The sequence below is a fragment of the Eschrichtius robustus genome, chromosome 15 (genome assembly GCF_028021215.1).
Source record: "Eschrichtius robustus isolate mEscRob2 chromosome 15, mEscRob2.pri, whole genome shotgun sequence".
Taxonomy (NCBI): domain Eukaryota; kingdom Metazoa; phylum Chordata; class Mammalia; order Artiodactyla; family Eschrichtiidae; genus Eschrichtius; species Eschrichtius robustus.
This window is the reverse complement of record NC_090838.1, coordinates 27171867-27316045: the sequence shown is the minus strand read 5'-3', so window position 1 is coordinate 27316045 and position 144179 is coordinate 27171867. Positions and strand designations below refer to the sequence as shown.

The 144179-nt window shown below is 38.5% G+C and overlaps 2 protein-coding genes across 6 annotated transcripts in view; one reads left to right on the top strand and one right to left on the bottom strand.

Moving 5' to 3' along the window:
• FAM98A (family with sequence similarity 98 member A) overlaps window positions 1-9745 on the top strand; it is a 15355-nt gene extending 5610 nt beyond the window's left edge. The window contains exons 3-8 of the mRNA XM_068564130.1: window positions 1-42; window positions 3596-3780; window positions 4811-4891; window positions 5449-5565; window positions 7657-7824; window positions 7920-9745. The exon at window positions 1-42 is cut by the window's left edge and continues 93 nt beyond it. Coding sequence (XP_068420231.1) covers window positions 1-42; window positions 3596-3780; window positions 4811-4891; window positions 5449-5565; window positions 7657-7824; window positions 7920-8600 — 1274 coding nt within the window. The 3' untranslated portion in view covers window positions 8601-9745. The remainder of the gene's footprint in view (window positions 43-3595; window positions 3781-4810; window positions 4892-5448; window positions 5566-7656; window positions 7825-7919) is intronic.
• A 25803-nt stretch (window positions 9746-35548) lies between these two features.
• RASGRP3 (RAS guanyl releasing protein 3) lies at window positions 35549-142346 on the bottom strand. Of its 5 annotated transcripts, XM_068564897.1 has the most exons (18): window positions 142133-142346; window positions 78618-78750; window positions 75629-75820; window positions 74514-74616; window positions 72619-72681; window positions 71940-72071; window positions 70361-70508; window positions 68730-68903; window positions 68229-68345; window positions 65974-66249; window positions 58907-58984; window positions 55382-55498; window positions 49531-49646; window positions 46510-46657; window positions 41723-41759; window positions 39349-39474; window positions 38636-39000; window positions 35549-37290 (listed from the first exon to the last, which is right to left on the bottom strand). In XM_068564897.1, exons 3-18 carry the CDS (start codon window positions 75696-75698, stop codon window positions 37282-37284), a joined length of 2079 nt encoding a protein of 692 aa, XP_068420998.1. In that variant the 5' UTR covers window positions 75699-75820; window positions 78618-78750; window positions 142133-142346; the 3' UTR covers window positions 35549-37281. The 5 variants fall into 5 exon arrangements, with proteins under 5 accessions (XP_068420998.1, XP_068420994.1, XP_068420996.1 ...); XM_068564893.1 differs by lacking the exon at window positions 35549-37290 and having other exon boundaries at window positions 38235-39000; XM_068564895.1 differs by lacking the exon at window positions 35549-37290 and having other exon boundaries at window positions 38235-39000; window positions 55382-55495.
• Window positions 142347-144179: the final 1833 nt, after the last annotated feature.

Sequence of the window (144179 nt, the reverse complement as noted above, 5' to 3'; positions counted from 1 at the left end):
CCAAGCGCCTTCTCATTCAGAAGAACTGCCTCCTTTTGCTCAGTAAGTTCATGGCTACTAGAATGTAGTCATTCTTTTTTATTTATGTTTTCCATGGATAATAAATGGGTGTAAAGAAAACTTTGTTAAGTTTCTAACTAAGAAGCTAATGATGGGTTCATGCGCTGGTAGCAGTGTCATTTTGTAATTGCTACTCTTTTATGGTTTGAATTTGGTGTGGTGTTCAGCCTGGTGTGCTTCACCTAACATGACCAGAGGTAGTGCTGGAGGGTTATGCAAGTGTGTGATCACCACACCTCAGTGTTCTAGACTAGAAACACATTTTAAAGTTAACTAGGAAGATATTGTGGGAATAGTGAAGATTTTTTTTAATTAATTTATTTGAGGACAGTAACCATTCTAGGTGCAGTAAATGGTAAATGTAATTATTTAAAGTATTTTGTTGATATTTCTTTGTGGCTGGGTAATTGTTTGGGGATTTTGGTTTTGTTTGTAAAGATGTCAAATTACAATGTAAACATTTCTGGAATACTATTTGGATTCTTCCTGTACTTACTGATCATTCTGGGAAGTAAATTTTTAGGAAAAATTCTCTCCTTCCATGTTTTTTAAATATACTAACTACTGTTTCTCTCTTCACCCTGAGAAACAATAAGTAGACTCACAAATTTTATTGCCTTGTATAAACTCTCCAATAAACACCACCAGTAGTCTTAAACTCAGAATTTTTGTAGCATTCTGAGACACGCTTAGAGGAAACTTTGGTTAACTGAATATTATAGTTCTTATTATGACAAACGCCATTCAGAGGATCTTTTAAATGTTCGTCTTTACAACTGAACTTTGGCTTCTGAAAAGTGATGCAACTCCAATTTTGAAGGTTCAGTCAAAGAAAAAAAAAGTGTGTTCACAGCCATTATACTTAGGAACTAAGGTATTCCAAAATCGCTTTCTTAATTTCCCCTTTGTCAGATGGTTGTTACTAGGTGGGTATGGGGGCAGGGGATAGACACATAACGTTAGATATTGCTTTAGATATTGATATTGCTGCATATAGTTCTTATGCATGCATTCATTATCCTTCAAATTGTATAATTTCAATAACTGGCTCAGCCACAGTATACTCACTGAATCTTCCTTTGTAGCACTGCTTTTCCTTTCCAATACCTGATATTTGGCACTTAGAATATGTTATCTTACATAGGAAGACAACAGCTGTGTGGAAAGCTCAGTAATGACCCTGAATAGCTAATTCTTCCAAAGAGCTCAGAGTTTGGTCTTTTTGGTACTGATACTTATAAAAACCACTTGGAATATAAATATTTATAAAAATGCCTTTAACTCTTTCCTGTTTCTTAAGCGAGTGTCCTGAACATTATTATTTTGGACTCAGGGTCATAATTATATTTTAATGTGGTATCACCCCTCAAAAGCTTTTCAAGAATATATAACTATTTGCTCCTCAACTAAATGACTATATCAAATAAAGGTTACTCTGCTCTTCGAATTCTTCATACATACATACACACTGCTCCCTTCCTTCTCTTTATCTTTGCTTCTGCTCTTTGCCTTTTCGAAAATATTCCCTAGTTTGTATTCTCTCTCATGCTAGTATGCATTTATGTACATATACTCATTCTCTTTTCGCGCTGTATAAATATTTCTCATCTTTCCAAGTATCAGTTGTCACATCTCGATGCTATAATTTTACTTGCTTCTTCCAGCACCCTTACCTTACTGATTTGAATCTTTTAATACATTGCATTCTGAGGGGGAAAATAAACCAACCACATTAGAATTGTTAGTAAAATAGAATAGTCTATTCTCTAATAGTCTGTAGTGGCTGAAAAACTCTCATGTATCAGATTAAGAACTGTTGTGGCTGTTCATTGGCCTTTGTGGTTGTTAGGATATTTCCCTTAGGTATAATTAGTCAGATATCTTTGATGCATATATTCTTTATTCCTAACTAGAGTGTAGAGATCTTTTTTGTTTGTTATGTACAATACCTACAGTGCCTTTCCTGGTACTTTGAACACATCAGTTACAGTTAATGTTTTTCAACAGTAATTGTGTTGGTAAACTAATTTTGTGAATGCCTGAGCTATGTTGTCCCAAATTTAGAGACCAGTTTATTAAATCATATAATATATGATTTTCTAAAGCAAGGGTTGGCAAACTTTTTCTTAAATGGCCAGATAGTAAGTATTTTCAGCTTCCTGGGCCATAAGGTCTCTGTCACAGCTACTTAACCTTGCTGTTGTAGCATGTAAGCGGCCGTAGATGATATGTAAATGAATCAGAGTGTGGCAGTGTTCCCAATAAAACCTTATTTGCAAAATCAGTTGATTATTTTCATGACACTGGGGTTTTACTGTTTCGATCTTTTAACTCATACAGTTTGGTATATGGAACATGTTAAGATTATATCAAACCCATTTAGAAGACCTTTCCAGAAACTTAGCTGTGTTTATTCTAGAATAGGATTTGGCAGCTTTTCAGAAATGATCTGCCAAAATTATGACCGCTGTACTTCTCACATTACAGCCTTGGGTGTAGGAAATGAGATATTCAAGCTGATCATTCTTTTATACTTATAATAGGGCTTAAGAGCCCAGAAAATGTCTTTTTCCAAAGCTATCTTCCTAACATTGTCAGAAGGGTCTCACTTTGTCACATAACCTGAAATCCTGAGATCCAAATGATTATTAAACATCTTTTATAACAAGTTAAATGTCCTTGGGAAGGTTGAAGTAATAAGATTGAATATTTATACCTTCAGCTGAATTACCTGAAGCAGATTGCAGCCCTCATTATACCTGCCTGAAATCAACACACAAAGGGATGATATTGATACGAAAGGACTCTGTCCAGAAATGATTAGAAAGTTTTGGGTTTTTTTTTTTTTCCCCAGGGGAGGGGGTGAGAATGAGGAACATAGGAGGAAAGGGAATATTGAGAAGAATATAGGTGGAAGAGGGTTTTCTGTGAACAGCTGGAGGGTGACCTTAGGCTACTGGAGACCATGTAAAAGGAATGTTTGGAACTTTAGTTGTTTCCCCCTTCTCTTGTAAGTGAAGCTTTGACTCCTTAAAAATGTTCTTTCACTCTGGTCTTAAACAGACTACCTGAGTTTTGGAAGGTAAGAGGACAGGATAGTTGCATCACTGGTGTGTATCAGTTGTGAGAAGTAAAAAAAAATAATAATATAACTTTTTAACTGTTGCTGAAAATTGGCCGCCTGCCACCTTTTGCAAATTTGTTAACAGATGCCAGCCCCTGTTCTGGAGGTTCCTTAATAGTGAAATGCAAGAATCCACATTTTAAGATGTGATCTACCTTGATCCTTTGATTTCAAAGAAGAATTGCTTGCTTTTAAATCAGGCTTTAAACATATATTGGTTAAATACTGAATTACAGAACCAGTTTATATGTTACATCATTTGCAGGTAAAAATTGTTTTCCTTTCTTGTTTTTATCCATTCTTGCAGCTTTAAAAGTTACATATCATTAGGTCTATAGAGTTGTGACTCCAGACTTATGACTATTAATTGTAGCTGTATCTCATTTTGAAATCTTATTTTGTTTACTTCAGCATACCTCATCTCAGAACTAGAAGCTGCCAGAATGCTCTGTGTGAATACTCCTCCAAAAAAAGCTCAAGAAGGAGGCGGTAGTGAGGTCTTTCAAGAGTTGAAAGGCATATGTATTGCTCTAGGAATGTCCAAACCTCCAGCCAATATAACTATGTTCCAATTCTTCAGCGGGATTGAAAAAAAAGTAAGACCTTTAGTACCAGATTGTAGTGTATTAAAGGCATAGTCCTACAGTTGTTTGAAATGAAGCAAGTTAATTTCTCTTAATGGGAACCTAATGTGCATATTATTAAGTGATTGTTACTAAATAAGTTTTGGGTTTTAAGTCCTAGATACCTTCAAGAGAAATTGGTATTTTACTGTTTTTTTTTTTTTAACATGTTAGCATGTTTCTTTTTCAAAAAGGAAACTTTGCACTTTGATTTATAAACTGAAATAAGCTAGAAATAATGTAAAAAGAATTAGGACTTGCATCCGTTTAAAAAACTTATTTTATCATTGAACTTTGATGCAATTAATTTTAAGGTCCTTATCATTAAATGTTACCACCATTCTCCCCATTGACTGGACAGAAAAGGATGTAAATGTTTGGGATTTTAATCCAGTCACTTCGAGTCTTACATGTTTCAACTGGCAAACTAGATGTGTTGACTGCTAATATAATCTAGTATGTGAAAATAAGTCAGAATTATTTTATACCACATGTTATCAACAGTTATGAGTTTTTATATAATAGATTAGGAACAAGCAATTTTAATTAAAAATTAATGAACAGAAGAGAATGATATTTGTTATAGTGGAGTTATTCTCTATATGCATATCTGCTGGACTCTAAGAATTGGTACATTTGCATTGTGGGGTAAATGGACGCCATGATGCACAAATTTGGCTGAACTCTACAGGGGAGCAGCAGTGTATCCATAGTCCATATTTTTCTGTGTGTTCATTCATTCATTCAGCAAATACACATTGAATGCCCACTGTTGTCAGGCACTGTTCTAGGTGCAGTGAAGGACTCATGCTTCCATAGACACGTGAGGAGTGGGTCAAGTGAGTGTCTTTATCGTGTGGGTCTTGTACATTTCAAAACATCCTCCACCTTTGCCTCTGTCAGGAATCTTCTTTTGATGGCAAGATATGATGGGAATTGGGAAGATGAGGAGGATGTGTGTTTTACTTTTAGATTTGTTTATTCATTTATGTTTTTGTGTCAGTTAAAGGAAACATTAGCCAAAGTTCCACCTAATCATGTGGGAAAGCCTTTATTGAAGAAGCCAATGGGACCGGCCCACTGGGTGAGTAGTAATCATCCTGAGTAAACTTTGTAAGGAGCCATCTACCTATCTCAGGATACTTATGTTTGTGTTTTTGAAGTTATATTTTCTAATGTGTAGTTTCCTAGGTGGACATCCTTAGAATCATTTTTGTTAATCTTAAGATTTATCCAAAATAATTCTATTTATGTAAGATTAGAAGCACTTCTTTCATGTTTGTAAATATTTCACACAGCTGATTAAATTGAAGTTCAGTATGATGCATGTTTCTAATTGCCAAATGGGTTGCCTTCAAGCCAAACACTTCACTGGGCTGAGCTTCACACAGTGAATTATAGGAAAACTAAATGAGAATTTTGTACTTTACATATTCTTTATTATGTTTTGAGACAGCATTGTTATGCCTATCATTTCATTAGTTTATTAGTACTTCTTATTCTATTTATTAAATAACCTAATTAATTTTGTGCTGAGTGCTGGGGATTCAGTTGTGAATAAAACAGATACAGTTTCTGCCCTTTTGGAATAGGGGGTCAAGCAGATTTAAATTCTAACTGGTCTTCTTAATTTTGTTTCAGGAAAAGATAGAAGCAATTAACCAAGCCATAGCCAATGAATATGAAGTTCGGAGAAAGCTGCTAATAAAACGTTTGGATGTCACTGTCCAGTCTTTTGGCTGGTCTGACAGAGCTAAGGTACACATTATATCACTTAAAAGAGCAGAGTATTTATAGACATGATCCTTAAACATTCCTAGCGCAGTTTAGATACAGTGGAGACTATAAAAGAGATACATAGGAGACACACATAGGAGTTTTTCTTTAGTGAGTTACTGAGTAGCAATTCTTTCAGCCATTCAGCAATAATAAAAACATTTATTTTTCAATTTTTTAATATTTTCCAACAAAGCTATATGTTATAAACCCTACTGGGAGTTCCCATTTGTGAGAGAAAAGGAGAGAGTATCTGAAAATTACTAAAAATAATAAATTTTACAATTATTTGTTTACTATACTTTAAGCTAGCAATTTAACTTGCTGATTAAGTAAATTAATTAAATTAGAAATACTGGTTTTGGAGGACCAAATATTATGATCCATTTATAGAGAATTGGAAAATCTGGTAAGACTTTGTTTTATTTCAGCTTAAATAAGATAATCCAGGTAAAGGTCTTGGTCATTCAACAGGTATTTATTAAATATCTACTCTTTTATCAGTAAGTGGTAATTAATTGGCACAATTGATTAATTTGACCTTCTTAGAACCCTGAAATGGAACTAATTCTTGAACTTATGTGGAGGTTGGTCCAAATATGTTAGTATTCGATGTTCCGTTAATAGTGCATTCATTTTTAAAAGTAGATTTTTCTCTGAATTTTAATTGACTGAGAAAATGTTTTTCTTTAGTTTAGTTCTCCAGTTATCTTCCTAATACATTAGTTTCACCTAAAATCTTTAAACCATAGCATAGTCCTGTTTAGCTGCTAAATTGACGGGGTAGATATTTGAGTTACAGTATCTTAGTGTTGGAAAGGGGTTTTAGAGATCAGTCTTAACTCCCCTTATTTTGCAACTAAAGTGGAGAGCCAGGTAAATGGAAGGTTTTGCCTAAGATCTCACAGTGAGTCAGTAGTAACATGAGGAATAAACTATTCTCTTCTGGGACTGTTGAGGAAATACCAGTCCTTTCTTAAGTTGTCTTTGATAAAAACAGTCATTTTACTCTCGGCATAATACATACACTTCAAAAACAAAAACCTGCAACTCTCAGCTTGAAAAGCATGTAATGATTGATGGGTGTGTATTGACCCAAGGCATTAACACTACAGTTCTGGGGTTTAGTTTGTTTGTTTTTTAATAAATTTATTTATTTATTTATTTGTTTTTGGCTGTGTTGGGTCTTTGTTGCTGCGCGCGGGCTTTTCTCTAGTTGTGGCGAGCGGGGGCTACTCTTCGTTGCAGCGCGCGGGCTTCTCATTGGGGTGGCTTCTCGTTGCAGAGCGTGGGCTGTAGGCACGCGGGCTCAGGAGTTGTGGCTCGCGGGCTCTAGAGCGCAGGCTCAGTAGTTGTGGCGCACGGGCTTAGTTGCTCTGTGGCATGTGGGATCTTCCCAGACCAGGGCTCGAGCCCGTGTGCCCTGCATTAGCAGGCAGATTCTTAACCACTGCGCCACCAGGAAAGCCCTAACTTGCTCTTTATATCCTTTGTTCATTCATCTTTTGTGGTCTTATGTTACACATGCATTAAATGTACTTCTACTAAATGGTTAAAGTAGACTCTTTTTCTTAATTATTATTTATGATGGAGGAAAGTATTACATGGGGGATCACTTTTGCAAGAAATATGTATCATGTTAACATAATTAGTTCAAATTAGTCACGGGTAACATTTTTTTATCTCGTAGTAAGCAGATGAGAAAATTAAAAAAGCAAAATTGTTGAAATGGGTTTCCATTCTTATATTTAAATAGATAAAATGAAGGTGTTTGATCTGAGACCAATGGCATGGGGAACCTTTTTGTCCCACAGTCCTAAAGGGAAGCCCTTTTACCCCCATATCCCCCTCCCCCCATCATTCCCTCGGGACACGGGGGTAAAGGGGCTTTATCTCAGCTGTACTCTTAAGTTAGTTCTTCACTAGATAGGAGCAATGGTGAGTATGTAACTTTTTCTCTCATCTGGAGCCTAGTAAATATTATCATCAGAAATTTTGGAAATCTTATTTAATATCAATGTTTCTATGTCATCTTGAAAATTGACATTTGTCTTTGAACACTTTCTTTCACAGAGTCAGACAGAAAAATTAGCGAAGGTTTACCAGCCAAAACGCTCAGTCTTATCTCCTAAAAGTACTATTTCTGTTGCCCACCTTTTGGCCGCAAGACAAGACTTGTCAAAGATTTTAAGGACAAGCAGTGGCTCTATAAGAGAAAAGACTGCCTGTGCCATCAATAAGGTGATGAGAGTACCTTTAGTTTTCTTTCAGATACATTTATTTCTGTTTATAAAATAAAGTAATTCAAAATTTTAAATGTCTTTCTTATCCCATAGGTGTTGATGGGCAGGGTTCCTGACAGAGGAGGTAGGCCCAATGAAATTGAACCTCCACCCCCGGAGATGCCACCATGGCAGAAAAGGCAAGATGGCCCCCAGCAGCCAGCAGGAGGCCGCGGAGCAGGGAGAGGTGGTTATGAACATTCCTCATATGGAGGACGAGGAGGTCACGAACAAGGAGGAGGGAGAGGCGGACGTGGTGGCTACGACCGCGGTGGCTACGACCACGGTGGCCGAGGGGGAGGAAGAGGAAATAAGCATCAGGGAGGCTGGACAGATGGAGGGAGTGGAGGGGGAGGTGGCTACCAAGATGGTAGTTATCGAGATTCCGGTTTCCAGCCGGGTGGCTATCATGGTGGCCACAGTGGTGGCTACCAGGGTGGTGGTTATGGTGGCTTCCAAACATCTACATATACAGGAAGTGGATACCAGGGTGGTGGATATCAGCAGGACAATAGATACCAAGATGGAGGGCATCATGGTGATCGAGGCAGTGGTCGCGGAGGGAGAGGTGGTCGCGGAGGCCGAGGTGGTGGACGCGCAGGCCAGGGAGGAGGTTGGGGAGGAAGAGGGAGCCAGAATTATCACCAGGGGGGACAATTTGAACAGCACTTCCAGCATGGAGGTTATCAGTATAATCATTCTGGATTTGGACAGGGCAGACATTATACTAGTTGAGGCTACAGAACCTTACATTTTGCTAGAGCTCAAGTAATAGAGACTTAGTTTCAGAATCCTGAATCCAGCATTGATTTTGAGTTAATGTGAGACCACAGGTGACAGGCAGATTCCTGCTTGGCATAAGCATTTGTAGGTCTTCATACAATACTGTTCATTTTGGGTTTTTTTTTTTTTTTTTTTAATGGACTTACATAATGCTGTTTATTTGAGAAACACATACAGTATCTCTCCTTTGTATGAAGAATTTCTTAAAAGGTAATTAAAATTGCCTTTAATTGACCAGTAGACTAATTCCACAGTCAGAACATGCATATTTTTCTGAACAAAATTACTTGAATAAGTAGTTTTCATGTTTTCAATATGCAGTTTTGAAAAATGAGGATTCTCCTAGATTTTTTTAGATTTACAACTAGGAAACCTTCCTCATATTAACAATCCATTTATATGTATTTTCCTTAAAGTATTCTAATGCCTATTTTCCAAGCACAGTTCTGCCCTGATTGGCTTCTTATTCTGAGAGGTTATGCAACATTTGCTTCATGATAGAACTTCGAGGTCAGTTCCTATTAAATGAGCTCTTCTGCAGATAGCACATTCAGTAGCCTTACCCTTTGGATGGAATACTGTACCATATGCTCAACTCTGAAAATCTTGAACACGGCCAAAATCCGTAAAGATTATAAAAGCAAACTAAGTTGTGAACCTATAGTACACGTAGGCATTTAGTTAAGTATAGCAATTCAAACTGACCTGCATCCATTCAAAACAAGTTCCTCCTTCAACCTTATTTTTACTTGAAATCTGCTAGAAGAAACAGCAAACTGAAATTTGTTTTATGCACGAGTTAATACCACTGGCTCAGCAAATACAAGTTAGTTTGCTTTGGGCAGGAGACTTTTTTTGTAATGGAAAAAATGCACTACCAAGTAAGAGGACAGATTTTTGCTTAGAGCAGGAGGCCCTTTATTATTGCTGCAGAAAACAAAAGCCTGGCTGCGTTGATGTTTGACAGTCACCTTTACTGAAATCTACATGACGCTTCTTGCTGGGTTTTTGTACACGTAAATATTGTCAAGCTGTGAAAGAAAATGGCTGGAGGTGTGCTTTGTGTGAAAGGTGAGCAATAAAGTATTTGTATGTTCTCTCTCTGGTTTGAGTTTTATTTTAGCCACTTTTTTAAACTGAATTATTCAGGACGCTTGCTTCAAGCTTCTGAACTAAGGCCTTTGTTCCCCAAAGATTCTGAAGTGTTTCCTTGAAACATAATTTGTAGTGAAAGATAACCCTTACTCTAGAACCTTAAGTAAGTTGAAAAATAGCTATTTCCAAATTTACCTTTTATTATAACTTTATAGCTGGAAAACCTTCACTACTTACCCCTGGCCCCTAGGTGTAGCTGTTGCTGCACAGTGTGTTAGGCAAAGATCCATTAATGGCCCTGATCTTTTAGGGGCTTTTTTGTTTATTTGTTTCTCCATTCTTCCTAAGAATGAGCAACATTTTGAATGAAGTGAATTGAAAATATAAATATATGTATGTAAAAAGAAATAGTATGTCCTTTTCCTACTAAATTGGACTTTTTAAAGAATCAACTCATGGCTTACCATTAAAAATAGTTCTGTTTGCTGTTGAGATAAGCACATTCTTTTGATTGCTGAAACCATTTTAAAAAGCCTTGATCATTTTGTTAATTTTACCTGTTTATTAGATTTTTTGACTGGCATTTACCATTCTAAAATGTTCAAACTTGAAGACAATTTAACATACTTTTACTTATCATTAAAGATTTTAAGTTCTGTCTTGAAAGTTGTTAAGTGTTCGTCTCTTTGCTTTATGCTGTTAAATATGTTTAGTATGTATAGGAGTTTTCTGTTAGAAATAAAATTGTCAAGGTTTCATATCTTAAAATGATATCTTAGAATGTTTTAACACATACCTTAGCATTTGCTTTAATCTGTTTTCTAGCCTCAGACTCCACAGTATACTTAATGAATATGTTTCATTCTTTTGACACATATAATTTTGATTTATTTTTATGGTTAGTGAATTACTTTTCATATGTGATTTTCATGTGATTACTTTTCATACGTTAGCATGTATAAGAAAACAAATACACATTTCTTCACAATGCACTTTGTTTTCTGCTTCAAATGAGAACTTTTTTTTTTTCACATTATAAACCCGTAAAAGAATTGTCTTTTAGTTTCTTTTCTTTGACATATATTAAGTTCCCTAGAAAGAGGATATTTCAAGTCACCAGTTAGTTTTGTTATACTAAAATAAAGTTCTTAGGTTTGTATAGAGTGCTGATTTTATACACATTCATAACTTTACTTGTGGAAAATAATGACTTACTGGCATAGGGAATGTGGGAATTTCTTGGAGAAACAAAATTTTTAGGAGGGAATTTTTGACATATGGACTCTTAAAATATTATTTCTTAAACAGATAGACTGAGACAGACAGTACCTTTTGTTAGTGCTTTGTTTCCTCCTCTCTCAGGAACTAGAACAGGATGTCAGTCTCTATGAAAATTATCAGAGGTATGCCACTATCATTTTCATTTCTTGTTCTGGATCCAAGCTGAGCTAGTGTCTGTTGGGGCTCCGGGCAGGCCACCCCCAAAATACCCCACAACGGCATACTGACTATTTTTGAATTAAAGTTACTTAAGAAATGGCCAATGCAAGAGGGACACTCTGACCCTCCTTTCTTTCTCACTGAAAGCAAGAAATAAGTCTCTCATGTGAAAGGTACACTCCCTGCACCTGGAAATAGAAGGACACCCTTATTGCTGGAGATAGGGAATTCGGGTTGAGAAGCCTGTATAAACCTTGTAACTTCTTTAATTTATTACCCCAAGCCCACACTCTATTTAGAGTTTTCACTAATTAAATGCCCAAATCCTAAGTTTCTTTGTCCTGTTAATTCCTCACAATTTTTTTTTTTCTTTTGTCTAAAAAGTATAAAAGCTGCCTACTTTGGCTAGGTTCCATTTCTATGAGACCTCAGCATGCACAAATTAAAATCTTAATTTCTTTTTCTCCTGTTAATCTGTCTTATGTCAATTTTATTATTAGTCCAGCCACAAGAACTTCAAGTAGGGGTAGAGGTAGAAATTTCTTCCTTCTCAACAGGTCCAACTGGAATAGAGTTAAATTCGTGCTGAGGGAAAGCATTTAAAATCATTTCTATATACAGTTGACCTTTGAACAATGCGGGGGTTAGGATTTCTGACCCTCTGTGCAGTTGGGAATTCACCTACAGTTGTCCGTTGGTATCCGTGGAGGGTTGGTTCCAGGACCCACGTGGTTACCAAAATCCAAGGATGCTCAAGTCCCATAGTTGGCCCTCAGTATCCACAGTTCTGCATCGTGCATTCAACCAACTGCAGATTGTGTAGTACTGTATTTATTGAAAAAAAATCCACATTTAAGTGGACCTTTGCCGTTCAAACCTCTGTTGTGCAAGGATCAATTTTTCCACTGCCCAAATCGCTTACATTCTTACACTTAGATGTTTTTAGGCTGTGGCCATCCTACCTTTTTGGATACTTTATTTGCCTATGTTATATCCTTTTGAAAATAAATTTTAAATGTGTGCGTATTATTTAATCATCTCCCCCTTAGGTAATTTGGATAATATTTGATTCAATTGTTTTTTTAACAGAAAGGACTATTATGTTTACCTAAATTAAAAAATAAATTCGTCACTGGGTATCTAATGTTATGTAAAACTTTTTTCCCCTGCTTGTTTCTCTCAATCGTCACTAACATGATTATAGTCACTAGAAATGCTATGTGTTGTTCAGTGCTACATTTCCACATTTGCATACGTTAATGTATTCCTAGGGTTCAAATCACTGATTGAAGCAGGTATGCATGTCAGTGTTTGAACTCATTCATTCACCTTGGGTGCTTTGAGTCACCTGCAAAATTATGTTGCTAAAGACGTTGCATAAACATAACTGTTGGCGTGAGAACTTCCATACTAAATCATTCACTGCCCAGTAAATGTAAATGAAGAAGCCTAGGGTAGAGATAGAAAAAAAAAAATTTAACATGTTCCCTAGGAATTTGAGGGAAAGTTTTGGGGGAAAATCTATGAAAATAACCAGTACTTGTTAAATTATGTTGTTATACTTTCCTCAAGAAGAAGAAAAGTCTGCAGTTCAGTAAACACTTGAGTGCCTGCTCTACTCCAGGCACTATGTTGGGCATTTGAAGCACAAATATAAGTGAGAAAGTCCCTGCCTTGGAAAATGACCAGTGTCAGAGTCAGAAACAGGTCATTGTAGCATAGCATAATAAAAACTGAACGTTATACCAGGGTACTAGCCTAGCTCAGTGTTCAGAATTGCTCGTATGAGGTGGAAATTGGCAGGAAAAGTTGGAAAGGTTGCAGGAGCCAGGTAATAGAGAGCACTACATACTTTCCTAAGTAACTTGGACTTAATTTATGTTCCTTAGTATGCTGAGGCTTGTAGTGTGGTCAGTTTGGGGTTCTATATAAATCACTGGCTAAAAAGCGAGTAGATTTAAGGGGCGGGGGGGGGGGGCAAAGATTGGAAACAGAAGCTTAAAGCTTAAACTAATACAGTATAATAATAGGGATGGAGAAAGGACAAATTCAGGAAATATTTAGGAGGTAAAATTACAGTGCTTCATTGGTTAGAGTGAGAATAAGAAATTTAGTATGACTCTAGTTTTGTGTGGGTGTGTGACTGGATGACAATACCATTAATTGTAATCAGAATATAATAAGTGGGAAAGGTATATGCAGAGTGGAAGAGGTGGTGATGATTTCAATCTGAAACTCAAGAAGATGCCTGGAGATGGGAGATTTGGGAATGATCAGCATCCAGTGACTTTGGCATTGGAACATTCAATAGAATAATGATTCTGTATTAGATCACTCAAGAGGGGAAAAAGAGCATTGGACCAAGGAAGGAATCTTGGAGAATAATCATTTAAGGGGTGATGGAGAAGGGTCACAGAAGTAAAAGGAAACCAGAGCAGTTGGCGTGTTCTTCATCAAGAGCAATGTGGTACTACTGTTACCCCCATTCCACACATAAGGAGAGTGAAGCCCTGGATGGTTGAGTAGATGGCCCACATCCATGTAGCTGGTAAGCAGGGGAGCTGGAATCAAACACAGGCTATCTGGCTCCAGAGCTCAGTAACCAACAATTCCAGATGCTACAGAGATTCAACGAACCTGGGCTTTAAAATATCCACTACATCTCCTGACCTTTTCAAGAGCACATTCAGAATAAATACTGAAGCCAGTTTTCTGGAGTTTGAGGAAAGAATGAGAGGCGAGAAAGTAAGTTGAGACTAGCTCTGGAAGTTTCACTGAGATGGGAAGGACATGGTAAAATAACAATATAAAACTTGGCTGGGTGAAATGTATTCTGAAAGGTTACAAAAAGCCAAGGAAGTTTTCAAGAAAATACAGTGATTGAATATCCTTAAAAATCCAGAAGTGTCAACTGCAGAATTCTTTAGGAATTCAAAGTAAAACTATCTAGGTTTCACTGTAACTTAATGCTATTCTTTATGAGGCATTTACAAGATGGTTAGGATTTATCGGGTGTTCTTAGGGAAAAGTCTGAAAGTGCCATCAGATCGTCAGAGCAGATAGGTTTACTCATAGTTATATGTAGCTTCCAGCACTTACTTAGGCCTTAGCCAACACCATCTCTAATGTCTCCTAAGGCTTACCTGCTTCAGAATCCTTTCTCTGTCAATAGAGACCAGTTGTGTGGTATAGAAGACCAATCACAAGTCAACTACACTAACGTGAAAGTACAGAGAAACTTGTTTCATTCTAACTAATTCTCAATTATCAGAAATTAATGAAGGGACTTGCCTGGTGTTCCAGTGGTAAAGAATCCGCCTTACAATGCAGAGGATGCGGGTTCGATCCCTGGTCAGGAAACTAAGATCCCACATGCCACGGGGCAACTAAACCTGAACAGCACAACTACTACTGAGGTGGCACACCTCAACTAGAGAGCCTGCACCACAACTACAGAGCCCATGCACCCTGGAGCCTGTGCGCCACAACTAGAGAAGAGAAAACCTGCACGCCACAACTAGAGAAGCCCACGCGCCACAACAAAGAGCCCACACGCCACAATGAAAGATCCCCGCATGCCTCAACAAAGATCCCATGTGCCACAACTAAGACCCAATGCAGCCATAAAAATAAATAAATAGATAAATCTTTTTAAAAAAATTAATGAAAAAAATTGAATGAAACAAGTAGAAGGTAAACCCTAACCTAAAGGGATGAGCGAGGGCTATTTTATAATCTTATTAACAATGATGATGACCTATAACGGTTTAAAATCTTGTAGGGCTGCTATCAATTAATTGAAGTGCTCACTATGGAAAAACAAAAGTAATGGAAAGCCTCCCCTAGAGGCACTTGCTCTGTAACAAACTAGGGCAAGGAAATGTGTACCTGTATTAAAATTCAAAAGCAGTGGGTGATTGCAAGAAATACTTGCCTAACAATTCATTTAGAGCACATGGAGGCAGGTGATCTGTATTCAGAACTCTGGTGCACTAGCTCTGTGCCCTTGAGCAAGTTATTTAACCAGCTAAACCATAAACAATCTTCCAATCGGGAAAATCTGGATAGCAATTCCCACCTTCATAGAATAGCTGTGCAGATTAAGTGTGATGATCTGTGTAAAGTGCCTACCACATTGTATGATACGTAATATGCACTCAGTATTTAGCAATTATCAATACAGAGATAATTAATACTCAGGAACAACTTAAACAGAACCTAAAGGAGAATATCTCTTTTCCCTTCCTGGTTCAAGTTTGGAACAAATGTTGTAAAGAAGTGCATAGCATTCAGTTCTCTTTTCTACAACTTCAAAACAGCCTAAAATATCCCAGCTGCCCGCACATACAGAATCTATGATGGACAGTCCTCTATGCATTCTTTTGCTTTTTAGGTTTTTTTTTTTTTTTTTTTTTAGTCTAACATGAGAATCTTTTCCAATGTATTTAGTGTCTGTAGAACAGAGCAGCCTTGTAACAGCACCACCAAGGGAGTGAGTTGAAGATGAGGAGACTCATTGCTCATCGGCTCATGTTACAGAATTCTTCTTATATCTCTTTTGAATGTTCCCTCCAGGTGAGCATCTTTTTTAGTTGTTTTCATCAAAATCAAGCTAAAATAAGAAGGTAGGTTGATGTCTGTGGTTTGGCATAATGTTTTTCCAAAATGGTATAAGCAAGAATACACAGTCATTGCAAGGGATATGCTGCTTGAGTGGACTGCTTTTAGCAAAGGAATACATTTTCTATCATCTTCCACAAGTACTCTTTCTCAAAACTAGCTGAGGAAATAAGCTTTCCCACTTTGCAAAAATAAAAACAAAAACTCCCAAAATACATCCCACATCTTCCTCTTATGAATTGCCCCAGAGTATAAAACCTTCTGGATACCAATCACAGAGATCATTTAAAATACTGGGTCAAGGAGGCCTCCTTTAAAATCTATTCAAAGCATTCTAGTCATTTAAATCCCTTTTTACTTATTTTCCCTTAAGGATCAAACTGGCCTGTCTAGGGACACTCTGAGTTCAGAACACCCAAAAGAGTATTGGTTAATTATATGAATTCTTTTAAATATATAAATAGTCTATTTTACAAGAACCAATCTATTAACACACATTGGATTAAAACTCATGGATAAAATGATCAATGACTTCTTTCAGATTCAGGGGTCTTTATGTCTTAAATAAGATAGTTAGAACCGATTTTACCAAATCCTGTCATGAGGTATGCATTCTGATCACAGTCAAAACTCATTTCATTTTACCAAAAACAAACATTTAAATTTATGATAAAACATTTTGTATATAAACTTAAAAATGTGCAGGTGAGCAGAAAGGCTTAAAGACCACTAACTGATAAATGTCTTCATGTGTGCTTTGAGGAATACTTCATTACTAAGGCATCATCCTGGACCAGAGAGATCTCTCCCTGTGTGTTATACACCAGACCAGCCCCTTTTTGAAAATATAATCTCTACTATCTTTGGAGTATATAGAACACCACCTTTGAAGTCATTTTAGCTATGGGAAAAATAAGAGTGATGGGTGATGTACTGGAAAGAGGACTATATTAGGAGCTGAAAAAATTTGTTCTTATCTCCGTTCTGCTAATAACCAAATCTATGATTTTTCTGTTTCTTTAAGTGATTATTAAATGTGTTGCTATGCATTCTTCTGTAGTCGTTCTTAGGAATTTGCTGCAAGGGGGCATTTGTCACCCTTGTTCACCCTTGCCACAATTTGTTCCTCTGTGACACAGACCCTGAGGAGGGTCCATACCATTCTTTTATTATTATTATTATTTAATTTTTGAATAGGTAATACATGGATCAAAATTCAAAATGTAGAAAAGAGTTATTCAAAGAAATCTCCTCACTTTTGCCCCTCAGCCACACAGTTCTACTGTCACAGACATCTAATTTGTTAGGGGGACGTGTGTGTGTGTTCATGTGTCCTCTTTCAGAGATATTTAAACATATAAAGAGATTAAATATATTATATTCATTCTTTTCCCCATTTGTACACAGATGATGGCGTGCAATACATACTGTTTTTCACCTTGATTTTTATTTAATATTTATTTTGGAGAACTTTCCATATCAATTCATAGAGTTTCTTTTTTTTTTTAACATCTGAATGGTATTACATTATGTGGATGTAATCATTTATTTAGCCAAGGCTTTATTAATGGATACTGGATTATTTCCAGTTGTTTCCTATCCCAAACAATACTGTTTTGAAAAGCCTAGTTCACTTTGTATTTCTCTTATGTCCAAGCATATCTTGAGAGGTCACAAGCAAGTGCCTGGATTCTGGAGATATACTGCGGGGGTTTGAAGCCTGGCTCCACCAGACTTCAAACCCCAGCAGCTGTGTGTCCTTGAGCCTGTTACTTAACTTCTCTGTGCCTCAGGTTTCTTATCAGTAAGAACTCAGGTTATTGAGAAGATGCGGTGAATCACCCTATGTAGGCTACTTGGAAAAGCGCCTGACATACAGTAAATGCTGTAAGTATTAGTTGCTGCTACTACTCTCATTGGTATTCTTATCACTATTATCTTTAGGATAAATTCCCAGACATGGAATTACTAAGTCAAAAAGAAAATACAATTCTAATTTTGATGAATATTGCCAAAATGGTCTTCAATCAAGATTCCACAAATTGGGCTTCCCTGGTGGTGCAGTGGTTGAGAATCTGCCTGCCAATGCAGGGGACACGGGTTCGAGCCCTGGTCTGGGAAGATCCCACATGCCACGGAGCAACTAGGCCCGTGAGCCACAATTACTGAGCCTGCGCGTCTGGAGCCTGTGCTCCACAACAAGAGAGGCCGCAATAATGAGAGGCCCGCGCACCACGATAAGGAGTGGCCCCCACTTGCCGCAACTAGAGAAAGCCCTCGCACAGAAACGAAGACCCAACACAGCCATAAATAAATAAATAAATAAATAAAAATGGAAAAAAAAAAAAAAAAAGATTCCACAAATTAACATTGCCAGCAGTGATGTGTGAATAGAATGTCTATTTCCCCACATTCATGTGAAGGAAGTATTTGAAATTTTTGAATCTGATGAGTGAAAACTGTTATCACAGAGTAGTTCTAAGTTACGTTTCATTTTAGTGAGGAGGGTAACGTGGTTTCATGAGTCTTTTGGATTTCTTTTGGTGTGAATTATCTGTTCAATTCCTTTGCCCGTTTTATTTGAAACAAGGATGTTGAATTTGTCTTATGCATTTGTAGCTCTTTATATATTAACTAGCTCTGTTAGTGATATGACTTTATCCGTTCTAAAATATTTTTTGTTTATCTTTGGACCTAGATTTTGGTGGGACGAGCCACTCAGACTTTTTATTTATTTATTTATTTACACAGCAGTTTTATCAATCTTCTCTTTCAAGGCTTCTGGGTACTGTGTCCTATTTAGAAAGGCATTCCCAATCCAAGATAATAATTTAAAATAGTTATTCCATAGTTTATAATATGGTATAATTTTTTCCATTTAAATCTTTCCTTCATTTGGAAATTATGTGGTGTAAGTTTTGAGCTATAAATCCAAGTTTATGTTAAGGTTGCTACCCAGTTGTCTCAAATTATTTTATTGAGTAATATTTTTTTCTGAAATGATATGAGATGGCCACTTTATTGCATACTTAATTACCATATTACTTCTTCTATTGATATTTCTGGACTTGTTATTCTATTTCTATCGATTCATACCCTTGTAATAAACTGTTTTACTTTATGTTTTAATATCTGGCAGGGCTAATTAGTATTCATTCATTGCTCTTTTTCAGATATTTCCTAGCTATTCATGTTTGTTTTTCTTCCTATGAACTTTAAATCAACTTGCTAACGCAAAAAAAGTTCTCTTTGTGTTTTTTGGGGTTCGCAGTAAGAAATTCAAAGGTTCACTTGGAAGAAAACTGAGATCTTCACGATGTTTTCTTCCTCTCCAAGAACTTGGTACCTTTCCATTCATTTCAATCTTCTTTTGTGTTTCTTGGGAGCATTTTAAAGTTTAGCTTGCTTGTTTCTTATTAAGTTTATTCCTTGGTATCTTAACTATTTTTGTCACTTGTATACGAGGTCTTTTATTTTACCTTCTGATTACTGTCTGTATTTATGACAGTTATTTCTGTCAATTAATTTAATGCCCAACTATCTTATTGGTTTTTCTTTTTGTTTTTAGTAAGTTTTCAGTTGATTCTCTTGAGTTTCTCAGTATGGTCACTTCAAAGTAATTATTTTGCCTACTTTAAAATATTTATACTCCTGTTTTCTTTTTTATCTTCTGTATTACCTAACACCTCTCAAAGGCAATGAATGTTAGATAATAATGATGATAGGCCTTCTTATCTTAGATGAGTCTTTAGTAACAATTCTTACAGTGTTTTCTAAGTATCTTGCTGGTTTGTGGTTGAGATAGATAAATTTTAATCACATTTAGAAGTTTTCATCTATTTTTTTAATCTATTTTTATTTTCAAAAGTTTTAAAATCAAAATGTGTGTCGAATTTTGTCAAATGTTTATTTAACATTTACTAAGATGGTCATATAATTTTCCTCTTTAGATTTTATTAACATAATCACATATTCATAGATAAGTGAATACTGAACCATTCTTAAATTCCTGGTATGAACCTTCATAATTTGCACTGTGCTTAAAATATTTCAGGTTTGCCTTGATATTCATAAATGAGATTATTCCAGTTTTCTTATTTGGGGCAATTCTTATTGGGTTTTGGTGTCAATATTATGTTTATTTTAAAGTTTTTAGAACTCTTTGTTGTGTTCTAGAACAATGTAAGTTACACTGAATTAATCTATACTTTAAAAGTTTGATAAAATTTTCTAGTAGAACTATTTGAGTCTGATGATAACCTTGAACAGCAGCTTTTCAACGACTCCACTTTTTTATTCTTAAGTCAGTTTTTGCAGATTGTATTTTCCTAGATATTAGCCATTTTAACTAGGTTTTCATTTTTTCCTTTTTTGGGTCTAGATTTGAGCAAAGTAGTGGTTTATTTTTATCCTTTCTTGTCTATTAATGTACTCATATATTTAACACTTTAACTTTTCCTCTAAGTACTTAGTGCTTATGTGGAACCTGCAGGAAGTATGTATAGTGTTTTCATGATCATTTCTTATAAATTCTTCAGTTTCAATTTTCCCTTTGATTCAAGAGTTGTTTGAAAGATTTGGAAGAGGTGGGTTTTGTTTTATTTTAATTTCTGGATTTTAGAGATTTTATTATTCTGGTTTTGCCATTAAGTTCTAATTTTATAGTATTATGATAAAAGTTTTATCTCTATTATTTCCAAATTTTGGAAATTTACTGATGTTTTCCTTGTGACCTAACATATGGTCAATTTTTGTGATAGTTTCATTGAAGAAGATAGAACTGGAGACGTAGTCTGTTTTCAGAAGACAGAGTTAATATGTATATATATCAAATTTTTTTCAATATACTTATTTTCAATAAAAGTGAGAAAGCATGATTTTTTCTTTTTTTTTTTTAACATCTTTATTGGAGTATAATTGCTTTACAATGGTGTGTTACTTTCTGCTTTATAACAAAGTGAATCAGTTATACATATACATATGTCCCCATATCTCTTGCCTCTTGCATCTCCCTCTCTCCACCCTCCCTATTCCACCCTTCTAGGTGGTCACAAAGCACCAAGCTGATCTCCCTGTGCTATGCGGTAGCTTCCCACTAGCTATCTATTTTATGTTAGGTAGTGTATACATGTCCATGCCACTCTCTCACTTTGTCCCAGCTTACCCTTCCCCCTCCCCGTATCCTCAAGTCCATTCTCTAGTAGGTCTGTGTCTTTATTCCCATCTTGCCCCTAGGTTCTTCATGATCATTTTTTTTTCTTTAGATTCCATATATATGTGTTAGCATACGGTATTTGTTTTTCTCTTTCTGACTTACTTCACTCTGTATGACAGACTCTAGGTACATCCACCTCACTACAAATAACTCAATTTCGTTTCTTTTTATGGCTGAGTAATATTCCATTGTATATATGTGCCACATCTTCTTTATCCATTCATCTGTCGATGGACACTTAGGTTGCTTCCATGTCCTGGCTTTTGTAAATAGAGCTGCTATGAACATTGTGGTACATGACTCTTTTTGAATTATGGTTTTCTCAGGGTATATGCCCAGTAGTGGGATTGCTGGGTCTTATGGTAGTTCTATTTTTAGTGTTTTAAGGAACCTCCGTACTGTTCCCCATAGTGGCTGTATCAATTTACATTCCCACCAACAGTGCAAGAGGGTTCCCTTTTCTCCACACCCTCTCCAGCATTTACTGTTTGTAGATATTTTGATGATGGCCATTCTGACTGGTGTGAGATGATATCTCATTGTAGTTTTCATTTGCATTTCTCTGATGATTAATGGTGTTGAGCATTCTTTCATGTGTTTTCTGGCAATCTGTATATCTTCTTTGGAGAAATGTCTGTTTTGGTCTTCTGCCCATTTTTGGATTGGGTTGTTTGTTTTTTTGATATTGAGCTGCATGAGCTGCTTGTAAATTTTGGAGATTAATCCTTTGTCCGTTGATTCATTTGCAAATATTTTCTCCCATTCTGAGGGTTGTCTTTTGGTCTTGTTTATGGTTTCCTTTGCTGTGCAAAAGCTTTTAAGTTTCATTAGGTCCCATTTGTTTATTTGTGTTCTTATTTCCATGTCTCTAGGAGCTGGGTCAAAAAGGATCTTGCTGTGATTTATGTCATAGAGTGCTCTGCCTATGTTTTCCTGTAAGAGTTTGATAGTGTCTGGCCTTACATTTAGGTCTTTAATCCATTTTGAGTTTATTTTTGTGTATGGTGTTGGGGAGTGTTCTAATTTCATTCTTTTACATGTAGCTGTCCAGTTTTCCCAGCACCACTTATTGAAGAGGCTGGCTTTTCTCCACTGTATATTCTTGCCTCCTTTATCAAAGAGAAGGTGACCATATGTGCGTGGGTTTATCTCTGGGCTTTCTATCCTGTTCCATTGATCTATATTTCTGCTTTTGTGCCAGTACCATACTGTCTTGATTACTGTAGCTTTGTAGTATAGTCTGAAGTCAGGGAGCCTGATTCCCCCAGCTCCGTTTTTCTTTCTCAAGATTGCTTTGGCTCTTCGGGGTCTTTTGTGTTTCCATACAAATTGTGAAATTTTTTGTTCTAGTTCTGTGAAAAATGCCAGTGGTAGTTTGATAGGGATTGCATTGAATCTGTAGATTGCTTTGGGTAGTAGAGTCATTTTCACAAAGTTGATTCTTCCAATCCAAGAACATGGTATATCTCTCCATCTATTTGTATCATCTTTAATTTCTTTCATCAGTGTCTTATAATTTTCTGCATACAGGTCTTTTGTGTCCTTAGGTAGGTTTATTCCTAGATATTTTATTCTTTTTGTTGCAATGGTAAATGGGAGTGTTTCCTTAATTTCTCTTTCAGATTTTTCATCATTAGTGTATAGGAATGCAAGAGATTTCTGTGCATTAATTTTGTATCCTGCTACTTTACCAGATTCATTGATTAGCTCTAGTAGTTTTCTGGTAGCATCTTTAGGATTGTCTATGTGTGTCATACATAGACAATCCTAAAGATGCTACCAGAAAACTCATGTCATATGCAAACAGTGACAACTTTACTTCTTCTTTTCCGGTTTAGATTCCTTTTATTTCTTTTTCTTCTCTGATTGCTGTGGCTAAAACTTCCAAAACTATGTTGAGTAATAGTGGTGAGAGTGGGCCACCTTGTCTTGTTCCTGATCTTAGTGGAAATGGTTTCAGTTTTTCACCATTGAGGACGATGTTGGCTGTGGGTTTGTCATATATGGCCTTTATTATATTGAGGAAAGTTCCCTCTATGCCTACTTTCTGGAGGGTTTTTATCATAAATGGGTGTTGAATTTTTTCAAAAGCTTTCCCTGTATCTATTGAGATGATCATATGGTTTTTCTCCTTCAATTTGTTAATATGGTGTATCACATTGATTGATTTGCATATATTGAAGAATCCTTGCATTCCTGGGATAAACCCCACTTGATCATGGTGTATGATCCTTTTACTGTGCTGTTGGATTCTGATTGCTAGTATTTTGTTGAGGATGTTTGTATCTATGTTCATCAGTGATATTGGCCTGTAGTTTTCTTTCTTTGTGTTATCTCTGTCTGGTTTTGGTATCAGGGTGATGGTGGCCTCATAGAATGAGTTTGGGAGTGTTCCTCCCTCTGCTATATTCTGGAAGAGTTTGAGAAGGATAGGTGTTGCTCTTCTCTAAAAGTTTGATAGAATTCACCTGTGAAGTCATCTGGTCCTGGGCTTTTGTTTGTTGGACGATTTTAAATCACAGTTTCAATTTCAGTGCTTGTGATTGGTCTGTTCATATTTTCCATTTCTTCCTGGTTCAGTCTTGGAAGGTTGTGCATTTCTACGACTTTGTCCATTTCTTCCAGGTTGTCCATTTTATTGGCATAGAGTTGCTTGTGGTAATCTCTCATGATCGTTTGTATTTCTGCAGTGTCAGTTGTTACTTCTCCTTTTTCATTTCTAATTCTATTGATTTCAGTCTTCTCCTTTTTTTTCTTGATGATTCTGGCTAATGGTTTATCAATTTTGTTTATCTTCTCAAAGTACCAGCTTTTAGTTTTATTGATCTTTGCTACAGTTTCCTTCATTTCTTTTTCATGTATTTCTTATCTGATCTTTATGATTTCTTTACTTCTGCTAACTTTGGGGTTTTTTTGTTCTTCTTTCTCTAATTACTTTAGGTGTAAGGTTAGGTTGTTTATTTGACATGTTTCTTGTTTCTTAAGTTAGGATTGTACTGCTGTAAACTTTCCTCTTAGAACTGCTTTGGCTGCATCCCATAGGTTTTGGGTCATCGTGTTTTCATTGTCATTTGTTTCTAGGTATTTTTTGATTTCCTCTTTGATTTCTTCAGTGACCTCTTGGTTGTTAAGTAGTGTATTGCTTAGCTTCCATGTGTTTGTATTTTTTACAGATTTTTTCCTGTAATTGATATGTAGTCTCATAGCATTGTGGTCAAAAGAGATACTTGATACGATTTCAATTTTCTTAAATTTACCAAGGCTTCATTTGTGACCCAAGATATGATCTATCCTGGAGAATGTTCCATGAGCACTTGAGAAGAATGTGTATTCTGTTGTATTTGGATGGAATGTCCTATAAATATCAATTAAGTCCATCTTGTTTAATGTATCATTTAAAGATTGTGTTTCCTTATTTATTTTCATTTTGGAGGATCTGTCCATTGGTGAAAGTGGGGTGTTAAAGTCCCCTACTATGATTGTGTTACTGTCGATGTCTCCTTTTACGGCTGTTAGCATTTGCCTTATGTATTTAGGTGCTCCTATGTTGGGTGCATAAATATTTACAATTGTTGTATCTTCTTCTTGGATTGATCCCTTGATCATTATGGAGTGTCCTTCTTTACCTCTTCTAATAGTCTTTGTTTTAAAGTCTATTTTGTCTGATATGGGAATTGCTACTCCAGCTTTCTTTTGATTTCCATTTGCATGGAATATCTTTTTCCATCGCCTCACTTTCAGTCTGTATGTGTCCCTAGGTCTGAAGTGGGTCTCTTGTAGACAGCATATATATGGGTCTTGTTTTTGTATCCATTCAGCCAGCCTGTGTCTTTTGGTGGGAGCATTTAATCCATTTACATTCAAGGTAATTATTGATATGTATGTTCCTATTACCATTTTCTTAATTGTTTTGGATTTGTTATTGTAAGTCTTTTCCTTCTCTTGTGTTTCCTGCCTAGAGAAGTTCCTTTAGCATTTGTTGTAGAGCTGGTTTGGTGCTGCTGATTTCTCTTAGCTTTTCCTTGTCTGTAAAGGTTTTAATTTCTCCGTCAAATCTGAATGAGATCCTTGCTGGGTAGAGTAATCTTGGTTGTAGGTTTTTCTCCTTCATCACTTTAAGTATGTCCTGCCACTTCCTTCTGGCTTGCAGAGTTTCTGCTGAAAGATCAGCTGTTAACCTTATGGGGATTCCCTTGTGTGTTATTTGTTGTTTTTCCCTTGCTGCTTTTAATATTTTTTCTTTGTATTTAATTTTTGATAGTTTGATTAATATGTGTCTTGGCATGTTTCTCCTTGGATTTATCCTGTATGGGACTCTCTGTGCTTCCTGGACTTGATTAACTATTTCCTTTCCCATATTAGGGAAGTTTTCAACTATAATCTCTTCAAATATTTTCTCAGTCCCTTTCTTTTTCTCTTCTTCTTCTGGGAGCCCTATATTTCGAATGTTGGTGCACTTAATGTTGTCCCAGAGGTCTCTGAGACTGTCCTCAATTCTTTTCATTCTTTTTTCTTTATTCTTCTCTGCAGTAGTTATTTCCACTATTTTATCTTCCAGGTCACTTATCTGTTCTTCTGCCTCAGTTACTCTGCTATTGATCCCTTCTAGAGAATTTTTAATTTCATTTATTGTGTTGTTCATCACTGTTTTTTTGCTCTTTAGTTCTTCTAGGTCCTTGTTAAACGTTTCTTGTATTTTCTCCATTCTATTTCCAAGATTTTGGATCATCTTTACTATCATTATTATTCTGAATTCTTTTTCAGGTAGACTGCCTGTTTCCTCTTCATTGTTAGGTCTGGTGGGTTTTTGCCTTGCTCCTTCATCTGCTGTGTGTTTCTCTGTCGTCTCAGTTTGCTTAACTTACTGTTTTTGGGGTCTCCTTTTCCCAGGCTGCAGGTTCATAGTTCCCATTGTTTTTGGTGGCTGCCCCCAGTGGCTAAGGTTGGTTCAGTGGGTTGTGTAGGCTTCCTGGTGGAGGGGACTAGTGCCAGTGTTCTGGTGGATGAGGCTGGATCTTGTCTTTCTGGTGGGCAGGTCCATGTCTGGTGGTGTGTTTTGGGGTGTCTGTGGCCTTATTATGATTTTAGGCACCCTCTCTGCTAATGGATAGGGTTGTGTTCCTGTCTTGCTAGTTGTTTGTCATAGGGTGTCCAGCACTGTAGCTTGCTGGTCGTTGAGTGGAGCTGGGTCTTGGCATTGAGATGGACATCTTTGGGAGATTTTTGCTGTTTGATATTACGTGGAGCTGGGAGGTCTCTTGTGGACCAGTGTCCTGAACTTGGCTCTCCCACCTCAGAGGCACAGCCCTGACGTCTGGCTGGAGCACCAAGAGCCTGTCATCCACACGGCTCAGAATAAAAGGGAGAAAAAGAAAGAAAGAAAGAAAGAAGAAGATAAAATAACATAAAGTAAAATAAAATAAAATAAAGTTGTTAAAATAAAAAATAATTATTAAGAAAAAAAGTTTTTAAAGTAAAAAAGAAAAAAAAACTGGCAGACAGAACCCTAGGACAAATGGTAAAAGCAAAGCTATACAGACAAAATCACACACATAAGCATACACATACACACTCACAAAAAGCGAAAAAGGGAAAAAAATATATATATCGTTGCTCCCAAAGTCCACCCCCTCAATTTGGGATGATTTGTTGTCTATTCAGGTATTCCACAGATGCAGGGTACATCAAGTTGATTGTGGAGATTTAATCCGCTGCTCCTGAGGCTGCTGGGCGAGATTTCCCTTTCTCTTCTTTTTTCGCACAGCTCCCAGGGTTCAGCTTTGGATTTGGACCCGCCTCTGTGTGTAGGTTGCCTGAGGGTGTCTGTTCTTCGCTCAGACAGGACGGGGTTAAAGGAGCAGCTGATTTGGCGGCTCTGGCTCACTCAGGCAGTGGGGGGGCGGGGGGGGGGGCGGGTAGGGAGGGGTACGGTTGCGGGGCGAGCCTGTGGCAGCAGAGGCCGGCGTGACGTTGCAACAGCCTGAGGTGCGCCATGTGTTCTCCCGGGGAAGTTGTCCCTGGATCACGGGACCCTGGCAGTGGCGGGCTGCACAGGCTCCCGGGAGGGGAGGTGTGGAGAGTGACCTGTGCTTGCACATAGGCTTCTTGGTGGCTGCAGCAGCCTTAGCGTCCCATGCCGGTCTCTGGGGTCCGCGCTGATAGCCGCGGCTCGCACTCGTCTCTGGAGCTCCTTTAAGCAGCACTCTTAATCCCCTCTCCTCGCGCACCAGGAAACAAAGAGGCAGGAAAAAGTCTCTTGCCTATTAGGCAGCTGCAGACTTTTTCCCGGACTCCCTCCTGGCTAGCCGTGACGCACTAACCCCTTCAGTCTGTGTTCACGCAGCGAACCCCAGTCCTCTCCCTGCGATCCGACCGAAGCCCGAGCCTCAGCTCCCAGCCCCCGCCCGGCCCGGCCCGGCGGGTGAGCAGACAAGTCTCTCAGGCTGGTGAGTGCTGGTCGGCACTGATCCTCCGTGCAGGAATCTCTCCGCTTTGCCCTCCGCACCCCTGTGGCTGCGCTCTCCTCCATGGCTCCGAAGCACACTTCCTCCGCCACCCACAGTCTCCGCCCGCGAAGGGCCTTCCGAGTGTGTGGAAACCTTTCCTCCTTCACAGCTTCTTCCCACTGATGCAGGTCCTATCCCTATTCTTTTGTCTCTGTTTTTTCTTTTTTCTCTTGCCCTACCCGGGTACGTGGGGAGTTTGTTGCCTTTTGGGAAGTCTGAGGTCTTCTGCCAGCGTTCAGTAGATATTCTGTAGGTGTTGTTCCACATGTAGATGTATTTCTGATGTGTTTGTGGGGAGGAAGGTGATCTCCGCATCTTACTCTTCCGCCATCTTGAAGCTCCTCCCTGTATATATATCAATTTTTAACATCATGGTTTAGAGTACAGACTCTGAGGCCAGACTAACAGGATCAAAATCCCAGATTCATTACTGGAATCTTAGGCAAATTACTTAACTTCTCTATGCTTCAGTTTCCTCATTGTAAAATGGCTATAATGATAACATCTAACTCTAAGGATTGTTGTAAGGATTAAATGGATTAATATATGCAAAGCATTTAGAACAGTGTCTAGAATGAAATAACCACCATATACGTATTAGCTGTTTCAATTATTTAGATTTACCTTGTTGATTTTTTAGTTCTTCTGGAGCAGCACTATCCAAGTGAGATATAACACAAGTCACATATGCAATTTAAAATTTTATGGTAGCTATTAAAGAAAGTGAAAAAAATGGTAAATAAAATATATTATTAAAAATAATTTTAACTCATTATATCAAAATGTTATCATTGCAACATGTAATCAATGTACAAAATTTCTTAATGACATATTTTACCTTCTTTGTTGTACACTTTGAAATCTGACACGTTTTATACATATAACACACCACAATTTGGACTTAACACATTTCAAGTGCTCAATAACCACATGTGGTCAGTGGCTACTGTACTAGATGGCATAGGTCTAGCAACTTATTTTTTGTACTTGGTGCTTGGTATATCATGTGCTGAGTAAGGTGAAAATAAATGTCTTATGCCATTAATATATTTCTGTGTATTTCTCCTTGAATTGCCTTTAGTTCCTGTTCTATAAATGTTGATGCTCTGTAATTTGGAGCAAAAATACTCAATTATTAAATTTTCATTGTGAATTGTATCCTTTAGCATTAAAAATCAGCCTGCCTTTGTCTCTTTTTGTGCCTTTTGCCTTGAATTTAATTTGTGTGATATTATATTTATGACTAGTTCTTTCTCTTTGCATTTGCCCATTATATCTTTGCCTATTTTTTTTTCAACCATCTGAATCACTCATAAGAAGTCTCATGTATGCATCATAGAATTGGATTTTTCTTTGTTATCAGTCTGAGAATCTTTTTTAAAAATAATTGAGTTTAGCCCATTTATATTTATATGACAGATATGTTTGAACTTAGTTCTGTCTTATTTCAGGTTCTGTTTTCTACTTTTATAACTTTTAAAAGTCATAGAGAATCTCTTTGTTTTGGTTTTTGTATTTATTCTGATATTTAGAAAGATTTAGAGTTTTGTTCCAGTGTTTACCTTTATAACTATGTAGAATTGCATTCACCTTACATTTCTTTAGAAAGAATTACCAAGAAAAGTCATCCAAAACCTGGAAATAAGGCAAAAGATGGCTGCACTGTCCTTTGGATGTCATTCTAGAGCAGTGTCTAAAGAGCAGCTTAAGAGTTAGCTGACTTCCTAGAGCAGCAATTCTCAAATGCAGTACTCAACTAACAGCATCAGCACTCAGCACCGCCTGGGAACTCATTGGAAATGAAAGTTCTCAGGCCCCCCTCCCGACAGAAACTCTGTGGATGGGGTCCTGCAATCTGTGCTTGAGCAAGACCTCCACATGATTCTGATGCATGGGCAGTGGTTCTCAGACAAGAGCAATTTTGTCCCAAAGAGGACATTTGGAAATATCTGGAAGCATTTTTGATTGTCACAACTTCAGGGGGGAGACAGAGTACTACTGGCATCTAGTGGCATACCCTACAACGCACAGGACAGCCCCCACCCCTCTCCAACAAAAAATTATACACACCCAAATGTCAGTATTGCAGAGGTTGAAAAACTCTTCTAGGAGAATGTAACTTTGTTTGATACACTATTTATTATGGATTAGGGCCCAGATGCTAACTTGAAGAAAATTTGTTAAGATGCAAATGATTTTTATCTGATAGAGGTGCAAATTATTTCTGTGCAGTAGAGAAGATAATCCAAACGTTATGGTTTAATCACCAAGTAGGATATTTTGTGTAACAAAACACCCTAAAACTTAGTAGCTTAAAACAATAAGCATTCACTGACATACATACACTACCAAATGTAAAATGGATGGCTAGTGGGAAGCAGTTGCATAGCACAGGGAGATCATAGCTTTGTGACCACCTAGAGGGGTGGGATAGGGAGGGTGGGAGGGAGGCTTAAGAGGGTGGGGATATGGGGATATATGTATACATATAGCTGATTCACTTTGTTGTACAGCAGAAACTAACACACCATTGTAAAGCAATTATACTCCAATAAAGATATTAAAAAAATAGTGTTTATTATTATCATGGTTTCTGGGATCAGGAATTCATTAAGTGGCTTTAGTTCTTAGCTTTGTAACAGTGTTGTTTGTTTGTTTTTTCTGGTGAGAGGTCTCACATTTAACTATCCTTTTTTTCCCCTCTAGTATGTTCTGGGTTTTTGTTTTGTCTTAACCATTTTAATTTTGAGTTCTTATCCAAAATTTGTAGGAAGTTCCTGTAGGGAAGAAGCCAGGATAATATCCAGGCCAGGTGAAATTTGTCTTATGATCCTAGGTTTTACATGTAACTTCGCTTACCAAAGGCTAATTGGCAGGGATTGGCAACTGTGGGATTTTTTTTTTTTTTTCCATCACAAGGACTCTCTAGCAGTTTGCTGTCTTAGAGACAGATCACTTCTTGCAAATATTCCATCTGTGTGTTCCTTCCCTTCTGCTTCTCAGAACCAGACCAGATCCAGGAGGCTACCACCACCTGCTGGTATCCACTCCTTTGGTTTTAAACAATGGATTGAGGATTTGCACTTCAGACTGTGCCCCTCTGTGCTGAGAGGGGTATTTGTCGCTGCCTGCTGTTTGTTTGTTTGTTTATATTGCAGCTGCTGAATCCCTCTCCACTACAGCAACTTCTCTCCATGTTCTCCTGCAAGCCTCTCTGATCAATCTCTGATGCTTTTATCTTTCCTCTGTTGGGCCTAGTATTTCAGATCTCTTCTAGTTTCTCTGCAAATGGAGCTTGGCTTTTCTGTTTGTTTGTTTTTATTCTCATTGTTGCTGTTTTGATGAATTCCAGTAAGAGAAGCAGTAATTATTTTTTTCCCACAACTTTTTAAAACTACAAACCTTCAGAAAAGCCTTAAAAAATAATACAATGGATATCCATATCTGTTTGTCATACTAGCATTTCCTGATTGACAAACGTATGCTTTAGTCTTCCTCTCCTAAGAAGGCAAAGGTAGGTAAACTTAGACTGCCCAGCAATTAATGTTCTAATATTTTATCCTATTTGAAATGACCCAGATAGTCAATGAATTCTCTTCGTTTAACTTAGTTTAGTTTCAAGTTATGAAAATCTGGAGAGACTATTTTAGTTAGACATTCCCAAAACATAATTATTCCTATAGAGTTTATCTAAAACTCTTACCTCATTTACCTCTATTTACTTAAAAGCTTTGTCATATTGTTATCTTTCTTGCTGACAAACTTTGTAACAGGAATAATAAGGTCTTATTTGATTTCTAGTAAACCTAGGTACAATAAATGTATTACACCTAAATTGATGACTCTAAAGACATGTCTGTATTAATCAAACAAGCAAGCTTAAGCTAACTTTAATACCAGATATTAATTCAATACTGAATATTTCCTAGATCACATGAACCCAAAATTCATTCTGGCCAGTCTTTTATATTTGAGTATTTATATAAGTGCTTAATTTCCTTTAAGCTAATTAAATAGAGCTCTTTTACAAATTAATTTTGACAGTGCCATGCATCTATAACACACATACAAACACAGGAATCTCATAGTTCCCATTCCAAAATTTCAGCCATGAATCAGGTACAACAATGTAAAACCCATCACTTACAAAAGAGACTGGATTCAAACTGGGTTTCTGGCAGATGGGAGAAATCAAGATCACCTGTCTAGATGGCTAAACCCTTTTTACTAGTATTTATGGAAAAGACACTTCTATTTGTAGCTTTTGGTGATTTTAGGAGTCAAGTGGAAACTTTCTCTTCTCCCTGGGAATGTCCCACTCTTGGACAAGAACAGACAGGGTATTTTTGGGGTTTTTTTTCCTGATTCTTTCCTCCATTTGACATCAGTAAAAGTTTTAAATATCACAGAATTGATTTGGCTGTAAATGGAGAAACAGTACCAAACAAAATGAAAAATCCAAAGGACAAACAGAAAATCCTAAATAAACCCTCAAGTTTGGTCTTGGGGTTTTACATATACCAACGACACAGGAGACCATAAATTGTGCAACTAACACAGCAAGAGTAGCAGTACATGGTGCACACGGCCCCAAGATAACCCTGCCTAAACTCCTGACAGGTACTACGGCCACACATTTTTACAAAAAAATATCATCTTCCTCTCACCCACGGGTTCATAGCTACAATCAGATCACTTATCCAAAATGTGCCACACAGGATTTTCTTTAGGGATAGTTGAAACATTCCCCATTTTTAAAGACAGAAATTCAAGACAAGCAAAACACAAACTATACACACAAATGCTAGCATCCAAAGAAACAAATGAACCAGTTCACAAATTGGGTAAAAGTCCAACAACTCTTCCCTCTCATCAACAGGGTACCCCACTCAAATACAAAATAAATTGGCTTATTCCAGAGAAAAAGTCCCAGGGAGGAAAGAAAGTCCCAACTGTACATACCGGAGTGACTTCCCTGCTGTCTGGAGCCCATTGGCTCCCAAGTGCTGATTCCTTGCTCCAACTGCCAAGCGTTGGGGCAACCAGTGCCACTTTGGTGAAATCTGAAAGGAAGATCTTCAGGGCAAGTGACCCCTGCAGCTGCTAGGGCCTTAACTGAAAATTCCCCAACCAGAGCTGGCTAGCCACGAGCAGCAAGGCTCCTGGCTGACTGCACCAAAATTTGTTACCAAGTCCAAGCTCATACTGATCACTGCAGGACAGGCCAATAAATCAAGAGAGTTGCTGGGGCAAGGAATTGCGACTTTATTCAGAAAGCCAGCACACCGAGAAGATGGTAGACTTGTGTCCCAAAGAACCATCTTGCCTGAGTTAGAATTCAAGCTTCTTTTATACTAAAAGGGGAGGGAGTAAAGTCAAACATTTCCCGGTTCCCGTCAGCCTCCGGAGGGGATGTGTTAATTTCTTCCTGCCTGCAGTCATTCACAGGTGGGCCTGGTCAGGATGTTTCCTGTGAGCTAAACAAAGGTATTTTAGCTTAACGTTCATTACCTGGGAGGCAGGTTTCCCAGAGATGGGCCATGATGTATAATTTAAGCTTATAGGGAACATCCCTTTAGTGATTAACTTGTAATAGAATACAGAGGTTCTTCCCTATTACATACCCTCTACCTAAATTTAACAATCGTTAACATCTTGCCACGTTTGCTTTATCACTCTGCATAAAAACTTTCTTTCTTTTTTTTTTTTTTTTTTTTTACTGAAGTAAATTGCAGACATTGATACTTCATCCCTAACTACTTCACCAGGTATCTCTTAAAAATAAAGACATTCTCCTACATAAACATAAAATCATTATAATACTTGAGTGAATTAACATTCATTCCATATGTCATTTAATATGTAGTTCACATTTAAATTTCCACAGTTGCCCTCCAAAAATGTCTGCTTTATTTATTTTTTGGTTCAGAATCCAATCAAGGTTTACAACGCTGCATTCTGTTGTGTTTTGTTTGATCCATAACTGCTCCTTTCATCCTTTTTCCTTTTTTTTTTTTAAGACATTTTATTTTTGAAGCATTCAGGTCAACTGTCTTATAGAATGCCCCATGTGATGCTTCCTTATGCTATTATGTATAAACTGCAAGTCACTTAGATTCTGAATAGATGTGAATTCCAAAGTGCTTGCCATTAACATTTTAAAAAGAGAATAAATATTGTTGTTTGAGGTCTGAGTACTCTCTAAACTTCAGCAAGCAAGTTTTGGATGAAGCATGGAGGAAGATATTTCCTGAATGAGCCTTAAATTCCAAGTAGTTTCCTATCATTACCACCTTCAATAGCTATAAAATACATTCTAGTTGTCAAATAAATGGAATCCTTTTTATTTGAAAAGTTAATTTTTATTTTCCTTTTGTCTCCCTGTAGTAAAATAAATTCTTCCAAGAGTCAGCCTCTTAAGCACATTTATACTTTGACCTATTTTTCTCTAAGCTTATTTATATTTTACCCATTTGGTTTCTTAATCTTGTCTACCTATTTTCAAACAGAGTGAGAATAGCTAATGTTAGAAAACAGAGCAGAACTGACCCTATACACACACAGTGCCAGGCGTAAGAAAAACCCCTGTGAATATTTCTTTTTTTAATTGTTCTTTGACACAAAATTTAGTTAAATGTTGGATTTAGAGCCTCCAAAGAACACAGCCATGTAAACATGTAGTCTGAAGACAATTTTAGGGAAGAACCATGTTTAACTGTAAAATAATATTAATTTATAAGGTCTTTACAAAGTACTTCTACATGTACTATTAGACTTGATCCTTACAACAACTCTATGAGGTAGTTGAAGAAGGTGGTAAAATCTCTCCATCTCAAATGTGAAAATTGAGGCTCAAATAGATGTACTTGACTTGCCCAGGATCTCATGACTACAACTGGCAGAGATGGGATTTAAATCTGGCTGTGGATTGCATGCCAAAGGTGTGCTGTGGAAATCTCATTTGACTGAATTTACCTCCTCATTCAAAAATCAAGGTGTTTATCTTAGGAATGCTTAAGCTTCTTGCCATCAGTAACAGTTTGGCACTTCCTTCTGTAGGAGTCCTGTCTTCACTGTTAAGCAGCAAACCTCTCTGTCTTTTGGAGAGGCTGTTTTACCATGGAAATCTGGGGACATTATTGCTTCAGGAAATAGCCACTCAACATAAAGTGTTCAAATACTGGTTAGGATCACTCTCTGGTTTAGGCAGATCTCAAAAAGCATCAATACAATTTACACATCCTTCAATGAAGACTCATTTGCAGTATCTAACATTTCCTCTCTTAATATCTAATAATATTAACTTTTTTTTTTTTGGCTGTGCTGTTCAGCTTGCAGGATCTCAGTTCCCCGACCATGGATTGAACCCGGGCCATGGTAGTGAAAGCCCAGAATCCTAACCACTAGAGCACCAGGCAACTCCCAATATTCACTGTTAAGAATTTGGTTTTGTTTTTGCTTTGACAGTGATCATCAAACCTACAAAAGGAAGGTCTGGAGGAACCAACCATCATAGTTCTTTTTGCTCCACCATGGGTTTGCCTAATTTACTTATTTTATTGATTATAGGAAATTGACATATTGGAAACATCAGAGTCACCATTGGTTATGAGTAAATGATATTATCAAAATTATAAAGCAGCTTTATTATGGACTCAAATTCCTCTTCAGCAAAGTAATAATAGTAGTGTGTGTGTGTATGTGTGTGTGTGTGTGCCTGTGTATACATATAAACACATATATACACACATATATAAAAATAGTTCACATACATATATACACATAATATGTTAGTTTTATTATTTTTTTTGGTTTGTTTTTACTCGAGGTTCATTTAGTATCTTTGTAACAGGAAGGCTGATCCTAGAAAACTCTTCTTATATGTGAAAAATAAAAAATAACCCAAACTAAGTGGCAAGTGAAATAACTGCTTTGAGAAGAAAAAGAATAGTCTTAACATTCATTAACAAAAACAACAAAAAACACACACACAAGAAGGGTTTCTTGTACTTAAATTGCCATTTTCTCTTTTTAATTTTGTTAACATGTATTTCATTGCATTTGTGAATAGGAATAGAGAGTATATATACATGGAACCAACACTGGGGGATGGCTATTTGCTTTCTGAGGTGCTCGCAAATGGTGAGTTCTTATATTTTCGAGTTTAATCACAACTCCCTCACCTAATAACTTCATTTAACTTGCAATATCTCTGCAAATTGATCTCTGAATCTGTTTGGCATGATTAAGTCAGTTCTAGTGAATTTGAAACTCTATTTTAAGGAGTCATCTTGCCTTAAATGCCCATGGGCTCTCAGCTCCCAAGGGCAGAGACGAAGAGTTGTTCCTCTTTGTGCATCTAACACAGGACCTGCCCAGAGCAGGTACTCAACAAGTGTCTGCTGAACAGAACTGTCTTCATTTACCTAATGGAAAATGAGAAGAAAGGCATTTTTTTATTGAAGAGACTGCCCTAAAAGAAACAAATTCAGTCTTACGTGGATTATACACACTTAAATTCCCAAATGCAGACCAGTGCACCCCTGTGGGTCCAGTTTCTGACTGGGCACTTGGTAGCAGGTCATTCTCCTCACCCATAGGCTCAAACCCATCTCTATTTTTGAACATCTTCAACCAAGTTCTTTCTCCTCTCATCATGTAAGAAACAGACCCACGTCTAGTAATGTTGGGTCAAAGGAAGATATTCAAAATATTGATACTTTAAAAGTTTAAATGAAATGTTAATCAAAGGTGGTTTGTGATGATTTGCCTTCTATGACTCTTCTTAATCACGATGGCAATTTCTTAGGAAGAGCATGAGAGCTCTCTTTCACAACCAAAAAGTTTTCTTTTATAACAAACGAAATTCTTAAAACTATTTTGAGGTTTTAATAATTGCTGGTTGAATTTTAAAAATTGCATTTCAGTAAGGGGTTTGAGGGATGGTTGGTTTTTCTTCTGAATTTTATTCCCAAAAACTTGAATTGATTTTTTAAATTGTTATTCCTACTTCTTAATAGCAGTCTTATGAAAGATGGCTAAACCTAGTGAGATGGGACATGTATTTAGTTAATTTTCCCCCATGGCAATGATAAATATTAGGATAGTTTTCATGGCTGTGTCATAGCTACCTAGTGATGCAGAAATGGCAAGACTTATATGATTACAGAAGTGTGACTTGTTACACATTATAATAGCAACTGTACGGTAAGAACAATGTAAACAGCTTCTCCTTGCAGCAGATCATCGTTAGAAGAACCACTGCCTTCCAAGTCTGGAAGAGCTTCCTTGTCCCTCAAAAAAGTAAGTCCTGGTCCCGTCCAAAAAGCACACAAAAAGACCCCTAAATCGACTCCTCGTTAAACACCCCCCTCAAAAGTTTATAAAAATACTGAAATAACATTCTCACAGAAAAAGCAAAGTCTGAGTTTAGAGAATGAATATCAAGTACATGCACAAAAGCTTTCATTTCACCCGTATATAAATGGCTCTAGAGAAAGATAGGAGAGAAAACTACCAACTACATAACACAGTCTTTGTGGCACCTCACTAGAAGCAGGGAAGGAGGAAATAAATAGTTCATAGGGTAAATCCTCTGTCCCATAGTTCAATCAGGGAGATCCCACAGTGTCACAAGGCAGTAAATGTCCAGATATCTTTTCAGATAACTTCCTGAGTTTTGGAGTGTTCTTCAGAGTGTCTCATCTTGCTCCTTCCAAATGCCAACACAATTGCCTTCAGTGTCCTCAGCCTGAAGTCAGCCTTCCTGTAATACGAATCAGAACCTGTTGTATGGCTGGATCTCATTTAAAAAAATAAGACTACTCCTAAAAAGCAGTTTATCAGATAATTTCAAGGGAACATCTCAAATGATCAGTGCCTTGTATACTCGAGATTTGGAGGGAATTAAAAGATCATGTAGTCCACCCAGCACATGATGTAAATGTTCTGAAATTAGATTGTAGTGGTGGTTGTGCAACTCAGTGAATATACTAAAAACCATTGAATTATACACTTTAAGTGGGTAAATTTTATAGTACATAAATTATATCTCAATAAAGCTGTTTTAAAAGTTGGTGTTAAAAGAAAGGAAACAATGGCTCAGCAGGAACTTACAATAAACTTCATACTACTGAAGATCATGTGCGGCATCCTTACTAATTGTCTTCGATGAGGAAGGAGCTAGAGGAATTTTGGTTAAAGGTCATTGGCGATTTTCTCATCATAGGAAACTATGGAGATTGTGTGCTTAGATCTCCTGAGGACAGGTGGAATGTGGAGGACCAGTCATAAGAGAAAAGAGCACTGGCTTGATCCAGTAGGATCTCTACCTAACCTAATACTCTGTTTATGAAAATGATTCAGTAGGGAGGCAATGGCTGCCCTCCATGACATTACTTTTAGGTTAGGAATGTGACACCAATTTCCCCAAATCCTTTTTCTTAATACACTATGGACTGTTGACTAATAAATTTATCTAAGTCCATCTTGAATCAATTTATATTTTCAGCTTGTTCTAACAAATTCCATATGTTTCCCAATTTGCTTTGGATGATTTGAACATACTTTTTGTGTGGAGGCAAAGCCTGACGTATAGAACCCTGAGGTCCCCATGTCTCTGATATTCACCACCCTCTCCTCCATGATGCTGTCAAAAGCCTTTTTTTTTTTTTTTTTTAAGTAGGGGCAAGAGTTTACAGCTCTCCTTCTCTATCTACATGTCTTTTGCCTCCACTGCCTCCTCTGAGTTTGGACCCTGATTCTAGCTTGGAAAACTAAGCTGATGGGTATAGCATATTGTTATATTGGATACAAGCAACAGTCAAGGGTCCCTGGACATCACGTCAGTGTACAGACACGGAAATCTTCACTGAGTTTTAGAGCCCATTCGGTTCAGTTTTATACATCATAAAACTGATGTCCAAGGAGAAGAGACCATTTGTCCAGAGTCACATAACTAGCCAAAGACAAGACTAAAAGTGATATGTCTTGATTCCCAACCATTCTGCCTTCAAAACTACCAGGCTGCCTTGTGGACTCACTGTAACGCTCATCTCAGCCGCTTTCAGCCTCCCTCTTCTGATTTTATTTGTGGTTTGACCAGCACTGACCTCACCGTCCTGTCTGGTCTCAACCATGTCAGCTTCATCCTGATCTGGTTCGAACACAGTGCCTCGGTCAACAACATCCACACCAGCCTGCACCCTGGGCTTCTCATTTTCCCACTTGGCAAAGCCTTTGTCCTTTGCGGCTTTGTCGTGGAACTTGGACTTCATTTTGGGGAAGGTGTGGGACCCTGAGTCCCCCCAGGCAGCCTCTGACCACACAGGCTCGGTCTGGGTGGCCTGGCTGGTGGTGGCCCGCTGCAGCCGCACGGAGATCTTGCGCGAGGAGCCTGTGACCAGCGTGATGGCTCTGCTGTCCAGGTCTCGGTGTCCAGCTGCGACGCCAGGGAACTCGAACACTTCATCCTGCACTGGAAGGGGAAAGATGACCGTGATTATTGTGATTCATCATACATCCGACTGCTTCACAGCAAACCGTCAAAGTGGGTGCAAACAACAGGAGTCCGACGGGCAAGGACCTAGAGGAACAGACCAGAGGCGGAATGAAATTGGCCTCAGGTGAACTGCATGTTATTGAGACCCGAAAGCCGAAAGGAGCGTGTAGGGTTCAAGGGTCTTTAGCCACTGCTGCTTACCCTGAAGACCTTTATGTATATAATGGCTCTGGCTAGCTTTAGATCCAGAACCCAACCGAAGTGCAGGCATGGAAGGCATGAGCAGAGAGAAATCGCAGTAGGAAAGAAAGTCGAGGACATTACCTGGAGGCAACGAGGGACTTCCAGGCAGTGACCCATGACCGCTGCCCAAGGAGGGCGCCCGGGCAAATCTCCGGCAGGCCAGAACCAGGAGGTCTTTGCACTGTTTGTGACAGTTGGCTCCACAGTCTGAAACAACCCAGAGTATCACAGGTGATTAGTGTGAACCGCATGTCAGGTGCTGACCGGGCTTCCAGGTTGGCGTTTGGGCTCTCACGCCTCCCCTCCCCCACCCTTGTTTCTGTGTTTAATCTCAGGTCCACAGGGTATGTCTAGGGCTAGTAAAAGGGCCAGTGGGACTCTCTTCCCTTCCTGGGGTTCCTAAAGTTCTCTCTTGTATTTGTTCAGCTGCTTCTTCTACACAGTTCACTGAAGTGCTGGGGAGCAACAAGCAGGGGCAGCCTGAATGGGGAGTTGCCTTTGCCCAAAACTAAATGCAAATTACATGGGACTGGGGTTCTTCTCCAGACCAAGATGGATTCCCCACAAAGAGGCTCCCTGAGCCAGAATGAGGGTGAGAAGCCTCAGCATCTAGTCTCTCCCAGGACCTACAGTTGCCTCTAAATATTTACAGCAAGGTGTCCCTCCATTCAGTATTTGTCTACATTTTCTATTCTTCTTCATTTCCCAAAACCTTTTCCAGAGCAAGCGATTATATCTTTTGCTTCCTTTCTTGGCATAGAAACAGAAGACAAGGTGAGCATATGCTCAATAAACATGTCTCAGATTTGACTATGGCTTGGAAGTGGCATGCAGCAGATTCTGTGGCCTTCCCATTAGATGCTTTAGTTAAGAAAGTAGATGTTAATTGCTACTTGGGGTACAAAATTTTGGCCACTTTGGAAGATAGCAACACAATTACTTCATACGATGAGGGTCCTACATTTCTCTTAGAATCACTGAACAGATATGATCATTTTATAGGGTATATTTCTCTCACCATCAAAGAGGAATTTTCTCATTATTTCCAATACCCATTTTCCCCTAAATGGTCTTGTTTCAAATAGTTTTGTAATAACATCAGGGAAAGATCAAATTGCAATGACATGTCTGGTCTATTTTAATTAGACTTTTCACTCTATGTGTCTTTAAGAGAAAATACCATCTGAACAGAGATCCTAGGGTTTAATTGATTTTCATCTTCACAAAATTGTGTGTGTGTGTGTTTGTATGTGTCTGTGTGTGTCTAGGGGATAAGGGGCAGAAGCCAGTATCTCTGCTGCTTGAAAGTAAAAATTCAAGTTAGACTAAGTCAACTGATTCAGAGAACAAAAGGGAAGGTTTTGTTTGTTTGTTTGTTTTTTGAGCACTAAAAGGTGGCTCCCATAGAGGTTCAAGGAAGTTCCCTGTTCATGTAAAATGACAGCTAGAGAAAAAAGGCATCACAAGGGAACATTATTGATCTGAAGGCATTCTGTGATTAAGATATTTCATTTTGTGGCTTTATTATATTTTTCAAGAGCATTATCAGATTCTTAAAAGAACCAGTATAAACAGTCTGCATAAAATATCCAGCAGTTTTCTGAACACCAATGTGTAATAATCATATATCTACAAGTAGCCAAACATTCCTATTGCATTTATCAAATATATATTTATTCAATTGCTATAAATTTCAATTAAATGGGGGAAGTATATGAACAAATTCATTGAAAGGGGCAAATGTATCTCTTTTCTCATCATCATCTGTGATTTAGTAGAGGAAGGAATAGCTATGTGAGAGTAGAAAGAAATGCATATGTTTAACAGAAATGAGCATGGGTTTTTTTTTTCCCTTGAAGGACAAAGTTCTTATATACAGTATTTCCATTAGGCTTGCCCTCCTCAGAATTCCCACCTTAAATGTGTGCTGATGATGGGCAAGACATCTTAGAGATGGGGGTTAGATGTGTGTGGGATAATAAGTGTGGTCTCCTTGCTCTTTGTAACAAGCGATAAAATTCCAGCCTGGGATCTCCAAAACTTCAGGGAGTCCTTTACTGGACCATTAACTCTTCAGTTGCCGGTAGCCCCAAAGCCCCAATTTCTCCATGATGCCAAGAGCTTTAAAGTTTCCCTCAGACAAATATGATTCGTGGCCCAAAAGTCACATTTAAAAATTTTAACAATGGGAGATTGGGATCGACATATATACACTACTATGTATAAAATAGATAACTAATGAGAACCTACTGTATAGCACAGGGAACTCTACTCAGTGCTCTGTGGTGACCTAAATGGGAAGGGAATCTAAAAAAGAGGGGATATATGTATACGTATAACTGATTCACATTGCTGCACAGCAGAAACTAACACAACATTGTAAAGCAACTATACTCCAATACAAATTAATTAAACAAATAAAATAAAATAAAAAATTTAACAAAGTAACATTTACCTTTGCATTTGTATCCTTGCTTGATTATGCCCCAGAGCTGTAACAAAAGACAAAGGAATGTCAGGGAATCTGGAGAGAAATCTGGAAAGAAAACAAGGCCACAGAGAAGGAAGTCCTGGGAAGTGTGATGCCTGGTAGAGCACAAACAGGATGTAGCTGCTCCTGACACCCTTCCTGTCAGATAGAAGAACCCTCTCCCAGCCCACCCCAGCTGGGGCAATAACAGGAGTTTTGCTTCCCTTTTCTTTCTGGGAGCCAAACAGCAGCTGGGATGGGAAACTGACGTTGGTGCATTTATTGGACTTTGGCATAATGCGCTCTCAGCAAAACTCACAGGGAGACTCTGTCACTCTGCCTTTGATAGCCCCTGGCTCCCTCTGCTTTTTTAAAAATCACACTAGCTGCTCTTGGCGCCCCCTACGGGAAATTAAGCGACCCAAGCAATGCATCCCACTAAAGCATTTGGATTTTGCTTGATTCTTTTCTGAGACGCGTTTCTACCTTGAAAGAATACAGAAGAGGAAAAGATTTTGCATTTGTTCATGTATTTATTCTCTGCATTTGCTGCATGTTTGGCCTGTGCTGGGGTTGTGGGAGATGCAGAAAAGGCTCAGATTCTGCCAACCAAGTAAGGAGTAGGATGTAGGAAGTGACGAGAGTCTCAGGAGGGATGTGAGGGCCTACAGTTCAACAAGGGAGTGTTTGCCCAGGCGGTTCAGGGGCATCATCCTGGTGGTGGTGTCTTCACAAACCTCTGCCACACTGTAATCTCCGTGAAGAAGGGGACTTCCCACATTCTTTCCCAGGCCTCCGGCAGCACTCGCATATGGCAACCAGGGGCATCAGAAACATACAGTGCTGATGAATTAAACGGGCTTAGCTCAAGTTGGAGAAGCGCCATTTCTACACTTTGAGTGGTTAGGCTAAGTGGCTGATATCTACCTAATAAAATAATTTTGAAAGAAACAGGGCTGGTGGGCTACTGGCATTGACAGGAGTGTTGTTCACAATGTGTTATAGGGGAACAATGCCCTGTGGCCAGGGCACTGTGGCCCTAGGAGAGTAGCTGCTGATGTGAAGGGATTCAAGGCTTTGGGAAAGTTGCTCCTTACTCTCTTTCTGACAAGGAAATTCCACCAGTGGAGAGTGATTCCTTTGAGCCTTAAAAGTTATTTGGTCCTTCAGAAAACACTATTAAGATGCAAATGTCTCTTGGGACAGGGCAACACTTTGCCTTGGAGACAGGAAGGATTATTAAGACAACTAACTGGAAGCGAGGCCTCAGGTGCCTAGGATGACTGGAAAAGGGATGGGGAGGTGTCAGTACAGAAAAGGGAAGTGGGTGGGTAGGCCAATCACATCTGTCAGAGCTATAAGGATCTTAACGATAAACCAGTTTGCTTCCCTTTTATAAAAGATGAGTGTGATGATGCAGGAAGTTAAATAATTTGCAAGGTCCCACATCTGGGAAACTTTGTAGCGATGAGAAATCGTTTCCTCACAGAGTCCTTGGTAATAGTAATAACAAAAATAACAATGATAGCTAACATTTAATGAACTCTTGCTATGTGAAAGGCACAGTTTTAAGCTATGTGTAGCAATTCATTTTTTAAATTAATTAATTAATTAATTTATTTATTTATTTGTTTTTGGCTGCGTTGGGTCCTCGTTGCTGTGCGCGGCTTTCTCTAGTTGTGGCGAGCGGGGACTACTCTTCGTTGCGGTGCGCGGGCTTCTCATTGCGGCAGCTTCTCTTGTTGCAGAGCACAGGCTCTAGGTGCGTGGGCTTCAGTAGTTGTGGCACGTTGGCTCAGTAGTTGTGGCTCGCGTGCTCCAGAGCGCAGGCTCAGTAGTTGTGGCGCACGGGCTTAGTTGCTCCGCGGCATGTGGGATCTTCCCAGACCAGGGCTCAAACCCGTGTCCCCTGCATTGGCAGGCGGATTCTTAACCACTGCACCACCAGGGAAGTCCCAAGTAGCAGTTCATTTAATGTTCACAATATCCTTATGAGATAGGTAATAATAATTTTCTCATTTTTACAGATGAGGAGACTAAGCTACAGAGAGGTGAAGTCATTTGGCAAGATCTCATAACTAGTAAGTAGGAAAAGAAGAATGTGAAGCGTGTGTCACTTCAGGGAAAGAGAGGAAGCCATTGCTCCTGGGAGTTTTGTGAGTGATCAGAACAAAAGCCGCTGATCTAGGACAAGAAAGGATAAGGTTTAAGAAGCATCCGAATCTCTGGCTATGGCACGTTATTAGCATAGCTGCAGAAACTGCTTTAAAAGATAAAGTCAAGCATGAGTCCCATGAGGCGGGCAAGTCAGGGCGTTGCTTGCTAATGCTTACTTAAGAAGCAGGAGACAACATGAGGCACGAAGAGGCTCTGGGTCAGCGTGCCAGCCAAGGACAGGAGAGGGTACTTCCCACAGTCTTTGACTTAGAGACCTCAGGCTGCTGTAAGACTTGGAGTGACTGTGGTGGAAGGAGCACTGGCCTGGGAGTAAGGAGAACTGAATATGAGTCATGGCTCTGCTGCTAGTGACCCATGTGACCTTAGGGAAGTCACTTAACTTCTCCAGAGCTCAAAATAAGGGAATTAGCAAAATTCTTTGAGCTCTGGAATTCTAATTCTAAAATCAATGTATCTCAAGCAGTGTCTATTTGTCTTCCTTACCCTTAAAATGGAATTTATTTCAAAAGCAGGTGGTCCAAGCACTAAAAAATAGTTCCTTCTATTCCCCCACAGTTCCTTTCAATGACCCAGCTAGAGCATGGTATTTATAAATCCCTCTGAAAACCAAAGAGCTTTTTAAAAAAGGTGTGTGAGTAAAGATCAACTCAAATTATAGCAAGGAAATTAAGTATATTTTGAAAAATAAAAAGGGCTATTAAAACTCTGAATAATTTTGATAAAACTCCAAAAGCATAAAGGAACACTAAAAAAAGAGAAAGATTTACTCTGAGCTCTGTGGTATGCAACATGTCTGATATCATTTAATCACCACAGCAACATGGCAGGTAAGTCTTAACCCCCTCTTACAGATAGGAAAACAGAGACTCAAAGATGAACAATAGTTTGGTCAAGGACATAGATTAATAAGGGTCAGAATTGAGATTCAAAGTCAGAGTTCCGGACTCCAAGTCCAGAGCTTTCGACCTGATCACAGCTGCATCAGAAACCTAGCACCAGCAAATCCGCTCTGATGAGTTGGGGAGGGAAGTGTGTGGAAGCTCCCAAGAAAGCCTACCTTGCTGCTTCTATAGAACCAGAGCCTCCATGGAAGGGAGAGACATCCAGAAGGACTGGAGAGCAGAGACAAGACCTTGAGATTTGATAAGGACCTACCAACTCTCACACCACACCATGGGTCAGATGTCTCAGCCTGACTTTTGGCTGTGCCAGGCCAGGGCCAAACAGATTCCCTGGGCCCCACTCTGCAGGAGAGAGTTACACATGGCTCCGTACCACTTGAGCATTTTTCAGGTCTAGATACAGGCAAAAATTCCCATCAGAAGAGAGATACATGAAAAAGGAAAAGTATTTGTTTGATGATAAAATGGTCAGGTGATGCCATCCCAGTGGTGTAGCTGGTAGGAGAACCTCTCCTTCCCTGGGGTGGGCTAAGAGAGCTGGTTAGGCTGCCTTGCCCCTTGATCACAGCAGCTTCTATGATCACGGGGGGCCACCTTTGAGGTAACCACTGCCTCTAATTCACCCATTCTCAGAGGGGTGTGTGCTTGAATTCAGACTCCCGCCCTTTGGCTCCCCAAAGCCAGTTATTCAAGACTGAAAGCGAAAAATGTAATTTCATGGGAACGTATATGATATCAGCTACGAATTCCATACGGGTCCACAGGGGGACATGACTGCTGAAAGAAGCTACCAAAACTGAGCTGGCATTTGGACAAATGCCACTCACCTGGCTGCTGGGCTACCCTTGTGTAGAGTACTACATTTCCCATCTTACAGTACTTGCATATCACCTAGAAGAGGTTCAGAGCTCGAGGGTCTTTGTTTAACACCAGGGCCAAACCTGACCTTAGTTGCTAAAGAATCATCAGATGTGGGGAAGTGAGGTGTACAGCCTTCGTTTGTTGCAGTGGTGTAGGTGAAGCCAGAACACTTGCGTTTGGGTCCCGGCTCTAGTCATTACTGGCTGTGGAATCCTGGGAAACTTGCGTTATCCTCTCTGGACCTCTCTACCTTCATATGCAAATGGGGAGAGTAAAATGCCCACCTCATGGGCTAGTTATGAAGATTAATTACACAAATGCCTCAGGAAATATTTTATTACTGTCAACTGCCGAGTAAATGTTATTTATTATTATAACCATCTTCTCTTCGAAAAGATTTTTTTCCCTTTCTGAGTTAGGAATTATGGAGCCATATCATGATAGATTTCTAGTGACTGACACCATATGGAACAAGAACTGAGAGGAACTGGCTACAATAAATACACCACTTAATTGCACTCAGTGATGAATGCCAGGGCTCACTGGGCAGAACTTTTCCCTGGCAGGTATTAACAGACAAACTGCTCTCCTGAGTTAATATGCCTCACCAACCTTCCCTGTCTTCTCCAGCCCTGCATTCCTAGAAAGAACATAGCTAAATCTGCAGATCTTGCTTTTGTTTTTAATTGAATGTTTAATTTCAGGGAGCCATCATGTTTTACTTTGGATCTAAGGCAGACAATGGACTCTGTTCATGTATCATTTTCCCACATTGTCAGAATACTGCACAAATCACTACAAACAAGAGAAAGCAATGGAAAACAGACTTACAAATCCTGCACAGTGTTCACAGAAGGTTGGCTTGAGATAAGTCATCTCCTGAAAATTATGGACAAATCCCGGTCCCATTTTACAGTGTAGTTGGGACTTAGCTCTCAGGAAGTAAGCCATCATTTCATCTTTACTAATTAGACCATCCCTGTGAAGAGAATCAAAGAAGAGAGGGATCTTTGAATACCATGTTGCTAAGTAGTTGCCACACTTAAATCACTCACCTCCCAATCCTTTCTGGCCAAAAGCAGGGGGGGGAATGTTCAGTTTCCTGTCACATCTGAAAAGAGAGGACCTCAAAGGACAGCTTTCAGTGTCAAAGGCTTTCTTAACAAGCAGAAGATATGTGTGTGTGTGTACGTGTATGTGTGTGTGTGTGTGTGTGTGTGTGTGTGTGTGGCTTGTGCACTGCAGCACAGAAAGTCTTCTTCATTACCAAATAGTAGCTTCCAGAAAGACATCTCCTTTCTAGCCTTTGGCTCACAATAGAGTTTGCAAGAATCAAGTTGCTGGAGAAAGGCAGAAAACTGTGATAACTGGACCTACCATTCTCAAATTCATTCTGCCTGATGTCATCCGGGCCACTACCATTGGTAATCTTTTCATTCATGTCTTACTGGCTCACAGACCATTCACTAGAGTGATTCTCCCAGATCTTCTCCACATAGAACCTCTGGTTGCATCTACCACCACACACCCTGACTTCTTGTTTACCAAAAAAGATCAAATCCATTGGCATAAGGGAGCTGCATATTGCCTTCTCTCCACACCCTTCCGTGCCAGTTCAGAATCCCTTTATATCTCGGTGGTCCTCTCTTGGGGTCATCCTCCCATCCCCCACTCTCCAGCCTCTCCAGGACCATGCTCCTCCTGCCGCATCTTGTCACCCACTCTTTCCTCTGTTTACAAATACACTCAGGACTTCCCCTCCTTAAAAATGTCTTTCCTCAATCCTGCCTCCACTTCCAACATTTGTCTTTTCTCTCTTTCTTCTCTTACTCCTGAAGTTCTCAAGAAGAGTACTCGTTAGACACTTTTTCCATTTCTTTCAATTACTCTTTCCTCCATATAATCAGGTTTCTAACCCACCATTCTACTGAAACTGTCACAGTGACATCCTCAGCGGCCTTTTCTCATTCCTTGAACTTGACCTCCTGGCAGCATGTGACATGGGACAGGTTTCCTCCTTTTTGACACTCCCTCCTCCACGGTCCCCTGTGATTCCATGTAGCCGTGGTTTCCCTCCTGCCTCCTATGCTCCTCCTTTGCCAGCTCTTCTGCAGGATCCACGTCTTCCTTTCAGCTTCTGCACGTGGGGAGAGGAGTCCCTGAAGCTGCATTCCTCAGGTCCCCGTGCTCATGTTCCTCTAAACTTTCCTATCAGAATGTGCTCACACTCCTGGAACTCCAGCTTACACCGCTGGGCTGAAGACCTAACAATCTACATCTCTTGCCCTAACTGTTCTCCTGAATCTTGGCGCCATACATTTGACAACTTGTTAGAATCTTCTCCTGGATGGTCCACTCTCCTCTCAAAATCAACATATCTAAGCCTGTCTGACAAAAGAAATCATGTAGACTATGAATACTTTAAACCTTCATTTTTAGGGGAAAAAGGTTTTTTTAGGAAAAAAAATATATCTGCTGGGACAGTCTCTGTTCCAAACAAGAACCGGCAGAGAAACAAAATGAAGACTGGGAAGTGATTTTAAGTTCATGTTCTACGAACATGTCACTGACAGAAACAAATTGAGGGAAGAAGTGGGTAGTTAGTGGGTAACTTAAATTTTATTTTATAAAGGAAGTGTATGTTTCTAATAACTTAAGTTTATTTAAAAAGTATTCTCTGTTATACAATGAAGATGGATTAAGGTTTTAAGACGTTTATGATAAAGTACCAAGGCTTTAATTTTCGTTTGATTCTCACACCAACAAAAATATTAGAGAATTTTAATGTGATATAACTTGGACATTTAACCAATATAAAATCCAGCATTTCATTACAGATGATTTTTTAACTAGGAACTAATCTCACATAATTAAAAATGAAGTGATAAAATTATTAATGCCAGGGTTTCTTGGCAAATTTTTTTTTAAATCATTATTTTTTTTTAATGATCCAGGTTTTAGCCTCTGAAGTTATTTAATCTCTCATGAATCATTTGAAGCTAAAGAGAAATATATTTTTCCTTTGTTTCTCAAGACAACCTTCGAACTAGCAAAGGAAAAAACAAAGCATAAACACTTCTTGGCTATCTGCAGCCATCACCTGCTCTCCTGAAGATCGTAAGTAATCTAAAAAAAGATCTTACTTACTTGATGACTTTTAAGATTGCCCCCGGGTGCACTGATGCTGAGGACTCCACCATGCTAGATCTAACTATATTTAGTCTCTATTCTTTTTTTTTTTTTTTTAATTAATTAATTAATTTTTGGCTGTGTTGGGTCTTCGTTTCTGTGCGAGGGCTTTCTCTAGTTGTGGCGAGCGGGGGCCACTCTTCATCGCGGTGCGCGGGCCTCTCACTGTCGCGGCCTCTCTTGTTGCGGAGCACAGGCTCCAGACGCGCAGGCTCAGTAGTTGTGGCTCACGGGCCTAGTTGCTCCGCGGCATGTGGGATCTTCCCAGACCAGGGCACGAACCCGTGTCCTCTGCATTGGCAGGCAGATTCTCAACCACTGCGCCACCAGGGAAGCCCTCTATTCTTTTTTGATGGAGGTTTTGGGGTTGATGAACTAGCTAAGTTGCAGCAGTAATATCGGAAACGGAGAGCTGGGCTAATTTGCAAGTGAGCACTTGTACTTAATTATCACTGATGATGTGGTCTGCCCTGTGATTCCATCCAGCCAGTCATGTTTGTGGACACCAAGAAAAAAATCAGTGAAAAGACACCTTAGACACCTTTCATCAATACACTAGGATCAACTCTGTCAAGACGTAAATTAAAGGTTTCGCTGCTCTCCTTTCATAGTAGTTTTCTGCTTCGGGACAGTTGCATTACAATATAACAAAATTAAACTTACTGATCTTTGTCCAGCACACAAAAGGAATCCAAGAAGGGAAAATTGGCAGCTATACTTTCAAAGTCCTCTTGGGAGATGTACCCGTCCTGGTCATGGTCATAGTTTCTAAACACAGACTGCAAAGGAAAGGCAAATATTTATTGAATGACTATTTATGAATCAGCCTCTGAATTGTTATTGGGAAAGCAATGATAACTCGCATATTATTCTTTCTATCAAGGAGCTTGGAATCTAGTGGGAGATAACAAAATTGAGGTGCCTTTATGGTATAATGAGATAAGTGCAACGCTGAGGATAAAGACAGAGTGCTGGGGGAGAGGGGGAAGGGAGATTTTAAAATGTTTCCTGGGGAAAGCAAGGTCTAAACTGAGACCTCAGGGTTGAGTAGGAGTAAGGCATGGTGAATTCACAAATGCCAATACCATGACAATAGAAAATGAAACTTAAAATGTTAAATTATCTCAAAAATCAAAGTACACATTTAATGCAATTGCAGTCAAAATCCCAGTGGGAATTTGTTTGAAATGAACAAATTGAGTCTAAAGTTCCTATAGAACTGAACATGTTGAGAATAGCCTAAAATTGTTTAAGATGAGGAGCAATGATCTCAGGCAAGGGAAACAAAAGCAAAAACAAACAACTGGGACTATATCAAACTAAAAAGCTTTTGCACAGGGAAGGAAACTATCAACAAAATGAAAAGGCCACCTACTGAATAGGAGAAGATACTTGCAAATGATATCTCTGATAAGGGGATAATATTCAAAATATACAAAGAACTCATACAACTCAATATCAAAAAAACAAACAACCCAATTAAAAAATAGGTAGAGGACCTGAATAAACATTTTTCCAAAGAAGACTTACAGATGGCCAACAGACACATGAAAAGATGTTCAACATCACTTATCACTCATCTCAGGGAAATGCAAATCAAAACCACACAGAGATACCACCTCACACCTGTCAGAATGGCTATGATCAAAAAGACAACAAATAACAAGTGTTGGTGAGGGTGTGGAGAAAAGGGAACCCTCATGTACTGTTGTTGGGATTACAAATTGGTGCTGCTACTATGGAAAACAGTATAGAAGTTCCTAAAAAAATTAAAAACAGAGCTATCATACAATCCAGCAATTCCACTTCTGGGTATTTTTTCCAAAGAAAACAAAAACACTGATTTGAAAGATATATACATCCCTGTGTTCATTCCAGCATTATTTACAGTAGCCAAGATATGGAAGCAACCTAAGTGTTCATCAATAGATGAATAGAGAAAGAAGATGTGGTATATAAATAAAATGGAATATGACTCAGCCATAAAAAAGAATGAAATCTTGCCATTTTTTGACAACATAGATAGACCTTAGGGTATTACACTAAGTGAAATAAGTCAGGTGGAGAAAGACAAATATCATAGCATTTCACTTGTATGTGGGATCTAAAAAACAAATGAACAAACAAAAAAAAACCAGAAACAGACTCATAGATACAGAGAACAAACAGGTGGTTGCCAGAGGTGAGAGGAGTGGGAGGATGAATGAATAGGTGAGGGAAATTAAGAGGTGCAGACTTCCAGTTATAAAATAAATGAGTCATGGTATGGAAAGTACAGCATGGGGAATATAGTCAGTAATATTTTAATATCATTGTATGGTGACAGATGGTAACTAGACTTATTGTGGTGATCATTTTGTAATGTGTAGAAATATTGAATCACTATGTTGTGCACCTAGAACACCTAGAAGGTCAATTATATTTCAACTAAAACAATGACGGGTAATGAGGGGCAATGTGCCCTATCAGAAATCAAAGCTACATTAGTCAAAACAACATGGTATTGTAACTTACTGCAGAGAGTACAGTCCAGAAACAGATCCATATGTATGTAAGAATTCAGAATATCAAAAAGTATCTATTCAAATCCACAGGGAAATTATGGGTTATCTAATAATTGCTGTTGAGTTAAATGGCTGATAATTTTATAAAATAAATTGCCCCCAAACTAAATTCCAGATGCCTTAAATATTTTAATGTAAAAATAAAGTTATAAAAAACCAAAGATTAATAGATAAAAATATTTTTCATGTTTTATTATCTTTGAGTAGGAAAGACCTTTCTTAGGATGACATCCAAGTCAGAGGTCATAAACAAAAGTATTTCATTACAATAAAATGCAAAATATCTGAATCAAAAAAGCTCAATTAACAAATTTAAATATAAATGACAGAGAAAATCATTTGCAACACATACGAGAGGAAAGACACAAAAGGAAAACAGATGATCACCAAAGTAAAAATACAAATGGACAATACATTCGTGGAAAGACATTCAATTCTGCTAGTAATTATGGAAATACTAATGAAACTTTTTTTTTAACCTCTCAAATTGGAAAGCATTAAAACAATTGATAATTTCCTAGGGTTATGAGAAAATAGGCACTCTCTTATCAAGTTGGTAAAGCAAATAGCCACAATCTTTCTGGAGGACAATCAGTGCTTACTCTGACACAGCAATTCCACTTCTAGGAATTGTTCTAAGGAAATAACTGAACAAGCTTGCTCAAAGATATACATGTATATATACGTGTGTGTGTATGGGGGGGGGGAGAATAAAATCATACCAGATGATCTACAAATTATCAGTGATTAACCCTAGACAGAAGAAACATCAAATACTGAAAGTAAAACTTACTATTTTCTGTTTTATGAAATGTTTTAATATTCAGCTTTTTAATTTTTAAATTTTTTATTTTTTTTGCTGCACCATGTGGCTTGCAGGATCTTAATTCCTCAACCAGGGATTGAACCTGGGGCCATGTCAGTGAAAGTGCTGAGTCCTAACCAGTGGACTGCCCTGGCTTTCTTTATAATCAGAGAAAAATAAAAATTTTTTCCATTGCCCTCTGCTAAGTTTTTCCATTGCCCTCTGCTAAATTGGATTTTCAAAAAGTTTGTAAGTTCTCCCTGCAAACACATGTATGCAAACATTTGACTTAGAGTCCAGTTATAATGATGCAATCTCTCTTTCCCCTGTGATTTCTTTTTTTTTAAACATCTTTATTGGAGTATAATTACTTTACAACGGTGTGTTAGCTTCTGCTTTATAACAAAGTGAATCAGCTATACATACACATATATCCCCAAATCTCCTACCTCTTGCGTCTCCCTCCCACCCTCCCTATCCCACCCCTCTTGGTGGGCACAAAGCACCGAGCTGATCTCCCTGTGCTATGCGGCTGCTTCCCACTAGCTATCTATTTTACACTTGGTAGTGTATATATGTCCATGCCACTCTCTCACTTTGTCCCACCTTACCCTTCCCCCTCCCCGTGTCCTCAAGTCCATTCTCTATGTCTGTGTCTTTATTCCTGTCCTGCCCCTAGGTTCTTCAGAACCGTATTTTTTTTGTTTTTGTTTTTGTTTTAGATTCCATATATATGTGTTAGCATATGGTATTTGTTTTTATCTTTCTGACTTACTTCACTCCATATGACAGACGCTAGGTCCATCCACCTCACTACAAATACTCAATTTCGTTTCCTTTTATGGCTGAGTAATATTCCATTGTATATATGTGCCACATCTTCTTTATCCATTCATCTGTCGATGGACACTCAGGTTGCTTCCATGTCCTGGCTTTTGTAAATAGAGCTGCAATGAACATTGTGGTACATGACTCTTTTTGAATTATAGTTTTCTCAGGGTATTTGCCCAGTAGTGGGATTGCTGGGTCGTATGGTAGTTCTATTTTTAGTTTTTTAAGGAACCTTCATACTGTTCTCCATAGTGGCTGTATCAATTTACATTCCCACCAACAGTGCAAGAGGGTTCCCTTTTCTCCACACCCTCTCCAGCATTTATTGTTTGTAGATATTTTGATGATGGCCATTCTGACTGGTGTGAGGTGATACCTCACTGTAGTTTTGATTTGCATTTCTCTAATGATTAGTGATGTTGAGCATTCTTTCATGTGTTTCTTGGCAATTCCCCTGTGGTTTCTATTATATATCACCTGTATTGCCTTAGGGCACAACTGCTTCAGGAGTATTTTGGGAAGTAGGCAAAGTATAAATGAACAAATTACTTAATTAAAAATATGATTGTTTAGCACCCATTGCAAATTTATCCATAGATAACTGAATTTTTTTGCAAGTCTCACTATCAATGCTTATCCATAATCAAAATTGCTTAAAAATGAACTATTATGGAGTGCTTACAATTTATAGTTTAATACCCATATTTATACTGAGAGTACAAGATTTTTTACGGAATAAAATTCATTATGGAAATTCAAATGAAACCCAGCCGTTTATTCAATTAAATCAATAGTACTCAATCTAACCAAACTGGGCCAACCTTCCCGCATGAAACTGGAATTGGAGAAAAGAGATAAGGTACAAAGGGGTGGGGGAGAAAGAGGCTCCTCGTGTGGAGCAAGGAAAGTCTGTCTGCAGAGAACGGAGTGAGCATTCAGAGAAAAGCAGAGGAGACAGTAGGAGAGAAAATACTTCTTTCATTTCCTGATTCTAGACCTTCCTGAGCTGCAACTCCATGCACCCAGATCCTTTGCCCACCTTCCCTGGCTCCAAGTTGGGTCTGTCACTACCACATCATCACATGGTCTCCACTGGACCTTATGGCTTTCTCATCCCCTTCCCTCACCCTTTCTAATCTCCCCTTCCTGACTCCCATGCCCCATGCAACTTTTCTTTCAGCACCTCATAGTTCCATGGATGATCCAAGATATAGAACATTCTTTTTCTGTAAAAATCCTTTCCCAGCAAAGAGCACATAATATCCCAAAGACTTGTTCCTATTGCATCTGAGGATGTACCAATCCATGAAGGGAGATGTTTAATCAATAATCACAGTTTCTAGTGCCTGAGATATTTCCATCCTTCCCACATTGGTGCATCTACTCTTTTTTTTGTTTTTAATATGGAAAACTCTGACACAATCTTGCCCTTCATTAAGTGATGTTTCTGACCTAAATGCTGTTGCGCTGCGGTGTCACAGACCCCCAAATACATACAGCTGGAGAAACACTCAACTTACAGTATTTTTTCCTACCCTCAGGTAACCAATTTATCCAGCATTTTATTATGACCCATGTGGGTTTTTTTTTTTTTTTTCTAAACGTATTTATTTATTTACTTATTCTTGGCTCCGTTGTTTCTTCATTGCTGCCTGGGGGCTTTCTCTAGTTGCGGTGAGTGGGGGCTACTCTTTGTTGCGGTGCACGGGCTTCTCATTGGGTGGCTTCTCTTGTTGTGGAGCATGGACTCTAGGTGCGTGGGCCTCAGTAGTTATGGCATGTGGGCTTCAGTAGTTGTGGCATGCAGGCTCAGTAGTTGTGGCTTGTGGGCTCTAGAGCGCAGGCTCAGTAGTTGTGGCGCACGGGCTTAGTTACTCAGCGGCATGTGGGATCTTCCTGGACCAGGGCTCAAACCCGTGTCCCCTGCATTGGCAGGGGGGTTCTTAACCACTGCACCACCAGGGAAGCCCCCCATATGGGTTTTAATGAGTAGATTCTAATCCTCAAACAGTCCCTTGGGTTGCAGGGGCAATGACAGAGTGTCAAATGCCTGGGGAAGTGAGGGGTTCTAAGTAGCTGAGAGTATTTGGGCAAGTGAGAACTGACAGACAGGAAGGGGAAAGGGGGCCTTCCTGGGAGGTTCTTCCCCAGAAGCCAGTGTCCGGTAGAGCTAAGTGTCTGCTGAATTGCTCTTACTTGCCAGAGGGCTGTTTTCATGAACTCCATCTGATTCCTGGGCAACCAGAGAATATTCTGGAAAGAGAAAGGGGCCTCCTTTTAACTGCTCACTTTTAACTGTCCCTCAACCACTTACCTCAACTAATTTCCTTATGTGCTTGTTGATGACTGTAGGATCTGGCTTTGGCATCACGCCTGAGGCCCACTCCAGGGGCACCACGGGCTTGGTGGGCGTCGTAGGGGAGGTAGGCTGCTGACAGAAAACACACACATTTTTCAACTTTATCTGGGGCCTCGAGCAATTTGGACCAGGGACACTGAGAAAGCCATATAAGTTTTGCATATTAATATCAGTAAAAACTTCTGTTTATGTAGTACTTAAATATTTTGAAAACATCAATGAAAATACTGTTAATGGAATATTTTGTCAGTAGAATCTAATCTGGAACTAAATACATATTTTGTTTAACAGCAGCCTAGATTGTATTATTTTAGGTGGAAAAATATATTGCTCTCTCAGCTCATCCAAAAATCCTATCCAAGTTCCCCAGATACTACTAAAACACCCTTAAACATCTCTATAACAATCCATACAGTTTTTTGCCTTTATAGTACAAAGCATATAAAACACCAGTTATCTAATTCTTTAATAGTCAGTGCTAGTGATAAATTAGGTGTGTGCAGTAAGTGGGCAGCAGTGCACAGCCAAGTTTATGTCATCTTACCAGCATCTCTCTTAATATGCTTAATCAGTTCTTGACGGTTTGGCTAATCATTAACTCTCTCGAGCCCCGCTTTGGTGAACTTGTTTTCTCCACAGTTCTCCCACGTTCTTGCCAGACATTTTCACTTAATAATGTGGAGAAGATGGTGGCAATAATGTATAACTTGTTTACACAACACAAGTGTGAAACACAATCCTATCGGGAGCCAAGAGTGCTGTGCACTTCGTATCCTCTCCCTAGGGATCTCATACGATGAAATATTTTTGCTGGTGCATTCATACAAACCTGTATTAGCAGGTTGTTTTTAAATTTGATACCGAGTTGGGGATAACCATTTTTGCAAGAGGAGTTGAGGCGTAACTATATGGATTTAAGCCTCTACCAATGTTGTGAGGTGGGTGCTGCTGTGAGCTACAAATAGGACAAAAAATTATCTGCCATCTGAATATGGTCACTCCCACACACAGTTTCTCTCTCTCTCTCACACACACACACGCACACATGCACACGTGCTCACACATCTCGGCTCTTTCAGTAAAGCCTTTTATCTTGTTGATATAATAAAGGAATAAACCCTTGGTTCCCAAACTATACAGCAAGGCACACCCCTCCTCTGGAGCACTGCGACGAACTCAGCGGGTTACCAAAAGATATTTCAAACTTCCGAGGGAAATACAGCAAAACTCAATATTTGTCAATAGCACACGAACTACCAGCGTGAAGTAGTTCACAATTCACCCATCAGCTCATGCCACATTTCTATCAATGATATCATGTCTTTGTGAAGCAAAAAAATCAATGTGGGACAAGCAATAAGGGTGACAGTATCCAATCTGATTCCAAGATTTAAGAAATTGTACCGGGCCCAACAGGCACACATATCCATTAGTAATTGTGGTTATTTAAGAATGAAATAAAAATATTATTTTTTTCAATGTGTGTGTATTATTTTTTCAAGCAGGTACTAAGCCATTAGAACATCAATGTTTATACATATTTAGTTGCTTAGACCTAACTATTCTATAAGTGGAACTGTTAGGTATTTCTTTTGACCTAGAGGTAGCATGAAAAAACTGAGACATGAATTAAAACACGAAAAATTATGAGGCACTAAGGGTGCCATGAACAGAATAAGGTTGAGAAGCTCTGGGACTAAGTAGGTGAGGTTGGCCAGTGCTAACTGTAAACACATTAAAGCTACAGGCTCTCAGTAATATAATCCTGACGGGAAATTGTTCTTAGTTACCAGTATGCGTCGAACACTAAATACAGAATAAGGTGACATTCCACTTAGAGAAGAGACAGAAAGGGATTGGTAAATGTGTTTTCATAGATTCATGGGATTTTAGCACTTGGAAGGGGCTTTGAAAGCTTCTGCTTTTACAAGAGATAAAAAGACTTTTTTATGCTGGATGGAAATGTCTCCTAAAATTGGTAAAACTTGATCCTGAAAATAAAGTAAATCTAAAAGGCGCAAATCAGGCATATGTGCTAAAATGGTCATTCTTACCCTGTTTCTGAACAAGGGGTGGTGGGAAAATAATGGGCAGCATCACGCTGTAGAAAAAGCACAGACGGTGAAGGCAGACAGTCCTGAGACCAATCCAAACTCTCCTACTGACTGGCTCTGTGGTCTGTGTAAGACACCTATGCTCACCAGGCTCTGTTTCCTTAACAGAGTTAATGAGATAACATAGATATTATGACCTGCCAGGCATCCAACAACCAACAGGTGGCAGTTAAGGTGCCTAGTTATAGGTAAAGGAAGGTGCCAGGAGGCGGCAATGCTGTGTGTGTACGTACAGGACAGCTTCATCACACCAAAGCTATGGAATGAGGGAGGAGCTTACGAGTTCCTTTTTTTTCAGTAACATTACTTTTCTTTCTAGCTCTCTCTTCATCACGCTAACTTTGAAGAGTCTGGTCCTAACCCCTCCCTTTGCCTGTGCTGTATCTTCCCACATGGCTGCCTTCTGCAGTGTCCGCAGGAGATGGGCTTCTTGGGGCTGGCAGGGAGGGGAACATGGTGATGGAAACACCACAGACATTATTTTAAGAACAGATGTTACCAGGTCAACTGACTCAGACTTAAGTTCATACTCTCCCACCTGGCCTTCACTGTGAACAGCATTCACAGTCATTCTGCCTCTTTCAGTTCGATGGTTCAGAATGGTAGTAGGTATTAATAGATGGACAGACTTAGGCCCTAGGGTTGCTGGCAACGTGCCACAGAACTCAACTGGTACGGAGGTAACGAATGAGACCTTCATAAGAAAACGGATCTCAGGATATAAGAAGCAGACAGAAATTTCTTTATCAACATGCAAACCTCATCCTCATTGTAAAGTTCATATTCACCCAGATATTTTTTTTTTACTAGTGCAAAGCATATCTGAGCTACCGTCCACTTGCTAAGAGTAATGAGCAGTGTACATTCAGTAATGCAGTTTCTTCAACTCATTATATAATGTTTCTTTACTAAGAGTCAGCTTTCAGCTAAGTGAGACGCTATCCAATGTGATACTGGAATTCTGAGCTGGATGAATCATTAGTAGAGAAATTTGTGAATTATGATTAGGGTATTTAAAATTTATTAAATCTAATTTTATGTACAATCAGTTTTTTAAAAAAAAAGCCTAGAATGGTCATTCAAATTATTGTTCCTTCTTTTTTGGGGGCAGGGCAGGTTCTCAGAGGGAACATGGAAGATCAACAATAAAACAGAGTAACTGGAAATGATGTTCTTCTTTGTTAGCTTCTAATGTGAAGAAATAATTATCTGTCAGGGCTAAGCTTTTCCATTGGTAAAATGGGAAGAATATAGATTTTTTAATTCTTCAATCTTTAGATCACAAAGCACTACTGTAATGGCCAATTATTGTAAATAAAAAATAATGGTGTTTGTCACTGAACCTGAGAGAGAAAACAATACTCACTGATTTAGAATTTCTAGGCTCCAGCACCAGTGATAGTTTGTAAATATCATCTTCTGTGTGATAGAGGTCCAGAGAAAGCTACAACAAATTAGAAGGGATAAATAAGAATGTGAATCATTCATTTACTTATTTACATTACTGAAATTTTTCCAAACTGAATGCTTAAGCTCAATGTCTAGTAACTTGAGTGAATGTAGAACATTAAAAAGATAGCATGCAGAGGTGGAAAATGAAATTTTTTTTCAAAGAAGTTTTAATATTTTATTTTTTGGCCACGCAGGATGTGGGATCTTAGTTCCCCAACCAGGGATCAAACCCACGCCCCCTGCATTGGAAGCGCAGAGTCTTAACTACCAGACCGCCAGGGAAGTCCCGGAAAATGAAATTTTAAAAAGAAAAAAGTTAAACCTAGTGTGGTCATCAGCATCAACAAGAACCATTGACTCAGTTTTTCTCGATAATTATTGAGTAGCTCCTAAGCACCAAGAACTGAGCTGGAGATAAGGGATCCTTGATGTTACAGGCTAGGACCAGGGACAGGTGTATAAAATAAGACTTGGAAATGGAATAAATAGTGTCTTGGAGGTTTGACTAAAGAACTGCAGAAATAAAGGAGCAATTAATAGGTTTCTATTATTTCAGGGCACTGTGCTAAGTTCTGGTGATATAAAATGGTATAAAATCCTTCCTGCCTTCAAGGGCCAGACACTTTATTTGACTAAATAGGACCTGAACACAAAAAGATATATTCACATCAACAAAAGGCAACACATGCTAAATGTGAAGGAAGTTGCCCCGCTCTAAGTGCTATAGGAATTTTTCAGGCAGGCAGCGTGTAAAGCATGAGGGAGAGGTTTTGGAGACCGGTGGGTTTGAGTTCAAATTCTGAGCCTGCCACTGGTTAGCTCTGTGGCCTTGAGCCAGTTATTTCCTCTCTGATACTCAGTTTCCACTTCTGTAAAATGGAAATGATCACAAAAGTCCCTATCTAATTGGATTTTTATCAGGATCAAATGAAATAATGCATGTAAAGTACTTCACACAGGACCTAGTACACAGTGAAATCTCAGGAAATGTAGTCTGGTGTTGTTGATGTTATTGTTATTATTATAGCTGTTACAACTACTTTTATTATTATGTGTGGGGGCCTCTGAGGACAGAAATGATCAGGATGGATTCACAGAGGAACTTGTGAACTGGGACCTAACTGGGAGGACTTGGAGAAATAAAGACAGAGAGAAAGATCAGGGTAGGCAAGGATAAGGATGTAAACGAAGGTTGAACTGCGTGGACAAAATCTGCAAAACCTTAAAATGCATGGTTCCATTTACCTAAAACAGAAGTCATAAGACTTAAAATAAGCCTGGATAATTCCCACATGTGCCCTTCAATGTTAAGAACCTGATGAATCATACCATTTTATCAGCAGGGAAGAGAACCAGGTGCCCTGTCCTTTCTCTGACCATTTAAACATGAAAATTTTCCATTAACATATTTTGTCTGAAGATAAAGGCTTAATGTGAAAGGCTTTATTCCATTTCCAAGTCTTATTTTATACACCTGCCCCTGGTCCTAGCCTGTAACATCAAGGATCCCTTGTCTCCAGCTCAGTACCTGGTGCTTAGGAGCAAGAAAAAACTCAGAGGCACAGGATGTCTTTCAAGGATTTATCTTTCTGTTCTATCTCATTTTTTTAAAAAAGAAACTGGCATTATAAACTGTCATTTTTGCATCATTCATTCAACAAATATTTATTGGTCACCTAATATGTGGTGGGGACCATTGTAGTCACTATTCTAGCTACTAAATACAGCAGTTAAATTAAGGATTTCATATATCTGGTCATGTATTACATTATCTAGACTTTGTCATCTAAAGGTTTTTTTAAGCATAATAAAATTGACTTTACTATAAAATTGCCCCAGTATCATTTCAGATCATGAAAATCCTGCTCACAAAGAATGCACACTGTATCCACCTTCCTCTGAACAGCAGTCACTTCTACCTCCAGGGGCCCTGCCTCTTTGCAGGAGAGGAACTGTCCCCATGTCACAAACAAATGTTTTGAGGAACCAGCCCACCATATAAAAGAGTGAAGGGAGATGCATGAAAGGGGTATTGTGAGAGAGACATTGGTATAACAATGTATTTGGTAAAAGAGTTTTGCAGATATGTTTAACTTGGGGATCTCTCCTCTTAGCTCAACAACAAGAAAAATTTGTGCTGATAAGTGGAATTTGACACTGGATCTCTGGGTTAGGGAAGCAATAGGGGAAGGTGTGATCACTGATGAATGGGAGATAGCCACTACTCATCTAAGGCAAATTGTTGTCAGTTTGATGACAATTGCCACATCTCGTTTGTCAAGAGAAGTCAGAATTCTAGAGTTTTATATGAAATATCCTCATTTTTAAGCACTGGCAACTAATAACAAAATTTTTTTTTATGATTCCATGTGGGCCAAATAAAACACATCTGCCATGGGCAGTTGCCCACTGTTTTGTAAATTCCACAACAGAAGACTCTACTGGTCTCTAAGCTTCATGAAAGGAGACAGTGCATTTGTAATTCCACCTCTATAATCCCAGTCCTAGTTTGCTACCTTGCATTGTGAATGCTACGTAGACAGAAAACTGACTGACTTCTTCCTTTTGACTTCCTTGTTGTCAGGAGTTAATCCGGGCTTTGCTGAGTAGGTTCCTGTCCTCCTGGCTCTTCCTCTGATGACAGCACTGGCATCTGCTGGAAAGGAGATGCCAGCAGTGCAAGAACATCCAACCAGAAACCCAAATAAGCCACACACTAAATAGGGGAGATGCTCTTTCAAAAGACACAGAACATCCCTGAGTATTTTCATATGTCAGATGGACAGATATCTGACTCTATGATGGAAATATTTTTGTCTTCTCCCAGTGTTTGCTCTCCATTTATTAGTGGTCGTATGAACTTAGGCAAGTCATTAACCTTCTTGAGTCTGTCTCTTGATCTGTAAAATGGGAATCATCAATAATAGCTCCCTCCCAGGATTGTTGTGAAGATTAAATGAGCTAATGGTGTCCAATGGGATTTGTTTAGGGGGCCACACAGATGGGAACTGCAGGGTTTGGCTCCCAATCGGTGCAGCAGCCAAATGCTACTGTGCTCATCCATGAGTGCAGAGCTGCCTTCTGGGTTACTCTAGCCATCTCTCTGTTTTCCCAGCCGCGATCCTACTTGCTTTCTCGGATCTCCTCTGGGCCTTACAGCCCTGCACAAAGTGATCTGTTCTACTTCCTATGCACATTTTAAATAATACAGGCAGCTTGTCAATGGGGTTTCAAAAATATTTATTTGTGTCTAACATATTTTAAGCTTGTTTGTTTCTAAAAAATGTTCTGAGTCACTGTTTCAGGTTGTTACTTTTACATCCAAGCCTATCAGCAAAGATGGCTGTGGATTTAGTCTGCACCTTAGGACCGACATTGTCTTGACTGGAGAATTGTAAAATAACACACACTTGGTCATCAAACTATCTCCATTCACCACTTTTGCAATTCTTCCCCTTCCTCCTCCTCCTCCCTCTCCTCCTCCTCTTCTTCTTTCTTCTTCTTCTTCTTCGATTGTAAAAATACAGGGGCTTTCCAGTAATTTGCATATACTCAGAATGGTAAATGTAACTGATAGATCTAAAAATACTATGAAAAAATTCAGACTATTTCGTATACCATGAAACAAGAAGCATCAGTTTAAAAGCTCCTGGTTACATGAATTGGGATCACAATGGATAATGTCTTCTCCAGATCTTCCCTAAAAAGGGGAACAATCCAGATCTCAACAGTTTGGTGGTGTGGTCCTCTTTCCTTCATGTGCCCAGTACTGTTCAGGGGGCTAAGATTACAATGATAAAAATGGCAAACATAGTCCCTGCTCGCATAGATTTTATTTTGTAATTAACTCTTTCTTTACACACCCATGAAGAGGGAGAGAGATTATTTAATTTTCACAGATGCAAAATAAAGTAAATGTCAGCAATATTCCCACATTACAGAGTAAATGTCCATCAGAGAGAGAGAGAGGGAGAGAGAGAGACGCAAACTGGGATTCAGAAGTTGGCTATTTGCAAGCCTTTTGTCCGTTATGAATTGCAGCTTCTTCATTTCTAAAATTGGAAGGGGCAGGGGTGATGTTACACCCTCAGACCTGCCCAGGCTACATCACATGGTGTGTGTGAGAATCTACTGAGGAGATGTATGTGAAAAGTGCTGTGAAAACTGTAATCAACTATTACAGAAAGTTCAAGCATTGCTATACAGCCTACCGCACAGAGCAGGCATTTAGTAATTGTTCATTAACCTAAGAGTTCTCATTTTCCTTCTTCCAGGGCTCTCAATCATATATCAGCTTCCTCACCTGGGACCATGTTTAGAAGCAGTCACTTCAGGCAGAAACTTGACCTAGAGTCTTGGAGCAAAAAGAATCACCCATTCAATGCTGTGCTTAAGAATGACCTCACATGCATTTGGGCAGCTGCAGTCAATGTATGGTTCTAATCCCAACATGTATGTGGTTCATGAAATGCTCACTGGGCTCCAGTGAACACCTCCTGGGAGTCTCCTCCATCCTCAGTCTGAGGAGATTAATCTGCCTATGGCCAGGAAGAATGAATGCACTGAACTTTCTCCGTGGTTGTGGGGAGAGAGGAAGGCTTTTGGCTTTAAATAGAAACTGGCTTGACAATCGTGCTCATCTGCGGAACTGTGCTATCCTGATGAACCACTGGGCTGGAACCACAGAATCAGGTTGACACTTGGTTCCTTAGTCCCGAGGCTCCACCATTCCTTACATCTAGCACCACAGAAGTTTAGAGCTGGATGAGATCTTACAAATGAGCACAAAACCCTTTAGGAAAAATCCAAAGTCAAGACTAGTTAGCAAGGAGACAAAGCTAAGTAACTGCAGAGGCAGGGCCAAAAGCTATGTCTCCCGTCTGAGATTCTTGCCACTATATTACACTATACTATACGACACTGCTGTGACTAAATATGGTGCTTGGTGGCTTCTAAATTTTCCTTCAATTCCTGAGAGAGAGAGAGAGACAGAGAGAGATACACAGAGAGACTGAGAGATTGAGTCATTCTTTTTTCTTTCCTTTCCAACAAAAAGGAATTATTTCTTAGCTTTTACTTCTGGAGTTCAGATTTTCCACCTGCAGCCCCACAATTTCATTCAAAATCCTTTAGTATTTCTCAAATATCTGTCCTAATGTTGCCTGCTGCATTTACAATTCAAATTTCTTTTCCCTACTCCATCATTATCTTTTATCCGGATGAGGAATTGCCCAGCATAGGCAGCTGCTCGTGAAGTTCTCCCCCAGCTCGTGGAGGGAGCCTGAGCACAGACACTTGGAGCCTAGGCTACCCCCCGAGACTGGTCTGCAGACATCACCTGTGGCTGTGGGGTTACAGTCTGATTGGGGCTTACAACTCTGGTCACTTATTCATGGAAACAGATTTACATGGCAAATGGTTAATAAAGGCAGCTGCCTGGATTATTGTGAGGTTCCCCCACCCTAATAGAGAATGTCTGTGTGTTTACTATTTGTTACACAAACTCAACCCCAAGAGATTTGTGTTTCTGTGTGTTGGCCACTTCTGCTTTATACTAAGAACGCAGCTGCCATTATTGCCTACACCTAGGGGTTCTCTTCTTTGGTAAACAATTCTGTGTTCTAGGAACAGTTTGTGAGAAGGTCTAGGAACTGCACTCTTATCCCAATGCAGCAGTCCTAGAGGATTTAGCCCTTCGGAGCCCCAGAGGGGTTCTTGTTTTCATTCCCCATGGCCACTGGAGGAAAGAAGTCAATTTGGTGTTGCAGCCAAGTTTCAGATGCTACAGTGTCATAAACCCAAACAAGGAAGTTGCTCTTCCACTTGTTTAAGCAAGGGTGAGAGAATTTGCTTATGCCTCTTTCCCCCTGACAAAGAAGCAGCCAATGGGAAATGTTCTCTACTACACACCTGTGTGTCTAAAAGTGCTAGGACCTAGAGACCAGCTAATGGTGTGTGCCGCCAAAGCCAAAAAATATGAGCAGTAGGTGAATTTCTTCCAACCCACTCCTAAATACAGCACCCAGTTCATCTGCTGAGCTCCTAAATATGCCAGGTATTGGGTGGGCCAAAAAGTTCTTTCAGGTTTTTCTGTTAAGATGTTATGCAATGCTATGAGAGGTGCTGGGGACGTGCGATGTATAAGGCAGGTAAACAGAAAAAAATCTAATGTCAAGTGATACCTCCTATAGATAAGAAAGTACAAAGTACAAGGGCAACACATGTGACAGATGCCTTACTGCTTTGGAAGGAAACAGAGAATGCTCCAGAAAGATAGAGGCTTTTGAATTTAAGCTAGTCATGGTGCGGCTGGGGGGTGGGTAAGGAAGGAATTTTCCAAGAAAATGCAAAGCCAGAAAGTAGAAGGCAGCAATTTGTGGTGGAAGGTATAAGTCCCACATTCCTCAAAGGCAGGTGTGATGCGGGATCGGGTGATGACAAACGAGGAGAGACTGATAGTCAGAAAACAAGTCGTGAAGGGCTCCAATGGCAGACTGGGACCTGCATCTGGTGGTTTGGGGAGGTTGGTGGGGGTTACGGGGAGGGAGATCTCAGAGGAGGTCCCCGCATTACTCCAGGCTTCAACTACAGCAGTGCAGTGAGGATCAAGAGAAGCCGATGAGTTGAGGGCATATAGAAGGAGGTGATGAATTAGATGAGTGTGATGCATGATCATGAGGCGCTGAGGACGGGGCTGGAGGGCCTCTCTAAGAACTGCAGAAACCAGAGCCGTGGCGGCAGAGACTGGGACCCTCAAAGCAAAGGGAACTTTCTTTGCTCGGAGATTGGTGTCTCAAGTTGCTCGGGTTACAGGTGTGAGTTTCCCTTCCTTCATCCTTTGAGATTTCTTCCCATCTACTGACCCTGAATTCAACCCCTCCCCCACCCCCATTGTGAATTGCTGGCATGGATCTTCCTGCATACCCTGGGAAGTGAGGTGCAGGAGAGTTATTAGCACAAACTCCAGTCCGTTGGACTCACCGTGAGCAAGTTGATCAAATCCAGGTTGGGTTCCAAGTGGTGAGAGGCATTCTGTAGGGAGACCAGTTCACTTAAGGTAACGGAGAGCTGGTGCATTTTCACAATGTTCACTTTGTTCTCCTCCATCCAGTCTGGGAAAATGACATGGACTGCTATCAAGTCTTTCAAGTGGACGCCAAGGATTGGGATTTTGAAGCCATCACAGTCGGCAAAGGCCTTGCGGTAATTACAGTAATTGCCGTTGGAGGAGACCAGCTCCATCATTTCATTCCAGTTCTGGGAACAGATGGAAAAGTAGTATTTTCAAACAGCCTTCCCTTCTGCCCACCCTCAGGCCCAACAGTGTGTGGCTAGGAAATTCCTTGCCTACTGAAAGAAGTATCAATTGCACCAAAGTTGATGCAGGGAAATATTAACCAGGGAGAAGAAAGTTAGAAAAACGTACTAGGCTTGGCTGTGAGTTGGACAGCCTGTTCCATTCTGCGGCAAAAGAGAAATAGCCCACACCTCTGCCTACCTACTAGGGGTGTTGAGATGTTAAATAGCATCATGTATATATAAGTATTTTGTAATTCATGGAAATATTACAATCCACAAATACAAGCATGTATTGTATTGAAGTATGTAGTATATTAAAATTTCCTAGTTGTTCCAAGAAAGTTGCATTCAAGATATAACTTGAAGGGGCCAGTATGGGGTAGGAACAGTCATACTGATGTGTGAGATAGCTGTGGTTTTGGACTCTGCCACTAACTAGGAGGGTGACCTTAAGCAAGTCGCTTCACTTTTAGGGACCTCAGTTTTCTTTTCTGTAAGAAAGAGGAGTTCAAATAAATAATTTTTGAAGACATACTGGTGGTTCCAAGCGTCTATGAGCCTCCACTGAATTCTTATTCTTTACAACATTTAAAATATGTTTTGCTCTTTACTGGAAATTCAGTACTAATCTAAAGGAAAATGAAACACATAATGAGCCCCATTATACTTGGAAAGGGTGCAATGTTTGAGGTCACTCAGCAGTGCTTCTGTGGCTTATATTCTCCTGTTTATATGCACAAGCTATTGTTGGTTGCCTAACGGCAGCCATACCTTCCTAATAGACCCATGTGTCTACTTTTGATCAGTCTACTCTTTCCCATGTGACTCGGATGAAGCTGTTTCCGTGCCCAGATCCAAGGATGGGTTCTGATCTACCATCTTCATAATTCCATTCCTCTGGTTTGCGATTGGTTCAGGAACACAGAGTTAAGCCAATCAGTACACTGTATTCCTCTGGATACTGTTATTGGCCCAGGGGTGGGCATGTGATTTGAGATGGTCCAATCTGTCTAAAAAAGAAGGTCTTTTATTCCATGGGTGCAGAGCTGAAGAGAGGTTTTCCCTATCTCCAACTTTCATAAACAAGAAAGCATAATTTTCCCGTTGCTGCAGACAGCCCAGTCAGGAGGGAAACCAATCCGATGAAAAACAAAAACTAAAACAAAAACCTCATACTCAGAGGACTACAGAGCAACTGAGCCAGAGCTCTGATCACACCATGCCTGGACTTGGCCCTGCCTCTGGACTTTCAGGTATGTGAGACGATCCATTTCCTTATTGTTTAAGCAATTCCAAGGTTTTTTTTTTAACTTACAGCTGAAAGTGTCCTTACTGATATAGCAAAGTACACGCTTACAAGGAAATCTTTTCATAAGGATGAAATGTTCTTTTTTGCTCAATAAGGAAAAATATTATTGTGGTCTGGAAATAAATATGGCAGAAAAAGTTCAGTTTGGGAAACAATCATTGCTTAAATTTTTTTTTTTATCCCTGAAAAACTGAGCTATAAATCTGAGGGCTTTCTATACAAAAGATTTCTTTCTGTCCCCCTTTCCTTTGTGTCTTGCACCGTGTTGAACACAGTGCTATGAAGAGTGCAGGTGTTCAATGACTTCATCTGAGGACGGGATGGTAGGAATGATTTCTGTCATATTTGCCTTGTAACCCCCAGGTATTTCACAATGCCTATCACATAGTAAGCACCAAACACATATTTTTTGAATATTTACAACTACAGTATGTTAATGGTGTTCAAAGCATTCCTATTAGGACACTTGCTGCCACCTCTAATCTGTTTTTCCAGGTGGTATGGCTGTAACCTCCTATTGTCTAAGAAGAAAACTTTCCCCTTCTGAGTGACATTTGTTAGGATCATCCTACCCCCAAACAATCTACAAACGAATTTTTTACTTGGGTTATGATCTGATCCACTGTACCTTTGTAACTTCTGAAGAAAGATGAGAATGGGTCTCTTTGAGCCGGGAAATGGAACTATGACTAAGGCCTCCTACCACTGCCATCAGGGTGTTAAAATTTTTGAGCTGAAGGAGCTTCTGCAATAAAAAAGGTTAACTTCAATACTTTGTAACAATTTTTGAATTATTCTGACCTTTTTGAGGTACAGATGAAGTCGTACAATTTAACAACAAGGATGTAGGGCAAATAGTATCAATTCAAAATGAAGAACAAATGAAATCCACTAGAAAAATATATCAATCATTACACAGAAAAATAGCTACATTAAATGCGTCCAAATATGGCCAATTAAAAGCAATCTTCTTGCATGAGAGAAGTATATTTGCTCATTAGACATTTATGGGTAGTTTAATTGGCTTTTATATTGTGAACCCCCAATTTTTTCAATGACTTTTCTCAATAGAGTGAATGAATATCTAGAATCCTTTGAGAATCCCAGTCTAATTAACAGACATACATACCTTGGCAACATTGATAAACTTTGTGATGACTTCTGCCCTTTGCTGAGGGGTTGGTTTGCTAAGAACCATCAACTGGACCCACTTAGAGATTCCATTAAATAAGGCAATAGATCTCTCCAAGGTTGGGTTATTCTCCAGGCAGCCATGGATGACATAACTTTGGTAATCAGTGAACTAGCAAAGGAAGATTCAGAGACTCTGAATTATAATGGAGTCTTTGAAAAAATTATAAATTAGAATGTTGCATGGAAGAGGTGAGATAATGTTTCACAACAGCATAACGATTTCTTTCATTTCACATTTTTAACGGCATCTTACAAGTTTGAATATATCTGTATCTTTAACACATTATTTTGCTGCATTTCACTCTTCCACACCCAGGCGCACACTTATTACACACCACAGTGTTGATGGGAGGAGGAAGGGACAAGCCTCAAAGTCATATTCCAGTAAGTCCAAAATTTGCTGGGTCATAAGATCCACCTGGGGCATTTGCTAAAATACTGGTTTTGGGGAACATGTCAGACCTAAAGGATCACTGTTCCAGAGGAATAACCTAAGAATCTCCATTTTTCACCCACTACTGGTGATTCCAATGGTCAGGCAAGTTCGAGATACAACGGCATACATTAAAGAAGAGGAAATGAATATAAATATCATAATTTCAAGTCAGAATAAGTTTGCAATGTGTTTTCAAGAAGAAAAGAGAAAAAATAGAAATTGAGTAAGGCTGCTCTTTGGCAAAACTGACACATTTTCAGGAAGTCAGCATGGGTGTCATCAGATACATATGAGCCTCCTACCATATAAACAGAGCAGGGGATTCCCTCTCATGGCCTGCCTGTGGGGAATCAAAAGGTCCTCTCCAAGTAGGGTTACTTAGTGAAAAGAATCAGTCTTTCAGAAATCCATACTTCTAACCTCATGTTCTTCTTTGCAAGCAATAGCGTAATACATTCTTAGCCATCTTGGAAAAGAAGGAGTGACTTCCCCAGAGCTTGGTTAGACAAAGACAAAGGCTGTTTGTAAACCATTGTGGAAATATCATAGCAAATGGATAGTGAGTAGGTGGCTAGGAAGAGATCACAGTCAGGAGGAAGAAAAGGGATGCAGAGGAGGAACTCTATCAAGACAGAGTAGGAAAGAAAAATTTAATCCAGGATATCCATCCCTGAGAAAGAAACAACCTGATGTTGAGATTCTCCTCAAAGCTTACAATTCCTATTTTCAACCTATATCCATAATCAGGCATTTATACATATCCCAACCTAAATAAATATTTCTTCTCCCAAAGTGAAGGGCCCAGCTAAACATGTTCACTTGGGAGAAGTCAACGGAGCTAAATAAACTTTGAATGGTTAAATCTCCACTCAATATTTAGAAAATCATGCTTTAATCCTATGAAAGGAGACATTGAAAATAGCAACAGAAATATAGCTCCTGAGCAATAAAGTAAAGACAGGATAATATTTATCTTTGGTTAAAAGGGATTGTTCCTGTGAGTTAAGGGCACTTTTCCAGTGGAGCACAGTGACAGAGGCTGCCAACCCTTCAGAGTATGAAAATGCAGCTCTTGGTAAAGTTGGCATGGTGGTTGTTATCCTTGGAAGAATAAATGTCCAGTTTCTTACTGAGATCCTTCTAAAAGATTTATGCTCCAGAAAAGTGAGGTGCTCAGCCAATTCAATGGGCTCCAGATGGTCAAAGAGCAGACAGGCTTTTCCCTTCTTGGATACTTTTTTCCTCTGTGTGACTCTTCTCATCCAGTCATAGGAAGGACTATAAAAGAAGAGTGAGTCTGGTCAATGTGCTGAAAGCTCATTTCACTCAATGGAAGTTATTAACCTACTGACTGTATAACTCTTGGCCTGCTTCCAGGGGCTTGTGCAAAATACACGCCCAGTCCTTCATATTTGAAGAGAAAACCACTGACCCATTGCCAATAGAGTACAAACTTCGAGTTGTTTTTCCATACAGGGTGGGTTTGCACTGATTCATCCAGAATCCCTTACTTGGTCTTTCCTGTGACCAGTAAGGTTTGGATCATGAGGGAGAGGTTAGGGCTAGGTATATAAATTTTGGAGTTATCAATATATAGGTGGTGATGGAAACCATCAAAAGCTGGTTCTCTCACTTCAGCAACATATGGATTATTTGAAAAGCTTGTTATAAAGACAGAGACCTAGACCTCACTACCAGAGATTCTGACTTACTAGGAATGAATAATCTGAATAATCTGTATTTTTTAGTATAAACATTTATCAAACTCTTAGATGTCCCAGGCACCACTATAATCACAAGTATTAACTCATTAAATCTTCACAACAACTCTACCAGGTAATACTACTATTACTCCCATTTTATAGATGAGAAAATATAGGCACAGAGAGATTAAAATTTTACCCAAGATCACACAGCTAGTAAGTAGAGGAGTCAGGATGAATAATCCTTATTTTTAACAACATCCCTAATAACTCCTGGATCACTCACCATTGATCACTCTTGAAGAAGTATTCTAAGAAAAGAGACTAGAGTATGAATGCCTAGGACACAAGAGCGCATATTTGCAATATGGATAACCATACTCACAGGCCTAAAATAGTTTTGTCTACAAAGTTAGCTAGTCAATATAAAATGCTAGCCTAATTAGCACCAAGTTCCTAATCACTGAGCTAACCCGTTCATGGCACAACTATGGTCAACATTTGTACAGCCTCAGGCTGACCTCAGAGCATCTCAAACTTGAATGAGCATATGAATCAGCTGGGGATCTTATTAAAATGCAGTTTCCAGTTCAGCAGGTTTAGGGTGGGGCATGAGATTCTGCAGTTCTGTTGAGCTCCCAGGTGATGCCAATGCTGTTGATCCACAGACCACACTATGAGTGGCAAGGGTATAGGAGACTAGATTCAGTAACCAAGCACCGAGCATCTATTATGTGCCAAATGCTTTCACATATTATCTCAGGTATTCATTGGATGCTCATAATACCTCATGAGAAAGGACAACCCCCATTTTACAAATACAGAAATTGAAGCTTGGAGAGAGAAACTATGTCCGATGGGACTGTGCTCATTGCATCAAAGCTTTCCTCAGAGAAGCACACCTTGATTCTGAAATGGTATGGATGGAGGTCAAGTGGGGTCATCACTACTCCCTCCCTCAAACAGTGGACTCATCATGTTTAAAAGAAGCTTGTGCCACTCTTACATGCTGGATATGTCGATGAGGCTGACGTGTTTCTCATATCCTAGTTGACTGACTACTTCCTGGAATTCCTCAGTCATACGGATCAAACCAAGGTCCAAATTAAACTCTGCGGGAAACTTCAGAATCCAGTACCTGAAAGGCATCAAGTATTTTTGACAACTGGAAGATTTCAAGCTAGACCTCTATGGAAACCATGGTATCATTTTACAGATTACATTTAACAATGCATCAAGACCACACGCCAAATTAGCAATCTCCCATCCCTCATCCATCACATTGAGTCTCCCTCTTCCCTCCTTTAATCGAGGACTCAAATCCACCACTCCCACCCTGAGCCTTTCTTTCTCTCTCTTCAGAACCACTGCTGAGAAGAAACCCTTATCCCAATTCATGGCAAGTAGGTGGGAATGTGTATGGTGAGGGAGTAGAAAAAAATGAATGTACTCTTTCTAAGAGCTGTTTTCATTCCCTAATCACATTGACCACTGCTTGATCTACAGTCCAAAAGAAAGATGAATTCTACTCCCAGGAACAGAGAAGGGCAAGTTTTAATAAAATCAATAAAAGGCGGACTTGAGTCGATTCTATTGTCAGACTAGGTCTGTTGTATGGTGAAAAGGAAACTGTCAACAATTGCAGAACTAGAAACTACAAGACAATTAAATTCGTAAATATTTACCTCATGAAGTAACAGATCTTTAATCGAAATTCATCACAGCTTTCTCCACTGGCATTTCGATACGTACACTAGTTAAAGAAAAATCCTTGCACGTTGTTTCCTTTGCACAGACCTGAAGCTGTTTGATCAATTTAGATGAATTCCTAATAAGAGGGCCATACTAGGAATATTAGGGTTATGTGAACGTTCAAATGGAGAGAAAAGTGTGTTCTGATGACATCAGCACTAAATAATTGACATAATGTATTATTGCTCTGGGATGTATTTTTTTGGTCTGGAAGAGAAGCCATTTGTAAAATTAGTTTTACCTTCCTGAGCACTTACCAAGTGATGACTGTCAACTGTAATTACAAATATACTACCAACTATAGATGATTTCAAATCAATAGTACATAAAAGCACCATTTTAGCCAAAAAGATTTTAAATATAGGATTAATGCTTTATATAAGTACTCTAATTTCTTTAGTATTTGAAAATGTCATTTTTGGGTATATTAATACACATGTTGTGTTGTGATTTAGTTTCAAGTCTATTTAGTCATACTCTTTTTAACTAACATATATTGAGCTCCTGCTATATGCCAGGCACCATGGATATGCAGTGAGCAAGGAATCCAAAGGGAGGAAAATCTAAAGAAATGTTAATTCATAGGCAGTTTCAACTTTCATACAATCTGTACTTTCAGCTATTAAACTTTACTGTGCCTAAATATCCCTTTCTATTTGTGCTTCATATAGCAGCAGACATACTAATGGTGAGAGTGTTGTTTGTGGGCACATTTTTGGACGGTGTTTGGATCCTGAGGAGGGATGGACCAGACTGAGTCAGTTCCCTCCATCCTTCTCTATGTACTGCCCTTCAATAGTGGGACCTGTGGAATCCTTGGACCACTGGGTACTAGTATCTTGCTCACTTCCAGGGACCTCTGTTCAGGGTGAATGTCCCCTTATCTTCTCTAACATCCCCTTCTGCCCCAAGGTTGGGGGCACGTTGGAAGAAAGAAGTAGAAAGTGGAGGAAGCTTGAAGTAAGCAGATGGAAGCCACGCTGGCCCTAATAGTACTCAATGGACCCTCTCCCTCTGAGGCTCCCCTTGTTCTGCAAGGCTTCTCACTCATCTGCAGGACCCCTGGGCTTGCAGCAGGCACAGACTGTAGGAACCAACATTAGTGGTTATATAATAAACATTAGGTCTCGGGGAATAAAACCTCCATATAAATGTGTGACTGTTTTGTAGCCATTTTCAGTCATTTGGCTTTTAACTACCTTTTAGGACTGTACTGTGTACAAAAGTGGTGGACTGCTAAAAGCCCTTATTATAGAATGGGGTTTCTAACTATGGATGGTTTTTTTTGCTTTTATATCAGAAGAAAATTTAAGATTAATATCAATTAACAAATTGTAATAAACCTGCTAGAATATTCCTTGTGTCTTGCCAGCAAGGGAAGATGTGAAAATTTAGGTGGTGTTTATGCCTGAGCCAGATCATATTATTTTGGCTGGCATTTCCATATGTCTAAACTGTATCCTCTATGTCCGCCATTCTGTGTTCCTAAAAGGAGTAAATTAGCTCTTGAATCAGTGTTAAATATTCTTTCATTACACTAACAGCAGAAATATTTAAGACAAGTTAGAAACATTCAGTCTACAACTCCTGTTTCATTTTATATCTAGTGATTATTTCCAAGCAGAGCCAAAACATCCAGATGGATAGTTAACTATTTGGTCATTCATCCAGATGTTTTGTCTAGACACCTATATATATTCACAAAAGAGCTGGATAACTGACTGAAGACTGTTTATTCATCTTAATTTACTGGCTGTGGTTAGACACTCTATCTAAATACAGAACTTGATTTATGATTGTAAAAATTACACAGTAGTTGAAAAGATATATGCAGAGAAGTTTTTCTGCCAACTCAGTGGAAGATAAATACCATCGGTGCATAAGTAGAACTATTCTTGGCAAATAACTATTATTCAGCTCTCCATTGTCATCTGTTAAAAAATAAAATAAAATGAGAGGTGAGGAGACAACAGTACATACTACTTTTCTCTATTTCTAATATCAGTAAAGAAACATCAGTGTCAAAATTTTCTTGTAGACCCAATTATCATTTTCCTCCTACTTCTGCTGGTATTTCCTTGCAAATTAAGTGGGTAGGTCTCACCCTTCCTCTGATGTAAGGTTGCCAAATTTCACAAATTTAAATACACGACACAGTTAAATTTGAATTAAGTAAACCACAAATAATTTTTTAGTATACGTATGTCCCATGCACTATTTAGGACATACTTATACTAAAAATGTGGCTCATCTGCAATTCAAATTTAACTGAGCATCCTGTATTTTATCTGGCAACCCTTCTCTGTCTGGTTTAACTCTTCCTATAACAATCAGTTCAACAAACAACTCCTTTGTGACTCTGTTTGTGCAAGGAATAATCCAAAATGCTGAGGTAGATGAACAACATAAAAGGCATAAAGCTGTAAAGTCTACAACCTAGTAGGAGATACAAGACATATACACAAAGACAGAATTCAGGAGCTTGGGCAACTCACTCTTGTCTAAGCCAAAAGACCAAAAATTATCACAGCAGCATATACCACGTACCATAAGAAAGTCATAAAGGGCTGTGGGAGAGTGGAGGAAGCAATCAGCATTCCTGACAGGGGAGATTAGGAATGATATTATGAACATCTAGGGTGACATCTGAAATGAGCCCTGAAGTAGACTTTCAATGAAGTAATATGATAAAGGCATGGAGGTAGAAAGATGCAGGGAATGTTCCAGAAACATTAAGTGAACAGTATGGCTGGGGAATCAGCTGTGGTCAGTAAAGGGAAGGAAATGCAGAGGGCAGTGATACTGGGGAGACAGATTGGGGTCAATCAAAAAGGCCTTGAATACCAAGGTATGGAGATTGAATTCTGTTCCATAGCAACACCTACATCTGAACAGGGGGAAGTAAGAGTAACAAGATGTACAGAAGGGAGAAAAGGCTCATACCAAACATCTCAATGCAAGTGCTCAGCAGTTCATCTAACGTTGCCGCTTTCCCAAGTCCACTTGACCCCATGGTTATTTAGCCGTTGTCAAAAAACTAGGGGCATTTTCAACATCATGTAGACCATCTCCATAATCATGCAAGCAGGTGATGCTTGTGCCTAGTGGTGGTCTCTGATCTAGAGTCTCAAGACTCTAAAGAAACAAGAAGAAAAAAATATCAGACTAGAGTTCTGCTATCTGTTAAAGCATGACTTTCCTACCTGAAAAGATAATGACTTCCACTGACTATATTTCTGCAAGAAAAGCATCAAAGTGACAGAGATTGTGTGAACCACCATGATGGCGAAATGCCTGCTAATCTGTTCCTTAGCATGTATGATGCTCTGAAACCACGGAAACGTTCCCTATTAAATAATATCCCATTTAGCAGTTGAAAAATTTTTTTGATACAACATGTTACACTTCATATTCTTAAGTGATAAAGACATTCAAGAGTACATTGTTATAGACGTTACTTGGTTTAATATTATTACAAGTATATAGAGGGAGATAACTCTAAAGAGCAAATATATTGATGAGTGTTATCCTCAGGGATCATGTAAACGTTCAACAACTGGTAAAAAAAATCTTATTTGCATAACTTCTCTAATAGTAACAGTATTATTAATAGTAGTAAAATATTAACAATAATCTATTGAACATCCACATTATGTACCAGGCACTACACCAAATGCTTTGCATATATTATACAACTTGATCTTCGTAACGATACTGTAAGGTAGATTATTATTTCCAGTTTACAGACAAGGTCATGGGATTCACACAGATTTAGCAACTGGTCCAAAACCATACAATTATTATGGCCTTGAATCAGGACTCCATTATAAAATAAAGTTTTTGGTTTCCCTTTTTCCCTTTTATTGCTCTCCCAAGTGGGGATATCATAAGGCTGTCATAATTTTGCCCCCTAATCTAGTGTGAAAAATAGCACTCCACACCATCTCAGAAAAAGGATATAAACTAGATTATCTGTCACAGAGGTAGTAGAAAAATGTGGGCATGACAGCTGTCCCATTTTATAGCACTGTCATGGGGAAAGTGATTAGAAACCTCTAAGAGATGCTTATACCGAAAGTATCCCTGTTGGAAACATACCATCATTTTATTTTACAGAGCAAGTCCTTGATGCCAGCTCCATATAAGGCTTAGAGAAATTGAGAGGTCATCATGATGTAAGACAGTTACCCACTTTGGATAGTTTAGGAGGTAAATGTGGCCATTGGGAATTCACTCTTGAACTGTTTAAAGCCAATGTTGATTTTACTCTCAAAGTTTATTTGTTCAACTGGTAGTCATGGAGCACCTGACAATTGCTAGGCACTAGGCAAGGCATTGAGGCTGCCAAGATGAACACATCATTGTCTCATCCCTGCCTTCAATGGGCCCATAGTCAACTTCAGAAGGCAAACACGTGAATGAATAGAAAAAAAAACTAAGGTCCATATGTGTGGCTGTATTAGTTTAGTGGTACCACTGAAGAGTGACATCTGAATGAGTCTGTTCACCAGCTGTATAAATCAGGTGGAAACATACTCTTGTGCTAAAGGTACTACTCCTAGAGCATCAAAAGAAGGATTATTTCATGTGTCATAAAAATAATGGAAACACTGGGTCAGTGCTGTCCCACTTCTGGAAGGGGAATATTAAAGCTGTCTAGAACCAACTCTTACGTCTCTTAACCAAGTCACCTTATCGGGAAGGCCTTTCCCGACCACCGTAATTTAAAACAACACTCTCCCTCCAAGCCCACCTCCCAATTGGCATGCCCTACCTCTCTTACTGGATTTATTTTTCCTCATAACACGTATCCCCATCTGACATACTCTATATTTTACTTGTTTATTTACTTTTTAATCTTTCTAGCACTATAAACGTAAGCTCCATGAATGCAGGAATTTTTGTGTTAGTTCTCTGGTATACTGCCCAACTGCTAAGATTTTTGCCTCTCATATAGAAGATACCCAAAAAAGAATTTGCTAAACTCATGAATGAGTGGATGGATGGATAAAGAAAGAATAAAATAAAAATGGTAAAAAGTTTGTCTTTGAATATGTATATATTTGTATGAGTGGATACTATAAAATTTTAAAGGATTGTTTTTTTAGTTTGTTTTACTTATTTAAACTAGCTTTTAGTAAACATCACTGGGACAGAAGTTTTCTAGACTTTCTGCTAACCTTCTAGATGTGATAGGATCTGCCTATACTCTATTCATAATAAGAACTTGGTACCTCTTCCAGGACATTTTGGGGCAGCATTTCTCTGATTTCCTTAACGTAAATTCTGTCAATCCCAAGAAAAGTCAACAATGGACAGTTGACAGGTTTGATTACCTTCCTGTATAAACAGGCATTTTTTTTTATCTTGTTAATTCTTGTTACTGAATAGTAAATGTATTACTTAGAACCAAACAACCTAGATTAACTAAACTAATTCTCAGGTCAAAACCAAAATTATTCAGCTAATTTGTTTGGGGAAGATATTGACTTTCCACAAGAGGTTAGAAATAACCTGGCACCAAAGACGTCACCATGTTTGGAGTTATATTTGTTATCTGCAAAGAAGCCAGTACCTGAGAGCCAGGTGGGCCTCTCCAGTTACAATCTGTTTCTGCAATCAGTAGATGTTTCTGTGTCTCTGCTTAGCATTTTGTCAGCTGCATATGTACCTGAGATCTCATTTCATATGTGTGGATATTATTGTATCTACAACTGCTTTTTCAGAAGTAAAGCTTCTTTATTGCAAAGGCAATATACATTCATCATTTAAAATATGACAGTAGTGAAAAAGGAAAGAAAAACAATCTACCCATAATTTCATCATCAAAAGGACTCTTGTTAATACCATGACATGTTTCTTTTAGTTTTTCTGGCATAAATATTTTGGTGAGTTTCTTACATAATCTAAAATAGTTTAAAGAAATACTTACTTACTGGTCTCACACAGGTAGATATCCAGGTCTGAAAGAATTTTAAGGGCAGTTATCATCATTGGAAAATGCACTGGGGACTCAGTCTGCTGAACTGGTTTACCCAACTCGAATAATAAGTACTTTGGAGAACCTGATAAAAGAACAGAAAGAAATCCCCAGAGTTAAATAATAGAAACACTGAATAATCCACATTGTGTTAAAGCATTTCCAAAACCCTTCAATTATAAGTGGTTTTTGTCTAAACGTCACCCACAAAATTAGTTAAAAAGAGAATACATTTGAAGTAGTGATTTGGTGCCATGATATTTTTAAGATCAAATTGTTTTGAAAACATTCAGCCTATTAAAAACGATGTGTGACCAAACCAAAATTTATACACATAGTGTAAAATACTATTTTAGTCCAAATATACTTCCATGGGTGGATTACTCACTAAGAATTTCCAAACACTGACATTGGAATGTTAGTAAATCTCTAAAACAATTTGTTGTGGTGATCATCAAACTCTGACTCTAAATCACTCCTGACTGTCTCAACAAGAATGTCAATGTTATTTTAGTCCAGGTTGTTTAGTCTCTTGATGGTTTAGGAGTTGCTTTTGTGTTGATAGGTACGCTCTGGCTGCACTGAAAATTATTGCTCCTCAGCATAAACATTTTCTCACAAATCTGAAAAGGACGCAATAAGCCAAAATTTCCCCAGGGCTTGAATTATTTCTAAGAGAGCAGGTCTCACTTCAAAAGGGCAATAGAGTTCTGTTGGGTGTGATTTCCAAAGGCCATGATGTCTTCATGCAGCAAAAAGACCATTAACGTGACTGGTGAAGACTCAAAAAAATTGTGAGGTTGCCTAGGACAATAAGAACTATGCTTTCAATGTTAGAAATAGTGAAAAGGAGCCAATTCCATGCAACTATACACGAACAGATCTTAATTAGCATCCCAGGCTCTTGACTCAGAACATTTAGAAGTTTTTAAAAATTGGATTTCAACATTAGATAGACAAATGGGGAGAGTTTTACTACTTTGAGTAAAACGCCGTTAACGCTACTTACTTTACTAGATTGTTTAAGAAGTTAGTGAGGTAACATAAATGTACCCCCTGTCAATCCAGCAAAACACTGGGTGCTCGGGAAGGTGTCTCCCTTTGTCCACACTTCCTCTTCCCTTCTAGTATTTAAAGGCTTTTAAGTTGAGGACTTAAGGTGAAGTAGAAGATCAACATTTAGAAGTGACAGAAAGAGAGATGTTAGTTTAGAGAAGGGAGAAGGAAATAGGAGAAAAAATACCGTGACACTAGGGCATCTAGTAGTGGGGTAGGTGGCCTCATCAGCAATGGAATCCCATTCCCGAAAGTGCTCAAGCCAAAGTAAGGTAATGACTGTCAGAGATGTTGTAGACTAAATTCCCAGACAGTGTCTAGGAAACACACCAAAATAACAGCGAAGTTTGTTCCTGGCTCTAGGATTGCAAAATTTATAAGGTGAAACATTATATCTATTCAAGAAATAGTTTTGAAATTATATTGGCCATATTAGAACTTCCAAAGATAGTCTTGTCTATAGCACTATCTCTATTGTAAGAAAAATCAAACAAAAACTCTTGAAGACTCTTCCCTCCTAATGGCAGATATTGTCTTTAGAGATAAATAACCATGTGTATGTTCTTACACTCATATGACCTTCATATAGAGACATGGGGTTTCTCCAGATGCCTAAATCCTTTGTTAAAATGAGTGGTAATTATTACAAACCTTTACCCTTTAAGGATTAACAACTAGGGTGTCATAGCATTTGTTATTCTGGCAACACTCAAGCTTAATCTTCCTTTCTTACCACAGACATGAGATTTTAAAAGTGCTGTCATTATATTCTCTGAGACTCCACAGGAGAATCAAGATTATTGAGTTCAGTAAGAGAAAAGACAAAACTATGAAAGACAGTTAATTTATTTGGCAAATACTTACTGAGGATCTATTAGACACCAGATACCAAGCAAGCTACTAGAGTGACTGGTAGAGGAAGTTGCAGACAAGCAAAGAGAAGGATAAATTGGTGAGCAGGACAAACACAATTCTTGCTCTTATAATCCAGCAAAGAATAAAACAAGTAATTACCATGAAGTATCCTATGAAGGTGCAGGGCACTAATACATTCTAGGAGCCAGAGGAGTTTTAGCTAGGCCAAGTGTGGGTGGGAAGATGGTAATTAAGAAAAGTTAAAAGACATTTAGAATGACTGAAGTATTGAATGAGACAAGAGATGAGACCAAAAGGTCAGTAGGAATAGCTCATGAACAGTATTGTAAGCTATATTAAGGAGTATGGACTTTATCTGAAGGGCAATGAGAAACCATTGTTTTAAAGGTGAGTAGGAGAATGGCATGATCATATTTTGATTTTTTAAAGATCTTTCCATCTGCAGTATGGAAGAGAGATTAGTAAAGACCTACACTGATATGGGGAAATCACTTGGTGGTCAATTATAACCATCCGTGCAAGAGAAACCAATGTGTGGAAATGGAGCTGGAGAGAAGTGGTTGGTCACAGAATATATTTTGAAGATAGGTCCAATGAGATTTGTTGATCTATTGGCTATGGGGAATCAGAAGAAAGGAGGAATCAGGGATAATTTCCAGATTTCCAGCTAGACATTTGGTTGGGTTATGGAGCCATTTCCCTGAGATTGAGAAACTGAGGGATGGGGGTAGGAGTAGTTAAGTTCATGGAGGGGGCAGCAAAGGATGAATTCACTTTTGGATATGTTTAGTTAGAGATGTCTGAGACCTCTTAAGGGGAATGTTGAGTTAGCTTCTGGATATCTGTTACATGATCATGTTTAAGTGTTAAGAATCAGTGGAAAGGGAAATTTAAGGGGCAGGAGAAAGAGAATTTATATAACAAGGTCTCTGGGAGGACAGGAGTGATAGACCATGCACAGGTGGAGGGATTTACCTTGGATAAAGCAGAGGGTCACCTCTTTCAATGTAACAGCATGAAAGAGGAAAAAAATGGGTATAGATACAGGTATATTCATCCTTTTGATAGCAGGAAGTCAAGGAAGTTCCTGTCTGGTGACTTCTATTTACTCTAAAAAGAAGGAGACAAGGTCATCCACTGGAAGGTCTGATGGAAACAGATCTGAGATTTATCCAGAGGAGAAAATAAACAAAAGATGTTGTGAAGAGCAGAAGAAAGAAACCAGAAGTATTGGGGTTATTTCCATCCAGAGTAGAAGGCTGATGTTTCTCTTCTTCTGGAGTTTGTTTTGAGAGGAAGTTTAGTGTTTCTTGTTCCTAGGGTGACATCACTCACTTGTGTCATGTTTCTGAAATTATTTAAGGTAACTTTTCTGGAACAAGTCACATGGCAAGTTTCTTCTGTATGGACCAGGCAATTCTGAGTTTCTGTTGTTAGAGTCTAGTCATATAAGTTTCTGTAAGTATGAACCTCAGAGCTGAAGCATGGTTGGCATTTTCTAGGTGATTTCCAAATGAGGGCATGAGTCCCTGCTCCAGTCTCACTTAGCTTTGCTTGATATGGGGAAGAAGAAGATACTATTGGAAGGGAAATTATAATAAAGAAACAATTTACCTCCCATCCTTTGACTTGCTCCAGAATATTTCATTCTGGCAACTTCAACCTCAGCCACTATTCCCATGTTCTCTACCCTCCCAGCCAATATTTCTGTATCTCTGCCTCACCATGCACAGTCTCCAATGCCCTAATTATCTGTTACTTTTTAAAAGGTCATAAATCACAAGATACATTACTGTTGTTCACTCTTCATGCATTCTTTGGGTACTTCTACATTGGTCTTGTTTTAATCTTCTTTCTCATTTCTTTCAACTTCACCTCTCAGTTCTTTGAATTTATCTTTCTACTTTATTTCCTCCAATCAGTTCCTTTTCCTAGCGTGTTCTGTCATAATCTCATTGCCAACACTATCAAGGTTGATTCTATCACAAAGCAACTGGGACAGTATGAACTTAGAAAATGAGCCCAGTGCTTACAGCAAAGTTAAAACATTCTAAATGGGCCATAATGGTGACCCATAGAAGAAAGAATCCCACATTTATGGATAGTGGAGCAATACCCCTGAAGTTTACTTAAGGCTGACAGGAGGGAATAGCCATGGGTAACACTGAATTTCTCAAATCTTAAAGTAAGTTTTTCATTCTTGCCTTAGATGGGTGTAATTAATGTAACAATGAGGTTTTTCTGGGTTTTAAATTGTTAGTTCTTGTTGTTTATTTATTTTTTCCTACAAAAAGCTTTTACTAAATTAATGGAGCATTAATAATCAACATTGTCTTGGATTTTAGAAAACAATAATTTCTACAAATATTACTTGTCAGTGGCATATAATGTGATAGACATAATTTTGGGCAAATTACCTATATTATGTTTAAATCTTATAACACCCTGAAAGCTAAGTGCTAGTCTCACCATTTCATACAGGAGGAAATTGAGACCTAGAGAGGTTAAATTATTTGTCCATATCGTATTACCAGTTAAGTTGCAAAGCTAGGCCCATCTGACTCCAAAAATTTATATTTTTTTCCACTACTCGGACAAATGTTAGCTGTTGTTAGGGCTGCCTATTAGATCAATTTCTAGGCATTGTCTAGAACAAATGTTTACTATTCCCTTTGCTTAGCTTCTAAGCATTCTATCACTGGCCCTATTGTCTGCAAATGAATAACCATCACTATTACAGCAAGCTTGACAATTCAGGGACTAACTGGTACCAGACACTGAACAGAAGTCAATAACCAGCTCAGAGCTCATCTCATAAGGCCTCATTGCATTTTTTGGTAACAAGGTTAAACTGCATTTTATTTATTTTTTTCTTGGTTAACAGTATTTAGTATTGGCAACCAAACTAACACATTTACAGCCGCCTGACATGAGTTGAATGAGAAATTAAAGTCTTGAAGAAGCTCTAATAATAAATACAATGGAATTCTAAAGTCCAGCCAATGAGGTGTTTCCTAGCATTTGGCTGTAGCTGGACATGGAAGAGAACCGACATATACACATATTAGGCATTTGCAATCAGCTGGCTTCCAGATGGACACATTCAACCACACGGAAGGGTTATGGCTACTACGGCAACGCCAGTGTTCAAATTGTAAATACTATCCCCCAAATAAGGCCCATAACTAGGAAATGCTTAGCTCAGAAGTTAACATTTTAAACTTTGGGAAAATAGGTTTGTTTGTTTTTTTAAGATCAATATTTTCTTCTCCTGAAGATGCCAATATTATATTCATAACAATCCTGTTTGTGGCACTAATACTTTGGAGGACCTGGTTCCAAACGCCTTGAAATAAAGTCACATTCCCTTATCATTTGATTATTCGTTTACTTCAGAGTGAGTTTGACGATGATGACGATGATGATGATGATGATGACGATGATGATGATGACGATGATGATGATGATGATGATGATGATGATGATGATGAAGGAGAAGGAGAAGGAGGAAGTCATCTTACTGAGTGCTGCTATCTAGTCACCGTGCTGAGCACTGTACCCAATGAACTTTGGAAGGCTAGGCCCCACCCCAGAAATCCAGCGATAAATAAAATGCAGCTAAACTTTGCTATTTAATTGTTACCAAAAAAAAAATTCAAGGAGGCCTTGTGAGATGAGCTCTGAGCTAGTTATTGACTTCCATTTAGTACTTAGTATCAGCACTAACATCCTCATGCCTATGTGCCCACCATGAGCAGGAGGGCATTCTCAGTACCTGGCATGGGTTAAGTAAAACTCGGGATCCTCCCGCTGGGACCAGATGACAATTTCAGGGGACAGAATCTACACAAAGGAGGCTCCAAGGGAATGAAGACACTACACAGAAAACCTCTAAGAAGCAAGAGAATGTGAACAGAAGACACAGCCTGGAGGACAAAATCTCTCTCTCACCTACCACCACTTGGAGCTGGGAGTGGAAGCTGCCTGTCTCTGAAGATACCGAGAAAGGATTTTAAAACCTGAGTTCTAAGTTGCTACACAGGAATGCAGCAAGAAGCACTAACATAATGAAAGATTGTTTTCAAAAAGTATCATCTCCATGCTCTCAGAGAAAGGCATTTGTTTGATTGAGCTAAAAGGCCAATGATTATTGAATACCTATTAAATGTTCAGCACTGTGTTATGAGCTGAAGACGTAAAGAGCTATTCACAAGGACCCAAATCCCTGTGTGGGAAACACATTATAAACTGGTTATTATAAAACAATGAGCCTGTTAAGTCCAGTGTCACAGACACATGCCCCAGATGTTGTAGGAGCATAGGAATTGGACCAAATTCAACCAAACAGATCTAGGAAGACTTCCTCAAAGAGGAGACACCTGAGAGGGTTAAGTTTTATGGGTCACAAAACTAAAACAGAAAATACCAGCTAAATTCACTGGTGTCAGACAGCAAAGTGGCTAGAAATATCTGAGCATGATTTTAGAATTGGGCATAGGATAGATATTACGAACCTGCTATCAAAACTTATCATCATGTAAAAAAAGAATAAGAACACACATAAGACAATATTAGAATAAGAGCTGGTGAGAGTAACATGATTGGGATTGGGTAGGTATGCGTTGAGTTCTGAACTGTTTTTGGCTTAAAAAAAAAGCATAAGTAAATGAATGCACCACAAAAAGATAGGGACTGTACAATGCTTTATTATCACCATCATTATTATTTATTTTATCCAATTTTACTACTGACACTGATAGGCTTTAAAAACTAGATTTCTTATGCCATTTTGATGCTAATTTCTGTATACATAGATACAGACCTACTTGAAGATGTAATATTAATTTCTCCTTATCCAGTGAAACCGTACAGTGTTATCATCTAAGTGAAAACATTTTGCTCTTGTTCAGAAACTAGTATGTTTATAGCATTCTTTTATGGTACAGTAAATTCTTAGTTTGAAATTACTTCTGAAGGATTTGGAGCTACACTTTTTATTGGAACCAATTAAAAGTAAAATATAGTAACCCTCCCAAAATGCTTTTTAAATTATTTCTGTATTCTCAATTAAATTTACACAGCTTGAAGCCCATAATTAGAAGGCGCCACTTAACGACTCTGTCATTCTCTTTTATTTCAGATATTTCTCCTACAGCAAATGTTTCTTCCTTTCTCTAAAAGAAAAACAAATCTCAAGAGATGGTGATATCTCTCTTCCTCCCATCTAGGACATTAACTAATTTCATGTTACTTTCTCTAAGGTTCACTCTCATCATCCCTAACACGAGAGAAATAACATTACTCTGCCTTCCACATAAGAACGGAAAAAAAAAACTTCATTTGAAAAGGTTTTAAGGGCATTTAACACAACAAAAAAAAGGAAGCCCTAAAATTACGAAATGTCCCAAACTATATTTGAAAAGTCATTATTCAGAATTTAGAATATATTTCCCCATTAGAACAATATTATAAATGGATTACTAGTAGATTTACACACGGAGGACAAGGAGGTCGGTGGGGACCTGTCAAAAATACTAAAAAGAACTTTTGGAATTCCCAAGAAGTTCAGAGGTTGACAGCACTGGTTCCCTATATGCCAAATTACCCTTCAGAAATTGTGTAACTCCTAGAAACATGAAACTAATGGGTATTTTTAGATCTAGAGAGGCAAAGGAGGAGAAAAAAAGATAGAGGGAGAGGAAAGTAGCTTTTCACAAAGTCACTGTTAAAGAGTTAGAGGGGGCAAAGAAATGGGAATAAGGATTTTGTTGGCACAGCTGTCAAACAAGGGAGGAACTGATGAACTGGAACTAAATTGTTAGCAGTTTAAGTAAACAGGAGGTGTCTTTCCTGGCCTCAAGCAAAAACAAAGAACACAGCTCTCCACTGGCCATCTCTCCTGTCTTCCCATTCTTCACAGACAAATAGAATTGGCTTATTTCATCCCCTCTCCGGACCACCAAAATCAATTCTCCCTCCACTCCGCACCTGCACACCTCTCCAAAAAGACTCTGGTAGAGGTCACTGCATTTTGTCAGAAGTTAGGTTAAGCCTCAGCAGCCATGTGTTACCTCTTGACCACACCCTCCCTAAAATTCTCCCCTTGGATGGTTTTCCTGGCATCTTCTCTTCCCTGATTTTCCTCCTGTGTCTCAGGTCACACGTTTCCAGTCTGATATGCAGACCTTCCTCCTACTGCTGAGGGCTCGCAGGTCTCTACGCCTTTTCCTTTTGCCTCAGACTCTCCATGTAAACTCATCCACAACCACAGATCCAACCACCACCTCTGTGCTGGACTCCAGCTGTGTGGTGTGCTGTAGAGGACAGAGTGGGCTCTGGAGAGAGGCATGTTTGAGCTCTGCTCTTTACTAATGCGTGACTTTGGATGAGTTTTACTTAACTTTTGGGTAAGTTTTCATATCTTACCATCATGCATTGCTAGTGGAAATGTAAAATGAGGCAGCCACTTTGGGAAACAGTTTGGCAGTTCCTCAAATCTTAAACGTAGAGTTACTATATGGTCAAGCAAATTCACTCCTAGGTATATACCCAAGAGAATTGAAAACTTATGTCCACAAAAAACTTGTACGCAAATATGCATAGCATTGATATTCATAATAGCCCAAAAGTAGAAACAACCCAAATGTCCATGAACTGATCAATGGAAAAACAAAATGAAGCGTATCTATACAATGGAATATTATTTAGCCATAGAAAGAAATGAAGTACTGACACATGTTTTAATAAGGATAAACCTTCTAAAAGTTATGCTAAGAAAGTCAGACACAAAAGGCCATACACTGTAAATTCCATTTATATGAAATGTCCAGAATAGGTAAATCCAATAGGTAGAGACAGAAAGTAAACTAGCAGTTGCCAGGGGCTGGAAAGGAGGAATAGGGAGTGACTGCAAAGAGTTCAGGGTTTCTTTTTGGGGGTGATGAAAATGTTCTGGAATTGGGCTGTGGTAGTTGTACAACCTTGTGAATATACTCAAAATCACTCTACTATACATTTTAAAAATGTAGATTCTAATGGTATGTGAATTATACCAATTAATTTTTAATTAATTAAAAAATATTCCCTCTTCACTTTCCTAAACTACTACATCTCCTATATTTCCTTCCTTGATTTATGGCTCAACCTTTCTCCCAATATTCCATGCTAGAAACTTGGGGCTCACCCTAGATTTTCTGGCGCCTTCTTTGATCATCCCTCCATGTCCAAGTCTGATTATCTGTCCCTGGACAGTTTCTCACATACTTCCACTTCTTTTCCTCTCCACTGCCACTCCTGGGTTTAAGCTGTCATTACCTTTCCCCTGGTCCACTGCAATGCTTAGTTGTCAGGCTTCTAGATTGATTCTTACCTCCTGTTTATCTCTCCTCTCTATTGGTGCCAAATCAATCTTTCCAAATTATCAGATTGATCACATAACTCCCCTATCCAAAATTCTTCCACCATCCCCTATCGACTCAATCTAAAGTCTTTGCTTGGCATACAAAGCCTTTCATGAATGACCCTCACTCTGTCCACCCATACCCTCGCTCTTCTTTCTTCACCCTCGCTTTACCTTTTGCTGTAAAATGAACTTCTTTTTTATAGTGCCCATGTGATAGGGACTGAATGTTTGAGTCCCCCCCAAATTCATATGTTGAAACCCTAATCCCCAATGTGATGTTATTTGGAGATGGGGTCTTTGGGAGGTAATTAACTCATGAAGGTGGTTTGTTATTTAAGCCACCCAGTCTATGATACTGTTGTTATAACAGCCTGAACTAAGACATCATGCTTTACACATATTATTTCTTTTTTTTAGAATGTCTCTCCTCCCCCCAGTATGTCTGCATGGCAATCATATACTCACTTCTCAAATGCCTACTTGAATTCTCCTCCTCCCTCCCAATTCTTCCAGGCAGACCTTTGCACTCAATGTGTTGACTTCCTTTAGGTTTTGTATGATTTATGTTACTGAATGGGTCTGTCTCCCCAGTAGTTTCTTAAGAACTAGACCCTGTCTCTTGTCTTTCTATCCCCCAACACCAAAGTATGTCTGTTATCTTTATATGGTTATCTTTCTCTGCCATCTTATTCTTCCAACATGGCCTTCAAACTTCAAATTTGTTTCTTCTCCAATTTTCATCTCTAACCTTATTCTTGTCTCAAACTTTTTCTTTTGATTATTGAATGAATTTACTTCTTTTATATTAACATGCCCATAATGGAATTTCAAGACATGCCTCCAGATTTGTGGTAGCACAGATTTATGTTAGAGAGAATAAAAATACACCAAATACTTCTTCCAGTCATTTTCTGATCTATTTAATAAATACTTATTTCTGTGTCAGACAGTGTGATTAACACCATGGCAGAGGTACAAGTATATATCAGGTACAGATTGTGATCTCAGAGACCTTAGGGTCTAAAGAGGGGACACACATGAACAGAAATTATGACACAGGGCATTATGAAAGAATCATGAGAGAAGTAAAAACAAGTTCTGACTCACAGAATTGAGCTGTGCCTTGAAGCATGAGTGAGGTTGCACTGAGCAGAGAAAAGAACACTGAAAAGAAAATGCTGCAAAGAAAATGACACTGAAAAAAGCAGATAGGTGTGGAAAAGCAGGAATGCCAACAGAATGGTGAGGTCTTAAAACTGGACTTAAAGTACCTATGTGTTTATTTACTCACTCAACAAACATGGAGAGAGAGGGAGAGAGACTACCATGTTCTAAAGATCAGAACTAAAAGCCTCTGGTGGGATGAATTGGGAGATTGGGACTGACATATATACACTACTCTGTATAAAATGGATAACTAATGAGAACCTACTGTATAGCACAGGTAACTCTACTCAATGTTTTGTGGTGACAAAAACGGGAACAAAATCTTAAAAAGAGTGGATATATGTATATGTATGACTGATTCACTGTGCTGTACAGCAAGAAATTAACCAACATTGTAAAGCAACCATACTCCCATAAAAATTAATAAAAAAGGCCTCTGTGATGGTCTATGTGACATAATCCAATGTAGCCTTTTCCTGTGGGGTCTGTGTAGGCTTCACACATTTTACTAATTTAATGATTTCTGAGTATAGCTTAATGGTTAAGAGCCTTGATTCTAGAGCCAGACAATTGGGATCTAATTCGACTCTTGTGCTTTCTAGCTTTGTGCCCTTGGGCAAGTTACTTAACCTTACTCTGTCTCTGTATCTTTCTCTATACAGTAGGATAATAGCAGTATCTCTGTTGGAGGGTTGTTATGAGAATTAAATGGGTTAATACAATTAAAGTGCTCATTCACTGGCACATAGTATATTCTCATAAGTGTTAGCTACTTTTATTATTTTCCTGGCAAGTAACCAAAAAGTGCCTTCAATTTATGGGATAAAATGATTCCTATATATGTCATCTCTCTCAAATTCATAACTCACGTATATCTCACCTATATATACACATTTTGCAAGAGAGAGAGCGATAAGGAGAGAGAAAGGAAGGAAATAAAGAAGGGAGGGAAGGAAGGAAGAAAGAAAAAAGAGAAAGAGAGAGAGAGAAAAAAAGGGGGAAAGGCAGCATAGGCCGGAAAATTGAGTAATGAAATGAGAACTAGTTTAAATTCCATTTCTACCAACTGTGCCTTAGTCCCCAAAATTTTTTAAATGAAGATTCTGTAATCAGCTACCTACTCTAATATTCATTATTTTGGAAGGATAGACCTAGTTGTCTCTAGACATACAGCCCAACCTATTATATTTTTATTGTCAGTTACAATCTATTTTTTAAAGAAATATTTATCAAGCACGTAAGATATGTACTTAAGGGGATACAAAGACACATACATGCCCCCAAAGAGACCAGGAGAGTTCAGTAAATACATATAGAAATGCCAGCAGTATCTCGTGTGTACCAATGAGTCATGAATGGGATCCCAGTCTTGACACTGCATTCATTCTTCTGCATAATGGAAATAAATGTCAGGTTAATAATATCCTCAAAAACAATTCTTGAGAGTGGGTATTACACAAAAACATTTCCACCAGAAGTTATGCTGATGGATCTACTTGTCACAAGAAAGATGTTGAAGGTTGAAATAGTAAGTGAAACCGAGCTGGGTGCTAAAATTAGAACAAGAAGCTCATCGGCTTCTGTGGTAATTTGTGGGGATTTCACAAGTCTGCATGTTCACACAGTTTTATACCCTTGCCAATCTTTATCTCACCACAATATCTTATCTTCAGTGACTTCTTTTCAACAATTGCTTCTAATTTCTAGTCCAGGAGACTGGACATGTATTTATTTATTTACCTTAGACCCTCTTTAACTATTAATCACATAAAACTTTAAGGTATTCACCAAGAACTTGGTAAAAAGATACTTCCTCACTACTAAATGCAACACAAATTAGTTATGGCATTTTAAAAACAGAAAAATACAAAAGAAAATGTTTAAATCCATCATTAACTTACCATTCCATAATAATGTAGTAGAACTTGGTTTGGGAGATAAAGGCAAAAGCCTACCATAAAAACATCAATGACTAGCAAAAAGTACTGGAATATCTGAAGCAGTATCTCACTGAAAAATCAAAGAATGCTCAAGACCAAAATATATTACCTTCATGCATCTAAAGTAATGTGAAGGGAGTCCAGGTTTTGTAAAAGTGTTTCTGTTTTTCAGGAATTATAGGTTCTTTCCTAAAATCTAATTTTGATTTTGGATAAGGAGTTTTTAATTCAATAATGTGTTGTCTATAAAGTGCCGAACATGTGTTTTATAATGTATCCAAACCTCCATATCTTCATTATAATATGGAACAACCTGAGTCTTTCCAATGAGTTTTTTTGTTTTTTTTTTTATTGAGAACCATATTCACACCAAGGTGACTGAACATATGTCATGCTTGACATCAGCTATATCCCACATAGATATGCTTGTGGGTCTTAACACAAAATCATGATTTCTGTAATAACCCAAGAACTCTAGCTCTGATGTTACAGCAATTAAATATGAAAGTATAGTGGCTGTATACACATTATAAACATTGTTCTCAAATGCCGTTCTCTTTTGCATTTTTCCCTTTATCTGAGAAAGTCTACTTAAAGACGTGCAAATAATAAACCACAAGCGTCAGTTTTTTTCTCCAAAGTGAAGATGGTGTATGTTAACAAGTTCTTTCTCACTCAGCATCTGCAGGTTATAAGATAGTGACCTCCTAAGCAGAGATCTAACTCATAGATGTACTTTTTTGTTAGGCCCACACAGGATTGGCTCTCACAAAAGTTGCAAAAATGTACAAACCCAGACTTCCACTTCAAACAACCCAGTTTTCTAGATTCTTGTGGAAACATCAGATCTACCGGCTTTAGGGCTGCATTCCCACGAGGCAACATGTGTTTGGAACTGAGTAGCAACCGCCGCCCAGTTCCCCAAAGTCTCCACTACCCTCTGTTGTCTCCCCAATCTGAGGCCAAGTGTCACGGCCATTTATCATCCCACTATGTGTCTTTTCTTTTTTGGTACATTTAAGAGGAAAGTGAAATATCACTTGTCCCAAAGAGAATTCTTTTTATCCCTAATCCACATCACTTATTCCGGTATCTTCTTGGGCCCTGCAAACATTCGCCTTTGCAAGCCCCTACCTCAGGCCCACCAGGCTGCCCCCTGACATCACAGATGCCAAGGAGGACTCTTCACAATGTTCCTATTTTTGGATTAGACAAGGAAGAGTCACAAGCCCACTACTATGCCTTCTGGCCTATTTCCATTCAAAAAGTAGGTTCAAACTGCAAGACAAACCCTTGGCCAAGCAAGAAAGTAAGTTTGGGGATTTCTATAGCATTTGTCAAGTCTGGTCAGGCTAATAAATTCTTATTTATTTCCAATTATAATATGCTTAAAATGTCTAGATGACCTCCAACTTTTGCAGTTTCCTCAGATTTCTATGTTTTTCTTTTACAGAAAAGTTCTTGGGGAATTCCCTGGTGGTCCAGTGGTTAGCACTCCATGCTTCCACTGCAGGGGGCCCTGGTTCCATCCCTGGTCGGGGAACTAAGATCCTGCAAGTTGCACAGCACAGCCAAAAAAAAAAAAGAAAAGTTCTCATAATCAACAAAACAGATGTTCACTAATGATTCCCAAAGAGCATGGGACTTGGTGCCAATGCCCTCTCAACACTTTACTTTGTAGATTATGGAAAGATTATGGGAAAATAGAATGTATACTGGGATAGCTATACAAAAAATGTACCTACTCATGCTTAGAGGCAAATACATTTTCAGATTCCTCACCCCACAGTAAGTATCAAGTTTCACACTCTCCCACTTCCTCTCTCTGCTGCTTTGGATTTGTTGACTACAATTAGTGACAGCTTATTCCTCCCTGTCAGATTCAAGTAACTCAGAGGCACTATGGACTTCTCCGGATAATATCCTGTGGATAATTCCCAAGATCATTTCCAGCACTTAGACAATGAGTCACTTGTATGACTAGTGACTATACAAGTTGAGCTGGTGTTCTTCCTTTGTTGTTGTTTATGATTCTAAAGAAAGAAACCAGCAATCAGGGGAGGGTTATTTACTAGTCAGTGCAGCTGCAAGGATTAGCCTCTAAACACCTGATTTCATCATTTTGCTCATTCAAGTCTTCTGATGGAGCTTTTTTTGTCTATTCAGAGAAACTCTGTAGTTCTAATAGCAAAACAGCTTGTGGTACAGGAGAGACAGAGGCATGTTTTTCCACTTTTCAAGGGGACCTTTTGTTTATCTGGTTAACAACCTCACTTTATAAAGGAGAAGCCCAGGACCAAAAAGATAACATAATTTGCCCAAGTTTAAACAGTGAGTTAATGGGAGAAAGGAAAATACGCCATCACAGTAGAGCTTCCATAGAAGCCAGGCTCATACTGGGTGGGGTCCCTGGGACATAAAAAGTGCATGTTTCAGAGGCTGATTTTGAACTAATGCATCTGCTTGAGAAAGTGTGAGTTTTCTGATACGAAGCAGCTCTTTTGCCATTTAGATATGGAGAAATGAATCAGCATTGATGATGTGGAATTTCTGCTCACCGGTCTGATTTCAAGGGAATTTGACTCTCTGATTTTGCAAAAACTATTCCAACCTAATCATCTCCCTTTGTCAAAATAATTTTTGTATTCAGGGGTCTAAAATGATAACGGAGGTTTTAAATCCCTGGTTGGTGGATGCTGGGCATCAGAAGCGGTTCTGGGTACCTCTGAGATGAGTAGAGACGTGTAGTGAAGGTGAAATTGAGAAGGTAGAGCCTTGGAACTCAAAATTCATCTTGGCACAGCTGGCTCTCTGGCTCTGATGCTTGGATCCTAAACCCTGTCCAGTCATTTACTCTTATCACGTGGAACCCCACATATTTTCTTGGTTACCTTTGGTCACTCAAACTTTGGCTTCTCTTTTTAAGTCTTCTAGAAAAGAGCTGCACATGCTCCACTCCCCCAGTCTAAACTCGCTGCTTCAACACTGCTACAGGCTTTGAGACTCTGCCCCTGCTCTCCCAGGTTTGGGACCAAATAGTCTACGAATTGCAGCTCTCATTGTCCTTGTCCTCAAATTCCACTCACGTCAGACAGCAGCAGCTTTTTCAAGAGGGATAATGATGGAGCAAATACTTCCCACATTCCCAGCAATTTGTTTTTGGCTCAGGTGGCTCCAATCTTAACTCTGGGGGAAAAGATTTCTCTACTTTACAAAAAGGGATTATTGTATTCAGGAGGATACCTGCCTCTTATTAAATATTTGAAAGAAATTCAAGGAGGCTTCTGGGCTCAGATGGACAAACTGCCCAGTGAAATGAAGGAGAACCTAGAGAAAATGTCCAAGCCCAGCATAAGAGCACATCATCCTTCTGCACGGCCTTCATACTTTGCTCTGTAGTGTGGACTCATGAAGCCCAGGGCAGACAGAGAGCCAGGCCTGGTGCTGCCAGCTGATCTCGTCCCTGTGCTTCCAGGCTCCCATACACCCCGCAGGGCAGTTCTCCCACACACAGAAAGTTTGCTCACTGGGGAGCCCCTCCCCCAGCTCCACTCCTTCATGAATCAGTGACCATAAACATAGCTACTTTGAGGGGAAGAGCAGTTTCTAGGACAGAGACTTGTATTAGTTTGCTCCTACTGCTATGACAAGATATCACAGACTGGGTGGCTTAACAGAAATTTCTCATAGTTCTAGAAGCTAGGAAGTTCAAGATCAAGGCCAATTCAGTACCTGGTGAGACTCTCTTCCTGGCTTTCAGCCTTCTTGCTGTGTCCTCACATGGTGGAGAGCAAGAGCTCTGGTATCTCTTCCTATAAGGGCACAGCCCTATTGGATTAGGCCCTCATGCCTAAGGCCTCATTTAACCTTAATTACCTCCTTAACAGGCCCTATCTCCAAATACAGTTACATTGAGAGTTAAAGCTTTAACATATGAATTTGGGAGCACACAATTCAGTCCACACCAAGGCTTTTAACCAAGAATCAGAGATTTGTAAAACCCCTGACATCATATGCAGAATTTTGTTTTTGTGCCCATGAGCTTCTTTCTGGGGAGAGGGCCTCAAAGGGGCCTGTGATCAATAAAAGTTAAAGAACCACTGCTCAAACACACAGAGAATGACTGCCCTAGAGGATTTCAGAAGACACAGGAAAATCAGTATTCCCTGAGGTTGCACCATCTGATGTCATTTTTTTATATCTTAAAACAGATGAAGTTGCCTAATGCAGAAGGAGAGGAAACACAACATTATTCCCTGATTCTCACCACCAGCTTTTTAGAGTCACAAAAATTTGAGATACAGAAATTTTCACACCCTCCCAAGAGTCCATGAGCCACCTTAGACTTAATATCCAATTAAAAAACATAAGGTTTCCTTTTTGCCGAGGCATCTATGCCCCTGTCAAGGTCTAGAAATACTACCCCTACTCCTCCCTGTGAAGTTGCTTCCTTCATACCACTTCGTTCACCTCCATTACCCTTCAGTACCTTGGTCAGACGCCATCAGCCAGGGAAGTGGGGGGTAGGCACTGTTCTGTGCGGTCCACCAGCTTCATAAGACACTTCCCACAGGGCAGGGCAGCCGAGAGGAGTGCTCTGAGGCTGCATCGACAATGATATAATTCTGGCCACTTCACAAAAACACTGTCAAATGGTGTCCTTTCAAATAGGGCGTATAACGATTTAGACCGATGACATTTTGTTGGCTCACAAACCACAGGAGTTCAGACATTAGTGCAGTGCAGTTCTCAGACTAAAGAAATTGATAGTACGTGTAATCTCTGCACCATCTTAAATGGGGCTTTGAACGTGTTTAATGTCTTCCTTCAAAGGAGATTAAAGGGCAATAATCTAACTTTGCCCTATAAAATAATTCTGGAAAAGAGAATTAATAGTATTATTTCTATGTTATAACTAAATAAATGGGAATTCAAAGAAATTAAGTAAATATTCAATTGGTTAATCTATCCATCAATCAACAGGCATTTATTAAATATCTTGCTTTTTTCTCTTTTTTCCCCCCTCTGGGTGATGTTTAAATGCTATCTTTTAATCTAATTAAAAATATAATTCTAACAGCAAAGGACCTGATTCTTACCTTCTCAGGAAAAAAAAAAAAAAAAAGAGTCTGTTTTATGTTCAGTATCCCAATCCCGAGTCCTTTACTGTCTCAACAAATATCAACTGAGCACATACCTCTACCTTCCAGACATTATGCCAGGGCCAGGGTATCCAGTGGTGAATAAAACAGATCAGGTCCCTGTCCAATGGAGTGTACAATTTACCGAGGGAAACCAACATCAAACAAATAGACAAGTTGGTATATCATTACAAATTGTTATAAAAGCTATGAATGAAAATCCAAACCAGATGGTAAGCTAGAGAATAAGAGGGATTATTCTAGGTGAGTGGTAAGGAAAGGTCTCTTTGAAGAGATAATACTTAAGACAAAAGCCGAAACTCAGAGATTAATTTAGAGAAAGATGTGAGGGAAAGAAAGGCTTGAAAAACTGGCTGGATCATAATTACATTTGCCAAGTTGGAGAAGGTTGACTGGATGGAGAGAGTGGGTATACTGGAAGAAATCCAATGCTTAAGATGCCTTAATGTTAACACGCCTGTGAAACTCCTGTGTGCAGTTCTCAAGAAGCTATTATTTATACAAATACGGAGCTCCAAGAAAAGTTCTGAGATGGAATTTAAAATTGGGAGTTAACCCCATGTGAATAGCATTTAAAGCCATAAGAATGGTTCAGATTCCTTAGGAAGAAAGTATAAAGAGAAAGGACAAAAGAGCCCAGGCTTAAGCCTCGGGCATTCCAACATCTAAAGGTCAGAGAGAAGAGGCAAAGCAGCAAAGCATCTTAAGGAGTAGTTGTTAGAGGGGTTGAAGGAAAACTTAAATCATTTTGTGCCATGAGGCCAAGAGAAGATCATGCTCATGGAAGTTAAAACAATCAACTATGTTGAATGCTACTGAGAGGTCAAATAGGAGAAGGATGGAAAACTATCTGCTTTAAAATTTTTGCTACAAGGAGATCACTGGTAACCTTGACAAGAGCAGCTTTAGTGGGCTGTTGGCAGAAGCCACGTTGGTGTAAGTTGAAGAGTGAATGGGGGGTAAAGAAACAAAGACAGCATGTGTAGAATGTGAGTTTATTGAGTTTGTCTAGGATTAGAATGAAGAGAAATTGGCAGATGATGTGGGGATCAGGGTTTTTTTTATAAGATGAGAGTTGCTGGAACATACCAGGATGCTGATGGGGATGATCTAGTAGAGAGGAAGACGTTAAAGATTCAGAAGGAGGAAGAGATAACTGAAGATGAGGGCATGGGTGCCAGTTGTAACAAAAATGAAGAAAGAAGGAGAAGATGGTTGCAAACACAGGTAGAGTATATATAATTGGTAAGGGTAAGAGGAAGGAGAATAACATCAATCAGAGGCATATAATCATCAGGTTGGCAGCAGGAGTTTATCTAATCTACCTGCTTCCAATACCCTCAGATCTCCTTCCTGAGTTTTTGAAAAGGAGAAAAGGAAGAGAGAAATGAACTTCCCAAGTCCCAGAGGGAGATGTCCCAGGATGAACCGTCCCATGACTTAGGATCTAATGATCCTTTTTCCTGCTCCGGTAAACAATGTGGCCCTAATTCGTTGGAATACTGCTCTGTTAGTTAAATATCTGTATTCTTGCCTGACAACATTTGATGCTCCTGCACACCAAAGAGTGCTGTCAGCTTGTGTTGTGAACCACTCAGCTTGGCTTTTCGTGAACCTTATTCTGAATGACTAGTCATTTTACATCTTATTTTTGCCCTGGTGATGATGCAGTAGCATTTCATTAAGAGTATTAGGTTGTCACTACTTACTGTTCGACAGCAGTTACGGAGGAAGAAATGTCATGTGTAAATAATCTAAAGTTTTTTGAAGGCATGTTAGAGTAAGATTTGTAACTGACTCATATGGATCAGGGTTTCTCAAATTTGGTATGATTGATACTTCAGCTAGATAATTCTTTGCTGCAGGGGTCCAACCTGTGCACTGTAGGATGTTTAGCAGCATCTTTGGCCTCTACCCACAAGGTGCCAGGAGCATTCCACTCCCACCCCCAATAGGGACAGCCCAAAACATCGGCAGACATTGCCCAATGTCCCGTGGAGGGTAAAACTGCTCCTAGTTAAGACCATTGATATAGACAGATGGTATAACATCAAAATGGAAACTGAAAAAGTCAATCAAACACTTAAAATTTTTTTCTAGTATCAGAATGTCTGCTTTTTGTGTAGACAAATGCCTGACTGACTGAATTTTTCAGTTTTCAAATGAATCTTAGATATCTTCAGCAACAACAAACATTTGAACAAACACATCTAGACATCATCTCAGCTTGAGTTTCAATTCTTGAACCAACTGGCAAGATTTAACATGTCAGAATTTGATTCAATTTACAACATTTCAAAGCTTTCTAAGTCTAAATTTGTTCCTCACTCTACTAACTGGCATATTTTGATGCTTGTTTTATTCCTATGTTAATTATTTTGAGTTTCATTTTATTTTATTTTTGCTGTTTATCATAAGCTGTTTTAATCCCTTTTGGAGGCTATCAGAGGATAAATATTTATGAACAGAGGCATTTTTTTCAATATGTGAATAAAGAATCCTATTTTGTGAGAACAGTTCACTTCCTTTCCCATTGTCCAAATACTGGCTCCCCTTGAATAATCTCAGGATGATTCTATATAGAATGCATTGCCTGTATTACAGTTTTTACTTATAAATCATCCACTCTGTTCCCTTGTTACTCTGCAGAGTTGTTCCAGGCAGGGAGTGATGCTCAGTGTGAAACTATTAGAGGTGATTTATTCTCCTACCAGCTCTATCACTTACTGGCAAATAGCTTATGCTTCTGGGTCTCTTTTTTTTCACATTCAAATCCAATTAACATTTACTGAGAGGCAGGTGGTTTGGCCAAGTCAATACTTGACAGTGCCTCAAAGGCTGTTTTGTGGGAGGGTGTGTCTGCTCCATATGGCAACAACTTTTGAGGATCAAGAGGTTCTCAAACAGCTTTTCGTTTTCATAAATGACCCAGTAACAATGAGCCATGAATTTTGTTAATCTTTCTTGAATCACAGTCTTTCCTTTTGGCAAAACAAATGTATAAATTTAATCTCTCTTGTGTAAACTATAAATTCTGCATAAACAAATATTGAACTCCAGTTAATGATATGTATGATGAAATGTTGAGGAATGGAGTGTACTGCTGTCTACAACTAATACTGAAAAGAAATATGGACCAATGGATGGATGGAGGAATGAATAAATGGATAGACATGTGAAAAAGCAAACATAGTAAATTATCAATGGTAAAATTGAATTGGCAGTAGATGGATATTCACTATACAATTCTTTCAACTTCTTGTTTGAACATTTTCATCATAAAGCATGAAAAATTCCTTCCATTATTTTATATCTTATTTTTATGTTTTTTACAGTCAACTAATCTTTTCTAAATTGAAGTATAGTTGGTGTATAATATTATATGTTACAGGTGTACAATGTAGTGATTCACAATTTTTTAAAGGTTATACTCTATTTATAGTTATTGAAAATATTGGCTATATTCCCCATGTTGTACAATATATCCTGGTAGCTCATTTTATACATAATAGTTTATAGCTGTTAATCCCCTACCCTTATATTGCCCCTCCCCGCTTCCCTCTCCCCATTGGTAACCACTAGTTTGTTTTCTATATCTCTGAGTCTGCTTCTTTTTTGTTATATTCACTAGTTTGTTGTATTTTTTAGATTCCATATATAAGTGATATCATATCTTTATCTGTCTGACTTGTTTCACTTATCATAATGCCCTCCAGGTCCTTCTGTGTTGCTGCAAAATGGCAAAATTTCATTCCTCTTTATGGCTGAGTAATATTCCACTATATATATGCATATACATACACACACACATATACCACATCTTCTCTATCCATTCATCTGTTGATGGATACTTAGGTTGCTTGCATATCTTGACAATTGTAAATAATGCTGCTATGCACATTGGGGTGCATGTATCTTTTCTAATTAGTGTTTTTGGGTGGTTTTTTTTTGGATATATACCCAGGAGTAGAATTGCTGGGTCATACGGTAGTTCTATTTTTAATTTTTTGAGAAATCTCCATACTGTTTTCCACAGTGGCTGTAGCAGTTTACATTCCCACCAATAGTCTTTTGTGTTTCCATAGAAATTTTTAAATTATTTGTTTTAGTTCTGTAAAAAAATGCCATTGGTATTTTGATAGGGATTGAACTGAATCTGTATATTGCCTTGGATAATAAGGTCATTTTAACAATATTAATTCTTCCAATCCAAGACCTTCCAATAAACCTCCTTAGGTAGGTTTATTCCTAGGTATTTTATTCTTTTTGATGTGATGCTAAATGGAATTGTTTCCTTAATTTTTCTTTCTGATAGCTTGTTGTTATTGTATAGAAATGCAACAGATTTCTGTACATTAATTTTGTATCCTGCAACTTTACCAAATTCATTGATGAGCTCTCGTAGCTTTCTGGTGGCATCGTTAGATTTTCTATGTATGGTATCATGTCATCTGCAAACAGTGACAGTTTTACTTTTTTCCTTTCCAATTTGGATTCCTTTTATTTCTTTGTCTTGTCTGAATGCTATGGCTAGGATTTCCAATACTATGTTGAATAAAATTGGCTGGAGTGGGCATCCTTGTCTTGTTCCTGATCTTAGAGGAAATGCTTTCAGCTTTTCACTGTGGAATATGATGTTAGCTGAGGTGTGTTATATATGGGTGCTTAGATGACCTTTACTGAGGTATGTTCCTTCTATGCCCACTTTCAGGAGAGTTTTTTAATCATAAATGAATGTTGAAATTTGTCAAAAGCTTTTTCTTCATCTATAGAGATGATCATATGGTTTTCATTCTTCAATTTGTTAATGTGGTATATCACATTGATTGACTTGTAGATATTGAAAAACCCTTGCATCCCTAGGATAAATCCCACTTGATTGTGGTGTATGATCCTTTTAATGTATTGTTGGATTCGGTTTGCTAATATTTTGTTGAGGATTTTTGCATCTGTGTTCATCAGTGATATTGGCCTGTAATATTCTATGTGTGTGTGTGGTATCTTTGTCTGGTTTTGGTATCACGATGATGCCGGCCTCATAGAATGAGTTTGAAGTATACCTTCCTCTGCAATTTTTTGGAATAGTTTGAGAGGGATAGGTGTTAACTCCTCTTTAAATGTTTGGTAGAATTCACCTGCGAAGCCATCTGGTCCTGGACTTTTATTTGTTGGGTCCTTCCATTATTTTAAATTCACATCTTTCAAACTTTCAGTGTTTGGGGATTTGGTGAATAAGTCATGTTCATTAGCCTTTATGATTTTATAACTATCAGTCATATGTAAACCAAAGAGGTGTCAGTTATCAGGCTGTCCAAGTGGCTCCTTTCTCCCCTGGAGAATTTCAGATGCTATTCTCTGGATGTTTTCCAATTTTTGCTAATGACTTTCTTAAGGTGGAGCAATCAAACTTACTCCAAATAGTCCAAGTCTCAAAGTTTTGTTTGAGGGTAATAAGAAAATATTTTTGGATTTGTTTCCAATAGTCTCTGGCTAATGGAGAATCAGGCTAAATTTCTTTTCACGGAATCCCTACACTACATCAGTTATTGGCATATTCATATGCTGACCACACAAGTTTAAAATCTCCAAGTTAACACAAGTTTAACACAAGTTAAAATTTTCTCAACTCCCTCCTCTCCTTCATCTGCATATCCAATTGCTCTCAAGAACTATCAACTTTACTTTTTAAACATTCTGAAAATTCTTCCATCCTCACCATTGGCTTGATTCATACTCATCTCTGGAGTCCTCTATTGGTCTTTGGCATTTTTTTCTCTCCAACCTGTCTTCCTCATTGCCTCCAGAGTTTTCTTTCCAAAATGCAAATATATTCATATCACTCCTTTACTTGACAAGCTTCAGTAATCATTAAGAACTATTGTTAATTATTTGACATTTATTAATGGTACTATGGATTTTTCAAAAGAAAACTTATCTTTTAGAAATGTATACTAAAATATTTACAGGTAGGATGATGAAATGTCTGGTATTTGTTTCAAAACTAATATGGAAAGGAGAGAACATGGGTGGGGATATAAATGAAACAAGATTGGCTATTGAAAATTGTTAAGGTCAGGTAATGAACGCATGGGGTCTCATTATATAATTTTGCCTACTTTTGTGTATGTTGGAAATTTTCTATAATAAAAATATTTTTTAACTTTAAATTGTTCTCAAAAATATCTAAATGCTTCAGAAGGGCAAACAGTACCCTTAACCATCTGGAACTACCTTATCTTTGAGCCTTTTATCCAGTTCCTCCTCCAACATGTACCCTATGATTCAGCTCTACCAAGTTACATGTTACTCCTGGAAAGGAATCTTTCAAAATATAGTTTTTTTCTTCTTGAACAATGACTACTTATCCTTTTATACCCAGTTCAAATGTCACCAACCCTAAGGAACCTTCCCTGACTCACCCTAATATAGTCATCTCCTTTCCCCAGACATCTATAGAACACTGTACAAACCTCTTTTATAGAAAAATATTTGTAAGATGTTTGATGTAATAATTTTTAAAAATATCAATGTGCTTAACTAAGTGGTAATGTCCTGTAAAGTCTGTGCCATTATTTATGTTTATGCAATATGCAGTGCAAAGCATATGTTTAAAAATACTTGACAAATGAATCATAGGAAAATATAGTTTGGATTTTTCTTTTACTTTTGTCACCCAAATGTGAATTCTGACTTCCACGTAAGAGGTCCCATAAACTAGAATGTACTTAGTGAGGTTTTGATAACTTTTGGTTGAGTGAAGTTTCCAAATATGAGGATTACAACCCTAAACCATTTTTCAAATATCTTAGGCTCTTCCACAAACTTGATGTGAGACAGTATTCCAAATAGTTGCAGAATTTTATGCATGACACATTTCTCAGTCATCCTTGTAGCTAAAAAGATAAAGCCTTAATTCTTACACAATAACACCATCAGTGGCTTTAGTCAATCAAAGTTCTTTCATCTTCCAAAGAGAGTTTGAAGGTATTTCTTGTAAAACATGGAGAATTAAAATAAGGTGAAATATGTTCCACTGGTCCTGCTTCAAGTTCTGCTCGGCCCTTCTATCTATTTGTAACTATGGCCCCAAGAAACAATTCATGGAGTGAATGTAATTGCCGTCTTGGTGCCAATAATGAGTCATTTCTTGTAAAAACCAAACATAATGTAAAGCAAACTGTCACTGCTGGTTAATCAGCCAGGTCCTAGAGTCATGATCTTTTTTATACCTGTCATCATCTGAGACAGTATAATGATTTTTGAGTGTTGCCAGAGGTTTAGCTCTGCAGGGGTACCCTGGCCAGTGTACAGAGCACCACAGTTGAGGGAACACATCAACAATGGGAACAGGATGAGACTGCAGAATCCAATCTTGAATCCAGATTCCTAGGATGTTTCTTTGTCTTGCAGCATGCTTCTAATGGAAATCGTTATGCATTGGGCATGACAAGAACAGCAGAATCCGGACTCCACAGAATGGCTGCCTTTTCCATAGTGAGCATCAGTTTTTAACATAAACATAGTGACATAGACAGTGTGATAGAATAGAAAAGGCATGCACTTTGCTTCTAGGAAGACCAGCGCCAGAATTCTGGCTTTACTACTCACTGCCTTGTGACCTTGGGCAAGGCCCTCATCCTCCCTGAAATTTAGTTTTTCTTCTGTAAGTGTCAGCAGTAGTGTCTGCCTCTGGGTGTTGTAAAAATAAACACCAGTTTCTTTCCTCTCCCAGCAGCAGATTCAGTTTAAATGCCTACTACAGAAGGAAAATAGAAAGAGACAGATTCATCTTGGAATCAGAGTGACGTGACCGGGGACAGAAAGAGACCACAGGGAAATCTCGAGCACCACCATTCAGATTGAGCCCTGTCCTAGCCATAAAAAAATAGTGATCTCTAAAATATTCTGTCAACTTATAGGATTTTGAATGGCAGTCATTCCATGCATAAATGAAATTCTATCTACTTCTAAAAAGCAGAACTGTAAGTGGAGCAGAATCCAAAGTTTAGTCAAATTGAACTCATGGTATTAGTTTTCCAGAACCAAATATGGAAATTATACTCAGTTCTTCTATTTTAAGACTGTTTTAAATTCTTGCATAGTTTATGAGCTCCAGAAATCTATATTAACTGGAGATTTGGGAATGTTCATTCTTCATAGTTACAGGGCAAGTGTTAGTGTGGCTGGAAAACAACATTAGTCCTTCCTAGCTCCTTGATCTTAGGTCTAAAGAGTTCTGCAAAACCAGGGTGGTTTTACAGTGTGTCAATTCCTAAAAAGGAATCCCTAGGTGGAACATTCCCAAAGTGAACTTAAGTAAAAGACTCCAAGGAAACTTGGTTCAGCCCATTTTGAGTTGTTGGATGAAAGGAGAAATATTACTTTCTCAAAACAAATCAGAGGAGTGACTAAATAGTCCCTTTCTCTTTTCTGTTTTTAAAAACTATGGAGTCTGATTCCATGGCTGACTGATGGACCCTTTGCCTGAGTTCTTCTCCTTCCATTTAGCCAGCTCATCAATTGCTAAAGTCTCTACCACAAATACCTCAGAGGGGGAAAAGAGAAGCAATTAAAATCACTTAGACACATTCCAATGTAGTTTCTTGTCTGTGACTTTTGCAACAATTAAGCATCAGCAAAGTGGTGACTAAAATTAAGTTCTGTAATTAACTATGAACTTAATTTTTCCATGTAATTGATATTTTCCCTCCTTACTAGTTCTCGATCAAACATTGTACCTGGAACACATTCAAAGATGAAACTCTGAGTACGCTTATGATACTAAAGTAAACCAATGGCATAATGATCTATGGAAGGGCCTTGGAACATCTTGTGAGGTAGGGACAGGTTCACCTAAACCAACACTAAGTGAAGTGAAAAGATAGGGCAGCAACTGGCAAATAGAGAAGCCTTCAGAAAACAAAATTACCATTTTGATCATAGAGAAACCTAAAAGATGTTGGGATATTTGCAGCTACGTAAATCATTCATACATTGAGTTGAATTTTCCACTTACAATAGGGGCATTAAGTTTATATTACTTCAGGTTCCACAGACTATAACACAGGAAGGTAAGCCTTTAACCCACTATTTCATCTTTTTCTTTTCTTTTAAAAACATTTCCCCTTTTTTCTTCTTGAAAGGTGCAGAAAGTTCTGATTATTACACTGTAATCACTAAGGAAAAATGCTCTTCGAGTCAGTTTATGAATTAAATATTATTCAGGAGTTTTTAAATTTGAAGAAGGATATTTTTCACACCCATATTTTTAAAAAGCTACTTTAGAAAGAAAAAACATAATAGCTGTTATTGTCATAAAGCTGTTCACTTGTTTCCCCCATCCTCTGCCTCTAAGCCCTAGCCATCATAACGCGCAGCTGCACTGTAAAATCATCAAGCAACACACCCTGTCATTTTTAGGACCTTGCCAATGTACTGATTATGCTGTTATAAAATGGACTGGATTGCTATAACAGAAAATTGACTAGTAGTGAAGATTCTCAATTAGTCTAGCAAGCTAAGACTCTCTCAGTTGTGGGCAGATAACTTTGCAGAGGGAAGTGGTGGCAGGGACTCTCTTCCTGGTGGTCAGAGTACACTATTTTCCCATGGGAATAAGGGTACTATAACCAGGCAGAACTTCCAAGAATGCTGATGGTTTTGTTGGGTAAGGGGAGTGCATAGTGGACATCAGACTATACTTTTAATCTCAAAAAACAACAAGATCCCTTCTAAAAGCTGAATATTACATCATGCCAAGGTCGATATGACTCCAACTTAACCACATTGGGTCTGCAGGGTAGGAAAATGACCACTAAGTTCCTTTACAAATATTACCAAAGCAAATATTATTGTGTCTGTAACTAAGCTGACCCTGTTTCTGAAGCCAAATATCCAAAGGCTTTGGAAACATCATCACTGACATGTGTGAGATGGCACATCATGAATCAGTCATCCATTTATCTTTCACCCATGAGAAGATAACAGAAATTATAGCCCTATGATCACAAAGAACAATTCCATGGATATTATTCAGAGGCTGAAGACTGGGGATTTAGTTGGGCTTGGTCCCATGACCATGGACAAGTCACTCACTTTCTCTCATTCTCAGTTTCCTCACTGTAAACAATGGTAACAGTGTCTCCCCTCTCTCATAGGATTGTGGCAATGTGCAGAAAAGTGTCTAATACTGGAAGAGTTCCATAAAAATGCAGGAGTTTCTCTTCTCGATACAGTAGATGGGCTCAAAAAAGATGACAACACAGCGAACTCAGATACACACCGCAGACTCCAGAGGTACCCTACTGTGATCATTTGAAAGCAAGAAACCCAAACTTTCAAATCCATAAAACAATGGGAATGTGACACACAAACTGCTGAACAACTCCAGGGGGGACGCATGAGCAACCAATGCAAAGAGAAAGTGGGACCCAAGGGAGTTAACTCTTTGGGAACAGGTTCTTTGGAACACAAGCTGGCAAAAAAAATAAATAAATAAAACAAGCACTGCATCACAAAATTTGTTTCCTTATAAAAGATCCCACGAAAATAGTCACTTTATTTTGCTTCATACCAGGTCTGGAGTATGATTTGTGGATTCTGCTGCGATTCTAAGTCCATCTCACGAGTCCCCATATAACACCCACCACACCACACCAATTGCTAAGAACTGGAGGTAATTTCCAGTGGCTCTGGGTTAGCAGACTGTATTGCTGGCTACTCTTGAGTTGGGCTTAGGTTTCGAAGCATCAGGCAGGTGAGAAGTAGATGAAAAATTCCCTCTTCTTGTTACAAATAGCTTGGTCTTCAAAATGTGTAATCTTGTTATAACAGCCTTGAAAAAACATTGAAGACTTTCTCAAAGACATGCCTGAATGCTCTGCTTACTAAACTTTCCTCCTGATTAACCAAAAGACCCTTCTGCTACTTACTCAGTGCTCTTTCTCATCGCCAGCCCTCATTTTGACATTTAACCACATGGAGGAATACAGAGAGTTAAATTAAATTTTTAGAAGAGTTTGAGAAGTAGGTTTTTCTCAGGGCTCTGTCTCTGGTTGATGACCCAGGCAAGCCGCAGGTTCATGGCCCACAAGTGAGAAGGTCAGTCTTCAGATATGGGGCAGGTGCGGGGAGGAGTGTGCACCCAGACAAATGCAGGTGCAGGTAGCCTCCCAGTCAGCAGAGAAAAGCACATCTCTCCTCTCCCCCGCCCCCCAGCCCCAGTCCCCTGGCCAGCGACCCTCTCTCACAGCCGGGAACAAACGGAGCAAAGAGAGGGAAGGATTGCATTGCTTCTAAGTCCTAAACAACAACAACCTCTTTGGACAACCAACCTTCCAGGTTGAGTCACACAATGAACAGGATTGACACTAGTATTATCACCACTAAGCTGGCTGTTTGGAGTGGGGCATGGGTGGAGTGGCTGTCCTCCAGAGGAAAGGAGTGACAGGAAAAACCCAGGAAAAGGCCAGCAGGGCCAGCGAGAGCAGTGCATTCTTGGGAAATAAAAAAGCTCTCAATTGCTGTTCTGACCAATGTGAGGGCCATCAGTGAACTACTCTCACGGAGAAAAACACGCTGCCGGTCAGTGCCGCTACATAGACTGGGCTTGGACTGTCCCAAGGGGAAACCTCACCCTTCCTGCCATGGAGAGTTCGAAAGGGCCGTAACACACATTGCGTGTCTAATTGTATTGTGCTGAAATAGTCTCATTTGCATTTCATGAGCTTTTAAGCTTCAATGTGTGAGATTAGCATATGAGCTCCACTTTTATTTGTTTAATGTCTGACCTCGGTGTCACTTCTGCCTGTGTCATGTATAGCTGAGTGGCTACAGTCTCTGAACTTCAGTTTCTCTAGCTATAAAACTGGAATAATTATATAAAGCACATAGACTTGCTGTGAGGATTATATGAACATAAATACACTTGTACAGCACATCATTTGGCAAAGTGCACAATAAGTGTAAGTTATAGCTATTAGTGTTAATATTATGATGGTAGTAGTAGCAGAAGCCTTGAGCTCTTTTCAAGCGCTACCACTCAGTAGCACTGGGACCCAAATAAATGTGCTACAACTTCCTCATCTTTGAAATGAAGGCATTAAGTTGCGTGTTCTATAATTCCTATCCTAGAATTAAAAGCTTTGGTTCTATGGACATACTATCTGCATGTAAAATAATTATCTCTGTTATTCTGCTATTGATATTTTGAAAGTCAAGATATCATTGGGTTTTTCAAAATAATCTGTGGGCTTTCAAAAATTCAACACTCTTTATAATTCAAAGGAAACTCAGATTGCCATTAAGACCCTCTCAGTTTTATGGTGTGTGACTCTATGATTCTGGAGACACAATTTCACCTGAGAGTTCTTTTCTACTATCAGCCTTCAGAAAAAGGGAAACTATACCAGAAACAAACTCCCTAAAGAATGGCTCCTTGGGCAGCCGGTGCCCTGCAGACAGGGAACTCACTGGGCCACGTGGCCACATGCTGACCCAAGGACCTCACCCAACTGGCATAAAGAGGAACAAAAGAGTTGGAAATATTATTTTCTCATTGGACATTCTAGGTTTTGTGAATCCTACATTTTAAGGGAAAGAAGGAGAAAAACCTCTCCCTGCCAGACTAGCCAGGCATCTGAATCTGCTTCCATCCCAGATCTTTGGCTGATGTGGCAACTCAAGACCATCCATGTTGAGGGAAACTTGGATAGAACCAGCGTGTCATTTTCAATCCATACTCCATATACGAGGAGAAGTGGCAGGGGTGCAGGGAGAGCAGTGCTCCCTCCATGCAGCAGGCAGAAATTGCAAGCAAATTGTACAGCTTGAGCCTATATGACAATCCGTCAGTCACGTGGGGAAACAAGCACACTTCAGGGTGTCCTGGGTTTCTCACAAGCAAAATAACTGTTTGGTCAGAATTCAGATCAAAACACCACTCTCTGCCCCCCTCCTTAATGTCCAGGCAATCCAGAAAAACGAACTTGTTTGGTTACCTGTCCCCATTGGTCTGATTCAGAGGCCTGTCACTTTCAGAGGTTCACATCATTGATGCAGGGTTCTGCCCTCTCCCTTTCCCCTTTTCCTTTCTTCTTAAACATTCTGTCTGGTGACAACCACGGAAGGACAAAAGCCTGTGAACAACAGCTTTGTTCCAGGGTTGTGCCTGCTTTGCTGCTTTCCCAAGAGAAAGCTCCATTACTGCCGAATGAACCAAAGAAAGAACAAGTCCTCTCAGTTTTGGATGCCAGGACACCCCCCCACCCACCCACCCTAGAGTTGATAATTGGCTTCAGACAACACTTTTATAATCCAGGTCATAAAAACATGAATTTTCCCGTATCTAAAAGAAGGAAGACCAGGGACAACTAAAAATTTTAGCTGTAAAGTGATGAAAGTGAGTTAGAAAAGCTGTAAAGTAATGAAGGTGAGAAGAAAAGAATTATAAAGTATATCTTTCAATGAATTAGAAAGCATGCCTAAAATCTAAATATAATTGCTAATCTAAATATTATTTTGTTAGCTTTCTGTATTGCAGATTTTTACACATAGTTAAATGAGACAGTCTTCAAAATTGACTAGGAATGGTCCAGTCAGAAATACAATTGATTCACAAGCTATTTCTCAAACAACGTTTTCAATGGTTAAAAAAAAAGTTTCAATGATAAAACTGACTAAAATCAAATCTAGTCATCAACTCACTTCAATAGTCTCTACTTCGTAACCTGAATCTTGGCTTTGAACCTAAACACCATGGACCATAAAAATTCCGAATACCAGGAAATAAACTCGCTGTTTCCTAGATAGGAATCAGGCAATATGCCTCACTAATCCTTAAAGTTAGTAAACAACGCTGCGGAAAAGAACAGTTTCTAAAAAAAAAATCAGTAAAAAGACAGATGGTTATTAGGAACAGGAACAAATAAAATACCTCCTTTAGTGCCAGAAGGAAATCAAAATCAAAATTTAAAATTGTCAGTGGCTTGCAAAACACGTGTGCACATGCACACACACACACACACACACACACACACACACACACACAGAAGAAAGTTCTCCAGTTACTTACTGGGGCGGTTGGGCGCGGTATTCCTCACATCAGCACCCTGCCTGTTCAGCTGCCAAGTGCCCGAGCACTCCGCGAGCAGCTGTTTCCTTCATGCTGGGGCTCTGTGTCTTAACCAGTCACATGCACCTCCTGATAAATGCCGCTGCATGCCAGGAGGTCAGAAACTGAAGATCATTATTCTCCTAATTCACAAACCTTCTCGTAACCCCTGTGCTGGCTCAGCCATTTCATTAGCATGTAGAGCAGTACATTCCATAATTTGTTTTCTTTTAGTGACAAAACCCAAACAGCTGTTAGGTCACCCTGGAGAGCAGGTCACTGCAAGTGGAAAGTTGATGTGTTTGTATTGGGGAGGGCGTTGGGAGGGATGGGCTGGCAGTCCGTCTGCTCTCTTATCTCCCTCAGGTTTTCGTTGGGACACGTGAACAGCTAGAAGGAACCCCAGGCAGTACAGCAGGTGGCAGCAGCTCTTCTTTCCAGGTGCCCCTAGACTACATCAATCTGCCACTTAGTTTGCTCCATCTTGGTTTCGTTTTCTCAGCATCCCAGCCTCCAGTTTGTTGGAAGAGCCCCAGACTAAGTGGACTCTTCTGAGGAGGGCAGACTAGCCGCCTAAGGATGCTTAGGTTTAGTTTCAAAGGACAGGGTTGCTGTGCCCAGTGATGTGGAGCGGCAGATGTGTGTGGGGTTAATGAGGAATATCAAAAACGCAGCTTTATCTAAAGAGCTAATGGAAATGATTTCAGGCAGCCTAAGACCAAACTTCCGCATAGTTATCTGTTGGATTGTGTCAACATTTGGGGGCACTGTTGAGATTACCAGCCAGGGAATGAGAGTGGAAACAGAAATTATAGAAATTTACAAAGCACTTTACAGATGTGCTGCTGCCCCCTTTGGTATGCTAGGAAATGGGACCAGCCTGCTGTTTCCTGTGCTGCACACAGAAGTGGCAAACCATCCTGAATGCTTTGTTGAATTCATGCTTCTCACCTGAGCTGCTTTTCCCAACCCCTCCCCACCCCCACTTCCTATTCGTCCCTCTCTCCAAAGAAAGCCCTTAAACTATCTGACTTTGGGTAGTATCTAACCTTGGATATCTGACCTCTTGGTGTAGTAAGAGTGACACTTCCCCAAATCAGTGCCCAAGCAGGGTAGAGTGGAGATATGACAGAGAGAGTAAGCCCTTTTGGCAAACTGAACATCCAAAAAAGATTTTAAAAGGTTAAAATGTCCCAGGGGATTTCTGAACCATAATGAGCCTGTTAAACTTTCAACTTTGATTTTTAATAAGTGAGATCTTACTCAGTAGAAGAGCCTGTGTGGGCAATTTTTCATATCTGGATTTTGTCTCATAATTATTTACAGTGTTAGTCAAACCAGAAGTTTCCCTCCGTACGGAATATAGAATCTTTTTCCAGAATAACAGCAAAAGACTAAAAACCCCTCAGTCTTACCAGTCTTTCAGGGGATTCACTTGTTAGCAACATGTGAGAGCCCAAAGTACAAATGAAAATTTTTTTACAAGCTTCAAAATGTATCCCTTTTAAGGGTTCAAAATTAGTAATAGAAATAAGACATCAACATACAATGTGCTAAAATACATATCAGCTTCATAAACATTTTTTCCTTGTATGTTGATATGACAATCATTAATCAGAGACAGAAAAGGAGGCCTATTGAAGATTTAAAATATTATTTTGATTTATGTTTACTTTGTAACTACAGAAACTTTTGTGACCTTATGGCATCCATCAGTTACTTTATTTGCAATTGACTTGTTAATTGTTCTGAGGATCTATTGCATGCCACATCATTAGCAAAAGAGAGAAACCCTTCAATAACCAATAGAAAAAAACAAACTCAGGAAACATAAACACAGAAATGCCTTTCTCCTTTTGGCAGAGAGGAAGGGATGGATCCTGAATCATACCTATGAAGCAAAATGTCAACGCAGACCAAGACCCGGGAACTTCCCGGGTCCAGGAATGTAATAGAAGGTTCTACAATGACACCTTCCAGCCTCGTGAAGAAATGGGGAGATCCCGCCTCCCTGCCCATACTGTCTACAGGTACCAATCATTTCCTTCAACTCAAAAAAAGTCGCCCTCCTCCGATCAGAGGCCATCCACCCCCTGGGTTTGTGCCTAATTTTGCAACTCCTAAATGTTTAGGATGTTTTTGCCAACAACCGTGCCTTCATTCCCTGTCTGCTCACCCTCGTCATTATACAAATATGCTCACGGTTTTCTATTTCCTAAAAAAAGGATCCTTTGCTTCTTTAATTCCTGCCCTAACCCACTCATTCCCTTCACAACTAAGCTTCTGGGGAAATACTCCTTGTCTCCATCATCTCGCATCCCAGTTAAGTCTCAACCTGCTTACAGTCTGGCTTCTCCCATCCATTTCACTGAAACTGCCTTCCCCAAGTCACCAAACACCAAGGCTATTGGCTCTGCTTTTATTTTACTCGACTTCTCAGCTGCATTTGACCCAACTGTTTCAAATGTTCTCCTGAGACTACTGTAAAATTTTACTCCTACCTCCTTCAGCCTCCTATATGGACTTTTCTTCTACTTGCCCCTTAAATGTGAAAATCCCCTCTTTTCTTCGTGTTTTCTTACATCTCTCATATGTCTTATTTTATTACTGAATGACTATAGTGGTTTCCTAATTAGTCGCTTTGCCTCCAAAAGCCTGTCTCTGCCTTCGGTTTATTTATTTATTTTTACACTTTTAGAATGAAAGCCTCTCAGGGGCCATGGTGGTGTCTTTAGTACCTTCATATTCCCAGAACCTATGACTGGGCTTGAATTTTTCTCTTTTATTTTCTGCTGTTGTTGCATTTCTTACTCTGTATTGTAATTAGGTCTTCATGTATCTATGTTGCATCTAAACGTTGACTACCTTAGAGAAAGCGTATGACTTATTCATTTTATAGCCTGCAACACCTAATACAATGCCTGACATATAGGAGGCACATGGCTGAAACCATGCTGAATGAATAAATGAATGATTAAAGAGAAGGATTTTCTGCCTACTCCTTTAATAAATGATAATTTTTAAAGTGTGCAAAAACATTTTATATTAGGTCATCAAACCATCCTAAGCAATTTCCCCCCAAAAGAAATTATTTTGTCCACATTCTATGACCATGCTGTAGTAAAACTATAAAACAATTACAAAAGTGTAAGTTAGAAAAGAGCCAAGCTCTTGGAAAATTTTTATAACTCTTCTTTAAAAAAATCATTGACTGGAAAAGAAAAAAAAACATCTATAGAATGCTTAGATTTCAATAATGAGAACACCACATACCAAAAAGTGTGCACAAAGCCAAAACAGTTAATTAGAGGCAAACTGACTCAAAAAGAACTTGAAAAACAATAGATCAATAATCATGGAAAAAAGTAAAAGTTATTGAGAACTTGTTTCCAAGAAAACTTTTTGGTCCAAATTACTTACACAATCAAGTTCTCTTGGGGCTTGAAGCCACAGATAATTCCCAGGCCATATAAAATGTTCAAGTGGACAAAACTAACAGAAAGCTAACATAATACCCTTGACTTAAAACAAACAAACTGATAAAACATAATAAAGGAAAACACAGACTAACCTCCTGTATAAATGTAGTTTACCCTTGAGATGAAAAAAAAAAATCTCAATATTAAAGAATGCACTAGCATAGTGACATAAATATGTCAATGGAAAAAAGCTTTCAGTTTAGCACAATAGGTAATCTTAACAAGTCTTTTGATAAAATTAAATATCAATTTTTAAAAAATAAAATAGGAGAATTTTTCTTAGCATGGTAAAGATTGTGTATCTCAAACCAAACACAGGCATCATACCTAAAGGTGTAATACTAGAAGTATTAACATTAAAATCAGAAACAAACAAGAAAAGGATGCTCATTGTCACTACCATCATTTAGCATACTATTCTGGACCAGATAAGAAAAAGAAGCTAAAAAAAGAATTACGAGAGAGCAGGAGACAAAATTACCTAGCTTGTACATGTTATAATCATTTACTCAACAGAATCAACTTTTTAAATAATTGGAAATATCAGTGGGGTGAACAGTTAAAAAATAAATACATGAAATTAATAGAATTTTCCACATAACAGCCAAAACCTGATAGGAAACATAATGGGGGAAAAAAACCCCTCATTCATAATAGTAACAACAACAACAAAATTTCTAGGAATGACAAAAAAAAGTGAATAACATATTAAAAAATTTTATAAAACTCTATTGAGAAAATAGAAAATATTTCGATAAATGGAGAGTTATACAATTTTCTGGGACTGGAAGACTCAACATTGTCAAGATGTCAATTCTCCCCTATTTAATTTATAAACATAATTAATTTTTGGTTAAAATCCCAAAGAGATTTTTTGAACTGCTTAAAAAAGAAATCCTGAAGTTTATCTGAAAGAATAAAAAACTGAGAATGGTAAAGAAATTTTAAGAAAACAGCAGGGGGGCGGTCCTAGGTATTAAATAGGCTAAAAAAATCAAGAATTAAAAGTTTGATACTGATGCCAAAAGAGGCAGAGCAATGGAACAGAACAGAAAGCCCAGAAATATAAAGACAAGTACTATAATAAAATGTTTATTTGTTAAATACAGTATTTAAACCCAGTGGGGAAAAATTATTCAGTAACTTGTTGAATAGTTAATTATTAGGAAAAATAAAGATCCAGTTATTACCTCACACGATACACAAAGTAAATGCCTAGTGAACCGAAGAGTAAAATGTGAGAATAAAACCACAAGCTTGAAGAAAATGATGTGATTGTTTTTATAACCTTAAAATCATTTTAATCATGATTAAATATTTTTATCATGAAAATTATTCTATGATCATAAAAGCAGAAACCATAAAGAAAAAATTACTATTTAAATGAATAAAATGTAAAATTTGTGTATGTCAGAAATAACCCCACCATAGCCAAAATTAAATCACAAATGACAAAATGAGATTAAAAAATGAAACCTTTATGTTAAAGGTTTAAGAGCCTTAACATATGAATAGCATTTGTAATTAACAACTAGGCAAATGATATTATAAATAGTTCACAAGGGAAGAAATATAAATGACCAATATACACCTGAAAAATACTCAGTTTCCTAAAAATGAGTACAAATTAGACAATAATAGGATACCATTTATTACCTATAAGCCTGACAAAGATGGAAAATTGATACTTCCCAATGTTGGCAGGAGGTTTGGAAAATGGCACCAACATAGTCTGCTGGCAAGAGTATAAATTGTTACAACATATGAGGAAGATAATTTTGTAATATGTAGCAAAACTTTAAAAAATATGTATAATATTTAATTCTTCAGTTCCTCTTCTAGAGATATATCCCAAAAATATAATATGGATTTTCATATATAAGGGTGTTTCTCACAGCATTGTTTATACTAGTGAAAAATTTGAAACAATCTATGTGCCAGAAGTAGTAGAATAAATCATAACACATTCACAAGTGGTAGCACTATGGAATCATTATAAAATAATGTTGAAATATATTAACGTGGAAAAATATTTGGCATTGATTAAGTGAAAAACACAAGTTACAAAACAATTTATTCAGTATGATTTCATTTTTCTAAGAAAAGATGTGAACATGTAGAAGTCTGAAACTTTAGATATCAAATTTTTAATAGTGGTTATCTTTGGGAGTTGGGGTCACATGCAATTTTTCCCCCTTTTTTATGCTTATCAGCTTTTTTCTACTGTTTCCATGACAAATGTGTATCAGTTGTTCATTTTCAAATGAGATCTTTTTTATATAAGAAAAAAGATGTAGACCTATAATTCTACTTAAGTACTTTAATCATCTACGCAAAGAAGAGAAAGCTATTGACAAGAAATATGATCAAGAAAAAAGGACCGAGCTGTTACAGTGGAGGATTACTGGACTGAATGTCAATATTATGACATAGTATGAGTGTGTTTCATGTTTGGTAATTGCAATCATTGTTGCTTTTGTTGTGGTCATCCATGTACAATGCTTGGTGTCAGTCTATTTATCTCTTGTAAAAATAAAATACAGTGTGTGTGTGTGTGAAAAAAAAAAAAAAAGTAATAATACCAAGAATTGAGGAGACACCTGCTAAATGTAAGGAGAAAACAGTTAGGTCGACAGAGGCTCCTGCATGGGCCAGATTGCAGGCTAGAGCTGAATACACGGTTCCACTGGTACCAGAACCAGCTTCTACTATTGGTGATATGAGTAGGAGTAAGAATGATGGGGGAAGTAGTCAAAAGTTTATATGATTTATTGGGGGAAATGCTACTTCAGGTGTCTGAGTTATTAGTGGCCCAAGTCAGTTTTCAAAGCCTGCAATCATAACGGGTACAGCTATAAAGAAAATTATTACAAGTGCAGGGACTGTTATGACTACCTTACAGATTTGGGCATCTCCAAGTAGCGGTCCAGGTCAGCATAGCTCAGCCTGGATTAATATAATTAAGGTGCTGCCTGCTACTCCAGCTCAAGCACTGAATAGTAAATATAAAATGCCGATATCTTTGTGATTTGTTGAAAATAATCAGCAGTGTATGAACAGAGGTAAAATGACTGAGTTAGCATTAGACTGTAAATCTAAAGACAGAGATTGAGCCCTCTTTCTGGCAAACCCTGTGGTGAATCAACAAATTGAATTGTAACTTCAGAGAAGCAGCTTCAATTCTGCCAGTGATTTTCCTGCCTTTTTTTTTTTTTCTTTTTTTCTTTCTCAAATGAAGGAGAAGTAGACTGAAGCCAGTTGACTAGAGGATTTGCCTGTTAACTAAAGTTTCCTGGGGTTAAAACTCATCAATCTCGTAAAGATTTGGCTTAAATACCGTGTTTGCTTTACATTCAATTGATGTAGAATAAAGTCTTGCAATCCTTAAAAAAAAAAAAAAAAAAAAGAAAAAAGGACCAAGAGCAGGAAAGCCTCACCATCCATGAACAAAGCCAGACACTTCCTCTCAACTAAGTCTCTATTCTCTAAACTGCTGGTCCTGGATGCAATAAATATTGCAAGTCACTGAAGTGATGGAACTACCAGGTTCAAAGGATGCAGGAAGAAGAGGGAAACATGGTCTGGCTTGAACACCTTGGATTCAGTTTCTCAGAGACGTCTTGATGGGCCTTTGTGCCTATCAGAGGCATTCCCATAAGTAGAAATTCCCAAATGGTATCCATCCCATGCACACGTGATCAGGTAGCATGAACCAACCCCTGCCAGCTCCCCCCTCCTAAAGCTGCCCAGCCATCCATCTACTTTGTGCCAAACTCCAAACAAGCTGCTCCAAGTTGGTGACACACCACCTGCTGGTCAATCTGAGGTACTAATCCCATGCTGCATCCCCACTCCCACCTTCTTTTCAGGGGACATTGTAGGCAACATTACTCTCTTATTTTTTGAATTCAGTAAATTCTACCTGATCATTTCTTTCTCAGATACATATACTTTTGGGGTCCTTTCTCTCTTTCTCTTTTTCATCCAACATTTGTCAAAGAATCATGGGGAATTTTCTCTACCCCTCTTGTTCTTCCCTTTTTCTACCCCTTGAACCATGTGTGAGCGAAAATAAATACCGAATCACCATCAATTATAAGAGCTGTGCTGGCTACATGCCTGTAACAAATAGAAAGAAAAAAATTGTGAAAGAATCAGAGTAGAGCTTTTAATCTCCAAAGCCCTTGAACAAAGCAAATCATTGTCAATAAATGAGAAAATACAGTGTCTTGTGTTTAATGTGCATTGCGTTTAGGGATTCACCAAAGTACGTGACAAAAATCTCTGCTCTCAAGGCTTATAATGTTTCTGGGAGAAAAGTGGAACATGTAGAAAGCCATATATAAGGAATAATGATAATTATGTATCATAACAATCAGTATCTATTAATACTGGGTTGGCCCAAAAGTTGGTTCAGGTTTTTCATTGTACAGAGAAACCCGAACAAACTTTTTGGCCAACCCGATATTATAACATACTATATTAATATATTGTTAATAGTATATAACAAGCTAACATCTTTGCAAAATGCTCCTTTAATTCTCACAGCAATGCTCTATGGAGATGCTGTTATTATCCCCAGATGACCTTTAATGAGATTAACTAGCCTGCCCACAGCTAGTAAGCAGCAAAGGAGACATTTGGATGTGACTGCCTGTCTGACTCCAAACCCTGCACATTTACCCCACAAAATGATTTAGTAGTCATAGAAGTTTTCATAGACTTGCTTGTCCTTTTCTAGTTAAACCTGCTTATCCTCAAGCACAACAGCCAAGTCAATTGTATTGCACTTTGGGGGCTAACTACTGGCATCACCACAGTAGTTTGCTGCTATTATCCATTGCAAATGTGCGCTATTTCAGCCAGTGATATTGGTTAAGTGGTCATGAGGTGGCCTGGTAGACTGAGTGGCATTTATAACATTGCTTCTGCGGATACTGCTTCTATGGGTTAAAAACATCTTGAGTTCCAAATAACTGATTCACAAGTGAACCTTTGGGACCGAAGCCTTTCATAAATTGGAGACGGGATGTAGAAAAATAAAGAGGAGAATGAATAAGGAGGACAGTCTTCACCAGAGAAGGCCTCAGCAGAAGATGCCCTCACACCCCATCCTCTACGCCCCCCTTTTATGCACCATCCCTGAAGAAACTCGCAAATTTCTGGACAAATCAGTCCAGAATAAAAATAGGCTTCCACTTTCAGTCTCTTTCTTTTTCCTGCCTATCTCTTCTCTTTTCTTCTTCCTTTTTATAAAATTTCATTTACTTTTAAAAAACACATTACATATTAGTATAGTTGCATTTATTCAATCTAATTCATTTAAATTTATCTTTATGGCAACATTTTCCCCTCCATCTAAGCTTCTTAGACTTCTTAGCATAGCTTCTTAGACTACGCTAGATTTCTAGCTGAAGCCGTATTCAATAACCCAGGAAGGAGAATTAAGCGTTCACGGCACAAAACACCTTACTTAGCATAATTACTTACATAATAACTTTTCCCCCAATAGTTTTATTTCAAAACCCTGACTTGACAGCAAATTTCATCAGTCTTTGAAGATCTCACCCCTAGAAACCACAGACTCGTGGTAAAGTTAAACTAAATCTAAATCTTCTAAAATGCCACTGCTGTTTCCACAATTCTTTTAGTTCTTGAAAAAAAGTGGCTTAGAGTAATAAATAAATAAATAAAAATAAAATCCCTGAGGCCGCCTCTGTGCATTTTTCTGAGAATCATTTAGTGTGTGGAAAATAATAGGAGGGGAGTTTTCAGATTTATGGTTTCCTTTCTATTTAAGGGCCAGCATCATTGCTATTTCAAAGTATAAAATACAAATCTGATTCAGTGATAAATGAGGCAAAGGAAATATTTAAATTTATTTTTTTTCTTGAAATGTGTGATAGCTAAGTGCAAGAGATGGGGCACAGTTTGATCTTCCTAGGAATCATAGGAAAAGCATAGTTAGAAACTCCAAACCCTCTTATTCTCATATGCAAACTATAGGCCCCCTCGGCCTCACTTCTCCCCATCCTCTCGTTGCTGTTTTGCTCTTGTTAGACACTGGCCTCCTTCTGGGTCTGCTAAGCTGTCCTGGGTTCACACCACAGCCCACTGGCCTGAACTGGAGGATGATGCTCAGTGGACACTTTCTGAATGAATGAATGAATGAATGAATGAATTTATGTTTACACCATGGTTATAAATAGTCACAATATTTTGATACCAAATCCAATTGCTCAAAATTGTGCATAATTCTAAACAATGTCAATGTTCTACTTAATCACTTCTGCTCTTCACTTTACCATATTATCCAAACCCAGTCAGCTGACTACAAGTCCTGTTTTCCAGTCTTTTTTTTTTTTTAACATCTTTATTGGAGTATAATTGCTTTACAATGGTGTGTTAGTTTCTGTCTTATAACAAAGTGAATCAGCTATACATACACATATATCCCCATATCTCCTCCCTCTTGCGTCTCCCTCCCACCCTCCCTATCCCACCCCTCTAGGTGATCACAAAGCACCGAGCTGATCTCCCTGTGCTATGTGGCTGCTTTCCACTAGCTATCTATTTTATATTTGATAGTGTATATATGTCCATGCCACTCCCTCACTTTGTCCCAGCTTACCCTTCCCCTTCCCCGTGTCCTCAAGTCCATTCTCTACATCTGCGTCTTTATTCCTGTCCTGCCCCTAGGTTCTTCAGGACCTTTTCTTTTTTTTTTTTTTTTAGATTCCATATATATGTGTTAGCATACGGTATTTGTTTTATCTTTCTGACTTACTTCACTCTGTATGACAGACTCTAGGTCCATCCACCTCACTACAAATAACTCAATTTTGTTTCTTTTTATGGCTGAGTAATATTCCATTGTATATATGTGCCACATCTTTATCCATTCATCTGTCGATGGACACTTAGGTTGCTTCCATGTCCTGGCTATTGTAAATAGAGCTGCAGTGAACATTGTGGTATATGACTCTTTTTGAATTATGGTTTTCTCAGGGTATATGCCCAGTAGTGGGATTGCTGGGTCATATGGTAGTTCTATTTTTAGTTTTTTAAGGAACCTCCATACTGTTCTCCATAGTGGCTACATCAATTTATATTCCCACCAACAGTGCAAGAGGGTTCCCTTTTCTCCACACTGTTTTCCAGTCTTTAGTGCCAAACTACTTGCTCAAGTTTTAATCCTACCATCACCACCTGTAGGTTATAAATCTGTGGTGAGGCCTGAGCTTCTAACCTCATTTCCATATCCTTTCCTAAGGTATCACTGTCTTTATCATACACTTGGTTAAATATCGCCATGGTTTACTTGCACTTTATTTGCTGAAACTTTTGGCTGCATCTCAGGCTTACTTATACCCTTTGTGTGTAGAAAGCCTTTGGATAAGATATTCCTTTTTATGACTTCCTGGAAAAACACAAAGGCAACCACAAACAGAGTGGGAACCTGCCGAGGAATGAGGATCTAATATTCTTGCTACAGGATGTTCTTATTTGCAGATCACAGGGAATAAACTAAGAAAGCCCTTTTAGAAGCACATTAAAAAAAGTGGTAGGGACATTTCTAGTTTTCCTTCATGTTTTAATTAAACAAGGAGTGTTTTTCCTCAGGGCTTTTCTTGGTGATTGCCATTCTTATCCGTGAAAGGCAGTAGACCCATTTATGTTGTGGTAAAACTCTCAAATTGAGAGGCAAGTGCAGGGGAGGGGTCAGAGCTGAGAGGTGGGTGCTGTTTCCTTAATACAACCATAGGAAGTAAGAAGGTCAGCCAAAGCTTCTTGGCTGGTGGAAATAAACACATGGTAGTGAGGAATCAATGCAGGAGAGCATGGGCTAAAACAGCTGAAAAGCAACCTAAATGGTGAGGCTTCAATAGGTATTTGAATGCCTATAAATTCTTTTTAAATATATATTTTAATGGTCAGGAAAACTACATTATCACTTGGAAGAATGGTCTTGTTTCCCTTTACAAAAATAAGAAAAACAGGATGCTTGTGTGTTTTTTAATTTATAAGATATTTAAACTTAAAAAGCAATAATGCTCATTGTAGCAAGTCAAACAATACAGAGATACACATAAAGAAAATATATTATTATGGAACCCCTCTTTCTCACTGAGATAGAACACACCTATGAGAAATGTATCTCATACATACATACATACACATGTAGGGTTCTATTTTTCCATTAAAAAATTAATCTGTAGAGCCTCCCATCAAGCCTCTTAGATAGCCTCAACCACCAGAGGGCAGACAGCAGAAGCAAGAAAAACTACAATCCTGCAGCCTGTGGACCAAAAACCACAGTTACAGAAAGATAGAGAAGATGAAAAGGCAGAGGGCTATGTACCAGATGAAGGAACAACAAAAAACCCCAGAAAAACAACTAAATGAAGTGGAGATAGGCAACCTTCCAGAAAAAGAATTCAGAATAATGATAGTGAAGATGATCCAGGACCTCGGAATAAGAATGGAGGCAAAGATCGAGAAGATGCAAGAAATGATTAACAAAGACCTAGAAGAATTAAAGAACAAACAAACAGAGATGACCAATACAATAACTGAAAGGAAAACTACACTAGAAGGAATCAATAGCAGAATAACTGAGGCAGAAGAACGGATAAGTGACCTGGAAGACAGAATGGTGGAATTCACTGCTGCGGAACAGACTAAAGAAAAAAGAATGAAAAGAAATGAAGACAGCCTAAGAGACCTCTGGGACAACATTAAACACAACAACATTCGCATTATAGGGGTCCCAGAAGGAGAAGAGAGAGAGAAAGGACCAGAGAAAATATTTGAAGAGATTATAGTCGAAAACTTCCCTAACATGGGAAAGGAAATAGCCACCCAAGTCCAGGAAGCGCAGAGAGTCCCATACAGAATAAACCCAAGGAGAAACACGCCGAGACACATAGTAATCAAAGTGGCAAAAATTAAAGACAAAGAAAAATTATTGAAAGCAGCAAGGGAAAAACGACAAATAACATACAAGGGAACTCCCATAAGGTTAACAGCTGATTTCTCAGCAGAAACTCTGCAAGCCAGAAGGGAGTGGCATGATATACTTAAAGTGATGAAAGGGAAGAACCTACAACCAAGATTACTCTACCCGGCAAGGATCTCATTTAGATTTGATGGAGAAATCAAAAGCTTTACAGACAAGCAAAAGCTAAGAGAATTCAGCACCACCAAACCAGCTCTACAACAAATGCTAAAGGAACTTCTCTAAGTGGGAAACACAAGAGAAGAAAAGGACCTACAAAAACAAACCCAAAACAATTAAGAAAATGGTCATAGGAACATACATATCGATAATTACCTTAAACGTGAATGGATTAAATGCCCCAACCAAAAGACATAGACTGGCTGAATGGATACAAAAACAAGACCCATATATATGCTGTCTACAAGAGACCCACTTTAGACCTAGGGACACATACAGACTGAAAGTGAGGGGATGGAAAAAGATATTCCATGCAAATGGAAATCAAAAGAAAGCTGGAGTAGCTATACTCATATCAGATAAAATAGACTTTAAAATAAAGAATGTTACAAGAGACAAGGAAGGACACTACATAATGATCCAGGGATCAATCCAAGAAGAAGATATAACAATTACAAATATATATGCACCCAACATAGGAGCACCTCAATACATAAGGCAACTGCTAACAGCTATAAAAGAGGAAGTCGACAGTAACACAGTAATAGTGGGGGACTTTAACACCTCACTTACACCAATGGACAGATCATCCAAAATGAAAATAAATAAGGAAACAGAAGCTTTAAATGACACAATAGACCAGATAGATTTAATTGATATATATAGGACATTCCATCCAAAAACAGCAGATTACACGTTCTTCTCAAGTGCTCATGGAACATTCTCCAGGATAGATCACATCTTGGGTCACAAATCAAGCCTCAGTAAATTTAAGAAAATTGAAATCATATCAAGCATCTTTTCTGACCACAACGCTATGAGATTAGAAATGAATTACAGAGAAAAAAACGTAAAAAAGACAAACACATGGAGGCTAAACAATACGTTACTAAATAACCAAGAGATCACTGAAGAAATCAAAGAGGAAATAAAAAAATACCTAGAGACAAATGACAATGAAAACACGACGACCCAAAACCTATGGGATGCAGCAAAAGCAGTTCTAAGAGGGAAGTTTATAGCTATACAAGCCTACCTAAAGAAACAAGAAAAATCTCAAGTAAACAATCTAACCTTACACCTAAAGAAACTAGAGAAAGAAGAACAAACAAAACCCAAAGTTAGCAGAAGGAAAGAAATCATAAAGATCACAGCAGAAATAAATGAAATAGAAACAAAGAAAACAATAGCAAAGATCAATAAAACTAAAAGTTGGTTCTTTGAGAAGATAAACAAAATTGAGAAGCCATTAGCCAGACTAATCAAGAAAAAGAGGGAGAGGACTCAAATCAATAAAATCAGAAATGAAAAAGGAGAAGTTACAACAGACACCGCAGAAGTACAAAGCATCCTAAGAGACTACTACAAGCAACTTTATGCCAATAAAATGGACAACCTGGAAGAAATGGACAAATTCTTAGAAAGTTATAACCTTCCAAGACTGAACCAGGAAGAAAAAGAAAATATGAACAGACCAATCACAAGCAATGAAATTGAAACTGTGATTAAAAATCTTCCAACAAACAAAAGTCCAGGACCAGATGGCTTCACAGGTGAATTCTATCAAACATTTAGAGAAGAGCTAACACCCATCCTTCTCAAACTCTTCCAAAAAATTGCAGAGGAAGGAACACTCCCAAACTCATTCTATGAGGCCACCATCACCCTGATACCAAAACCAGACAAAGACACTACAAAAAAAGAAAATTACAGACCAATATCACTGATGAATATAGATGCAAAAATCCTCAACAAAATACTAGCAAACAGAATCCAACAACACATTAAAAGAATCATACACCACGATCAAGTGGGATTTATCCCAGGGATGCAAGGATTCTTCAATATACGCAAATCAATCAATGTGATACACCATATTAACAAATTGAAGAATAAAAACCATATGATCATCTCAATAGATGCAGAAAAAGCTTTTGACAAAATTCAACACCCATTTCTGATAAAAACTCTCCAGAAAGTGGGCATAGAGGGAACCTACCTCAACATAATAAAGGCCATATATGACAAACCCACAGCAAACATCATTCTCAATGGTGAAAAACTGAAAGCATTTCCTCTAAGATCAGGAACGAGACAAGGATGTCCACTCTCACCACTATTATTCAACATAGTTCTGGAAGTCCTAGCCACGGCAATCAGAGAAGAAAAAGAAATAAAAGGAATACAAATTGGAAAAGAAGAAGTAAAACTGTCTCTGCGGATGACATGATACTATACATAGAGAATCCTAAAACTGCCACCAGAAAACTGCTAGAGCTAATCAATGAATATGGTAAAGTTGCAGGATACAAAGTTAATGCACAGAAATCTCTTGCATTCCTATACACTAATGATGAAAAATCTGAAAGAGAAATTAAGGAAACACTCCCATTTACCATTGCAACAAAAAGAATAAAATACCTAGGAATAAACCTACCTAGGGAGACAAAAGACCTCTATGCAGAAAACTATAAGACACTGATTAAAGAAATTAAAGATGATACCAACAGATGGAGAGATATACCATGTTCTTGGATTGGAAGAATCAACATTGTGAAAATGAGTATACTACCCAAAGCAATCTACAGATTCAATGCAATCCCTATCAAATTACCAATGGCATTTTTTATGGAGCTAGAACAAATCATCTTAAAATTTGTATGGAGACACAAAAGACCCCGAATAGCCAAAGCAGTCTTGAGGCAAAAAAATGGAGCTGGAGGAATCAGACTCCCTGACTTCAGACTATACTACAAAGCTACAGTAATCAAGACAATATGGTACTGGCACAAAAACAGAAACATAGATCAATGGAACAAGATAGAAAGCCCAGAGATTAACCCACGCACCTATGGTCAACTCATCTATGACAAAGGAGGCAAAGATATACAATGGAGAAAAGACAGTCTCTTCAATAAGTGGTGCTGGGAAAACTGGACAGCTACATGTAAAAGAATGAAATTAGAATACTCCCTAACACCATACACAAAAATAAACTCAAAATGGATTAGAGACCTAAATCTAAGACTGGACACTATAAAACTCTTAGAGGAAAACATAGGAAGAACACTCTTTGACATAAATCACAGCAAGATCTTTTTTGATCCACCTCCTAGAATAATGGAAATAAAAACAAAAATAAACAAGTGGGACCTAATGAAACTTCAAAGCTTTTGTACAGCAAAGGAGACCATAAACAAGACGAAAAGACAACCCTCAGAATGGGAGAAAATATTTGCAAATGAATCAACGGACAAAGGATTAATCTCCAAAATATATAAACAGCTCATTCAGCTCAATATTAAAGAAACAAACACCCCAATCCAAAAATGGGCAGAAGACCTAAATAGACATTTCTCCAAAGAAGACATCCAGACGGCCACGAAGCACATGAAAAGATGCTCAACATCACTAATTATTAGAGAAATGCAAATCAAAACTACAATGAGGTATCACCTCACCCCTGTTAGAATGGGCATCATCAGAAAATCTACAAACAACAAATGCTGGAGAGGGTGTGGAGAAAAGGGAACCCTCTTGCACTGTTGGTGGGAATGTAAATTGATACAGCCACTATGGAGAACAATATGGAGGTTCCTTAAAAAACTAAACATAGAATTACCATATGACCCAGCAATCCCACTACTGGGCATATACCCAGAGAAAACCGTAATTCAAAAAGACACATGCACCCGAATGTTCATTGCAGCACTATTTACAATAGCCAGGTCATGGAAGCAACCTAAATGCCCATCAACAGACGAATGGATAAAGAAGTTGTGGTACATATATACAATGGAATATTACTCAGCCATAAAAAGGAACGAAATTGAGTCATTTGTTGAGACGTGGATGGATCTAGAGACTGTCATACAAAGTGAAGTAAGTCAGAAAGAGAAAAACAAATATCGTATATTAATGCATGTATGTGGAACCTAGAAAAATGGTACAGATGAGCCAGTTTGCAGGGCAGAAGTTGAGACACAGATGTAGAGAATGGACATATGGACACCAAGGGGGGAAAACTGCGGTGGGGTGGGCATGGTGGTGTGCTGAATTGGGCGATTGGGATTGACATGTATACACTGATGTGTATAAAATTGATGCCTAATAAGAACCTGCAGTATAAAAAAACAAACAAAACAACTAATACTAAACTTTCATTGGGTTATTTGTATGGAAATATGTTAATATAAATGTTTCAGACATTACATGAAAAAAAAAAAAAAATTAATCTGTAATTTGATTTTCCCCCATAACAGTGTATCATGGTTATATATATTGGCTCCAAGATCAATAATACAGATTTAATTTATTCTTTTTAATAGTTTCATACTCCTTCACAGTGTAGTTATATTATAGTTAATTCACCTTGTTGCTGAACACTAAAGATGCTCCCAGTGTTTTGCCTCTATAAACAGTGTTGCACTAAACATTCTAGCACATATATCTTAGTTTCTGGTGCTTTTATTTCCAGAGTATAGATCTCCAAAACTGGGACTCTTGGGATTGCAAAGTTATTCATTTTACTATGCATTCTCAGTTATTTTCCCAAGACTAAACTAAAAGCAATGCAAGAGTCATGGCCTTTAAAAGACTGATAAATGTCAACTTAGAGCATCAAGATTATTCATTATTCATTTTCAGAATCCTATCCTACCAGGCATATTAACTAAATCACTTGTACTGAAGATATTTGCCTGCTTTTCATGTAGAATAATAATATTTTTTTAAAAAAACCAAAGCATCTTAAGCCAAACTGACTAAAATTGGCCAAAGTTAAAAGCTGGAGTCTATTTCTCTCTGGCTAATCCTTATTATCTGCATACACCAAAAATTCCATGAACTCTAAAGGCCATTCCAATTGTAGAATCAACTGCTGATTGATTTTTAAAAATGTATGAGCAAATGTGAACTGATAGAACAAAAATGTTAAGGTTGGACTAGAAATTTTTGACTATACTTTCAAAGCATGCAATGGTACTAGTGTGAAAAAGGGTCTCACGCACCCTCACTTGTTTCTATCTTATTTTCTGGACTGTGGCCTTAGTAACTGAAGAGACAGCTCTTCCACATGCCATCTCAGTGAGGCAGGAACGGTGCCCACAATCCAAACATAAGGATAGGAGCCCCCAAGGTCTGCAACTATACTCCTTCTGGCATGGGGTGTTTATCACAAACCACCTCTTCTAATTTATATGCTTTCACCATGTCGTTTGCTTTGGGACTTCGGAGTGAGAGTTTGGACTATATTAGTCTGTATTTTAACAGCATATATATTCCACATTACCATTAACTAATATGGCTATACCAGCCAACACACTCTAAGACACAAGCGACTGAGCATAGGGTTCCCTGCCTTAAGGAAAAAAAAAAGTTATATTCAACATGAATTAAGGGAAAATTGTTCACATTACCAAAGCATTCGTTGTTTTAGAAAGCCACTCATTGCAGGATTACAAGAAATATGTGTACCCCTGGTGCATTAAAAATGGCATTCGACCAACCAAAATTCAACTCATATTATCCAAGAACACATTTATTAAGTAAAATAAACATGAGTCCGATTTTGGACCCAACTTACTGGCCTAGATGGTCTGTGTCCTTTCCTTTGGAACAAAAAATTAGGCAAGCAATTCCTAGCAGCCTGTGGTAGACAGGTTATTTCACAACCCCTCCAGGGACGCTTACAAGTAACCTGCTAAAAATAGCCCCTCAACTCTTACATTAGTGTCCTCAACTGCAGGGCCAAGTGAAACTATAAATTGCCTGAAATATGTCCCCTGCATTCTAATTCCATAGGACTACTATTAGCTGAAAATCCCCAGTAATCTTCCTGACAATTCCAACATTAATAAACTTTTTCTTTTTTAACCATTTTCCAAACTAGTAGGAGAGGCTGAGCGGTGAGTGGTGAGGATGTTGGTACATTGGAGAACTGGGAAATCAGGGTTCTCATACCCTCATCATCCTTTCACTAGCTAAGTCACTTAACCCTTTAAGTACAGACGGTCCCCGATTTACCATGGTTCGACTTACAAATTTTTGACCTTACGGTGCTGTGAAAGCTATATGCATTCAGTAGAAACCGTACTTTGAATTCTGAATTCTGATCTCTTCCCAGGCTAGCAGTATGCACTCCGGTACTCTGTAGTGATGCGGAGCAGCAGCAGGAACCTGCAGCTCCCAGTCAGCCCCGCAGTCACAAGGGGAAACAACCCGTACACTTAACGACCATGCTGAATCCCTACAATCATTCTGGTTTTCACTTTCAGTACAGTATTCAATCAATTACATGGGATACTCAACACTTGGTCATAAAATAGGCTTTGTGTTAGATGATTTTGCCTGACTATAGGCTAATGTTAAGTGTTCTGAGTACATTTAAGGTAGGCTAGGCTAAGCGATGATGTTCAGTAGGTTCGGTGTATTAAATCCATTTTCCACTTACGATATTCTCAACTTACGATGGACATATTGGGACATAACCCCCTCGTAAGTAGAGGAAGATCTGTGTAAGATTCCTCAACTGCAAAAGGGAACTGATAATACCCAACTCAAAGGGTGGCTATATGGTTTGGAAATAATGCATTGCGTTGCATTTCAGACTTTTAGCCTATAAAAAATATTCAATAAATGCACAAGGATATACGTAAGACAAGTTCAATGCAACACTTGTAATAACAATAAAAAGGAAACAACCTAAAATTAAGGGAGATTGATCAAAATAATCACAATGTATTATCAATGCTGAATAAATCATGCAGCCATGAAAAGGATGGATGGGAAGATGGCTTTGATGTAATAAGTGAAAAAAGTAAGCTGCAAAAAACAGTAAGCATAAACGATTATTGTTTTAAGCCAAAAAACAACCCCACAATGTACCTAGCCCCATTTTTATTACAATCGTTTATGTTGTCAAATGCATAGAAAATATCTGCAGTGACAACAAGCAATAAACATGTATCTAGTCTGAAAAAAAAAAAGAGGATTGCAAGTCTTTCCTCTTTTATACTATTCATTTTGCTATTGAGTACATTCACTTATAATAAACTCGCAGTGCATTTATAATTAAAAATTAAAGACAATAAATAAAGAAATGAGAAATAAGTAATGTAAAGCACTTAGCAGAATGCCTAGTGGGCTTGGATGAATGGTGATTATCATAGTTACTTCTGTCCAGAAGCAACAGAACTCCTTAAGTAAAACAAGTTTACATGCAATCAGGTATGTTCGTGTGTGAATTCAATCAGTATTTTTTTTAAGGGGTTGATTACTATGTTTATTGTGGTGATACATATCATGGATGTATACATATGTCAAGACATCAAATTGTATATTTTTATTATATGCCATTTATTATATGTCAATTATACCTCAACAAAATTGTTTATAAAAAGTGGAGCTAAAATTTGCAACTGTAAGAACATAAAAGATGGGAGCCTGAGATCAGAATTAAAGGTTTCTAAGATCTTTATGTTATTCAGAAGGAGATTTCTTTATGTTATTTGGAAGATGTTAATATGAAGATATTAACATTAGGCTTTGCTAAACCAAATATGTATTTTAAAATTTTAAGTATAACTAATAAAAGAAAAGGAATAGATTACATAACTCCCAAAACACTAGAGGGGAGAAACTGGAATACAGAAAACTTGAAAAATCCAAAAGAAAGCAGGAGAGGAGAGAAAAAGAATGGTAAATAGAAAATTAAAAATACCTCAATAACCACAGCGTTGATTGTCTGAATTCACCATTAAAATGCAAAGACTATCATTAAATAACAAACAAAAAATATGGATCCATTTTTAATCCATTCAGTTCCACAGATGTAGGATATGCGTGTGTATGAGTGTAAGAGTGTGTGTATATGAGTGTATGTATGTGTATTTACATACACAGATAAGAGGATCAGATAATGCTCCCTGACCCAACTTCTTTTAACTATTTTTCTGAAGCCTTAAAACTAATTGAAGGATACCCAAAGCAATCTACAGATTCAATGCAATCCTTACCAAATTACCAATGGCATTTTTTACAGAACTAGAACAAAAAATCTTAAAATTTGTATGGAGACACAAAAGACCCTGAATAGCCAAAGCAATCTTGTGGGAAAAAAATGAAGGTGGAGGACTCAGACTCCCTGATTTCAGACTATACTACAAAGTGACAGTGATCAAGACAATACGGTACTGGCACAAAAACAGAAATATAGATCAATGGAACAGGATAGAAAGCCCAGAGATAAACCCATGCACATATGGTCACCTTATCTTTGATAAAGGAGGCAAGAATATACAATGGAGAAAAGACAGCATCTTCAATAAGAAGTGCTGGGAAAACTGGACAGCTCCATGTAAAAGAATGAAATTAGAACACTCCCTAACACCATACACAAAAATCAACTGTGCGTGATTCCAAAAATCATGTATGTTCACCATAAAAAAAATGAAAAGTACAGAAAAGCACAAAGAAAAATAAGATCAGCTCTAATCATACCATTCTTAAAATTTTTATTTCAGTGTATATTTGTGGTCACCTGCCAATGGTCCCCAGTGATCCTCACATGCCCTGTGTTGTCCTTGCTGACTAAAGGCTGACCCAGGGCTGGCCCTGCATGACTACTGGAATACAAGAGCAGCAGTGGTGTGTAACCCCCAAGGCAAGGTCATAAAAAGCATTCCAGCTTTCATCTTAGTCAAGGATCTCTCACTCGGAAGGAAGTCAGATGCTATGTCATGAAGATATTCAAGCAGCCCACAGAGAAATCCAAGAGGAGAGGAACTGGGGGTCCCAGCCAACAGCCAACACTGACCTGCCAGCCATGGGCATGATGTGCGTCAAAAGTAGGTCTTCAAGTCCCTACTTCAGACCAAGTCTTCAGATGACTGAAACCCCACCTGACACCTGATTGCAACCCACTCTTTAAAGTCACTTAGTTTGGGAATGACTTCTTACACAGAAATAGGTAACTAATAAATATCTTTCCTATCTTTTATAAAATTTAAAATGGGCATATAGATGTTCAGTCTGCCTTTTTAATTTATCATAAATATTCCCAATGTCAATAAATACTCTCAAAGACTCCAATGTCATCAAATACTCCTCTGAAACATGATTTGTCCCATGGCTGCACAATGTTCCATCTTACCTACACCTGCTTCTTTTGGTTTGAATTGAGCCTTAGCTCAGGAACCCCAAAGCATTCCACCCACGGACTCTACCCTAATATAAGCGTGTGCCCCAGGTCCTGTCCCTGCCTTGACAGGGCTGCTGAGTACTTCCCCCAGGATAAACCTCTCCATTTCAATTTCTCTTGTGGTCTTTTGTTTTGCTCACCATCCTACACCTGGGGCTCTACTTATCAAATGTTAATTCAACGAAGTCACAATAACCCCCAAGACAGATTACAGTTGGTCAGTTCTTCTGTATCTGTGGGTTCAAAAAAATTTTTTTCGGAAGATTCCAAAAAGCAAAACTTGAATTTGCCATGCACTAGCAACTATTTCCATAGCACTTCCGTTGTATTAGGTATTACACATAATCTGAGATGGTGATTTAAAGTATAGGATGTGTAGTTTAAACGCAAACACTATGCCATCTTATGTAAGGGACTTGAGCATCTGAGGATTTTCATACCAGCAAGGGTCTTGGAACCAGTCCCTACGGATAGAGGATACTAAGGGACGAATCTGCTCTCAGGCGTGTGGAGAGTTGAATGTGTGGGGAGGGGGGACCCTGAGGGAAGGAAATCAGCTGGAGTGAGTCCTTGAATAAGGGGAAAAGGAGCAAACATAGAAGCAATAGTGACGGTAAGGAAGGAATGGGATAATCGCAACTCACCGGCAGGTCCCTGAATTCTCTTGCTGATTTGTGAAATCAATCAGTGGCCCCACTCAACCCAGACTTCTTGACCTTTGCCTAAAGACCAGTTAGTGCCTAACCTTGCCACCTGCTCCTCGTTTACTAGTGATAAGGAAAAGCAGCAGCAGTATCTGCAGGATCCAACAGCTAATGGAGCTCACGAAGATACGAAAGACTGACTCGGAAAGCACACTCCACACGCAAAGGTCAGTTGCACACGCCTCCCTCCCCTCCTTTTTCCCCTTCTGGAAGCTGCACAGGAAAATTTAGAGAATGATCCAAGTCCTGGTTCCCCCGAGCTCTGCCTCCCCACCCCCGCCCACGCCCGCAGGAGGACGGAGCAAGTTGGTAGAACTCTCTTTCTCAGGTGTCCCTACATTCACTTTCACTGCAACATTTCTCTTACCTTCTTCTCTTCTACCTCTCTGCCAAATGTGACTCAGGAAAATCACGCCCTATTTAGGAACCAAAAAAAAGCTCCTAATTATGGCTACACCCTGAAGAGCAGCGCTAGAGGTACTCGGTCCTAAGGACGGGGAAAAAAAGGAGAATCCAAAGTTTAGAAGTTAAAATTAGACACAAATGAAAAGGCCTTCTCCACCTACGAGTCACGCAGATAATAAGGCCGTCTCCTGAGAAAAGAATTCCATCTATTTCCTCATTCTTCTCCGGTGAAGTTGCTTTCCTACTGACATTAGCAAACAAAATAAATACAATTTATCTTTTATGCTTGTCCTGGCATCTGATAGAACACCTGGCACTTCCTAGATTCTCTATCAGTGCTTTTGCTTTGGGTAGATGGAGATTGTAAGTTGATTCAATATATTATATTTCTGTTTGGGTTAATTATTCATGCATTATTAACGTATAAATGTAATGTAGTTATTAACATAGTATTTGTGCATGGTATAATGTATTAATGTAGAAACGATACATTAATAGTTATATTTCATTGTAAATGCATTGGAATAGTTTAATAATTAATACACATTTATAATAAATTATAATGATTTAAGCATAAAGATCTAATGTAATACGTTGTGAATACATTGTAAATACACTGTAATGATTTCATTGTAAGTATATGAGATATGATATTTTAGGTGCACATACCAGTGACTCTACAACTTTGCTTCTATGGGAAAAATGAAAAGTTTATTCAGAGGGCCAAGAACATTCTTAAAAACAAGCTTTTGGAACACTTCCAATTTGTATATCATGCAATGGATGGTCATTATTTATATTTTAAATGTCTTTAACTTTTATTTTGATTTTAGAATTTTCTGATTGCTTTAAATCTAGCTCCGTAACCAAACCTTCATGGAATAAGAAATGAACCCAAAATATGATCATTTCAGTTGGCTGTGACTCCTTGCCAGGACTTCAGAAGCCCTTGTTTCCAAGTCTCTGCCATTGGCGGGGCCTTAAGATCCTACAGTGTCTTTTAGTTTTATCCACTTCCATCGGTTCTATTTTTGTATCTCCATACTTAGCACACAGAACTATCTTTGTCACTCCAGCTGACTGGCATGAGAGTCCCCAGGGCATAGTAGTTATACAAGATTATTGAAGCATACTTCCTACCCTTCAAATAAGACAATGCAGACTGCAGAAAAGACATCAGAAATGGTCACAATGGTAGAAGTGTGTGTGTGTGTGTGTGTGTGTGTGTGTGTGTGAATTGCTAAAGATTTCTTTCTTTGTACTAAGTTTTATGCATTATTAAGAGCACAACATCTATAATGCTTTCTAGAAGTTCATTTTAGGCTGTGTAATATCTGTTCCCATGTCTAAATTCACTTGGAAACATCATGATAAAATAAAGTTTCTTATAATCATATAACCCAGATTTCAAAAATTGAGAGTTTTTTAAAACCTCTATTACCCTTATTCTCAACTGAAGAATCCATCGTTACTCGCAGCATTCCAATTGATCCAACGAACAGTTGGACTGTTCTAAGAGGCCAAAACTTACAAACTGCCAATCCTTTGCTTGCCTTTCAGTGATTCAGTTTTATTTGATACATGTAAGCGTGGCCTGCTGAGTACATCAGAAAGAAGACTGTGAGTCCTGAACAGACAGCAGAATCTCACAGCCCAAACTCCACATGCCATTCATGTAACCGCGTAGCACTGCAGCTCTGCTGTTGAGGTTTGCACTGCCCACTCCAGTAGCCACTAGGCACCTCAAGCCACTGAGCACATGAAATGAGGCCCGTCTGAACCGAGATATGTAGCAGGCATAAAATACACCCTGGATTTCAAAGACTTGGTACCAAAGAAGAAGGTAAGATATCTCATTAACAATCTTTTATATTGATTGCATGTCGAAATGATAATGTTTTGGATATATTGGGTTCAACAAACGAGATTCTTAAAACTAATTTTTACCTGTCTCTTTACTTCCTTAATATGGCCACTAGAAAATATAAAATGACATATGTAGCTCACATTTGTGGCTCACTTTATATTTCTAGTGGACAGTGCTTGGTCTAGAGGCCTCCACAATAAATTGCATGACCAGTAATTAGTCTTTCAGATTGGAAGTCAGAGCCGCTGCAGAATTTTACTCCAAATCAGGCTAATCAGAGGAGAATATGACCAGGAGTAAAGATTAAAGCAGCCCCTACATGTTTAGTTTTCCCAACCAAAGCATTTTAATGATACCCATCAGGACAGTTAAGTCATGTCTAAGGACACAAGCCACTGGTTGAGATACTGATAAATGTCACTGAAGTGCACATAGTACCTGCCTTACTTAGCTCTTTCCCAGTTGATAACACATCCTTCATTTTCATCTCAGTCGTTGTTAACTGTACTCATTTCATAGCACGGAAACAGGAGAGTGAATCATGAATTCACTTGTTTTGACTTTTTGTTGTTGGTTTCCCCCACCATTGCTGTTAAAATGAAGACGAGGGATCTTTTCACAGAAAATAGAAACGTGAATTTGATTTTTAAAAATTTAATGGAAAATAAAACTCCTAAGATTCTGTGTACGGGCAACAGGGGGCTAGTTATTATTATAGCAGCATTATAACTGGACATGTCGTGCACATGGAGAAGTTCACACTGACACTGAATATTAACATACATAAAAATTCAGTCCCAAATCACTGATGTGGGATTACCAGATTACTGAATTAAAAACACATTGGGGGTCACTACTGCCAGCAAAGAGTTGTGTAACTGCTGGTAAAAACAATAGTGATTTCAGGAGTAGATTGAAAACAAAACAAAACAATAATATCTTTGTAATGTTCTGAAATTGTTGCACTAATAGAACTAAGACAGGCTCCAATGCGTTTCCCAGTCTGATTTGCTGACCATCTTGTCTGCCCATAATTGTTTTCTGCCATTCATTTCCTCCAATTGTCAATTATTGCTAAAACAATTATGAAAAAAACAAGTGTCTGTCTTTGTTTCCTGTTGCCCATGAATACAGTGAAGTCATAGACCAGACTAGTGCATCATAATCTTTTCCATTACAGTGAATTATGCTGTCACAAACAGGATACAGTGCTTTACTGGGCAAAGAAGACTAAGTGGGGCTGAATTAGCACAAACCTGATTGTCAGCCATGACAGCAAGAAATTAGAGCACTGGGACTTAGTTTTCCACTTTTTCAAAACATACTGGTTTTTGTACCTGATCATAAAAGTACATGGATAGACCTAGAGACTGTCATACAGAGTGACGTAAGTCAAAAAGAGAAAAACAAATATTGTATAATATTGCTTATATGTGGAATCTAGAAAAATGGTACAGATAAACTTATTGGCAAAGCAGAAATAGAGACACAGTTGTAGAGAACAAACTTATGGATACCAGGGGGGTGGGGAGTGGGATGAATTGGGAGACTGGGATTGACATATATGCACTACTATGTATAAAATAGATAACTAATGTGAACCTACTGTATAGCACAGGGAAATCTACTCGATGCTCTGTGATGACCTAAATGTAAAGGAAATCTAAAAAAGAGGGGATATATGTATATGTATAACTGATTCACTTTGCAGTACAACAGAAACTAACACAACATTGTAAAGCAACTATACTCCAATAAAAATTTAAAAAATAAAATAAAATAAAAAATAAAAGTAGTACATGCTATCCCAGAGACAAAGTAGAAAATAAAAATCACCTTTACCTCACTTGACCAGAGGTTCTTATTGTTAACATTTTGGTGTAGGAATTTTTAGTTCTTAACTCTTTTTCATATATACATTTATAATTTTTAAGAAAATGGGATCACACCATGTATATAATTTTTTGTCTTCTCTTTTTCACCTAACATTACTACAAAGAGTTTCCAATGCCATTAAATATTTTAATGTAATTTAATGGCTATTTGTAATTCTATATTGTGGAATATTATTTGACAATTTCCTTATTTTGTATATTTGTCCAAAATTTGTCTGTTTCAAATAGATAAACTTTCTTTTACATACATTTTTGCCTCAATCTATGAATATTTCCTTAGGATATATTCCTAAAAGATAGACTATTTACTTTTTTATGTATATATATATATTTTTAAAATTTACTTATTTTATTTATTCTTGGCTCCGTTGTTTCTTCATTGCTGCCTGGGGGCTTTCTCTAGTTGCGGTGAGCGGGGGCTACTCTTTGTTGCGATGCGCGGGCTTCTCATTGCGGTGGCTTCTCGTTGCGGAGCATGGGCTCTAGGTGCGCAGGCTTCAGTAGTTGCAGCACGCGGGCTCAATAGTTGTGGCTCACGGGCTCTAGAGCCCAGGCTCAGTAGTTGTGGCACACAGGCTTAGTTGCTCCGCGGCATGTGGGATCTTCCCGGACCAGGGATCGAACCCGTGTCCCCTGCATTGGCAGGCGGATTCTCAACCACTGCACCACCAGGGAAGCCCCAGACTATTTACGTTTTAGTAGAAAAAATATTGTGTATTTTGAAATAAATATTTAGAATAAAATGTCTAGGAAATTTTCTTAACAATCAAGGCACAGATGTGCATTAAAAATTTAATAACCAAGCTTGATATATGTACCTTCCTAACAGGATAAACAAGTGAAATACTTTCAATGATTACAAAGTTTAAGATAAATCTAAAACGGGTCTATCCGAAATGCCCTTTGGGCCAGCCAGCTGTAAAAGTCTAAGTAATTCCACGAAGTCCTTTTCCAGAATCTGTTAGCACAACTAGCCTCCAAACCTTTTAGGAGCCCACAGATGATTCTGCAGTGATTCTGTGACCTCTTAGTTTCCTAAAGAGCTTGCTTCTAGTGGCTGCCTGCGCTGTCCCTGACCTGGGCTGAGCGTTGTTACCTGGTTCTGCTACTAGAGGGCAGCCAAGGACAGGGAGAGGTGTTTAACACCCTTCTTGGTCCTGTTTCCTCTTCGGTATGGTATAATCTTTATTTCGTAAGATAACCGAGGAGCAATCTAAAAATGAGGCACTGAAGGGAAAAACAATTTAGGTAATAAATATACAAATAAGTAAAATCAATAAGAAAATCTCTGTGTACAAACTATTCCCGTTTCCTCAGAGAGATTAACCAAAAGGTGCAGAATTCTGAGGGCTACCGCAGTGAGGAGCGAAGACCAGGCGTCTGGTTAAAAATTGGGTTACAGCATGAACAATTGTGCCTTTAGATCTTTGCAGATGGAGAAAGTGAGTCCACAGCAGATACATACTCCACGGGAATGAGTGGGTACATGGCTTTGAGCTCATGCACACCTGGCTTCCATTTTCTCTAGGTAATCAAGGACAAGTCACTTAACCTCTCTGAGCCTTAGTTTTCTCATTTATACAATGTGGCTAGCAATGGAACCTGCCCATAGGTGGTTTTGAGCACTAAATAAGAGAATGTATATTAAAAAGCTTGGCATATAGAAAATTCTCCATCAATGTTGGCCATTGTTATTACTTCCAGCCCTCACCTTTCTCCTAAGCTGTTTCCCATTTCTAGCTGTCCACTTACTATTTCTACTTGATGATCCCATCATCACCTCAAATTTAATATGTCTGAAAATAAAATCCTTGCTTCCCTCCCTCACTAACTCCCTGACCTGCTTCTATCTCTTTGGCTATTTCTTTGAATGGACTCTAAGTAAAACATAATATCCTCTCTAACACTTCTTCTCCTCCTAAAACCATATCCAGTTAGTTTGCAAAACATGTGGGATTTGTCCTCTAATGTGTCTCCAATCTGGTTGGTTTCTTTCTCTCTGTTGTCACCAGCACCCAGACCTTGGTGACCTGCTCTTTGCCCCAGCAGGTCCTGCCTTGAATGGGCAGATCTTATTGATGTCATTTCCCTTCTCAAAATCCTCAGTGACTCCCCAGTGTCTTCAAATTAGATTCTAAATTCCTTAGTCTGGCATTATTGTCCCACTGCAGTCTGACTTCAACCTCCTCCAGGTGCTTTCCTCTTGTTCCGTATGGGCATTGCCCCTGCTCCTATCAAGCTGGTTGACACAGAGTTCCCTGGTAGGGTTGCCAGTAGGAAATAAAAAACACAGGACACTCAGTTAAACGTGCATCAGATAAACAACAAATATATTTTGTATAAGTATGTCTCATACAATACGCCTCATACACACCAGTGAAATAGGACATACTCTTACTAGAAAAAGTATATGTTGTTTATCTGCAATTCATATTTCAGTGGGAATCCTGTATTTCATCCAGCAACCCAAGTATCAATACATTCCTATCTCTTCCCACGCACACAGCTCCGTTCTTGTCTTGGATGCTCTTATCTCTTGCCATACCCATCAGATCTCCCTCTGCCCTTCAAGGCTCAGCTCAACCTCATCCCTCCATGAAGCCTGCCTGGATCAGGCCTTCCTTATCTGTACTTATTATCTACATCATTCATTTGGTTCCATATATAGGATGCCTTGTGTTCTGTATAATTCCCACTCTCCAAGTAAATGTTGAGTTTATCAAAGGTAGAGAATGTATTATAAGTAGGAGAACTTAACAAATATGCTTTGGTGGTGTGGTGCTGTGCTGACCTGTAATATAGGATGTGAGGGGATGAGAGCACAGGAGAAAGAGAACATCCAGAGGCCACTAATCTGGATTTAAGGTGCTCATAGATCCACGAAAATCAATTTGCAACTCCCCCTCCTTTCATAGCATCAGGCCAGGTGGGTATGGCTGCCTGGCCTTGGCATGCTTCTCCCTACACCCCCCTTCAATACATCCTACAAGTTGTGGATTACATTTGGTGACTAAATTTCTTAAAACTTCACTCTATCTGAAGAGTAATCTGATTTCACTTGTATTTCTATGTGAGAGTCGGGGTGGCTATACTATGCAACCTGTAAACACATAGTGATTATAGGAGTTACGCAGGAAATGAAGAAATAAATGACTATTTAATTAATAGAGAAGCTAAAAAAATTGGCAATTTTTTTTTCAGAATTAGCTAACTCTAATAATGTACCATATTCTCAGGAGCTTGAGAATACATCAAGAAAGCTATGAAACTATTAAGCCATTCCCAAGAAATCTATTTTAAATAACTGGCATTTCATGGATACATTTATAAGCATCTATGGGCAACCAGAAACCAATGACCAACAACAAGACTTTTAAAAGTGAGAAAATACATATTCTTAGAATTAAATACATAACTCATTATTTTATCTATTATTTAAACCTTCAGTGGTGTTTAAAACATTCTTATTCTCATCATGTAAACATATGAATGTGTCAAGTGAGAATGTTGTTTTGAAATTATAAGAGGAAAGGTTCAACATGAACAGAAATCAGGATCACTGTAAGCAGTGTCCCTATTGCTAGACCCACATGGAGTAGCAATTAATTAGGTTACCTCAGACTTTTCTTTGTGGAAATAATACAATGGATTCAGCACTGAATTCAGGACTTTGCGGCACTGGAATGTCCTGGAAACAAGGGCTAAGAGTTTGTTTTATTTGTTTCTTCAGACCCATCATATTTGTCCAGATTAATTTTATTTCACTCTATTTTTTACAACTTAATTTTAACTAAGAGATATTGCTCTTTCTACTCAAGAATATTATACTTTGCTGTTTCCATGGAATGAATTATAATTTTCTAATCAGAAGAAAATAACCCTTAAATTCCTCCATGAAAGAGAACAGCCAATGCGATCCACATTGAGACAGAACTGAGCCTTGGCCTCCTGCACTAGTTGCAATCTGGCTGGCTCAGCTTTTCTGGTTTCCAGCTTTGCTATCTTCTTAAGACAGATTCTAAACGTACCAGTCTCAAACTGGGATAAGCCAAAATAACAGCAACACATTTCCTTTGGCTCTTCCTTTTCAATAAACCACCAGAACCTTATTCCTTTGTTTGACATCATGGTAACATTAATCAAGTTTCTCTGGGACACAAATGTGGTTGTTATCAGCGGTGAATGCAAATGTGGTGCATCATCTAAACAAATGTACTTGTTTGATGGCAAAGAATGTTAAAAGAAGGTGGAATGTCCCTAGGAGCTTTCCAAGTTTTTGTGGGCAGCACTAACTGCTCTTGGATTTAATCCACTCCCTTTCGACCTTTCCACTTCCAAACCCAGGGACATTTTTTCAGGTCACTCAGAAGATATATGTTGAATGAATGGTTTGAAATAATAACTCAAATGTAAACAATTATTGTGAACAGTTTCTATCACTGGAGCTGTTAAGTGCCGTTTTTTGTACTCCTAGAGGGTTTTTCTTGGTCTGAAAATGAACGTTCAGGAGAAGCTCTGTATTAAAAAAAATTTAATCTTCACATAATTTTATACAAAATGTAATTTTTAGTTAAAATAACTTTTCTAAAATAGACCACTTTTGCTTGAGGGCCTCTCTATTAAATGTATTCTAAACCAGTATTGATCCCCCCAAAATGGTATATGGATCACTCGTCAGCACTTTGAAAAGGGTAGAAAAACAGACAAATATCAAGAAATTATTTTTCAAAAATGATCTTCAATGAAATTATGTATACTGTTTAATCCCCTGGTGATAATGAAACCAAAGAAAACTTAGTGGCGATAAAGCTATCTTAAGGAAACAACTACTTTAAAAACATTATTGTTAAAAACCGAAGATGTCACAAGTGAGGCTGATTTCCACAGTTTTTCAGAGATATAAGCAAAGCTTATGAGCTCTTCATGAGTGTCCGCCCTCAAATTATACACACCGTCTGGGGCTAATATCCACAGCGCATAATATGCATGTAGACACAACAATAGACGGTCTTGAAAAGGACACTTACCTTAACTCGCAGGTGTGGAATCATTTCAAGCTCATCCCTCTGTTGAATCCTCTCTTTCCTTCTGCTTCACCAACCCCTAACAAGTTTCTCTTCCACGTATCTAAACACCTAGAGATTCCTGTTCTCTCTTCTAAAATGCTGCATTCACCTCCATTGCCCAAATCCAGTTCAAAAATGGGGAGAGTAAAAAATTCGAATTTGCAAGCTGTTTACGCCTGACGACGACAGTGAAGCTACTAAGCTTTGAGCTCTCTGAATTAAAGGTTGTTTGGCTAAATGGCAGGCACACTTCCTCCTATTCTTTCTGAACTTAGTTTTCCTGCCTCCAGCGGAGCTTTTTCCTTTCCTGGGCTATAAATAGGCTGGTCGTAAGAGTCCGGAGGAAAGAAGAAGGCAGGAAATACATTTGATTTCAAAAAGCAGTCTTAGGGGTGTGTGTGTGTGTGTGTGTGTGTGTGTGTGTTTCTTTCAAGTGAACACCAATAAACAAGTTAAGGAAAATTCAGCTTTGGTGTGTGCACCATAGTCAATATTTTCTTTGATTTACTATAACCTCAGTTTGGCTATAAGCTGTCATTTCTCATAAGCAAAGCTTGGGTTTAGAGATGTATTATTTTCTATAGAACATAAAAAAATCTACATCTAAGCCTTCATTTTTCAAAGGATTGCCAAATAAATCAAATTTTCCGGGGGAACTGAGGAAAGGGGCAGACAAGAGGGGTTACCGTAGTTGTTTCTTTTCATTCAAAAAGAGGTGAAGCAGTACTTTTTTTTTTTTTTTTAATAAATTTATTTATTTTTTTATTCATTTATGGCTGTGTTGGGTCTTCGTTTCTGTGCGAGGGCTTTCTCTAGTTGTGGCGAGCGGGGGCCACTCTTCATCGCTGTGCGCGGGCCTCTCACTGTCGCGGCCTCTCTTGTTGCGGAGCACAGGCTCCAGACGCGTAGGCCCAGTAGTTGTGGCTCACGGGCCTAGTTGCTCCGCGGCATGTGGGATCTTCCCAGACCAGGGCTCGAACCCGTGTCCCCTGCATTGGCAGGCTGATTCTCAACCACTGCGCCACCAGGGAAGCCCGAAGCAGTACTTTTTGACGCAAGATTCAACAAAAGGAAAATATCAGGTGAACAAGAAAAGCAGATACTTTTGCTTGGATGAAAGTATGATGTCGAATTTATAAGCCAGTCAGCTATTTGCACTAAATTAATACATTGTCCACAGTCTTGCTACTCAAAGTTGTTTAACTTCTCTCATAATTATATGCAACATAAAGTAGAATAAAAATTAGACGTCATTTTTCACACGTCAGAATGGCAGATCAAAATTTTGGATATTGTCTGCTATCATTGAAGCGTGGAGAAATAAGCATCCGTATAATAGTAGATGCGAGTGTAAACTGGCATAGACTATTTGACAGAGGCCAAATCTCAACCTCTTCCGAAATGTTAAGTGCACATACTCTAAGATACTTAAACATGCTTGATTCTGCAAAGTGGGAGTGGAGATCTAGAAAGGGGAACACTTTAGTTTCTGATATACATTTAAAAAAAACATTTATTTATTTATGTATTTATTTTTGGCTGTGTTGTGTCTTCGTTTCTGTGCGAGGGCTTTCTCCAGTTGCGGCGAGCGGGGGCCACTCTTCATCGCGGTGCGCGGGCCTCTCACTATCGCGGCCTCTCTTGTTGCGGCGGAGCACAGGCTCCAGACGCGCAGGCTCAGTAGTTGTGGCTCACGGGCCTAGTTGCTCCGCGGCATGTGGGATCTTCCCAGACCAGGGCTCGAACCCGTGTCCCCTGCATTGGCAGGCAGATTCTCAACCACTGCGCCACCAGGGAAGCCCTCTGATATACATATTTTGTGCTCTTTTAACTTTTATACTGTGTATGCCATGCTTTAAAAACTTATTAAAAAGTAGAATTTTTAAAACTGTTATTACTTAAGTAATAAATAATAACATAGGGTTCATAGGATTCTCTTATCTATTTATTAGCCATCATCTATCTGTCAATCATTATACACTTACCGTCTCAACAAGCTTTTATTTTC

Coding starts and splice junctions, on each gene's coding strand:
- RASGRP3 (XM_068564893.1), bottom strand. CDS start 75,698: ATGGGGTCAAGTGGACTTGGGAAAGCGGCAACGTTAGATGAACTGCTG. Junction 68,904..70,360: donor AATCTTTTAGAAGGATCTCA/GTAAGAAACTGG, acceptor TTCCTTTGCTAG/TTCACTGATTACCAAAGTTA. Junction 41,760..46,509: donor GTGAACACTGTGCAGGATTT/GTAAGTCTGTTT, acceptor CTTTTGTTACAG/CTCTGGGGCATAATCAAGCA.